Source organism: Haemaphysalis longicornis, unplaced genomic scaffold, assembly GCF_048455015.1.
Source record: "Haemaphysalis longicornis isolate Haplotype H1 unplaced genomic scaffold, Haemaphysalis longicornis Haplotype H1 scaffold_6, whole genome shotgun sequence".
NCBI classification, from domain to species: Eukaryota; Metazoa; Arthropoda; class Arachnida; order Ixodida; family Ixodidae; genus Haemaphysalis; species Haemaphysalis longicornis.
The window spans coordinates 186,135,337-186,279,515 of NW_027526407.1; the positions used below are offsets into that span (position 1 = coordinate 186,135,337).

General features: G+C 47.6%; 1 pseudogene; it reads left to right on the top strand.

Annotated features, from left to right (window-relative positions):
* Positions 1–74,424: 74,424 nt before the first annotated feature.
* Positions 74,425–76,263, top strand: LOC144143399 (uncharacterized; annotated as a pseudogene).
* Positions 76,264–144,179: the final 67,916 nt, after the last annotated feature.

The window sequence follows — 144,179 nt, forward strand, 5'->3', positions numbered from 1 at the left end:
ATCCACAAACAGGAACGCGAGGCACAGCGTGACAAACAGTTGATGACTTACCACTGACATTTATTGCTGCACCGTCTGACATATAAATACAACAGATATCAAGGCTTTGAGGAAATCAAGCCTTACTACAGAAAACCAACCAATAAAATGTTGCACGACATCACACAAGTTGTGCCTAGAAAATGTTCATATAGATAATCTCTTTCGCCGATTGCCCCCAGAACGGAAGCTGACGCGTGTTATTTCTGTGCTCTTGAATCAGACAGTTATTTCCTTTGCGTGGTTAGGCATAATTTTAATCAGTGTTGCTGTGCTAATCTTGACAGGTTCGACCCACAATCTCCACAAATTAAGCCTAGAAGACAGGTTTTCAATTTTAGAATTTCTTTGCTTTACCCTATGATCGGCATATCTACCATTGTTCCTGATATATTCTCTGCCACACGATAAAGGGATGCTGTACACTTACTTGATTTGTTGCGCGTCAAAAAATGTTCCTTAGTGCTCCGTCCTACAATCTTGAGCACGAAAGTTTGCGCTATGGATATATCTGCAAACCCTCGAAAGTTTCACAGAAGCAGAAAAAAAACCACACAGCCACCAGTACGAAAAGCAAGTTTTTGGTATATGCATTACTTTACGTATTTATGCCTACACTACATTTGTACTGCGGAATAGTACACGTCTACGCCCCGGTTTCATTCCGGTGAAGCCGCTTTACTCGACGCATCTCCGTGGCTCCTCCGTGATACCGCTGGCCCCTCTTTCACAACTTTTATTCCAAACAACGCCACCACCGATGCCTCTTTCAGAAGTAGCACAATCGGCCGAGAACGGCGGTAGCACTCTTATCAGATGATTGCGGAGAATACACAGTAGAGCGAAGGGGTGTAAGCACGACCTAAAGCCGCCGCTGCTATGATTGCCGCCTCGAAGTCCACCTCACCCAGTAGGTGCGACCCACCTCCGTGTTCAAGTAACAATTGCCCGCTTGAAAAGCCAACCACACTACTTCAGCTTGAAAAGCTTTCAGAGCAACATTACTGCCGGTGTATTTCACGCCCAAGTATGCGCACATCACCGGTTACCGGTTTATGCCCGCACAGGTTGAGGATGGAAGGAGTGAAGCGTGCACGCACAGCCCGTCTTCATGTCGCTAGTGATAACATGCCGGTTATGCTGGTGGGTGATTGAAGCTTGGAACACTGGTGGCTCAATGTGTACTATTATCTATCTCTGTAATCCAGTGGTTTGAACATGAGATGGTTTTTTACAGCGGAAATAACATGGGGAGGGAAGCGGACCGTCAGCCGTTTGTCGACTGAATAATGCCAGAGGCCTGCCAGGTTTACCTGGCTACGCGACGGATGTATGTCGCTCGCTTAGAGGAAGAGTGAAAACTGAAGAAGCATCAGTCCAAACAGAAGCGAGAATAGGCGCAAAAGAACGCAAGCAGCTACCGCCACTGCAGGCTGAATTTGCAGCCTGTCCTAAAGCAGCGTATCCCTCCAGGATAAACGGCAACTTGCCCACTCGGAACACCGACTGAGGCCTGTATTATATATTCAGCCTAAATGGCTTCCAGACGGACATTTTCGCGGTTTCTTTCACTCCAAAGAACCCGTACAAAACCGGCTTCTGGTGTTCACGGGTTGAGAGGGGGCGGGTCATGAACTCGAATCTGTGTCATGCACATACTGATATTTCGGTTGTGCTGGCGGAAGATTTCAACTTGGGCGTGAAACTGCCAAATGCGACCTGTGCGGCGTCCCCTCATTTTTCGAATAAATTGTGCGGGTATGTTTTACAAACAGTAAGATGCCTATGACACGGAAGTGGACACGACAACTACTTGTTTGTCTGCGACACTACCCTGACATTCTGAGTCCCTCCCCTACTCGGGCCACCAGTGTAGGAGATCCTGAAAATTGATTTCCCAATGCATAAGCATAGCGGAATCCTCCACTCAGCAAAATGGGTTGAGTAACTGGAGTGGAGGAGGGATTCAGAATAGGGCCCTGAAGGTCCGGTGCTTGCAAGTGTCATTCAGCTAATTGGCTAGCAAGGATGCTGAATCACAAATTATGAAAAAACGTGTTTTGTTTTGTGCTCTCGGTTGACTGCGTCAAGATTCGCAGGTCATCCTTCTGGACAGAGTGAAGGGCACTATTTTCTTTCTTGTTCCATGTTTTCCCATCATATATTCCGAGCCTTCATATTTATCAATCACCCTTTAACATATTTCGTAGCGTCTTAGGTGTAGTATGTACGTTTCAAAGTCTCATACTGTCGAAGCGGCGAGGAAGAGAATCAATTACTTCTTAGGCTTTCAATTTATACACGTGTTGAATAGGTACTGCCAATCCATCGTGCACATCAGCGGATAACCCAGCAAATAAGTCCTGTTTCAGGCACTACACAACGTTGCTTACAGGTACGGCGCTTTTTGTGGGTTACTGAACAAAAATTGCTGTAATGGTTAAAAATGCTCAAAGTTTGCCTTAGAAATAATATTTAGCGAAAAAACACGTAAGTTATAGTGGCCCTTGACGGCGATTGTTTCAGGCCATCGAACATGCCAGAAAGATGTATCCTTGTTTTTCCGAGGAGAATCGACGTATTTTTCTACGTAAACACCTCTTCATGGTGAAACTTTTATAAGATGTTATTAAAGATCTATATGCTAAAGCAGACAACAACTGCAGGAAATAATTATTAATTGCAAATTCCTTCAATAACAAATTACGCAAAATATATTACATCACTTTGTTTTGGGAAGACGAGATAGGTCATTTAGGGTCCTATGTCCTTTCAGGGACCCATTTGAACGCTACTTCTGCTAGCTTACAAGACGCACCATATTCAAAAAAGAATGACATTTGCATTGGTTCATGCATTGAACCCGCTTCAAGTAACTTTTATTCAGCCCGTAAAAATTGGTTTTATGAAACCGACCTAATAAATCCATCTCAGCAGATATTTTTACATTTGTTGACGATAACCTCGTTTTAAATCTAGGTGGAAATGGGCATTTATTATTTCTATGCAACACCTGTCAACATTTTTAAGGAAGTATTGAAGTGAATAAGAGTAACCCAATAAAATAACCCATTAGAAACTACCTTCATCCCGTCTGATCTTTACTGTTAATTTGATATGGTTGTCAGTTTTTGTGCTGCTATCTTCTTGTTTACGTTTCGGTTGTCCTTACACTGTGGCATGTTGTACGGTTATATATGTGGTTTTGTGTAGTTTATGATTGTCTATATAATTAGGTTTATTGCTGTAGTTATGTACATGTTTTGTTCTGTTACTATGCCGCTAGTATTCTTTCTTTTTTGCATTTGCAGGGAGGTCTGACGTGCGGCTTCGGCCTTGGGACCTTCCTCAGTACTTCAACCGAATTGTAAACGAGTGTAAATTACTGCAATTACTTTAAACTTCAACTTGAACTGCCCAGTGCAGGATGCGCGCAGTTCCAAGATTTCAAACTTTCTTGTATTTGTAAACACAGTGGTTTTAAATGCGTACCTCGAGGCACAACGTCGCTCTTTGCGTATAACCCAGCAAATTCGAAACTGGTTAAAAGAAACATCACAAATCTTTGTGCTAAGTTCGGGCCCTTCACTTGTTAATTAAAACCGGCCGCCAACTAGATATCTCTCACTGGGGTTAGCTTCTTACCTGTATGGTGTTTATTTTCACGCTAGCCGAGCTTACTTAGGCGTGAGGGGCGTAAGAAAAAACCGCGGAGGCTTCTTTGTTAGTCGTCGAGCTATTTTGCTCCCCCGACGAGTGTGCCTAGAGAGGGCGTACACACTCGCGTCGGTCACTCCATAATAGCTGAAAGCGATGTAAGCTTTCGAAGAAGGGTTTCCTTGCGTCGGCAATTACCACCACGAGATTCCAGTGGTCAAACCTTAGGTCAAACATAGGAAGAGGTCAACAGACGTTCTGTCTGTCACAGTTACACAACTCAAAGTTACGGGGCGAAGTTTTTGTTCGTTACGCGTCGGAACCTGGCGACTTTGCGGATGGGATGCATCATTAGGTAGGCGACCTGGCTGTGTTAGGCGCTCCATGTGTCTACAAAGGAAAGAAATTTCGGTGGCGTGGAGAACAAACTTATGGGTGCACGGTATGACAATACCTTTAGACGTGCCGCCCGAGAGCCGATCCCGTCGTTATGTCTGCTTTTATGGGTGGATTTTCTTTTCCGTTATATTTGTGTTTTGCGGAATACTTTAGGTTTGGGTATGAGAGTGAGAGAGGTGAGTCACGAGGCTATTCTGAACCCACCTAGGTGTGTTTGTCACAGTGGCCAATCAGTGGCCTAGTGTGGGCTAATCAATAAGCCATCCTCATTCTCAATTCGTGACGCCCCTTTTGTAAGCGGGGTTTTGTTGGTAAAACCGAGGAATTTGAAGATTGACGGAGAGATTGAGGATAGAGACAGAGAGAAGAGAAGAGCGGTGAGCCCCGCTCGACGTGGGGCTTCCCCGACCTCCTGCATGCGATCATGAGCCGTGAAAGTGGTAAATACGTAATGTAAATAATGTGTACATCATGGACGTTTTGAGTTTAGTTGGAGTAGACCGTCTTCTGCAATGTGCCCCCCGGCAACGAACCAGCGAATCACCATCTCATCGGACCATCTCTTCGATAATCGACTTCGGCGACCGATCATACTTCGAAATTTAACTCTGTGCTTCTCAAATTAACTCTGTAAGTAGTGTTTATATAATGCGTTCCACTTTCACATACCAGGTTGTTCGCCAAAGTACTCAGGTTGTCATAGGCATCTATTTACATTAGTTGCCGAACGGCTGTTGAAGGAAGGTGGCTAGGCAAACAAATGATCGGAGAAGCAAAATAAAAGAGAAAGTTGCAATATGGCCATGGAAACATTAAGGAACGCATATTCTAAAAAGGTTCCTATGCATGCTGATGTGAGTGTTGTTTGAATGGAGCTTATATACTTTCAAGGCTCTGCACACAGATTAACACTGATTCCCTGATGTCACGGGATTGTAGAGCGAAGAAACAAAAACAGTTTATTTCATGTGTCGCACACGAAGTTTGCACTCCTCTTTATCGTGTGATAAAGAATCAATCGAGAAAACATTGAGATGCCTCAATGGTAGGCTAAAAGAACAAAGGTACAGCGTAGAAAAGAGTAAAAGTGGTCATCTAGTATACACTTCAGAGGCTTTTGGTGTCAGCCAATTTACAACATTTCCGCAATATCGGATACAAATAAGCAAAAACAAAGAATTAAAATTATTGAGGCTGATTCAAGAGCAACGAGAGAAGAAGGATGCGAAAGATTCCGTTCTGTCAGCTATCACCAAAAGAAATCACATATTTGGAAGGCGTGTAAGTACATTATGTTTTTTTTTCATAGCAGTTCTTATTGTGGTTTGTTTTTGCGTGTTATATTTCCATTTTTGGTGTCTTGTATTTGTCTCTATTTTTATGCTACATGTCACAGCATTTACAACCCGTCACAGTAAGTTACAACCCGTGTGTCTCGCTCTCCCTCTCGTCCTCGCTGGCTTGTGGCTTTCGATGTGCATTCATGAATATGAAACCCCAAGCTTCTGGAACATCATGTTTTCAAAATATACTCGCTGCGGATTTTAAATGAAGAAAGAATACCCCGATGAAGAGACACAGAGAGATCTTGCACAATCTAGCATATTTAAGAATTTCTTCGTGCTTTATACCACCTCTAACATCACTCGCTGTATTTGTGTATTACCCACTCCCTTCTGTAATGCCTTCAGGCCCCGAGGGTATAATAAATAAATAAATACATAAATGGAAGTTGCATTCGAGAACAGGTAGGAAAAATGCGTGGGGTGCGCGGCAAATGGATCTCTAGTAGAGAAATAGCAAATGCATCAACTCCACCCATAAAAGTGTACAAGTGTGTCGGTGAATAATCGACCTATTAGGTGGGAAACAAAAGGCGTAAAAAATATACCTTTACACGAAAATATTGATCTTTTTCGTTTCCTGTTTAATAAGTGCAAGGATTTTTAACACATTTTTTTGTCGTTTATAAAAGGTTATGCAATTTCGCAGGGCTAATTTTGCGAAGGTATGTACGGCCAATTTGCGCTCCCTTTTTAAATATTGTACGTTAGTGAACTCAATCAAGAAGCTCACAACAAAGAATTGAGATTCAGTGGCACAAATATGCCTGACACGCTGTCATCGAAAGCGCAAATGTGGCGTAAATTGTCAGACGCCCATGGTTTAAGTATGTTTGCAACCATTCAGGGCGGCAGCACACCTTTTATTTCTATCTACTTGCGGGTGCATTATCATTCGGTGTGTAGAGCAAGCGACACATAATGCCATTTGGCTGCATGTTTGGGCATATATCTTCGTGCTTTTGATGTTCTTTTTAGGCGAGCTCGTCCGCCGGTTGAAACATCATGATCTAGCTAGCAGGGTTTTAAAGCCAGGTACACATTTAAACGCCGCCAGTTCTTTTATGTGTATCGAGAATTTAAAGCAGATTTCTCTAAAACAACGCGTATTCTGTAGTTGTCATGTATAGCTTTCTTATGAAGCGAGCATTAGGTAATTTTGCATCCACTGATACTGTCAAATATTTTGATCTTACAAATTTTAAAAGTTTTGTCACTATTACGTTGGCTTATAACTGTTTTGTTGAATACTTTAGCACTATTGCCATTTTTAGCAATTTTCAGGCGTGTTTTTGCTCCCATTTTTTGGCTGGCTGCTAGGACCTTTTTGATATCAGCCTCGAATGCTTCGTAGCTAGCTCAACGAAGCCAAACTGAAGCCAAATCGGTTTTTCCAATGCTGGTTGTTCAGTACGCTTTATGATGGCTTTGTGATAAACGTATTTTATTTGAACAGCCAATCTATCAGCCTTAGGTGTCGCTTTGTTGCAAATGTGCGTGTAGCTGGCGCGTGCCGCTACTTGATTCAGATTGACAATACTGTGAAGCATCCTTTTGACGGGAAGACCTGCATGTCATTGCGCTTCAGGCATTTCCTGCCGTTCCTTTTTGAGAAATCTGACAATAAAACGTTGGCGTGCGCGTCATGTTTGAGGTCTGTTGCGAAAAGGAAGAAGATCGATTGCCAACGGGCAGATCATCATCATGAGATACTAAAGAGAAGGAGGATTTAACGGGTGTTCTCAGCAGAGCCATGGCGTGGGCCTATTTCCTCGACATGTTTGGTGCTGTGAAACCCGGGAGGAACGGCCTGGTGGACGCCACATGACGGCGCACAGCGACTTCGAGGCCCTCGAGGCCGTGAAACCGTTTGATGTCCTGATCCTGTTGGCCTTGCCCTCGAACGGCGCCCCCCATGGCTGGCTGCTCTACGCACCGCATCGACCAATGGGAACCCGGAAGTGTCCACCAGCAGCACCGTATACAGAAGACCCTCCTTATGGACCTTCAGCCTACTGAGCACAGAGAGGCCGTGCGTGAACTGAAGTGGCTCAGGGACACTCTTCGTGCGAAGATAACCAAACTCGTCAGAACAACATACAACCTTGTGTAATCCCCAACACCGAGAATAAGTACGCTTAAAATCCTCCTCGAATCTCTTACCGAAGTGCAGGACGACCTACATAATCTTGACAGAAAGGTACGGGATCTCCTAGATATCAAATACTATGAAAATAATTATGAAGAATCTGACAAATACTTGTATATGATTTTCCGCCCGAAGTGGCTGCTTAGTGACAGGATATCCTAGATGAGTTTGATCCCGAAAGAGATAACCACGCAGTATGTCGCGAGGAACAGTCTTCCACAGAGACCTTCGGCAACCACTGAAAATGCATCCATCCAACCTACATGGAGCTCGTTGATTACCTCTACAGCTGCCCGTGATAAGGTATCTGAGTGCGCAGACCTATTACTCATAACGAATACGAAAAGAACGGAAACCATCCCCCTGCCAGCAGGCGACTTGAGCGCTTCCACGCATGCTACGCCGTGGTCATGAATAGACTGCGCTAAGAGTTGTAGGGACGCAGCCCCTACGAGCGCCCGCGCAGGGTGATTACGGTGAAGTGCGCGCGTCGAACAGCGATAGTGGAGTCAGTGCGTCATAAGCCCATGCGCGCGTGTGTGATGAACAGTGAGACGGGACAAATGCGTGTAGTGCGCATACAACCCGGAACATGCGCACAACCAACGGACTGGCGTAAAAGCGGCGCTCACAGGAGAGCCGCGGGGGAGTGCGCACCGGGGCACACGCGAGATCGGCTGCTACCGCGGGCTGCGGACGGGACCGACGGGCGGCCAGCCACAGCAATGATGCCCGGATAGCGAGGAGCAACCAGCGTGCGCGGCGGACGCTCTTTACCCGTCGTCGGCCCAAGTGACGGGAGACTTCGTCGTGAGTGTACGGCACCATGCTGTAACTTTCGGGACAAGCAGGGCGTCAACCGCCGCAGTGTTTTCTTTACGCGCTTTCCGTGATTGCTTGCTGTACTCTTTTTATATTGCTCTCAACTTGCTTTGCTTGTTTTTTCCTACCTTGGTTTTCCCGGAATAAACCGGTGATTTGTTCTCATGCGGATCGGCGTTTTTTCGTCGGGCGGGTTGGGGCTCGCGAACCCTTTATGCTCGAAGGGGGATCCCTCACTGGCGCCCAACCTGATTTCTTTCTTTTTTCCTATTCTCGTCTTCGAGCCTTAACTCGCCCCGCGAGCTACACTGCCGCCTGCATGTGGGAATGCTTGCAGGATGCTTCCGAAGTGTGTATGCTTTGTTCGGGCCGCTAACCTTTTTTCACGCAGCGTTGACCGGCGGATTATGCGCCCCAAAAGCCGGCCGTGCCTACTTTGCGAGCATCACCTGGCCAGCGGAGGATGCTTCCAATCGCCTGCCCCAAGCCAACGCTCAACGACAAAGCTGGCGTGAAAAAAAAAAGAGCGGCCAAAAGCTGCGCACCAAATCCTGTGAGTGACCCGCCACAGAATTTGCTCTTGTCGACAAAGTGTAACCGCTGATTTTCCGGGCGCGCCCACTTCGAAGCATTTTTATTTCTGCGCCGGTCAGAAACGTTGTATTTCAGGCCTGGGTTGACAGTATTTTGCAGCTACAACTATGTCGACGGACGAGAATGCTGTTCCTCAGTTAAGCGAAAATGCCTCCGCACTTCTCTTGGGCAGTACTGCGCAGACGGACCCGCTATCAGACAACACAAAGACAATTCTTGACTTGATGGTCCAACTGATAGCATCGAAGGCCGAGTTTGAAAAGCAACTGTTGTCGCTTCAGGCTAGCAAGCTTAACACTGAGGCAGTATGGAGTGATCGGGCGCCAGAAGATAATCAATGCAACCGTCACTGCAATACGTCGTTGCGGTTAAACTTAGCCGTGCCAACGTACACAGGCTATACAGACAAGAAGTCTGTTTTCGACTTTCTTTATGAACTGTCGGACTACCAACAAGCCATGGCAATTTCAGATAGCGCGCTCATAAGCAGGATCTTGCCAGTTGCTTTGCGGTCGGCAGCCGGTGTTTGGAGACGTCGCCAGAAGCCATTTGAGCATATGATGGACTTCAAGGAGCGCTTTAAGCTGGAGTTTCTGCCTCCCGGGTATGAGTACCGCATCAAAGACGAACTTCGCGCACCGACACAGGGAGACGGTGAAAGCCTTCGCGAATATGTGCGTTGTATGCAGGACCTGTACGAGCGAGCGGAACCGGTGGCACCCGAGGCAGAAAAGGTTTTCCGGGTCGTCCGACAGTGCCACCCTAGGTTCCAGCCGTACTTGCGATCCCAGCGCTTCTCCGACTTCGATGACCTGGCAAAGGAGGCCACAGCCATACAGGCTTCGCTGATGGCCACGGAATCCTACCAACCACCACCGCCTAAAGAGGCGTGCTTAGAGCCTTCCTGTGCGTGCATACCGCAGGCCCCCTCCGGGCGAGACCAGCCGAGATCACACTGGAAGAGAGCAACGCAGCGAGCCAGGAAGGCAGCGCTGTTCGCAGGCGTGGGGTCCGTCCCCCGGCAACCACGAGGGAATGGCCAGAGGCAAACAGCAGAGAGCAGCCACGGCGAGGAGGGCTGCAGCGCTGACTCACCCCAGCGGTGCGGCGCCACCGTTGGAAGCAGTTGCAGCGCTGACTCACCCCAGCGGTGCGGCGCCACCGTTGGAAGCAGTTGCAGCGCTGACTCACCCCGGCGGTGCGGCGCCACCATTGGAAGCTGTTGCAGCGCTGACTCACCCCGGTGGTGCGGCGCCACCGTTGGAAGCTGTTGCAGCGCTGACTCACCCCAGCGGTGCGGCGCCACCGTGGGAAGCTGTTGCAGCGGTGACTCACCCCAGCGGTGCGGCGCCACCGTTGGAAGCTGTTGCAGCGCTGACTCACCCCAGCGGTGCGGCGCCACCGTGGGAAGCTGTTGCAGCGCCGACCCACCCTAGCGGTGCGGCGCCACCGTGGGAAGCTGTTGCAGCGCCGACTCACCCCAGCGGTGCGGCGCCACCGTGGGAGATGGCTGCAGCGATGACTCACCCCGGTGGTGTCGCGCCCCCGTGGGAGATGGTTTTCAAGCGCCGGCTCACCTCAGTGGTGCGGCGCCATCGCGGGAACGCCCGTTCGGCCGGAATGACCAGAGGCAAGTACCTCACATTAGGGAGACATTTCCTAACCATCGGAAATCCATCTGTGCAGACATCAGCAAGGAAGTAGTGCCCAAATCACCCGAGTCGAGCAACAAGGTAAGGTGGCAAGCGGCTTTCCACCAGACCGTGTACTCAAGCTCTGCGAGCTCGGAGGCACCACTCCGCCCGGACACAGGGCAGCCGAACGGCGCAAGCGACAATGCACTGGTATTCTGGTCATCCTACCACCCAGCGGCACGCTGTGCACACCCCTTCGCGCAACCAATCGAGATACGCCACTCGAAACTGCGGCGAGACTCGCCCCATCGCGGCAGACAGCAGTGCACACACCCGCAGATGCAGCAGTGCAAAGACCCACTGCCGCCAAGGCGGCCAAAACGGCCACCGAAAGCTCGGCGCGGACGGCGGGTGCAGGAGCAGAGCCAAAATTCCACACCAACTGTCTTCGAGCATGCCGCACCCTGCATGAACGACATGGAAGGCGGGAACTTGGTGCAAAAGGCACACGAAGAGCCTCCAGCGAGCAACAATCAGCGCATGGTGAGCTGTTGGCCTTTGGCCCTTGGCGGACAGGCTGCAAGCGTGGACAACGCACCTTTTATTACAGTCAAGGTAGCCGGCCTGATTATACCTGCCCTACTGGACACTGGAGCAACGGTTTCTGTGTTTAGAGACGCTGTCTGAGAATGGTGCTCTCCGAGGAAGATCAAATTCCGGCACGTAAGCACCAGTATCAGAACAGCTTCAGACCAGGTTGTTCCGATTACAGCGGCAGCGAGACTGACGGTAATCGTTGATGGCCGCAAACACAGGCAGTGGTTTTTGTACCTTCCCGGTCTTTCCTGTCCAGCCATTCTGGGCCTTGATTTTATGGCCAAAACAGGTCTAGTGCTTGACGTGAAGGCCGGAAACTACCATTATGGGCCTGGAACGCCGCTAAACAGCTTTGCGGCAGGACCATTAGAATCGCTGTCAGGGTTGCTGACAGCGGAGACCACTGCGGGATATGTTGAAACTGGTTTGCGAACAATCTTGATGTCGTTCGCAGGACCACCAAAGGAACAATCGCGGCTCGCAGCAGTACTACAACCCTTCACAGCGATGTTCACAGAAGCTCCGGGTACTGTGAAGATTTTGGAGTACCACATCGAGAAGGGAGATTCGCGTAAACTACGGTTAAACCCGAGGCCCTTGAGCGTCCACAAGCAACCACAGCTGGACGGAGCCCTGCAGGAGATGGTAAATACAGGAGCGGTGAGGCCATCAAAAAGCCCTTGGGCATTTCCGATTGTGTTGGTGGATAAGAAAGATGGTAGTGTCCGCATGTGCGTAGACTACAGGCGCCTAAACGCGATCACCACGAGAGATTGGTATCCCTTTGCATCCATCGATGCGGTTATGTATGCACTATGTTCAGCAAAGGTTTTTACCACACTTGACTGTAGCAGAGGTTTCTTACAGATCCCTGTAGCGGAAAAGGATATCGAGAAAACAGCGTTCACTTGTACCAGAGGGTTGTTTGAATTTGTGAGGCTGCCTTTCGGTTTGTCGAATTCCCCAACAACTTTCCAGCGCGTGATGGACATTGTGCTGGGGGACGCGAAGTTCAACTACGCGATGGCGTACATGGATGATGTGGTTGTATTTTCAGACAACCTTGACGATCATGTCGTTCATTTGCAGACTGTGTTAGAGCGCATGCAGAACGCAGGCCTAACAGTAAGCCCCCGCAAGGTACAACTGGCTGCCAGCAGGATCGAGCTCCTGGGCTTCGTTGTGGACCAAGGTTCAGTCCGGCCAAACGAGGAGAAGCTCAAGGCGATCTTGCAGTTCCCGAAAGCAGGGAACGTCAAAAGTCTGCAGCGCTTCCTGGGTATGGTCGGCTTCTACAGGCACTTCATTCCGAATTGTGCGGACTTGGCACGGCCCCTCCATCAGCTGCTAAGGAAGGGCGCCAGGTGGTCATGGACGGCTTCGGAGGAGCAGGCGTTTCAGGCCCTATCAACAGCCATCGCCGACACCACAAGCCTGCGGTTGCCAGATCTCAACCGCCCCTTTGTTGTCCAAACCGATGCAAGTGAGTACGGCATAGGGGCTGTTTTGCTACAGGAGCATAGCGGCGAACTGTACCCTCAGGCATTCGCCAGCCGCACTCTCTCGGCGGCCGAACAGAACTATTCACTGACCGAAAAAGAGTGTCTTGCCATAGTGTTCGCCCTCAAAAAGTTTAACATGTACTTGGATGGAGCAGATTTCACGATACAGACTGACCACCAAGCACTGTCATGGTTATCACGGCTTCAGAACCCTGCGGGTCGCCTCGCACGCTTGGCGCAAAACCTGCAGAAGTATCACTACAAGGTGGAATACAAGAAGGGCACCAGCAACAACGCCGCGGACGCCTTGTCTCGCGTACCCCAACCAGCACAACAGCAACCAGAACCCCAGGTCTTCGCGGTTACAACACCTGCAGAAGCCTGGGGAACCCTGGTAAGTCGCCAGAAGATGCTTGAAGCGCAGCAGGCCGACGAACAGTGCAAGCGCATTCGGGAGTCCATTAAGGCCGCGGAGAACGACAATACTACAGCGGCACGGGCCCCGGACTACGACTGCTACGTCCAAAGCCAAGACGGCTTGCTACTGCGGTACATCCCAAGTGCGGATACGGACAGTGGTGAGTATCCCTTTCGGGTATTCGTACCAAAGCGCCTAAGGCGGTCTTTTCTGGAATATTACCACGACACCGCCCTTGTTGGAACTTTATTCCCTAGAAGAGAAAGAAGTGATCGCAGATGGTAGAAGAGGACAATGAAGAACGATGGCGGCGATCGGACGTGTTCTGTCTGTGGTGTAATCTAAATACAGTTCTTTTCCCTTAACGAAGGCGTTGTGGTCGCGACATAGTGGTGCCGAAACCCGGGATCAACGAACCATGGTATGTACCTCAACGGTTGCGACCGATGCCTGAAAAGAACTGAAACCGATTTGATCATGACCGAATCACGAACGGAGCCTACTGAAGGTCAGCTATACCGTAAACGAAGTGTTCAACGCTCTACTATAACGACGCTGATCTCCCAAGCGAAGGCTGCCATTTTGAACGCGGACACTACTCGTGAAGAAATATCCGCCATTACCGACCAGCTTGACTATGAGTCCGCACAACTACGAAACACCGACCGCGAAATCGAACCCTTCCTGTCTGGCAAGTACGCTGAACAAGAGTTTATGGACACTTTTGAGCTCCGTGACTTCATCGTAACTTGGCAATCCATCTTAAGGCAAGCGACAGAGTTCCCCCCAAGACATCTCCGCGGCCTTTGTCTCAAGTATGAACGAGCTCCATTTGAAATTGACATCCCTGCAACCCGTCAACAAAACTACAGTTGGCACGGTGACGCTTCTCAAGGAGACACGCCTCTTGCAACTTCGAACAGCTTTATGACTTCCCCATTGAACGGTATCGATGACTCTAGCAACGACACCGAGATACACGAAGCGGCACTGAAATCTTTCGTTCAACTTGAACCAAAACTGGAAGGTGTGGGTGCTCAAAAAGGTGCATATCCCGGCGGTCCAGTTGACCTCAACGGAGAAACCAACAGTAAACAGAATTCGCCAACGAGCGACATCCCAGCTGGAACTGCAGCCATTACCGATAACCACGCGTCCCTAATGCAGGTGCCGCTTCCAGCTGACCTTAAAGTAGGCGCATTGAAGGAAGCCCTGCCAAAGAGAACGTGGGTGCATCAAATACGAAAAGACAAAAGGAAGCATAAAGTTGACATTGATGCCATAGCGACATTTGCTTTGAAGTTCTCTCTGCACCGATACAGGAATGTGAAACAAATGATTGTCGTTGCCAGTGGCTTGCATGGCAGTTATCGGGCTCATCGCCACGACCACTACCGCTCTCAAAGAAAGAAGGGTAACAAAAACCGAATGAAGGTTTCTCCTGCTGTTAGACGTACTTGGAAACACCGGCACAAGAACCACCAGCGAGGTGAGCGTTTGCCCTGGATGACTAGAAACGGACTACGCAGGCAAAGACGGCGTTGTTGGAAGTACAGACGCAAACACGGGTACTAGGACTATCCCCTACGTCTCATTGTTTTTTTGCCGCGGGGGAGGTCGTTGGAACTTTATATCCGCGAGGACAAAGAAGTGATCGGAGATGGTAGTAGACGAGAACAATGAGGAACGATGGCGGCGATCGGACGTGTTCTGTCTGTGATGTAATGTAAATATAGTTCTTTTCCCTTAACGAAGGCGTTGTAGTCGCGACATAATGATGGTAGACGAGAACGATGAAGAATGATGGCGGCGATCGGACGTGTTCTGTCTGTGATGTAATGTAAATACAGTTCTTTTCCCTTAACGAAGGCGTTGTAGTCGCGACAGCCCTCGCAGGTCATAGTGACGGACAGAAAACATACGAAAAGCTATGCCGCGTTGTCACATGGCCTTGCATGAGAAAGGAGGTAATGAAGTACGCCCAGACATGCTAGTTTGCCAGTCTGTAAAGCCAAGAGGAGGTAAACCACCTGGCCTCATGAAGTCAGTCGAGAGCCGCTTCCCTTGGCAGATCGCAGCTTGCGACGTGATGGGTCCATACCCAAGATCGGTAAGGGGCAATCGCTACCTCCTTGTGGTCACAGATCATTTCTCCAAGTGGGTCGAGCTTTACGCGTTACGTAAACTTGATTCAAAGTTGATCTGGGATACGTTCACCCGCTTTGGATTTCAAGAACAACTCATAACAAACAATGCGACGTACTTCACCAGCAAGAACTTCGTGGACTCTTGTTTGGTTCTGAGCGTAGTACATAAAAAGACTACTCCGTACCATCCACAAGCCAACATTACGGAACGTGTCAGCAGGAACTTGAAGATGATGTTGGTGGCCTTCACTGAACGCCACAAAGACTGGGATGCTCGCCTCTCGGAAATGGCGTTTGCAACTAGGACTACGGTCAATCGCTCGACCGGCTTTACACCGGCAGCCCTGCTGTTTGGCCGCGACCCGTGTTTTCCTCTTGAATATTCATTCAGTGACCAGGTCGAGGTGCGCCCTCGCACTTATGTTAAGTATGCGCAGGATCTTTGCAGCAGCCTGAACGAGACCATCCAGGAGGCCAGGCAACACCTGGATTTGGCACGACTCGAACACAGCCGGCAGTACGACAAGGGGCGGCGCCGGGTTGAGTTTTCTGTCGGGGACCTGGTACTGCGCCGCACACATCCGTTGAGCGATGCAGCAAAAGGGTTTGCTGCTTCCCTGGCGGACCGATGGGAAGGTCCTTATGAGGTAACAAAGCGGCAATCTCGGCTGACATATCGCCTTCGCAACCTAAACGGAGGACGGCATACGGGTCCCGTACACATTGACGACCTTAAGAGATATTACGAACGGCACTCGGAAGAAATATAATCTTGTTCATATTCTTCCAGGATGCCCTACCCGCTGAACGATACAGCAACATGGCTCGAGCGGGGAGACCCTCCTAAACCCGCATTCATCTCAATCCCACTGGAGAAGTCTTCCTCTACGGCAACCCCAGCGCTTCTCGGACAACTCGGGAGTTGTCCGGTCTTGGGGGAGGGGGAGTATAGGGACGCAGCCTCTACGAGCGCCCGCGCAGGGTGATTACGGTGAAGTGCGCGCGTCGAACAGCGATAGTGGCGTCAGTGCGTCATAAGCCCATGCGCGCGTGTGTGATGAACAGTGATACGGGACAAATACGTGTAGTGCGCATACAACCAGGAACACGCGCACAACCAACGGAGTGGCGTAAAAGCGGCGCTCACAGGAGAGCCGGGGGGGAGTGCGCACCGGGGCACACGCGAGAGCGGCTGCTACCGCGGGCTGCGGACGGGACCGACGGGCGGCCAGCCACAGCAATGACGCCCGGATAGCGAGGCGCAACCAGCGTCTGCGGCGGACGCTCTTTACCCGTCATCGGCCCAAGTGACGGGAGACTTCGTCGTGAGTGTACGGCACCATGCTGTAACTTTCGGGACAAGCAGGGCGTCAACCGCCGCAGTGTTTTCTTTACGCGCTTTCCGTGATTGCTTGCTGTACTCTTTTTATATTGCTCTCAACTTGCTTTGCTTGTTTTTTCCTACCTTGGTTTTCCCGGAATAAACCGGTGATTTGTTCTCATGCGGATCGGCGTTACTTCGTCGGGCGGGTTGGGGCTCGCGAACCCTTTATGCTCGAAGGGTGATCCTTCAGAGTGAAGAACTCTTAGCAGAACCTACTGAGTACGTGCACGATCATCAAAAGCCCGTTGTTTCGACGCATCTGATAACGTACAGTAATGCCATGAACACCGACATGAACTGGCGCAAGAGGCGAAGACTTCGGGACAAGTCTAGGAAACAGAAAAGGACTGCCAAGCAAATGACGAGATGCAGAGTTCCTGGACATTCCCCTAAACTACGAACTGATTCCGTCAGGCAGAGGGGAACTAGTTCCTCCACATTTTTAAGGCGTGTTCAGAAAAAGGAGGCTTGGTCGAGGAAAGTGCAATCTCGACCAAGACGATGTAAACGACCAGCTGTGCGCGAGACAGCCCGAAGTTTCTTCCCTGCAACACAACATAGTGCCGCTGTACCTTCATCGCTGATATCACCGAAGACCGTCAGTAGAAAGCAGCATCAGACGTCAAAGCACCGAGGGAAAATTACGCTGCTGATGAACAGTCACCGAAAGGCTAGACGGATTCGAACCAGGCTACTGAATGGACTAGAATTGCATTTTTCTGCAATGTTTTTTCTCATCAACTCTTTTTTATTCGTAGATGCATCACAGTGGCGGGCGGGAGGATGTTGCGGAAAGGAAAAAGATCGATTGCCAACGGGCAGACCATCATCACGAGATAGTAATGACAAGGAGAATTAAATGGGTGTTCTCAGCGGGCCATGGCGTGGGTCTAGTTCCTCGACAAGATCCATCGAAAATCGGGGTCGAGTGTCCGCTTCATTTCGCAAAAACACTAAGTTGGTGTTGTGGACAGATCAATATACAAAACGAACAAGCTTCCTCTGGGGCAACTCGCACGCAACTCAGATGGAGCAAGCTATTCATATACCGGCCCCACAGCGGTGACATACGTAACTTCCCATCTATAAGCCATCGTTCAAGAAAATTTCCAAACAGAGATCCCTGCTTTCGCAGAAAAGATCGCTGCAGACTTCGTAACTGCACCGACACATTACTGAACTTGGCCATTTATAACTGCAGCTTCGGTACCATATCCCACTAGCTATCTAGTTCGTCCTTGAGGGAAGCCGTCACCCACACAAAAAGACGAATAAACTGGTACTAGCCCCCGCTGATCATCCCTCTGATCACCAATAAGGGAACGCATGAAAAGGCTCTAGCTGCTGCCCTCGGATGAGTTGTCCCATGAGATGTGACCTGTCATGTGCACCAAAGACGGCCTGCTATCCTATTTAAACAACGTCACCCATCATAGATTCACAAGACATTTCCTAACACCACGCGCGCTGCCCACATCACCAAACCACCACATACTGTAGGCTAAAAACGTAGTTCCTCCTCGCTCCGAGACTAGCTAGCGTCACCGCATTTGCACTATCGTATAGTTTACATGTCGTATTACCTCAATTGCACCCGTTCAAAATATCCTGAGTGTTATATCCATCTTGCCAGAGAGCTAGCATTTACATACGAGTATAACCCGCATTACACATCATCTTTGTGGCAGACGGCATGGCTGACGAAGACGAATCACTGCAGCAACTGTGCCAGCAAAAGTAGAAGACATATTAATCCAAATAACGCGCTGCACCGGTGATGATTAGCGCAGTTTAAGTTGTGCAGATGGTTCTATTGCTTATAGAAAACTTTTTCTTTTTTATTACAACAAAAAAAGCAGCCGACTGGAGACGGCGTCAGGCAGGCACTTTAATATTTTATGCCTACTCATGGAGTTGTTTAATTTTCATTCGTCCACGCATCCCAAGACGCAGCAGAAAAGCCGGCCTGTTATGACAACACAACAAAACGCAACACATCATGGCTCTCACTAAAATCACATATCTAAAGCCCGATCTATGGAATACACTGCTCATCAGCTTTCTCTACGAAGGCGAGATCGATCCAGAGGAGAGGGTACGCCTGGCACCCATATTCATTGCAGCCCTGTGCAATAGGTAACTATGAGGTGAAGAAACGCAAAAATAAAATGTCATGCTGGCAACAATATCCACGAGGCCAAAAACAAACATACGTTCCAAGTCACGTTGCTTCAGATGAATACAGGAGCCCATGGGATTGCAGACCTGCGAGAAACCGAGTACGCGGGACAAAGCGACTCGTAGACGAGCAGAGCTTCTAGTTCATTTGATTACGCTTCGTCCATCCTATGCACTTCCCAAGTTTATTTTCTCAAAAGATACCGTTGTATGCGGGTGCATCGCGTTACTGAAAACAATATTACCGCAGAGCACCCTCTATACTAATTTCTTCCTAAATCAATAAACAGCAACAGAGAACGAAGGTAGAACGAACTGCCGAGGAGCATGCCTGTCCAACGCCCGCACCCCTGCGTCGAGACAGGGGTCATTTACAACCGAAATCCCAGGCCGGCCAGTCTCCAAGAAAGTTCTTTCACTGGGCCTGCGAAGAAGACACTGGTGCTTTCAAGAGAGATGCGTTAGCAACGTCTTACCGACTTGATCCCCGGGGGAACTGGCGGCTTAACGCCGCCCTCTACGACATTACTCCTGCGACCACTTAAGTGCCGTTCTGTATAGTAGGGTTTTTTTCACCTTGCCTATGTTACGTTGACGTGGTGTTTTGGCTAATACACACGTGCAGTCCTTTTTGTGGAGTTTGGCTTCATATTAATAAAGTACGCACCAGACATAAGTCGCATTCGGAACAGGGCCACTTTAGTCAGTAGTGTAGGGTACGTGTGAAAATTCCTTGGGGACACAGTATAGTTCTATTGATTAGGAGCCCATAACTTTAAGCCGCAAACAGGTAAAACAGTGGCTGCCTGAGTAGGATAATCGCATGCGAAAGTGCAACGCACTCCCAGGGGTGGAAGATGCACGTGAGTGCCAAAGGCTCAAAAACCTTGCAGCGTTAGAAGGGCAGTTTGCCGAAATGTCGCAATTTTGCAAACGTATTTCGGAACGTTTCCTGCTCAGGTATCTATAGATGCACCAGCTCCTCCATTGAAAATATTGATGTCCTTATTTTGCAAATTTTTGAAGTTACTCACACTTTATGCATAATTAGTTCTACTTTGAAAGCGTAGCCGCCTTGTACTTCATCAATTAAAACTTGGCAGCCTACCCAGCAAGAATACCGGATTAGGTATGACAAACGGTGATTTCAAGACCTCATTGTATGCCTGTAATCACGTTCTTTTGAAACGTCAAAAACCATAGTATGAGAAGAGAATCCTGGCATTTCTAAATTCTTTTCCCCAAGTGCGCGGATGCGACTTCCAGTAAATATGATCGCAAGCATGTAACGTAAAAGAACAAACACTGCATCGGTTTCCGGGATCTTTATTATTTGGAATTTCTTTGATGTGTAAAAAATGATCATTTAGGAGCGTTAAGTTTGGCGTCAGATTCTGACATTTTAGCTTTTTTCTAACCAAACTCATTACATTACCCAAGTCATCATAAAGGAATTGACATTATAGAGTAAATAACAGGGCTCCTGCAATTGCACATACCAAAATTTGTTATACTGCCGATATTGTCAAGCCATGGAAAGAAGACGAAAAAGACATCGTAACAAAATGATTACGTCCGCAAACATTGCACACTTCCTAAAAAAATGTCCAATCTTGGTTGCCATCGTTATATCTGAGCATTTTTTGCATTTTCTTAGCTTCTTGACGTCAGCTGACGTACCTCCAGAAGCAGTAAGCACATGCTTCATAACAAACAGCGGCTGTCAGTCAAACAATCTAAACAACTTGAAGTCGTTAAAACGCAGTGGATTTATGGCATCTGGGGATTTACCCATGTGTTTATAAACACCGTGAATATTTGTATGGAGTGGAATACTTCGCGGCTGAAGCGAATGAATCAAGTATTGATAAGTTCAGTGACATGACAAGTTCAGTATTGTGACAAGCACTGAATCCGGGTGAGTTGTTTCAAGTTATTTTGCAGTAAAATCTTTGAAACCTAGAAAGAAAACTTCAAGAAACACTTTTCTTTGATTGTCCCAGACGCGCCTACGGAACAGTATACAAAGCAATTATTTGTTTGCTAAACTTGGTACAGAGGTTCTGTTTCATGAAGTCTATAGTGGCCAAATACGGCGAGAGTCCGGGCCCCCAGCCCCCTCCGGTTTTTCTCAAGGGGAGGCAAAGACGCTCTGGTAATGAAGACCTTGGTCGCCCCATGCTCTCGAGCATTTCATTACCAGTGCCTTTCTTTTTAGTGGTTTCTTTGTAGATGCGCCAACCTTTCACTTACAATTTTACTCTGGCAAAAAACTTTCTGCGTCATTGTTGGCGCAGTCTGGCACAGCTTAGTTACCTACTTTACATTTATTTCCTTAAATTCTTACCATGTTAGGATATGGTAAGCATCCTAGAAGCACCATCAGTGGTTCCGTTATCTGTATTTTTATTTTTATTTTACGTTTGACTGTGAATGCCATGTACACACAGAAAACATCTAAATGTACACCCAGGAATAAATTATAATATTTTTTGAAGAGAAGAATGGAGCCTACAATCCTGCACAATTTAATGTTGGGGGTTGTCCATGCTAAGGAATTGAATATGTTGCATTATGCTCACCTAACCTTAAAATTGCTTTGAGTGCCTTGTGAGTAAAAAATTGACTGCGGTCTTCCCTGAAGCCCTTCGTCAGAGCTTTTTTGATCAGTGACTTGTTAAAGACACACAAGTTACACGTGCATCACTCTTGATGCTCTTTCCAGAAGACAATTGTGACGATGCATGGCAAAATAAGCTGTTCTATAATACACACCCCTTAGAGATGAAGACTTCTGCACTTGCATGAAGATGCCATAAATGTATATAATTCATTCAGCACTGACGATGAGACCAAGCTCACTCACTGAAAATCAGAAGCAGATACCGACACGATTCAGACGCGGTTTGAAGCGTCTAATTTACACCCGGTGTGAGGAGCCCCATAGTGAAGGGCTGCGGATAATATGGAGTAACAAAAGCTTGATGTGGGCGAGTTGGTACATACTGCTAAAAATTAATCGGCGCTAAAACAGGGACTAGAGGAACACGTAACTCACAACACGGTGCCGATCTTCCAACTAGAATTTATTGAAAAAGATGCTGCTTATATACACAAACCTAAAAAACTAAAAACGAGAAGCAATTGTCACGTCTAAATGCATCACGTGTTTTAAAAAGCCACTTCTTTATCAGTCAGCGATAAGGACGGAGTACTCACGCAGTTATCCCCCGCCTGTCTAATAAAAAGAGCTTTCATAATTTCGCGCTCAAGCCTTCCTCGGGCTTTCCGCAGAACTTTGTCTTATCTAGCAGGGGGCTACACTTGCATCGTTTGCAGTGATCAGATAGGTGGCGTCCAGCTTTATTTTCAACTGCCCAATTGTGCTCCCTTGCCCTCTCATTGAAGCATCTTCCAGTTTGCCCAATACACACTCTTTTGCAGCTCAGGGGAATTTCATAAACTACACCCATCCTGCAGTCGGTGTAGCGAACAGCGTGGTTTTTTGCACAGGGTTCAGATTCTTTCTTCGGATTTTTGCTCATCATTGGGCAAACTTTTGACAACTTTTCCAGGGCGCTGAAAACGACATTTACCCCGTACCTTTGCGCCATTTTCTTTACATTATGCGAGACCCTGTGTAAATACGGTATGACGTGCACCTTTTTCCTTTTTGCCAGCCTATCTAGTTCGTCAGGGCTATCTTGGAAGTTCGGCACCGTGTTGTGAGTTACGTGTTCCTCTCGTCCCTGTTATAGCGCCGATTAATTTTTAGCGATAATATGGACCACTTGGTCGAGAGAGGACCCACCCTCCTCTCCCTCCACTCGAGAAAATGAATAAAATGAACACTTTCAGCCTATGATGTAGTGTAGATAGTTTTTACACAGGGAACAACATAACTATGGCAAAAAAAAGCCGTGATACATATACACTTCCAAATTTTGGGCGCACTCTCAGACGCGCACCGCTGAAGCTGTGTCCGTCAATTACGTAGAAAAATGTGTGAAGAGAGATTTGTTTCTGACGGCGTCCTAAGGGCAGTTATACTTCCATGGGAGCCACGGCCCTCACTTGGGGTAGATTAGTTTGGAAATGTAGTTTAAAAAGGGGAGATAACTGTGTTTTATGAAAACTAAAACCTTACCTCAGTATTTTCTTGCAAATATAATTTGTGATCATGCCAAGTTCAGTACATTTGTGTAGGATTTTATCACTTAGCTGTTTATATATTCCTGAAGGGAAATCATTCAAACAAACTCCTACACCCATTCATAAATTCCGTCGCCTGTTCAGAATGTTTATGTATTCCTAAGGCAATTATTAACATACTGCAATGCTTCCAAGCCGAAATAGAATCTTTAAAAACATTGATTCTGAGCTTTAGAAATATTTACCGCAGGAAACGTGTTGAAATACACTTCCATTTCTTCGACATTTTTAGGTGGGATGGCATTGATTATGATAAATGTTGCAACAAATATGCAGCTAATAAAAATAGGGACATTACTCAGCGTTATCCACATGGTATCGTTGGAAGACTTGGAAACAACAACAACACCTCCTAACGGTGAGTGTAATAACTTATTCTACAATGTTTGGTTTTATGTCCAATTGTCAACGGCAACTAATGCGGAATTGCTGATGTCAGCGGGCATCAAATCAATGTGTTCCACGTTACATTTTACTTTGGTATCATATCTGCTCTCATGATAGGGGAGGAAAATTGCCCTGTCAAAAGTCCAATAGCAAAAATCACGCAATTGTTGACCCGGGGCTTCTGAGTTCTGAAGTGTTTCCTTAGGTGAACCCAGCTTCCTCTCGCCTAGCAAGCGTTACCGCCAGCAGACGATAACGAAGTGGCCTCATTTTTGCATGGGGCTGGTCGAATAGGATGCACAGATATATAAAGAGGTCCTGGGTGGCGTGAATGTAATTCAGAAAAAAAGAGGCGTTTTCAAGTGAAGTAACTCGAAAGGTAACGCAATAACATTAAAGACTACATCGTAAGATAAGTATGTAATTTAAACAATCGCTCTCGACAGAATTGATAAGAGCTCCGCGAAACGTGTGTGTCCCACCGGCGGAGCCATTTTACATCCGTATTACAAGTAGCAAGGGACAAGCGAACAGAACAACTACAACTTTGTCTTTGTACTACAGATGTAACAAACATCTATGTAACGAATTCGTGGATATTGCAAAGTTTTTCAATTCCTTATTGCCAGCCCCATTGAACCCGAGGTGTTTGTGACCTCTATGTAACGAGCGCCTTGCTACGTAAACGCTGAGGTAACGAATTTGTACCGCTGAGAAGCCATTGTTTTTTGCACTTTTTCTGAAAAAGAGACTGCGGATATGCACTCGTTTGGTGACCTTTGCCCGCACCACAAACTACGGTGCGTTTCCAGTGTGAGCGTGGTGTATGTTAGGTGCTAGGCCCACTGTGGGGACGGGGTCGCGCGTGTCCATTTCTTTCTCAGGTGTAGGTTCGCGGGTGAGGAATTCTGATCCCAGAAAACGAAAAGTTTTTTTCTTTTCAGGATAACCTCGTAATTTTATGTGCCGTTTTCTGCTGGCGAAAACGATGAACGTTGTCCGCCAGTGCAGTATACCAGTTAGCCCCCTCTCAAAACATTTTAGTGCTGCAAAGAGTATCAAGTTCCCAATCAGACTCCTTTTCATCCTACCTTTTTTTCTTGAAAATGCCTAACGGATGGAAGAGTGCCAAAAGGCAACATTGGTACTTAAGTTAGTTTTGCTAATACAGTGGGAAGTCATATTGATTATGTTTATTGCCGTGTACTCACTTCATTCGTGGGAAAGCGGAAAGCGCAAAGCAACCATTTTTTAGAATGAAATGAATACTTAAAGGGAGAGTTCACTATACCTGATGTCTAGAATTTCGATCTACCTTCTGCTTCATTGTGGGTAGCGTTAACTCGAAACCTGGACGTGATAAAAAGGGGCATGTGACCAAAAATTGCGAATTTTGGTCAACTTTGTTACATCCAGGTTTAACTATAATTGCAAGGGCACACACAAGCGTTCAATAAATAATGGTCTATGCGCAAGATGGCAAGAAGTGCCCGTGTTTGAATAAAATGAAAGCTGAGAGTTACCAGTGGTACCATGATGTAAGAATTTGTGGGCGACGTTTACGTGGTGAAGTGTAACCTTAGAGTCCCTATTTATTACCGTATGTAAAGCGCCAGTCAGTGAGCGTTTTGTTGCACTGTTCAGTAATGCCGTTTTTTGGTGGTGATTCTCAATTGTCACAATGTTTTAAGTGAACGCCGATCACAATGCAGTGGTATTTTCGAGCAATAGCAATAGATGCGGGCTCTTTTCTTTGTGCTTGTAATTGCCAATTTACTCAGTTCGAACTAAGTTTCGGAACATGTATGCGTTGATTAGAAACGATACATGGATGCTGACAACACATCCGGCCTGCGTGCGTAAAGATTTGTCCCAAAAAGAGCACGCTGGGGAAATTTCAGCATCTTTTACTCGAAGCAGTTATTCATTGCGTAATAAAGTTTAGCGTATCTGATTAATGTTGTGTCTAAGATGTTCGTGCCAAAGACCAGAACTGAGCAAGGGATGGACATTTTACAACTTTGTTACATTTTACCTAGCGGTGACAACGCAACAACTTCGCCGGGACTCTCATTTGCCTTTTTTGTGTTGCCTCCAAATAGAACACGCGTAACACAACTGGCATATACTGATGCGCCTGCAATATTTCTAATGGCAGCGAAGGAAGCGTGGTTGGAAATCAACGTAGCGTTAACGGTAAACGTCGAAAATATGTCTTGTAGAATTATTGAAGTGATGAAGCGTAGGTCACTGACCAAGTCAACAAAGAGGTTTGACGTTTCTTTGCTGTTTAAGCGACCTGTTAGTTCTGGTTTCGACGACCTGGTGGGGGCGAAGGCTGAACGCCTCCCTCTGCTGGCACGCATTGAAGAGTGCAAATGCACTGTCGGACGTCTTCAGAATTAGGCTTTTAACCCGCCGCGGTGGCTCAGTGGCTAGGGCGTTGTGCTGCTGAGCACGAGGTCACGGGTTCGATTCCCGGCTGCGGAGGCCTCTTTCCTGATGGAGGCGAAAAGCAAAAACGCCGGTGAGTACGAGATTTCGGTGCGTTGCATCGGCGCGTTAAACCCCACAATAAATCAGAATAAGGCTTTTATCTAGAGAGCGAACCTGCAGTCCATGATGCCGAATACCTTCCCTGAAGCGCGGCTTGTAGCAAACCAGCACGTGCGTTACACGAAGGAAACGCATGAGGCTTCTAGGAGAGCACGCTACATTCCCCAGACTAGGCAGACTACACTTATCTTGGAAGTCCGGAACATGTCGCATAAGCTATGGACCACGGAGGCCGAAGTCCTTGAAAAGGCCCTGAACTTCAACCAAGGGAAGCAACCGGATTTCCGCATGATAATATGCGCTGTCGAAAGTTCAGTTCAACTACTTGAAAAAGACGTAGAAGACGAGGTACACACAAAGCCATCTATGTTCTTTCGAGATTGCAGGAAGCAAGGGATGCACCGCCAACACTAAACCATTAGGGAAGGCCACTAGGCTCCGCGGTTGAACGCAGTTTTTGCTGCGCTCCCCGCTAAAATGAAAAGTTACATTCGTCATTGACCGCTCTGTGTACAAGTACAATTTGTCGGCACTACTCGAAGGCTATAAGGCGTACTCCAAAATTTCAAAGGATCCAGCCTTGAAAATACAAAAGGAGTTGCAGAAATTGCCCATCGGGATATTCAGCGGAATACCACCATCGAAGAGAGAGAGAGAGAGAGTGAGAGACACTTTTATTTAGCTAATTTAAACGTAGGAGTGGTTCCTCATTCCAGAAGACCAAATGCCGTATTGGCACGTTCCGCCCTCTCCGTCAGCATAACCTGGTCGGCGAGGTGTGCTCTGGCCAGCGCAGTCTTCCACTGATAGGGGTTTTGGGTACAGAAAGGGAGTGGCAAGTCTGGGTTTCGACATCAGCTCGAGATTACATGATGCCGGGAACCTGTTTGTTCGAAAAACTTGCATTGAGTAGAATTCTTATGAAGGTGAACCGGATGAGAGAACGAGTTGGTTAGTAGTTGGCGAAACGTATATCCCCAGTGTTTACTTAGCTGAGGGTCTGGTGGTGAATAGATCCTTCGTTTTAGCCGTTAGTGTTGGGTAATGACCAGGTAGGAAAACAAGGGGGTGGGGTCAGGCTCTCCTCTCATGTACTCGTTGGCAAGTGCGCAAGACGTCGCGTAGGCGAAACAGTTGCCCGCGAGGGAAGAGTGTTCCGGGACCAATACTATCATCACCTTCCGGTTGGGGGGGTTATAGCTCAGGAGGTGGTATGCTGCTAGAGTCAGCATTCCCGCAATGAATCTTCTGCAGACCTGATGTGAGTAGGAGACAATAGTAGTTCCCTTGGTTTGAGTATTTTCCAGCGCTATGACACCTCTTCTGCCTTTTCACTGGACGTTTTGGGAATGGTTACTCTGGTGAAGCATTTGTTTCATGTCACCACCGCCAGTATTGCTCTCTTTTATTTGCCGCTTGGTGCGTCTGTAAACGCGGTTACCTCACTGTTGTCATGCGTCTGATTCAGTGCTTTGGCCCCGGCCTCTCGTCTTCCTCCGTGATGTTAGGGATGTATGATCCGAGGGGTTGACCTGACTTGTTATCGACACAAACCTTTGGGTTGTAGCTGACCCTGGGTGATCCACTGAAGTTTCCCCACGAGCGTTCTGCCAGCGGGTGTTAGTTCAGGCCATGATTTGTGGCTCGAGAGGGGACCTTCGATTACCTTGGATGTGGCGTTGTAAAGGGCTACCTTTAGCAGTCAAGCTGGCGGAGCGGTATTGAGGATTTCTAGTGCCTGCCCATAGCCTTTGCGATCAATCCGTCGAGTTGTTTCTCTTCCCTCTTGTTCACAACTACGTAAGGGGCCTTGAAGGTAATGCGCGAGAGGATGAAGGCCTGGACCAATTTGCGGGGGTCCTGCTCTTTCAGTCCTCTCTGTCTGCTGGCCACCCTACGTAGCATCTGAGTCACTTGCTCTGTGGTCGTGTTGTTTTTTAATCAGGCCGGTGTTCTTTGTGTCGCCTGAATGTATACTCCAAGAATTCGCATCACCCCTGACGGCGTGATGGCAAGAACTGCCAGCATTACATGGATATTGTCTTTTTTGTTCCTGCACGCCTGCGAACGATTCGAAGTTCCAATTTTTCCGGCGAACAAGCTAGTCCGTACTCCTTAGCCTAGTCATTGACAATATTGGTTGGTAGCGGGAGCGTGTTTTGAGGCCGCCAATTAAATCCCTGCTCGTCCAGGTAGCAATATCTTCTGGGTAGAGGCCGTGTTTGATGTTAGAATTTTATGGAATGGAATCGCCAGATCAAGAAGGGCTATGTTGAAGAAAATGGTGAATAGGACACATCCTTTCGGGGCGTGCTTGTCTCCGAGGGTAATTATGTGCGAGGAGACGTCTCCTATCTTTATGATGGCGTGGCGGTATGAGAGGAAGTCAGCAATGTATTGGTACATTCTGCAAGGTAAGGGATTGGGTAGTTGGTTTTGCATGTTCGAAAACTGCGCTTGACGATTTAAAGGGAACGACAACCGATTATTGTCGCGTATATATTCTATATCCCAAATGATAATGCATACTTTAAAGCACCTGGACGAGAAACGGTTTGCTGAAAACGCCCTAGAACTTTTTAAATTGAAATTTTTAGATCTACGACCCGTATGTGTTCCTCCCAAAAATACTGCTGGCAACGATGATATAGAGCAGCTCGACAACATACTTTTGCCTGTATGCGAAATAAAAAACGATATTTAAAAACTTGTCCCTAACTTTATCAGGCTTTACTGTTCCTTTATGTGTTTTTTAATGCAATGGTCTATTTTACACGAATGCGCCATTCGTTGTTATAGACGATAGGTAAAATCGGGCTTCACGTTGTCGAGGTGCGAAGTTTCACCTCAGGCGCGACTTTTTTTGAGCTGCAGTTGCCGTATTTGGAAACTGAAATCAAATATTTTGACAGAACAAACGCGCCTGACTCAGGCAGAATCGTCGAAGCTACTTGGCTGGGTCTGTTTAGAGAAAATTGTCGTTGATTCTTGGAATGGAGGCTCAGTTAGCCACACTGAGAGCCACCCAGCGATGACAGGCGGCGTGTCTTTAAAAAATTCAAAATATAGTTTAAAAATACATAAAATATTTAACCTTATACAAATACTTCTGTTAAAAGGTGTTCAATACGTCAATAAATGTTTCAGCAGTTACAGTAGCCAATACATTTGCAGGTCACGTGAGAGGGACACATATTGTAGTGTCAAGTTTCGACAGTACGAACCGCCACCCTCTCGATTTTGGAAAGTTTGCTGCCAAATTAAAATTATTTCCGCCCATTTGTTAAGAAATTGATTGCGGTTACCGGGCTATGCAAAACGCTGGCTTTCATATGAGCTAGAGAACATATACGCGACAAAAATCGGTTGTCTGCCCCTTTAACGACCCACGTTGTACGGAATACAAACGAATGTCGAAACGTTTGTGGTTTAATGCGGCGACGCAACTCAGGTAATGATGCGCGCTGTTGTGGAGGGGTCCGGATTATTTTGAACACCTGGGGTTCTTTAGGTGCGGTGAAATCTGGAACACACGGGCATTTTTGCTTTTCACCTTTATCTGAAAAGCGGCCGCCGCGGCCGGGAATGGAACCCGCGTCCTCGTGCTCATTAGCGCAACGCCTTAGCGACTGAGCCACCGTGGCGGGTGCAAACGAACGACGTTGAGAGTACAAGCGCAAACAAACAACTTATTTATTAAAATTCAAAAAAGTTTTGCTTCGGCATCAAAACATATAGAAAGGGTTACAAAGTACAACTGGAAAATCGGGGGACGGGGAAGTGAACGCACATTTTTGATAAAAACAGGCGCTAAACATCGTCATTTGTATAATGGCTTTTTATCTTGATTTATAGAACCCATTTACAGCGTAATCTGCGTTTGACGCTTTTGCTTACCAAGCCTTCCTGCTACGAACAGCTCTTTATGAATTCTATTTCAGGCTGGGCCAGCATGACTGAGCATGAGCTCACGCATTCGGTCTGCTGCGTTGAAATGAGAAAGGCTTCCCACATTTCACGTGCGGTCTTGTTGTGTGATCTTGCCAGAACTGAAGTTTCCTGAAACAAAGGCAGGCACTCGCTTTTTTTTTTGTGTGGGAGAGCGCCAAATGGCCTGTGGGAGCCGTTGGCTAGAGTGCACCGGTACGCATGTCAGCAAGCGGCCCCTTCGGTAAATTACGTCCGATCCAGTACAGTCGAATAAGGCAGGGGTACATGTCCAGTAGTGCATGAAGGTCTCTTGAGACAGACGAGTTCAAGGCTCCCCGTCGCTAATCTCGCATTCCCGCCGTTGAGTCCATGTAAATGTGTGCCGTAAGACTTACAGGGGCTTGAAGAAGGGCCGGTAGTAGCGCTTGCAGTAGGTCCAGGATGGCTGTAAGCTCAGCCAGCGTGGAAGGCCACGTGGGGAGTGTTTCATAGGCGAAGCTTTAGTTCGCTTCTGAATGAGAGCGGCATTTGATCGCCCTGGGTAAAACGCCGTAGAGTTGCTCTGGATAGGTCACGTTGTAATCGGCCTGATCTGGCTGAAGGCTCTTGTAGAGTGCGCCAAAGGGTGCTGATCGTAGCGATATTCGGCACCATGTCGCGGCAAACGCGCCTGTTGGTTTGGAGTTTCATTGAATGAATTATGTTCAGCAAAACGATCGACAGCTCGGCTAAGCCCAGTTGCGCTATTTTAAGTCCACCTTGTTGTCAGAGCACAAAGTTGTAACTGTTCCTCGGAAGGGGAGCTGGCCTGGGAGCAGGCTTGGGTCCAGTCGAAAGATTTGAAGTAGTCGACAGAGCCGTTAGGCCTACCGCTTGTGTGGGATTCCACTCTCGTCGCCGCTGGGCTCGGGAGACGACATCAATCTATTCTGCGTTGAAGTTTGAGTCCGCAATTTTATCATAGTTGCGTTCAGTTAAGCCTTGTAGCATTGATGTGTCTTTAGTTTGACTTGCATCAATGCTTGGGTTCCCTGCGGGGCGCTCTACTGGGTAGACGGTTGAGCCCGGCATTGATCGTGCCCGATGCCAGCCCTACCCGACTGGGACGACGCTGAATCCACGCCGTGGTGAACACCTGCAGTAGACTGGCTGAAACAGCACTTACAGTAAAGTGAGAGTTGTCTTCCGGTGCACAGAAACAAGCTCTCAATGACCGTGGTACCAGTTTTGGAGCATGGCACGTATTTGCGGCATTTTGGTAAAAAGATTGTGACGTCCATGCATGGAATGTTTCTATATTCAATTATAACCATCTTCTATATTATCATCTATGTCATCATCTTCTCTGCACAAAGGGGTCGTCACCTGAAATTTTACGGACTATCCAAGATTCATGAGATGGAACACCGTTACGTAAAATTGTGAGTTTTACAAGATGAGCCCTAATATGGTTGCCCCGCTAACAGCACAGTGTCCTTGCGTCGCTGGTAGGAAATACAGGTACGCTCGAACTAAACTCGGAAGACATTTTTGTAACTTACAGAGCATAACTTTTTAAGATGACGTTCTGGTTCTTTTCTATGCTTTTTTCCTATTCAAATTTATTCCGGTCGAGATGGCAGTCGAAACGTGCACATTACGACTGGAATGGGACAAAAATCTTTTTGACCGCACTCTGTTTAATGCCGCCAAGCTTTGAAAGCTCCTCCATGTTTGTTTACACAATACGTATGTTACATATAAAGGCAACATCTGGAAGTAGACGTTTGGGAAGGCGATCGGGGCATCGATCTCGATAACAACCGCAAATGTCACCACAAGCGATTGAGGAAAGAGCTTTGGAATCATTTTCATCAGAGCCGAAGCTTTTTGTACGTTACGTGAGATGATTGCTTGATCGTCATGCACAAGCAGCATTTTCGGCGCTTCATAAATCACCTGAATGATACAGAAGCTTCGGTCAACTGTACCCTGAAAGAGGAATTCAATGGCTCTATACCTTTTGCGGACACGCTCGTAAAACGCTCCTCGATTGGACTGCCGTTCTGCGTATATATGAAACCTAGGCACTCTGAAGGGTACGTGACCTTTTAGTCCATGCACGTGAAATCCCACAAACGTGCGGTGGTGATTTCACTTATCACCATAGCAAAAGGAACCTGCACTAAACCGGAGAGCCAGAAAGAAAAAATGAAGACGATCGATAGAGGCCTCCAACGGTATATCAACACAAAGCAATTTATTTGTAAAGAAGTGAAAAGGCCGACGTGAAGGAATCCACAGCACCATGAGCACACAGACGCATCCACAAGGACTGCGTAAAGCCTGCGGCAATTCTCTACGTGCCACACATCAGTCAAGCTTTCGCACGCAATTTCAAGGAACGCGGGGTGACTATCGCGCATGTGCCCACTACAAAGCTGTGTTCACGCGTTGTCAAGGAGAAAGACTCCCTCTCACGCTATATGTTTCCAGTTGTTGTTTGTAAGATTTTGTGAGGCGAATACAAATCAAAGAATTATTGTTAAAACGAGCAATCTGCACAGATGATTAACCTACCGCGGGAACGACGTGAACAAGTGCCATGCAAAAACAAGTGCACTGGCGGAGTAGCTGTGAGAGGACGGGACACGTTCCCAACTGTCATAAGGCAAACGAACTGACAACCGAGTGCAACCTATCTGCTCGATTGCTGCTCGAGTACCTTATCATTCAGACGACGCCCGTATGTATCAAAAGAACGGAAGGCAATCTGCACGATATCTATGTGAACTCATTCCGCCGCCTAATCGCAAATATATATCTTCGTTTTCCACGGCACGTGGCCATGGTGAACAAGGTAACCATAGGGATACAGAAACGTCATACGGCTTTTTTTACTTGGTCGGTGACCTGTGTTTCATCGTAGCAGTAGTAGCTATACCTGACAAGACAGTATTCTGTCAAACACTGCACAATCTCTAGGAATAACGACACACTGAGCTTCAGTGAGCATGATACATTTATAGTTTGCCTTAGCGGCAATCCTTTGTCGCGTCAACGTTTCCCAGTTAAAGTGCGTATTAATGCGTGTTCTTGATACACCCGAGAAGACTTTGATTACTACATCAGCAGAGACGCGTGCAAAAAAAGAACGTTTGACAACTACCTTTATGTATCTTTTCCTGATTAAAAAAACTAACAAAACAGCATTTCAGAAAAAAGTTCAATTATTACAATATTGTAAGATTGTTGCGCTCCCGACGTACTTCTGTTAATGTGTTCTGATAGCCGAGAAACAGTAAAGGCGAAACTCCCCATCAGCATCTACTTCTATCTCAGTCATAGGTCGAATAAATATCCGTTCCTGGTTCAGACCATTTTGTGACAACGACATTGATCTTTTTTCCAGAAACGTATCATGTATGCAACTCCCCCGTTTGCTTGGAGCGAGGTACGTATTTTAGGGCACAGTGACAACCATGTAGATTTTTCTACATTCGAGGAAAGCGGGTTGTAAATTTTTTGCAGCCATTATTTAACGTATGAAAACTTTTAGCAGCTTTTTGAAACCTATTTTCTGAAGATGCACTTCAATAGCCCTAATAATAATTGCAAAACTGGAGCAATTTTTCAATACAGTAATATCCAATTTTTCCTAAAGTAGGTTAAACTTTTCTCTTGATCACCAGATCAGAGAATAAAAGAAAAATAATTTTTATTGCAGTTTTGTTATTATCCAAGTTTCTGGTGTTTTGGTTTCAGTGGTTTTATCATCATGATTATGTCTCATCCCAAGTCATGAGCGGTGATTACGATTGGATGTTTATGGCAGAAGGCCAGCTAGGGAAAAGAGCGCAAGACAGTGGTTATGGATATAGGATGAAGATCTAAACGCTAAACTCGCTCACCAAGAACAAAAGTAGAATCAGTAAAAGACAATAAAGGCGGCCGGTGTAGAGGGCGAGGGTGTCATTATGCGTGGTAAAAAATCAGGCACGAAAATTGGAGCTCTGCTACGTGTTTTAAAACACATGGACGTAAACATGCGAATGTCAGAGAGGAAAGTGACAGGGTGTAATGAGATGGGTTGTCTGTACAGTGGCGGGAGGTGTTTCCGTCGTGCTGTGGTAAGTGCCTTGCGTTGAATGATGTGAACTACGGATAGGGCCTCTCCGCACCTGCTACACAGTCGTCTTGAAAACACCGTGAGCATATATGAGAATGTTGCGTGTGCCTGGCCTACCCGTAATCGTACTAGGGTACCTTCATTGTGTCTGTTGTGTGTGTGGTGGTGTATTGTCCCACAAGTAGCTTTATAACGTGTAGATTTTTGTGTGTCGGTTCACTCCAGTGTGTTTGCAAGGGTTTTCGAGGTGGTTTTCTGATGCGCGGTTTCATGTGGATGTAGGGTACAGGTATGTCAACTGTTGTACTAAGTGTTGCAGCAACGGCCATTCGATCTGCGGTCTCGTTCCCTGAGATCTCAGAGTAACCTCGCCCCCACCACATGGTCACATCGAGGTCTAACGCAAATAATCACCTAATATTGTTTATCAGAAGATTGACTGCATAGTTCTAAAAAGATTTTTGTTATGATGATGTCCGCACAACACATAAATGATCACTATAGACAACGAACTGTGGAATTTTAATGCGGAGGATATCATTGATGACAAGTATACCCTAAGCCTCGACCCTGAAGATACTGGTATGCACATTAATGGTTTTTCTAGTATTCAAGATGGATCCGTACGCACCACAGGACACCATCGTGCAAGCTTTTGAGGTGTCACTATGGAATTCTGAACACTTCTATTTGTGCTGAAGAGGCACGAAGTGTTTCAGGATCGCACTTCTTGGCACTGGGTTTTGTCTATATGTATGAAAGTTAAGTCACCTGATAGAGGACGAAGATGCCATGGGGCTATATAATTATAAAAGTCGTTTCCTTGGCATCTAAAAAGGAGAGTGAGAGTTGTGACTTTTCTGCTATGGCTCTGTATGAGAAGGGAGAAGAGATAGATGCTGGGGTTTATATGTATCAGAAAAGACTGACTAAAAAGATTGTTAGGCATTGATGAGATTTGAAAACCGTAAAGAAGGTCCATGTGGTTTCTCTGACGTTGTTGGCTCCACTTTCAACTTCCTATTTAGAGGCTTTCAACTGAGCTAGAAAAAAAGGCCCCGTATGCAACGTGAAACCCAAAGTTCAGCACTGAAGCCAGCATGTTCGAGAATGTCATAGTCGCTGACCGATAGACAACACTGCCATAGTCAAGCCGGGTTCATATCAGGGCAATCTACAGACGTTGAAGGAGTTGAAGGAGTTCTCTTCTGACTACTCGCCTACGACTTGAACTGTTTCTCTTGTTCTTTTGAGCGTCCAGTTTCAACTGAACGGAGTGTTCTGTTTTTGTGAGCTAGAGACAAGTGGCATTGATCTAACCAGCACTAGAATTCCATGATGACTCAGAAGATGCAATTGGTAGCAAAGGTCAGACACGTCACATCCAACGACCTTTTTAGTTATACAGACAACCCTGAGTGTATGAGGTGGCCTGCCGTACGCTTGCCGTGGCTCGGCCTTCCTTTGTGGTACTTAATATTTTGCCTTCAAAATGCACCTTTGACGGATGCTACAATTCATAGAAATGTAGCTATGGGGTGCCTGTGCGTTAGCAGCCGTCACGAAAAGTGTGGCTTTCTTTTTGGTAGTCAGTGTAAGTGCTAGACGCATCTGCAACCACATTGATGCATTGACGATATTTGACTACCTGTGTCCCCACGGGGAAAGTCACAGGCCCTCAAAAATCCTTCTTCAGACGTCTACACAGGCATCCAAAAGCACTTCTACTTCGTTGCCAGATTGTGCAAAAGTTACACAGGATATAGGCTACTCCCTCTCTGCACTTACTGTGGGCAGATGCTTGTCTTACCTGGCAATAGCAAACGGACCGCTTTTAAGCCACAGACATACTACAACGATTACAAGGCCATCGCAGCTCTGGACCGTGCTTTATATGTTCCGTTTTTTACAGTCCGCTGCATGTTCTTTGGTGTTGTTTTCGCTCCCCACCGTCACTTTCAACTCATCTTGCATCCCTTTCACCTCCTCTGCCTTATCTCTAAGACTGGCTCACACCGCCAGAGGGAACGAATTTTGACAACTGGCGGTGAGCTTTGGTGGCTCACGTTCATCGGGTTCTCCTCTCTGCATAGCTATTTTTCCTGACTAACCCTGTTCATTGGGTTTTTTTTTGTGTCAATAACACAGGAGTATTTTTCAAGATTGCAATGAATTTTAAATTCCTAACATAAAACTACTAAAACTGAATTTTAAACATATTGAACAAGTGGATCTCTTTGTTCTGGTTACCAAGAGGACACGAATCTCCAATACCATATCGTCTCTAATTTGCTGGGATCCATTTGCCATGAAGGACAAAACAGTTTTTCTCACGTTCAACCGTGTCTTGATAAGACTCTTTCATTCGTGTAATTTTTAGCAACAGGTTATTCTCGAAATAAGGTTTCGGTGCACGTTGGGGAATGATAGCTTTGCATAAGAGAGCTCGGTGTTGAACTACCCCTTACTAAAGATTCATCTTGTTAACCAGATAATGCACCTGAACTTTTTATAGTACGCGACAAAGACTTTTCGCGAAACCACTGAACACATTTATTGGTGAACGTCAGCATAAGGACCAGAAAGTAGTTAGTACCTTGTGTCTTCCTGCAACTTGAAGAGAAAAACGGGAAGAATTTGCAGTTCACATTGCTGAAGACCCATAAAATTCTGATTTACGGAACGCTTCGAAAATTTTAAATGAAAGCAGCAACAAACCTAACGGGCACGCCGGTTAAGCACTGATATTTTTTAGGACTTTAATTGCACCCCTAATTCTGCACTCCAATATTGGATCTTCGCTTCGTGTGGGTTGAGGCCAAAGTAATGGCAAACGATGTGTGGGGTCACTTCGATGTCAAAAATAGGGGTACAGCAAAGCCAGCTTATATCGAACATGGGTACATCAAAATATTGCCTATATGGAACCCTTGTATAATTCTGATAAAAATTACATGCATTTTAAACTTTGTACATCGGACGCGATTTTGCTCAAAATGGATATTTCGAACTCTCCCGCGCTGGATTTTTCGCTCTCCCTATGCATGTGGCAGGCTTTCCCGCAAAACATCTGCGCGCCGCGGTGGCTTGGTTGTCACTTGCGACTCCCGCGCAAGCTCGAGCGCGTCCAAACCGGCCGTGGCAGAGTGGAGCAGCCCCACGCATGAATGCCGTTGGCACCGAAAGCCCCCCATTGGGCGCGGCGGGCCGCGGTGTCACCGATCTTCAAGTCCGCGCCACTCGCTGCCCGCACTTGCTCGGTTCGGTGGGTTCTCCGCTTGACTCAGCTCTGTCGAAGACGCCTAGGACTCCGTGCCGCTTCCGAGCACGAGAGAAGCGGTCGCTGGCGTGGTGCTGCTACAGAGATACTGCAGTGTCATTGAGGGCAGCGGTCTTGTGCTTGTTGACTGTTTGAATAACGAGCAGAAAGCAACCACCAGGAACGCGTTGCGCTCGAACAAGCAGGTGCCTACACTCACGCAGTTCTTCCGCCCCAATAAATGATTCTTTTCTTTCCAAGAAACCGCCGTATCAATAGTGAACTGCGTGGCTGTTAGAGCTCAGCGTTAGCTCGTGACTCCGCTGGCAGCATTGCTCTCATGCGTGTTTTTTTGGTTCACCTACTATATCAAATTTTTGCTATATCGAAATATTTTACAGTCCTAGCGCTGGTCGATATAAGCGGGATTTGGTGTATAATATCGGCGCTTTTCTAAACATATACGTTGTATTCTAGGCTAACTCTTCCCGCTCATTCTTCTGCAACTCGTGTTGATACTACTCTACCGATGAGTGTATTTGTATACAGGCTAGCGCTCAACTGTCCGCATTCAATGACAAATCAGCGCTAAGATGACCAGTAAACGCCGATCATGTAATACGCGGGGGATAATTATGATCTCGTTTTTAATAAGACGGATCTTCCGACAGTGGGCTTTTTGGTCCCTAAATTCGGTAATTTTCTTAACAATGGCGGGTGAAATGGTAGTCTTAGTTCAGTTTTTAACATGGGGTTGTGCAGGTAATATTTATAGTCATTACAGCGCTGGAATTGCTCCGACGCTCGTGATTAGAAAAATATAGTTATGGCATCTGTATTGACAATAAGTTTGTATATTAAATACACCGTAGAAACACGACTTGAACACTCGACTAATGTATGTTGTCAGCCTCTTTATAACCCACGATGATTTTTTTCACGATTTTTTGAGATTTTGAAATCCTAATCTAATAATCCTTCCCTCTATTTTTAGCCAGTTTTTCTACCGAATATACAATCGACGTATCTAAAAGAAACTTCAACAATTCTCCTATAAGCCCCAATGCCGCCTCAGTCCATCTATAGATCTTGCCAAATCATCATTGCGAATTATAAAGACGAATTAGCTGTGATGATAGTTTATGCGTAATGGAGGGATCAGATGAAACTGTTTGAAATGGATACTGGCTATAAAGCGAAAGAACACATCTAGGGAATGGGGACGGTTGACTCTCCGGGAAATTTTTAAGTTAGGCGACAGAATCGTTCCATGTACCGAAAACCTTGGACTCACTGTGGAACGTCTGGTACTCTCAGACACATAGTTTGCGGCTGAGACAAGTCTACCCTAGCACCCCCTAACATACACATTTCCACGGATCTTTGGGAGAGATCCTTGGCTAGGTCCGGCCTTAAAGATCGCCTGCGCCTGAACGAAAGGGTGGTCGACGCTGACCGAGCTCAAGGCATCCTGGAATGGGGACGCCTCAATGAAGCATTTCCCTTATTTAAGTAAAAAAAATCCCTCTGTCTCTCTCTCGTTCTCTCTCCAAATACCGAAAGCTCTGCGTGACGTATTTTAACAAAGCCAGAGACCACGCGGTTGTTTTGAAGATAAAACAAGTTTATTGGGGCGAACTTGTGCTCCCCTAACAACTTCAAGAATAGACAGGCAGCAAAGCAGCAGTCAAAAAAGGGACGTACGCTGGTAAGTCTCCATGAACCATCTGGCGCGGCGTCGTTTCCGCGGGTATTTACCTCTCGGAGCGAGTGTTTCCCGAACTGTCGAAATACACGGACAACAGTGTAGATCAAAGAAGGTTATTCTTGGCTAGTGAAGTAAGGGCGCAACCCTCTATCAAATGAGATAACCCGTGTAGAATCAACGATAAAGAATTGATCAAGCACTTCACTTGGTACAGACATAAACAGCCCGGTGTGGCCGGGCGGGAAAAACAAAATATAAAGTAACAAACGAAATGCAGGGTTCGTTCAATTACCACGCTTCAATACGAGTGCCTCACCCCCCTGGTATATACAAAAAACATCAGTCCGAACCAAACAAAAACCCGCCGGCATCTTCCCACGGGGGGAACTCGAGTAAATGCGTCGCAGAGTGGTGGTGCTATGGCGTGAATGTTGCGTGATTCGGTATGGTTTGGCAATGCCTAATTGTTATTTCGTCTTTATTATATTTATTTATTTAATGAAGGAGCAGCGAAGGCAAGGAGTGTAAAGTTAAAGTCTGTCTTTATTGCTTGGTGCCGGCGTTCTATTGGACGGAGAGGATGACTGTTTTGTGGTCACTAAAGTGCACTGTGAAGGGGTCTTTGAGGAGCGGTCGTGCGATTGCGTTACTGGTGAAGACGTTGCTTCCTTCGCATCTACTCCAGTCAAGCAAAGCGTCAAGTCAAGCGAAAGCCAAGCAAAGAGGCCCTTGACTGAATTCCGAACGGGCGCTCCGCCGCTTACATACACACCGCACGCTTTCGAGGGAGAGGATTACGGGGGAGAGACGCGCATACGCACACTTCCGTACACAAGCGAGCGAACTTTCCACGCACCCACCCCGCCGTTATCACGTGTACACGCCCTGCCGTCGTTACTGTTGAGCGCGACGCAGCTCACGGGTAGCTGCGACGCATGCGCGCACAGACGCGCTCCCCTCGCACCGCCGCAGCTGTTGTTGAGAGCGACGGAGCACACGGGGTACACGCGCTGCTCCCGCACCGCCGCACCTGTTCTTGAGAGCGAAGAGGGTACGGGGGAGAGACGCTCACCTGCGCCTCCACGCGACGCGCATGCGCAGTGAGCGTGTGGACGGCGCCGACGCCGAAGTGCGACATCGTGCGACTAAGAAATGCTCCGCATTTAAACGTCCGTCATCTCAGTGAGGTTGGATGACTTCGGATGACTTGCGCTCGAAGTCATCCAATTGGATTACCAATTGGATGACTTCGAGCGCTTGCGTAGTCGTGATGTTGCGGAATAACCGACGGGTGCCTCTACTGCCTCAGCATGGCTACCGTCTTTACCCGAGCTTCCTTTTGTGCTTCGCACTCTGTTTGTAAGCTTTGTCTTTGTGCTTCCCATTGTACGTTCTGTTTAGCACACCCACCTTCACCCCACATGCGTACTTCTGCTCCTTTCAATACTGCTCAAAATCATTCGGAAACACGTTTTTCTAATTCTTCGGTGCCCATGTTGAAATCCAAACATGTAAGTCTTTTCCGCTCACTTGAGTCGCACTCTCCAAGTTTGTAAAGGAGAGTCCTGTCGCGGACGCCACTTTTTGTGATGAAGAACCGCATTGCATTTTTTGCAATTCAAAAGATGCGTGAAATTTGGCCACAAGACGGAACAATGTAGAGACCGGGGAGCGACAAGGGTAAAATTGCCGCGTGCGTCATCACCGAAACTCCTAAATGCTGCCAAGTTGCCATCCTATCATATGGCGCCACCGAAGCTTCAATGACTACAAGCCCTGACCAGAACATCGCTGAATATTTAGTAAAAGGTCTGCCAGTTTTCGAAGGACGAGCACTGGGAAAACCCGCACGCGCACTCCGTGACACTGGTAGCAACAGTTTCATCGTTCGGCGTGGCATAGTGTCGGACGCCCACTTGAAAGGGAGGATGAGAGAAGTCCTGCTGCTTGAGGGTTCTAATAAATAATTGCCGCAGGTGATTATTTAGGTGAGCACTCCACTCCTCGTGGGAGATGTAACCGTCTCACGCATGAAAAATCCCTTTTATGACCTCGTTATTGGCAACCTCCCTGTCGTACGAGAACCCCATGAACCCAACCTATGCTGGGAGAGCCCCCGGGATCGGCGATGATGAAGCCATTGCCAGCACAGAAGGGACATGGCCGCCAACCAGCCCTACACTGATTTGCGCAGCGGTTAAAACAACGCAAAAGAAAATGGGCCCTTTGAAGGTGCCACCCGTGTAAGTCGCCTATATTTCCTGGGATGAATTGGCCCAAACACAAAAAAGGGATCCCGCTTTAAAATATTCCTACCAGAAAATTGGCAAGCGATTTCTGTCTGGTAAAGAACACTTCTACAGCTTCACGGAGCAAGACGGCATCCTGACCAACAATACCATCTAAAGACTAGTCAAATATTTCATCAGTCCTCCTATTCTCCTACGAACCTGTTATGGCTGCACATCACGGGATACCGCAAATGACGAACTGAATTCTTCACTCGTTTTACTGGCCAGGCCTACACGGTGACGTACGATGTTTTGACAACACAGGTGATATTTATGAGCGAACCACCCCAAAGCGAAAGTTTGGCATTGCCCAGTGAGGCCACATTCTCCTCACTCGAACTCCATATCGACGTGTTGCCATAGACTGGATAGGATCTTTTTCCTCGACTTCAGCAAGGGGGAACCGTTACATCTCAACTCTCATCGACTTGGCCACGCGGTACTCTGACACCGTTTCTCTAGCGGCCATTGATGCTGTACACGTAGCAGAGGCACTGGTTGAAATATTTTCTAGAGTTTAACTGCCTCAAGAAATCGTCAGTGATTAAGAGGTGACTGTTACATCGGAATTCATGGAGATAGTTTGTGGACTGTTGTCTTTGAAGCTTCTACGGACACCCCGTATCACGCTATGGCCAACGGTTTAGTTTAAAAATTCAACGGCACTGTCAAAATGATGCTGAGCAGGAAGTGTCAGGAGAAGCCCCGGTCATGGGACCGCAACCTCGCCCCTCTTATTTTTACTTCATCATCATCATCATCACCAGCCTATCTACGCCCACTGCAGGGCAAAGGCCTCTCCCATTATTCTCCCATTACCTCGGTCCTGTGCCAACTGTGACCAATTTATCCCCGCAAAGTTCTTGATCTCATCTGCCCATCTAACTTTCTGCCGCCCCCTGCAACACTTGCCTTCTCTAGGGATCCACTCTGTTACCCTAATGACCAGCGGTTATCTTGCCTTCGCATTACATGCACTGCCCATGTCCATTTCTTCTTAATTTCTACTAATATGTCTTTAACACCAGTTTGCTCTGTGACCCACTCCGCTCTCTTCTTGTCCCTTAATGTTACACCTATCATTTTCCGCTCCAATGCCCGCTAAGTCGTTCTCAATTTAAGTTGAACCCTCTTGTGAGCCTCCAAGTTTCTGCCCCGTAGGTGAGTACCGGTAAGATGCAGCTGTCATACACTTTCTTCTTCAGCGACAATGGTAGGCGGCTATTCTTTATCTGGGAATGTCTGCCATATGCACCCCACCCCATTCTGATCCTTCTAATTATCTCTGCCTAATGGTTGGGATCTGGGGTCACAACTTGGCCTAAGTAGATATATTCGCCCACCTCTTCCACTGCCTCGCCACCTATCTCAAACTGCTGTGCTGTCCCGAGGTTATTGATCATTACTTTAGTTTTCTGCATATTAATTTTCAGGCCCACTGCTCGAAACCAAAGTCACCACAGCAATCGGATTAATCCGGAAAATATCCACGCGCTATGCGGGCATGAAAGAGGCCAGCCTCCTCCGCTTGGTACAATCTTTTGCCATTAGCCACATCGCATACGTGGCCGCCTATCACAATTGGAAGACAGCGGAACGCCAAAAGCTCAACGCACTCATCCGCAAGGCGTATAAGATGGCGAAATGCCTATACATCCACACCAGTACGGAGAAGCTTCTCGAATTAGGCGTACACAACACTCTCGAAGAAATTGTCGAGGCTCAGCGCACAGCGCAACGTACGAGGCTACTGCAGACCCGCACTGGGCGACACATCCTGGACCGCCTGGGCTTTCGCATGCAAGAATCACAACGTAACAGCGAACAATCACTACCACTGCCACAAAATCTCCTACACAACCTACGTATATATCCCATCCCCAGACATATGCATCCAGACCACAACCGAGAACGACGACTCGCGAGAGCCAAGGCCCTAACCGCCACTCACGCCACGGACACAGGAGCCTTCTACGTCGACGTCGCTCAACACCCAGGTCGACCAGACACCTACACCGCAGTGGTGATAGCCGCCACCACTGGCGACCTATACACGGCGGGCAGCATCAAAGCCAAAGACACGAAAAACGCTGAAGAAATGGCCATCGCCTTGGCGTTCACTAATCCGAAATGCTCCACGGTGTTAAGTGACTCTCGCTCAGCGATCACCAGTTATGCTACAAACAGTGTGACCCCCACTGTTGGGAGGGTGTGCGGTACCCTACCCCCCCGGTCAGCACCAGTGACTATAAGATGGTTCCCGGCATACGTGGGCCCATTGAACTCACGAGAAGGGCACAGCAACCGCAACGAGGAGGCGGACCGGACTGCACACGCGCTTACCAGCCGCGAAGCGTCAGAGAGTCCGAGCCTCCCACCAGGGTTGCAGGTGCCTGTAAAAACGACACCACTCACCACATACAGGGAGATCCTGGAGTGGTACCGACATAGCCGCAGGACATTTCCCCCACCCCATCCCAAATTAACAAGGAAAGAGTCAGTGGTATATAGACAATTGCAGACGAACTCTCTACTGACCCCAGTGATAGCTAAGCATATATGTCCAGAAGTGTATACCAGTGATCTGTGCAAACTGTGTAATAGAGACAGAGCCACGGAGGCCCATGTCTTATGGGACTGCCGAAGTCATCCAGAAGAAGCGAAAGGCACCACGCTCCCGCCGCAGCTTACAGCAGCAGCGAGAGATGTCAATTACAACTCACAACTCCAGGCCGTCCAGCTGGTGGTGGCTGCCCTGAACCGTCAACGGCCTGAAAGTGCTCCTCCAACAGAGGACGCGCAAGTAAGCCTTGACAGGGGCCCAGCTATCACGACGTCCTAGGCCGCGTCCCCGCAGCAGGTGTTTTCCCAATAAAGTTGTTTCCTCCTCTTCCAGGCCCACGGTTCTACTCTGTTCGCCCAGTGCAGAAAGCATGCTTTGCAATTCGTCCCCGGAGTTACTTAGCAAGGCAATGTCATCAGCAAATCTGAGGTTACTGAGGTATTCTCCATTAACCCTTACTCCCACCTGTTCCCAATCCAACGTTCTGAATACTTCTTGTAAGCATGCTGTGAATAACATTGGAGAGATTGTGTCTTCTTGTCTGAAACCCTTCCTTATAGTATTTTACTGCTCTCCCTATGGAGGATGATGGTAGCTGTAGACCCTTTTTACTTACCGGGAGGTTTCTCAAGGAAGCCTTGGATTCTCTCTGTTTGGGTTTATCTACAGGCGCCTCATTCTGGGACCATTATCGGTTCTCCGCGGGCTCCGGACTAACAAACAGATAGATGACGAAGTCCGGACGAGATCCGGTTACGCCATTGTTCTCAGGGCCGGATTGGAGAAAACATGTCAGGTTTGTCATGAGACGCTAGAAAAGTTGCAAGCTAGCAGATAACATACGACCGAAATGCCGGCTTCAAAAACTCCGACCCCAGACAAGGGGATAATTCTGCTGCCTACCGATTGAAACAAACTCCCTATGCAGTAGAAGGGTCCATTCGAAATGCTCGAGCCAAAACATCACCTACATAACTTGACCGACGTCGGTGGCAGGAGCAAGGTGTTCCATATTAATACGCTCCAACGATACGAGGAGCGGAAAGTTATACCTCCTGCACAACCTTCAACTGCTGCCATTGCCTACCGCGACGCGTCGGTCGGGGACAGACGTTGCCGATTTGGAAACTGAGAACATCATGTTTCCTACCGTACATTCGTCTCAGCCTATCTCTGATGTCAAGCTCACGGATCATTTGTCGTTAAACAAGTTGAGCAAGGGCGAGCGTCACTAAAAGTTTACGAGGAAATATTTTGAGACCTCCTATACAAAACTACCCTTGTAGAGTGTGCATCCCCTTGGACCTGCGATACGCCCGTTCACATTCTTCGGTACCCTATTCCACTGGCGCTGCTCGAAGCCATGGAAATCGAAGCACAGGATATGCTAATACTGGGTAATATTGAAAAACCGAAGTCTTTGTACCACGCCCCTTTCGCGGTCGTAATGAAGCTAGATGGTACTAAGAGGCTCTGCATAGATTTGCGGGAGCATAATAAGATTTTCAGTTGGGACCGGGAGCCAATACCACGTACACGCGTTCTTCAGGCGTTATTCCCAAAGAACATTTTTCCAAATTTGACTTCACAAAGGGATACTGGCAGGGCACCATGGCCTCCTGAAGTCAGGAGATTGCTGCCTTGTAAAGTATGAGCGGTCTCTGCCAATTTAAATATATGCCATTTTGTATACAAACCGCCCGAGCCATTTTTGCACGTCTTATGAGGGCTGTTCTCGGTATATAATTGTATATCACTACTTCGACGTTGCCATAATTGCTACCGAAACGTGGGAGGAGCATCTCACTGCTCTCAAGCAACTGTTTCAATGAGTTAAACAAGCCAGACTCACCATCAAACCAGCGATGTGTGATGTCGGGAATCGCCGCATTTTGTTCCTAGGGCATCACATTGGCGATTCACAGGGACAACCTCTCGTAAAAACACCGGACATGATCTTCGAGACTAAACGGCCAAAGATTAAAAAAAGCTGTGCATGCGTTTTGTGGACTCACTGGATATTACAAGAGCTTCATCCCCAACTGTTTCGAAATGGCTAACCCCTGACCGATTTAACCAGGAAAGGTGAGAAGAACACTGTTAACAGGGAACCCGCGCAAGAGGAAGATCAAACTCGCATCGGCTCCTAAGGACAAACCCACGTTAAAAAACTCGCGTCGGCTCCTATTGTACAGGCACAAGACCACACCAAACACTTTGTATTACGAACTGACACGTCGAACGCCAGTCTGCGTGCCATTCTCCTACAAGTGGGAGATGACAACCTGTGGCATTGAGTTACCTATGCAAGCCGGAACACACTCCCACGTGAGACTCGTTCTTCTACCACCGATCACGAAGACTTAGTACTCTTCGGGGCCGTGAAAGTTTCATTTCTATCTTTATGGCTAGACATTCATCATTAAATGTGACCACCAACCACTTCAGTCTGTGCAATCCGCAAAGCATGTTAATAACAGAGGGCTGCGATGGAGTTTACAATTTCAAGAATACCACTTCACTGTCAACTACATAAAAGGAAGTGAGAACATAGGGGCTGATTAAGTCAGTAGGGTTTACACGTAAATAGTGAACGCAGTCATATCTCCTATCAGTACTTTGCATGCCTTGTAGATTTGTAAATATTGCTTCCACATTTTCCCCTTGTCTCTCTCTGATTCTTCACGTCCGCGGTCGTGTATACATGCCTTCACGTCCCAGACACTTGTACGATACTGGAATAGTGGTGGAACAACATTCTGGAAAGGTGTGATTATGGTAATGCGCTGTGCCAGAACGTGGTGGTGTGGGGTTTCCCACAAGCGAAGAAGGAAGAGGTGTGCGTTTCTACGGAGAAAGAGGTAGAAAAAAATGGCTTGCGTTCGGGCTCTTGGTGGCTGGAATCACGTCAGGGCGGGTTCGTTGCGTGGTGTGCCGGGTTCCTGGATACAGAAGGCCAAAACTTCCTTTCCCGAGCACCCGGCTCATTGTAGTGGTTCCTTTCGAGGTGTTCCGCAAAGCCCTGGCCATCCCGTCCGTGGTCTCAAGGTGATTCGCGGAGTAGGACCGAGCGGAGACCTCTGCCCGCGCCAAGCAGCCGAGGCCCGCCGTTCGGCTTGTGCAACCCGGCAAGTGCACCAGGCCGCACGTCGTCAAGCGACCCCCGTGCAACGTCCACGGACCAGCGGTCCCTCCTCACGGCGTAGGCCCGCGGTGCCACAACAAGCACTGTCCGCGAGTCTTGTCAGCGTCCATCACCGGCAAGGCTGGATCGTGTTCATGACGTACTCGGATGTGGTGAGACTATCCCCGTTTTTACTGTGTTGCCGATCAGCGAACACAATTTCTGACTAGTGTGAAAGTACGCTTCTAACGTATCCGGGTGCCTTTTCACTTGTTTGTTCCCTTTGTGCGTATTCTATTTGTCTTTCTGCTAACCAGAATATATCTCCTCGATGTTCCGCACCTCATGTGGTCGCTGCGTAGGACGGTATAGCGCGAGATGCCGGCGGGGGGCTGCTCCGTTGTGCGAACTAGAGAACTATCGGGCGTCGTCCACACAAAAAAGGTAGCCTTGAGCGTCGGCGTTGAGTCCGTCGCCTTCTACGTGCGGAAGAATGGCATTAAGCATTGTAGTTGGCCGTCTTCACTACACAAGCTAGAACAGTGTAATCTGCGTAGTTTCCTGGATAGCCGTGTTGTGAACAACCGTGACATACGGGAGCACTTCGTCCCAAGCGTTAGGTACAACGTCGGCGTACATAGACACATTATGCGTGGTCGTATTGTTAAAATGTTTTGTTAGCCCGTTTGTTTCGGGGTGGTACGCCGGCGTGCCTCGATGATCCATGGTTGTTGTAGCGTAAGAGTCCTTGGATAAGGCCCGATAAAAGCCCATCCGCGGTACGTGATTAGGACATCAGGGGCTCCATGTCGCAACCCAACTTGGTTTATGAAGACCTCCCCGACTTCTTTGGTAGTCCACTCCGAAGAGCGGCGGTCTCTGCGTATCGCCCCATGTAGCCTGTCGCTAGGACAATCCACAAGTACTCGGATTATGGCGTAGAAAACGGGCCCAGAAGGTAAATTTCAATATGCAGGAAAGGCGTGGATGGGTCGGCAGTCGGCTTCAGAAGTCCGCCGGGCCTTGTCAGAGGCGTTTTTCGTCGCTTGGAGTCACGGCAACGCCGGACGGAGTGGGATACATCGGTTGTAAGGATGGACCAGTAGTACTTTGCCTTGCGTTTCGCAATAGTGCGAACGGTGCCGAGATTTCCGAAGATGAGTCGTCGTGGCAAACGTCAAAAATTTCGTCCTAAAATGCTGCGGGAACGACAAGTAGATAATTCGTCCAGTTCCTGGGTTGAAATTTTTCTTCAGGAGGACAGAGATTTTGAGGCTGAATGCTGGTAAGCTGCGTTTGAAAGGCCTAAGCACGGCGACGTTTCGTCCTCCAAGGTAAATGATCATGACGCGCAACTAAACTCCGCATGCTACTGGGCAGCTCGGTCGCTATCCGTGAGGACTTCGTGTAACGTCCGGTCTCCCTGTAAGTCTTGTGGAGGTGGGTGTACGGGGGCACGAGGAAAACGTCATCACTTCGTCTGTAGAATAATTATTCCACCATTGTCCGTCAAAAAATCTATTACCAGATATACGTCATGGGAGCAGTTAAAGAAAATAACGAACACGCAGGGTAAGTTGTGCCGCGAATGGTGACGCGCGATGTGCACGTTCCGCTTGGCAATAAGGAATGACCTCTTGCTTGGCGTATGGGCACATCTTCTGGTAATTTTCTTCAGCTTAGATGCTAATGACCCGCTCATTACTGAGTAGTCGACTCCTGTGTCTAGGATAGCGACATCAAACCCATCGATGGGCAACTGGACTTCAGACGCCGAATTCGTCGAGTACGGAATGCGTCGGGGCGTCGTATAACGGCTTGTGGGTGTTGATGGTCCTGAACTATGCGTAGTCCGGTACACATCGCGCCGTGCGGCAATCGTCGGTTTCGAGAGTCACCGCACGGTTAGATTGGGTGTTTGTGCTGAAAGCGGGTGTTGAGTAATGGTCTTCGGAGCATCCTTGCGCCCTTGATGTCTTTCCGGTTTTTGGGATGTAGAGCAACTTGACGTCCACACGTTGCTCCCTTTAGTTGCGCCTGCGTGGGCTGGCGATCTTGCACGCACGAAGCTTGCGTTGCGTTGACGGCTTGGTGATCAGTTGAAGTAGGGCGACGTTGAATGGTTGAAGCACGCTGGACCTCGGTTGGCGTTGGACAGGTGTTCCTCGATCTCAGTACGGCGCTAGCCGGGTCGGGTGCGGGGTGCGTAGTTAAAAAAACCTCGCAAACTAAACCTTTGCAGGAGCAGCAATGGTAGACGTTGTCGGCCTCTCCGCAGTGGTAACACAGCGGACGATTATGGGGGATTAGCCTTACGTTAGCCTTCCTCCGCGTGTTGTTCCGGACTGCGGGGGTCGGGTGGAAGACAGTGGGCAACGGTAGGGCGGGGCCTCTTGACTATGAGAAAAGGTGTGCGGTATCGAGGAACTACCCTTCAGTAAGTCATCGCTGGTGGCTCGCCGCGTGCTTCCGACGGCTCAGAAGTCCCCAGTGCTTGTCTAACCTCTTCCGGCCTGGCCTCAGTCAGGGAACCATTTTGAAGTTGTGGCACCGTCGGGAGCAGTTTCCGCCGCTCCTCTCTCACCACCACACGAATGGTCACACGTAGAGAGTCAGGGCTGATAGCCCCGGCACTGATCGTCTCCGAACCGAGTACATTGACTGGGTGGCCGTGATGTCTACATCGAACTTCAAGCGCCTTGTCAATTGTGGCCGCCTCAGACGCGAATTAGGTCTCTGTCTTAGCGGGCTATAGATAAGACAAGTAAAAAGCTCTTGATATAGCCCTCGCAACAGAATCCTCAGTCTCGTTTTTTTTGTTTTCATTTCCGGGTCCTCAAGGGGAAGCAATCTCTTCATCTCCTCAACCAAAATCACTATTCCTTCCTTGGAGTGTTGTGTGCGCGTTTCTAGCAAAAGTGTGGCGGGTTCATTCGTATGACGGTGGCGAATGTTTTAAGAAACTTGCTCTAATGAGAGTTGAGTCAGTAAGGGAGCTGTCGTGGTTCTCGAACCAAGTTCGGGCTGCATGGTCCAAATGCAAGAACACTTGCCGAAATGTTTTTCTTGTCATCTGAGCTTTCTAAAATTTGGACGTGCTCCACATTCTACAACCAGTCCTCAGAACAATCATTCGGAGATCCGCGAAACGATGGTGTTTCCCGGGGCTGTGGCAAGACAATGCGGGGAGTGTGTTCATGCACAATCTTGTCGGGTGCGGTGGTTTTCCTCTTGGTTCGTTCTGGTAGACGACTAAACTGGGTCAGTAATACTGGAAGTGGGTGGCTTGTAGGGTTTTCGAAGGCGTAAGCGCATAAAGGGTGTGTACCCCGCACCTATACAAGACGTGATAAAGCCAAAGACGACTCAGTTGCCTTTTTTTCGTTATTACCAGTTTCAACACACATGTACAATACAACGAAAGCCACACACTGCATGTGGTAACACACACCGACATAAACATACCAGCCGTGCCTCAGGCAAGGCATTAAATAATCATTTTAGCGTAATTACCGGATCTAGATAATCCAACCAATCTGGTACTGGCTGCGGGACTCTCAGCCCCTCTACAAACGTCCTCATACTCTCTCGCAGAAACTGCCGGGACGGTCGGGCATCCACGTCGCCATGGAGCCACGCCATGCGCACCCGCCATTAGCTGTGAAGGTCCAGAAGCATTAATAAATCGTAGGGGACTCCTTCGTTATTTTCATTGGGTGAATACCTTATACCATGCGGGTTATGTGGGAAGTCTTTGTGTAACGTTCGCTGCATACCATCCCAAAAGTGAACCGCCAACCGGAAGTGTATAAAAACGTGGTTTATGTTATCCGGTTGTTTATAAATTGTGCAGTCTGTATCCCATAGTGTATCTAACCCCTTTTTTTTGAACCATGTTTGCACAGTAAGTGTCCCTGAATGAAGTTTGAAAAAAAAGGACTTCACCCCTGGTTTACAGATATACGCCTCTTTTCAGTACATCCTGCCCTGGGCCTTCTTTTTACAGTTCTATATATCGCGGTACCGGAAACAGTTTGTCGCAAACATCTTTATGTAATTTTCTACGTGACACTGTACTCAAATATTCCATCGAAAAGCGCCTTGACAGAAACCGGAGTGACTTGACAACTTTAAAATATCCTAGAATCCTTTCCCGTGTATGCAAACTGGATACGATAAATTCCGGTAGCGCTTCAGGCAGCCGCACCTGGAAAACTGTTCGCAAAAAAGGATCGCTTGTATCGCGAAGAAAAAGGAACCTATTCACCAACTGGCGGACAAACAGGTGGGACAACCCAAGACCACCCTGCTTGACGAGTCGAAAAAGGTTATCTCTACTGCACATTTCCCTAGCAGATAACCAGATAAACACAGCAAATGCACGACGCATTTTCGGTACATTCAAACGCGAGCATTGCAACACTTGCATGAGGTACCACACTTTTCCTATAAAAAATAACTTACAAACGGTCGCTTTAGCAAACATTCAAAGAAAAACCCCCTTTACATTTCTCTGCCCTGTTGCATATGTCCTGCGTTCGGGCACGCCAATATGGTTCGCTGTCCTGGTAGCACTCCAGTGGCGTCTCTAGATACTTAACGGGACTGGTTTCCCAGCTCACGTTTGCGAAAAATTCCGCTGTCATATTCCAGTTTACCCCACTACCTGTGATTGACCCAGAACGTTTAACACTGTCCGCCGCTTTTGTAACACTTTCGTTTGTCTTACAGAAAACAGCAATGTCGTCTGCGTAGGCCAGATGTTTTACCTCTGCCTCGCATAGCTGAAACCCGCGAATCTGGTCACCTTCAATTATATTCAAGCAGAGCGTTTTGATATAAAGGCAGAAAAGAAGTGCACCCAGAGGGCAGCCCTGGCGCACTGATATTTCCACGCTAAGGGGGGCCCCAACGTCTTGCTTAGAATTAATCTCGTAGTTCACTTCCGGTACGCCAGAGCCACCCCCTCCTTGATGCATTTTTCAACGTTCACATGATCTAAAATCAGCAAAATTATTTCATGTGACACACAATCAAAAGCTTTGTCCAAATCAAGCTGGAGAACAGCCACGCGAGCTCGGACAGCGTCGCAGCACTCCAGCACACATTTCGCATTGTGTGTGTTTGAAGAAATAGTGCGTCCTTTTATGCCACACGTCTGGTGTGGCCCTACAATCTGCTTGATGACTGTTTGAATTCTTGGTGCAAACACTTTCATAAAAATTTTGTAACCAAAATTTGTCAAGGATATGAATACGTCGAGCGTTCGCCTGTTCTATAGCCAGCGCACGTTTGGTAGGGGCCTCTCAACTGGCTAATCGGTCCAATCTCGCTCTCACGAGGGCTCCCCGTAAGCGTTCATCGTCAAGCGCCTCAAGTTTCTGTTTCATTTTTCTGATATCCTCACTAAACACCCCAGGCACAATGCACTCTTCACGGATAAGTTTTTCTAGGTGTGACCTCAGTGTCTTTTTTATAATTTTCTGTTCGTATCGTACGAAACTGGACTTCTCAGTGGCCCTCATTTTTGCCTCCTTTTTGCACCACTCCCGCTGTTCACAGATTTTATCCCCTTCTATTTTCCGAATTATACCCCGCACTTTTTCAAAAAAGATTTCATCCTTAAGTAACTTATCATTTATTTTCCATAGCTCCCACGTGAAAGGATTGGTCCGTTTCTTGTATCCTAGACTACACACCACCAGACAGTGATCTGATAATGATACAGGCTTTACTTCGTACCCTTCACATGTTTCAATTATATCACACGACACATACACTCTATCCAGTCTAGCATGATTGACTCCTTGAAAATGGGTAAATTGCACCTTCCGTCCTCCCTGTACACATTCATCCACATCAACTAACAAATAGTATTTATGATTTTCCTGAAGCAAGGCCGTGCTGTCGTCACGAAATGGCCGGGTACTAATCTTATCTCGTGCCGATAAGACGCAGTTAAAATCCCCTAGTACGACAAGACGCTTGTCTGTTCACCGATGCGGCCTAATGTTATTATAAATATCAGCCCTTTTTCTGACTTTTTTCAGCGCATACAACCACACTATTCGCCACTCTTCACCACTCAATACTACATCGCATACAACCAGTCGTTTTGACAAGCCAGAGCTCACCGCTCCCACACCAAGCACCGGCAACGTTTCCACCAATAACATGCAGCCAACACAAAAGCCAACTGCGTGGCTTATGCATGCATAATACCGCGACGTGAAACATTGCACCAAGCTCACGGTCTCCGCGTCCCCCTCTCCCTTTTTCTCCTGAACAACTAAGACATCTAAGTCTAGATCTGGTAGCAAGCGGTGCACCTGACTGTGCCGTCTTTTACTCGAAAGGCCACGGACGTTAAGGGTAGCTAGGTACAGGCACTCTGCGGGCATAGCAATAGCACTCCGTGGGCATAGTGTTAATCGCTCACATACAGCGCGTCGCGAAGCGACGCCCTTGGACCCTGGGTCGTCGAGGTTTTTTTGAGACGCTCCCGCCACCTCTGCACTCCTGCGTTCCAAAGCGACGCTTGGCTTAAGCCGCGTCGTCGAGCGGCATCCCGGCGTCGCCTTCATCGGTGGCTCGTCGGCCTGGACTGCAGGGTCGTTGACGCCACCCTAGGTAACGTCGATGGGGCACCGTTTGGTGACCGGGTTCCCGAGCACGTCCATGGCGTCGGGGCCGTAGTTGACCGTTGCCTGGGCGTCTGTTCGGGTGCCACCGTCTTTAGACAGACCACTCCGGGGAGGCGGAGTTTGCTACTGCACGTCGTTGTCCCCTCCTCCTACTGCCGCTGTGGCTCCGCCCGCGTGCGTTGTCGTGGTGTCCTCTTGCTCCGTCGTTTACTGATCCCCCGTTCCCTTCGCTGCTTCCTCGGCCTCCTAGGCATCCATGAGGTGTTCGGACTCAACGTCGTGACCAGGTGGCCCAACCGTGCTCGCGCACTTCCTCGTGCACTGGGTCTCCGCATGGCCAAAGCGTTGACACAGGGAACACCAAGGCACCTTGCACTCCCGCCTGGCGGGCCCTTCGCCGTTGCAGCGAAGGCACTGCATGGGCCGGCCGGGCTCTACGACAAGAGCCAGTTCTCCGGCAACACGAATTTGGTTAGGTAGGTCACCGAACTTGACTCCTGACTTTAGCTTGAGAAGCACTTTCCTCGTAGTAGAAGTCTTTTCGTTCACGCCGGCGACCCGCCAGAGTTCCTTCGTAACCTCGGTGACTCTGCAGTAGAGCACGAACGCTGAACGGATGTCCTCGTCCGCCACCCTGTGCAAAAGCCTGTGGAGCTTTGGCTTCACCACCTGATTCTGAGGGTCGTTGACTAGGCAGCGACGCCCCTTCACCTGCAGCTCCGTCGTGGTCAGCATTTTCTATGTCGCTTCTGCACTCCTAAAAGTCACAGCTCAAATATAATTGATTTGATAGGCACCCAAGGAAATTACCTCAGCCAGTGCACCAAGTTTGGCCAGAGCGTTCCTGAAGTCTTCGACTCGGTACGGTCGTTCCTTTACGTCGGCGTGAAGAAACACGGTGTTGAGCACAATGCGTCCGGTAGGCAGCGCCGGCAAGATAATCTGAAAATCCTGGTTTTCCTTTCCTTCGGTCCTGTTTCCGCGGCCGGCGTCAACCGCTGTTGCCGCTCGAAACGCGCTCATGATTCCATGACCGTTCGCCTCTGTTACCCGACGGAGACAGGAGCAAGTGTTTCGAACTCGCCTGATGTCTTTGACTCATTATTGAAACTACGACAAGAAGCTACTGATACAACGGACGCGACGCGGCGCTGAACGTCAACTGAAACGACAAACTAAAAACTTTAGAGGAGAATGTTGAATTTCTCGTGGGAAAGCTATGGCGGAAAGCGCCACGCGCCTAGCTGCTCAACCAGAGAAGAGGACGAAGAGGGCGGGCAGCGGGGTAGGAGCGTGAGCATGCAATAAAGAGACGAGAACCAGGAGGTATTCGATCAGGTAACGCCGGTGTTGGTCTCTTCGCTGTCTCTACATTTGTCTACATTTCTCTGTCTCGACATGAAGGTTCACACTATGTTTCCATTCGTGCTCCTAGAAATGAAACAACCTAACGGCCACACAAAGGAACCTACACGCAACTCCTGTGATGCTTCGCATCTTCCTCATGGTTCCCCACGGGAAGATGGTGTAATTTTGTTCGTGTATTTAACGCTTGATTTCAGGTAGCCTGATGGTCCTCTACAACTCCCACAGTATAATCACACGCCTACCTGTAAGAATAAAAAGTGAATAAAAACTAAATCTGAATTGTTACCCAAAACAGCAATTTGAATCCGTTTTATTGCAGCCGCCTTGGCCCCTCATAATTTCGCGCAGGGAAACATATCGGCGTCCGAAAGCCCATTTTTAAACTACTTAAGTGTTTCCCGAAATACCCTGTATGTTACAACGTTGCTTACGGTAGACCGCATTTGGGAGTTTCGTATGATATCAATAGTGCCTCTATGAATCGGATAAATGATTTATACAGAGGCGGGAAGATTTTACTGGCTGGGGGACGCTCAAGTAACTAATGCGCGATAGGTGGCATAAAACGTTAGACATAGGTTTGATGTCCCCAAGTTTTCATATGCACTGAGAGTTAAACTTCTGGTTGAAGCTTTTTTTGCCTTGTCAATTTGATGATTACAATGATTACTGCAATAAAATAGTTTTATATTTCCCTTTGTTATGCTGAACACATCAATACAGTCTAAAGATTGTATATTGGTCCCATCTTCACGACAAGTATCGTCACCAGGCTGGGCCTATTTCCCAAGCAACCGAATCCAAGAAGATTGGGTTCCTGATCGTGACCAGCGCCAGGTAGACGGTGAACCTTAATTTTCGTGCTAATTTATGAAACGCATGGAATAAAGACGAACGTGCCCGTAATAGGGGTTTTCTGACCTATCTTTTACGAACTTGTGTTGGAAACATGTCTTAAGGTTTTCATGAGCAACTGGAGAAGGAACATTAGAATTGGTGGCAGGAGTACGAAACTGCGACCACACTAAATGCCCTCTCTTATCAATGCTGAGACGAGTGTGCGCACAAACATGGAGGACTGAAACAGGGAGGCCTTTTGAGCCCAATACTGTTTATGCTTTACATGGTAGGGTTAGAAAAAAACTGGAAGAAACTCAATTAGGGTTCAACTTGCCAGGAGAATTAGTACAACAGCCTATTCAGGGAACGTTATACGCAGACGACATTGTTCTTTTAGCTGATAAAAAGAGCGATATGCACCGGCACATGAATATTAGTGGCCTGGAAGCCACTGACCTCGCTTTAATTTTAGAACAGCAAAATGACTAATAGTGGTTTTTATGATGCCACCACCAACTCAGGGTAAATTCAGCCACGCGAATTCCCTGAGTCAAGGAATATAAACATCTGGGGGTGTGTATAAACGATGGAAACGACGACTTAGCTACTAACGAGGAACAATTTAAAAATTAAGGTAAGCTACGCGCAGCTTTAATGAAGCATGGAGCTCTGTGGGAGTATAACAACTATGAAGTAGTGGGAGGAAAGTGGAAAGGAGTAATGGCTCTACGCCTCACGTTTGCGAATGCAGTACTCTGCTTGAAATCAAATGCTCTTCCTTGTCTTGCACTGAATCAATGAGAGGTAGGCCGTTTGGCCATGGATCACATTGTAAAACAGCTAACCGAGCAGTACAGGGAGATATGGGCTGGGCTTCGTTTGAAGTTCGAGAAGCTGAGAGTAAAATATGTTTTGAGATGAGGTATAGAGCAATGTACCAACTACGAGGACAGCTAATGTTCTTAAGTATCTACACATGAAAAGCGCCTACACGCTGTTGTTAAGGACACCTAGAGGCTAGCGATGAAATACAGAAAGAACCGTGCAGAATCAAAGACAGCCAAGATAACCAAAAGAGAAGCGAGACAGATAGAAACAAAAAAAATGCAGAGAAAAATGGAAGCTAAAACGTTTTAAATGCGGAGCATTTCTTAGGCTCGCGATGTCACTCGTCGATGTATTCGGCGTCGTCCACACGCTCACCGGAACAGGGTGACATGTTCTGGTCCCCAAAACTGAATAAAATGTAACTGTTGGAGTTTTCAGAATCCCCCCGCGAGCATGAAGCATTTAATAAGGAGGTCCTCAACGCAACGCTCGCTGCCGGCATAGCTACAGGCATGCATTTGTTAGTAGAGGAAGGGAGAAACAAGAACCCAGGTAAGCAGTTTCATACAGAGAGAATATACTGATGCTATACAGGGGAAGTAAAATACGTGTCATTATCATAAGAAATGCAGTTTAATCCCAACACAAAAAAGGCATCTAGATCCGCGAAATATTTCATTAAATCGACTTCTTCTGAAAATCAGAACTGTCCCTTCACAAGTAGTTCAGTCCATAAATTCAATGTCTGAAGGAAGGCGCATCCTAACAGCTACCATGATATCATAATTATGGTGGCCGGGCTGCTGACCTATCAAGCCAGCCGGGACTTGCTCTCAAGTCTTTTCACCGCAGGAGACAAGCGAAAAGGAGCGCTTTTAATTGCATCATTTCCCCGCTGATGAAACCGTTCTTAGCTGTCATATAATGAGCTACGTAAAGAAGGCTTCTTTCAACATGTCGTGCGGGGTAGTCCTGGGGTTATTCTTTGTCACAATCTGAGACGAAGTGCATGAATAATGGCTTCCGTTTCTTTCAAGGTTGTGGAAAGCGAGGAGGCCGGGGCGCCACGGTCTGCCGTTGCAGGAATGCTAAGTGTATCCCGTACAGCTCAGAAAAAAAATCTAGATGCCTTGTTCCTTTTTTTCTGACGTAGCATGGTAATCTTCGCAGCATCCTGTCAAAACACATTCAAAATTGCGTATTTTTACTGCGTCTGCATCTCGGAATTCTTTGTTAAATCGGGAATGCCACTGAATCTATTTGCGAGAGTGTACTTTGTTAAATCGAGTTTTAAATGCGGAGCATTTCTTAGGCTCGCGATGTCACTCGTCGATGTTGTCCACGCCCTCCACACGCTCACTGCGCATGCGCGTCGCGTCGAGGCGCAGGTGCGCGTCTCTCCCCCGTACCCTCCTCGCTCTCAACAACAGGTGCGGCGGTGCGGGAGGAGCGCGTGTACCCCGTGCGCTCCGTCCCTCACTACAACAGCTGCGGTGGTGCGGGGGGAGCGCGTCTGTGGGCGCATGCATCGTAGCTACCCGTGCGCTGCGTCGTGCTCAACAGTAACGGCGGCAGGGCGTGTACACGTGATAACGGCGTGGTGGGTGCGTGAAAAGTTCGCGCGCATGTGTACGGAAGTGTGCGCATGCGTGTCTCTACCCCGTACTCCTCTCCCTCGAACGCGAGCGGTGTGTATATAAGCGGCGGAGCGCGCGTTCGGGATTCAGTCAAGGGCGTCTTTGCTTGGCTTTCGCTTGACTTCACGCTTTGCTTGACGGCACCAAGCAATAAAGACAGACTTTAACTTTACACTCCTTGTCTTCGCTTCTCCTTCATTCAATGAATAAGAATAATAAAGACGAAATAACAATTAAGCATTCGCAACCATACCCAATCACGCAACATTCACGCGATAGCCCCACCACTCTGCGACGCATTTACTCGAGTTCCCCCCGTGGGAAGATGCGGGCGGGTTTTTTTTTACTCTGGCTCTAATTATGACAAGCAAGTATTACCCCATGCCGTTCCCACTATAACTGTTTTGTTTCGAAAAATATTTCGTGTATCAGAAATAGCAGTTCGTTTAAAAATTAACAGAAACATCATGTGGCAATTGGTATAAAAATTAACAGAAACATCATGGGCACGTTTAATGCTTGTTTTTAAGAACTTTACTGTACGCAAATTTGTGTGACTCGTTTTTGCCACACCACTCCACAAGAACCTTTATTTCGATAAAGTATCAGCTCTAGGTATCAAGCGTTGCTTTGTTGTGAAGGGGGTATCGAGGGCTTGGATATCTAGAACTTTGCCCTGAATCTTTACTATGATGTAGTTGTGTCATTGATATTGCAAAAGTGTTCTGAATACCTACAAGCTTCAACAGAACTATTTTTTTTTGCTTACGTTACACCAACAATTCCCATTTTGACGCTAATGTAAATAGCCTGAAATATTCCCGAAGTTGCCAAGAGCCGCCTTAACAATTAGGTTTTTATGAACATCAACACCTTGTTTTATTTACTGCGCGTATGGTTTCGCAAAAACTTTTTTTTCATTCCGGTTATTCCTTCTTTATAGGAGTAATTCATGGACATATTTCTTGCTGGTTTGAATATATGTGGAATATTACTATGGTCGAGTGGATGAAAAGAGCAAAATTTTTAAATGAAAGCCATCCGCCCGAAACATTGCAGGAAAGCAGTTCTTATACATCTGACCAACATTTTTTCTTCCTTTAGCGAAGCTGATCAACGCGTCCTTGGACACGTCTGTAGACCCCTGTGTCGACTTTTATTCTTACGCCTGTGGCGGGTGGATTCAGACTCATTCCCTAGCAGGTGACGAAGCTACCCAAAATAACTTCCAAATGCTGAAAGATTCAGTGACAAAAACATTGAGGGGTAAGTGCAACCAATTATACCATGACTTTTGAACTGTTTTATCTAAAATTTAATTTTTCGTGGGAAGAATTATACGGTGATTTTCACTAATTCAGTGCGCCCTAGGAGGCCCACCCACACAAAATTCCCTGACGTGAGGGGTGAAGGCGCCCATCACAGAAAAAAATCCTGCCGCATTTCGTCCGCCTGTCCAAAAAGCCATTTGGGCTTTTGAATAAAATCATGAGCTTTAAGAGGCTAATTTTCCCTATGTATTGCGTTTATAAGAGCAACTATAGCGCGAGCTAAAGTCAGAAAATAGAAAAGGTGTTTATAAGTGCGCCCTGCCTCACGCCTCACGGAGATTGGACGTGATTAGAATGGTATCAGGTTTTTTCAGTAGGAAAGAACCTGTTTTCAGACTGATGCTCACGGCATAGTAACAAAATATTATCATGTGGCTAAGGACATCTCAGGGTTCTTTACTACTCAGGTTAATCAGGATGAACTTCCGTTCCACAAAAATCATAAAAGAGCATGAGCGTCAAAGCGGAAAAACATGGGGTGGTGATTGTAAGCAAATACAGCTATCTAGAGTGCTAACGTCTCTAATAAAACCGATATCAATTGAAAACATTTACGGACATTCTAGCAAACAAACAACAAAGGGACACCGTTTTTCTATGGAATAAGATTTTTTGTGAGTACACAAACAATGACAAAGAAACATGCACTTGGCTTCTAATCAACATATGTGGGTGCAGCCTGGCGAGGGTAAAAAAACACGTAGTGGACGAAACAAAAGAAACGGTCCGTAGCGTTGCGCCCCCTCCAAAAATGTCGACGGCAAGTTGAAATGGTTCCCCTAGATATATAAAGTCCATCATCGCAGATTGTAATGCTTAAGGCGGACCACCTGAACTGCCTCTGGCCATGTGCGTCAGGGGCGTAGCCAAGACGATTGTTTCCGTGTCACAGCACCACGCAAAATTATCAATTCTTCTACTTCATGACTAGAATTTTTTGGCGCTTGATCTCTTTCTTTTTTTATTTTCTTACCGTCGACGTATAGCATTCCTCAAAAGATATTTCGGGCAATGCCACTGGTGTACGTCGTTGTGACGTCGGGTAGCCACTTATGTGGAACACCTTGTAGCCAAGTTCCCACTAGGCCATCCATTCGGTATAGTCGAAGTTACTTCACTGAAGCTTATCGCTGTGGCTGCGTTGTCGCATTTAGGTATAAACCCACGAAAGACCACTTAGGGCATACTAGGCGTCTCGGCGTAGAGGGTTGTATCATCCGCCGTCCACGCGATCCTGGTCCGCTGTACCAACTCGCGCAAGGTGATTGACGTCGTCTGCGTATTGTAGGTGCCCTTAAATGTCGGAATCGACGTAGTAGTCTTCCACGTGCGGCACCATGAGGTCGAGCATCGCTGTCGGCTTTCTTTTGTATACCAGCTCAGAAGGAGTCTTGTGCGTAGACTGCTGGACAGCTGCATTTTAGGCGAACGGAGACTTTTTTTCCATGTTTTAAAGGGGCTCTGAAGTGAATATTTCAAGCACTTGTTTTTGCTTGTGTTGCAGAGGCTGGCTCATTTATTACGCACGATCAGGCGGTATTTATTTTCTAAAGCGTAAAAGAAGAAAAACTATCATCTGTGGTTAGCGGTGGCCCCACAAAGTAACAGCAGTGACGTCAATACAACGTGATGCGGGATTAGACGGCGTCCACGAATGGAATTCAAACCATTTTTTTCGGCTCTGTAAACAGCATACTTGGCATGTGACGGCATCGTTGAATGTTGCTGTTTGAATGTTGTCGGCTGTAAAATGTATCAGATAAACTACCAGCATGGCTTGGGATTGAAGCAATCACTAGCCGAGATGTACGCAGTGGATGAACGCCCTCCACATCACAGCAGACACTCAAATGGGATGCGCGTTTCCCCCATCTTTGGAGGTTTCCTGCTGCTGCGGGGATCGTAAGCGGCGTGTTCGCACCAGGACGAGGGTCCGCTGTTTCGGGACTGTGTCCGCAAGCACTCGGTGTTCATGGCAAAACTACGCCAACGGGAACTGTCAAGCGCTTCAGTGTCGGTGTGCACGCATTCTGCGGACTCGCTCATGGAAAAGTGGATGTCCTAGCACAAAATGGTGAATTCCCTATACGAACCATTGTCCAAGAAGGAACAAATAAACTTTAAATATATTAAGTATCAGGGATTGGAACTTGCGACTTGCAAAAAACATACGTGTTGCCCCAGGCCCCTTGGCCATAAGCAAGCGATCCTAACAGTTTAAATATAAAGTAGGTGATTTATAGCCAGTTTACATGCATATATAGTGTTAGCCTTTCAAGCATCTTAGCTGACTAATTGCTGTATAGTGCGTGTGCAGTAAGCGTACCCGAAATTCTGATAATATCACATGTCCAGCGACTGCATTCCTTTCAATCAAAAGTGTTCACAGATGTGTCGTCGTGCTGCTGACCGCTCTGATAGTTCTCCCAGGCCCAGAAAAGTGCTTACCGAAACTTGGTTTTTCGCTGTACGATAACAGGTTCGCTTAATTTTATTTTCTTTTTGCCTATATTACCTTGACCGACTCTTCTGCCGCCTTCGATTGCACTTACACATTTCTACTGGAGTACCAGTCAGCGAAGCCTCATTTCTGCGCTTGTGTGGAGCGACTTGGACTTGGAGCTTTATACAGCCTACCAACAAACCAAGCAAAGCCTCAATCTTCCTGAAAGAAAGCGTACCATGGTTTAGTATCAACCCATCAAATGAATTGCGATGACCTGCCGGCCGCCGGCCAACCAATCGCTGGGCCGTGTGATTCTGTTGGAAGGAAACGAGCTGTGCTGTAGCGCAGTCAAGCCAAGCGATTTTGTTTAGAGCTAATACGAAACGTCGTACAAAATCGGCACGCAGGATGCAAGGAGGAGGACAGCATTTTCGAATTGTGTGTTCTACTGAATAAACTCGCGTAACCACATAGAAACTTGTCTAAACATGGCCTAAAGACTCCACGCTACAATTAACGCTAGTAATACCAGAATGTGTACAAATCACTTCAGGGCCCCTTTAGGCTTAACGTCGACTTACACATAGTGTAACATTGACAGAATACTAGAGACTCTCTTGTTGAGCTGTTCGGTTAGTCTTTCTGTTTTGGGGTTGTACGTCTAGGTTTTCAGCGATCCGTGCGGCTGCGCCAAAATCTTCTTTAATGTTCCCTGAACTGTGCCCTTTCCGCGGTTTGCCATCCACACTTAAGTGGCTCCATGTCACGGCATACCTTTGTTGATGAATGCAGAATTTGGTGGTTTCTTTAGCGGTCACCTTAGGAACAGTAGAGATGTATCAGTAGGTTTGCATGTACTCAGTGGCTACAGCAATTATCTGGTGCTCGACTCATGCAGCACAACGAGGCCTAGGCGGTATAGTCTTACCGATTGTGAGGCTCTAGTGAATATGAGAATCGGCTCTGGCAGTGCGGGGGACCTTGTCAGCAGAGGTTTACCCCGCTTTCTACAAAAACAAAGCTGACACGTCGAGTGAGGTTGGAAATTAGTCAAGCCAAATATATGGTGGTTTGATTTTTTCCAATACCGTGCTATACTCACGTGTTCGGAAGTTGGTTCCTTACGGTACGCTTGCAAAATTTATTCACGTACGTCTGCGTGCCTGAGGGAAAGTTCATTTTTGTTGTTACGGGAGGAAGTTATCAATAGCACGGATATATTGAAGGTGAATGCAGGCAAGGCTCCTTTCAAGGCCCTTGGCGCGGAGACGTTGGTCCTCCTAGAGCATATATCATGACGGATAACTCGCGAATGGTGCGCTACTAAGCGGCTGGTTCATTCGCCGTCACTCTTCCTAACAACGTTCCATCTGTATCGGCTGTGTGTGCGCGCCTATGGGTCCGCATGATACGCAGTACGCGACCCAATGTTTCCTATGAGATTTGTACACTATGGCAACGTCTAACTATCGAAGGCGCAGCCTTCTTCTCAATGCTACGGCCGCAGGGGTACTTCAAATATTTGAGGTAACACAGAGCATATTGGTATGTTACTACCTTTTAGTGGTCTCCCAAACTATGGCGCTACATTGTAATGGTCTAGATAATAGCACGGCAACTACTTAGAGCCTGAATGGTTCGTGTTTTTGTTTTGTTTTTTTCTGAAAAAACATTTTTTTCTTTGATGTCTCAGTGCCAGGCATACGTCTCATTAGCTGTACCCCGAAAGTCCTAGGATTTGAAGGTCTCCCGTGTGGACGAGGTCTCTCGGGATCTTTTTGTAAATCCTCGTGGGCGTTCTTCTCTTTGCTGCCGGGTGTCTTCGTTGTTCAGTTTCGGCGGCCTCGCAAGGCGAACGTCATGACGTCACGTGTCCCTGCCTCTTTTTTTTGCTCTGTAACACAAAAATGGGGCAATCCTCTTCGCCATCATGCTTCTCGAACGTGCACTCTCGCATCTTTGTCGTTCCTAGCTAACGCGAGCGCTCCGCAATATTATATCACTAGGTGTTTCACGGTGCGAGCTTGAGCGGAAAAGTAGTGTGTTGCACCAAAATTTTTTACAGCAAAGCGGGTCTACCTGAAGTTTTCCACAGAACCAGAGCAAGTTTCAACTGTGTTATGTGATGTGGTCGGCCCCACCAGTATGCCGAAGATGCGAGACAGAGAAGAACAATTACCAAAATTCGCCTCATACATAAACTTGTAATTGTGTGGCGCCATGAGGAAGCAGTGGCGCAACGCGTACAGGACCGCTGGAAGCCATTTGGTGGATGAAAGCCATTCGAAAGCGTTCGGGTGGATATCAGAGGAAAGCGCATCTAAGGACAAGATAACAATGCTCTCTAAAAACGCGAGCAGACCAAGGGCGCATAAAGCTTTCAGCTGAACGTTCTTCCGCTTCACTTTATATCCTTTAAAAAGAAATCGGGTGTCTTCGGATCCTTTTATACATTTACCAGATGCGGAACCTCCTACCTCAATGAGTGGTACATTTTGTAGGAAATACTTTCCGCAAGACGGAAATCAAAGCGAAGGAGGAGTACCTCCTAGATTTTGTTGGCAGTGCTTTTGTGGGGTATCCCTTTTAGAGCACAGCTGGTACGTGCAGGTGTTTACGTAACAAATGCGAGTACAGCCTCCTATCCACCACTATCCTTGTTTTGTTGCGCTTCCGACGCCCATTTAACACGGGGCATTTGTTTATCATGGCGTACTCGCATGTTCGGCGTCTGTGCAGAAAGCATGAGCCGTGAGAGGTACTGGCGCTCGAGGTGATCGGTGCCATCAAAATAGTCTTGGGATGGGGTTGATTGAATATCTAAACTGTTTGATAAGACGCTGCAGTGAATGCCATGTCGTATTTATTTGAATATATATTGCCTAAAATGAAATATCCCAGAAATCTTGAACTTTTCATTGTAGGGTTTAACGAGAGTACGCAACGCAGGTGATGAGGCGCGGCGAAGTGGAGGGCTCCGGATTAATTTTGAACACCCGGGGATCTTTAACGTGCGCCGAAATCTCGAACACACAGGCGTTTTCGCTTTTCGCCTCCATCAGAAAAGTGGCTGCCGCGGCCAGGAATCCAATTTGTGAACTCGTGCTCAGCTGCGCAATGCCTTAGCTACTGAGCAACCGCGGTGGGTCAAATCTTGAACGCACAAAAATGGAATGTCTCCTGCAGTGTATTCCTGCAATTCATTGCCTTTTTGTAATTGCGAACATTAGTGTAAGTGTCTTCAGACAAACAGTCATTGTTAAAGCAATTACAAGCGGATCATGAATAAATTGACTGTTTTAAAAAAAATTGCACAGAATAGCGTGTGTACGGCGTAGTTATTGCAATACTGTGACAAAAAAAAATACAAAAGCTAGCGGTCTTATTTTGCCGCCGCGGATACCGAGAAAACCTCGGCGGCCAAATAAGAAGGTGACAAATTATAGCGTAAAACTATTGCTTGGTCACCCTGGATTTTTTAGGCCATTTTTATTTTTAGCGTTTTCGTTAGCGTAATATACAACTGTGTGCGAGGGATTAGTTGGTATTCAGCACTTTTCGAGAGAGGGTCCACCATGGATACTGCTCGGCCTAATTCCATTAGTTTACCCTTACTCAAGCTCTGCAGTGTTCGTGTAGTTCAAGTTTTGTGTCGGTGCTAAAACGGGCCACGGGAAAAGGTGTAGCGGCTAACCAAGGGAAGAGACTGCTGCCGCCTTAAATAAATAAGTGTTGCTTTTACCGCCCGCATGTTTCTGCTTTCACTGCAATAAATGCGGTGGGCCCCTCGTTTTTCAATCATGACCGCACGAACGGTGGGAATTCGTAGCCTACCAACTCGTCGTTGTTAGCGCCCGTCGGGGGCTTGTGACTGCTTTCATACCCTTTTTCCATATTGCTAACACATTTTGCCTAAACATTGGAACTGTGCGCTCATGTAACGGCTGTATTTCTGTAAAAAAATGTTCCAACGGGAGATGGTGAAACGCAGAGTTTTGTGACCGCACCACCTGTTGCCGCAATAAATCACAGTTCGCCCCTATTAAGTGGAACTTTCGAATAGTTTTTTTTTAAATATTCACAATACAACTAAAGCCCTCTAAAAAAGGCTGTACGTAAGAATTGAGCGAGAAAACGTGGTTTAAAAACAAAAAACAAGTGAAATTGCAATAAGACGAAGTGTCTACTGAAATAATAAAAAACACCAATATATTAAGCAATGGCTCGGCGTCATACAATTTATGGTAAAAAATTGAAAATACATTCCGTAGTCAATATAATACAGAGGAACTCTCAGAATTTACCGATGCCCTTGCCAGTGCAAAATGTGAAGGCGTAGTACCCCATCCCAAAATAGTGCGCAGGATATGCGATTGTTCGTCACATAGGCAATGTATCGTGAGCGCTTAACTTGGTTAGGATAATGATTTCGTGAAAAAATAGAGTACAGACGCTGACAAACAATTTTGCTCTAGTTGAATGCGGGTTAAGTACGTTTGTAGGGCGATATCTAAGTTTGTCAGGCGATAGAATGGCTTTCACGCCCAATGTACGCAGTGAACCTGTCCACAATACATGACACCAAAAAAAGCGGCTGATGATTGATTTTGATTGATTGATTGTGGGGGTTTAACGCGCCGACGCAACGCAGGCGATGAGGCGCGCCATAGTGGAGGGCTCCGGATTAATTTTGACCACCTGGGGATCTTTAACGTGCGCCGAAATCTCGTACACACGGGCGTTTTTGCTTTTCGCCTCCATCAGAAAAGCGGCCGCCGCGGCCGGGAATCGAACCCGCGTCTGTGTGTTCAGCAGCGCAACGCCTTAGCCACTGAGCCACCGCGGCGAGTTTATCTAAAGTCTTCAGTAGCTCCTTTAACTGTACAAGCTACTGCAAAACGCGTTTTATGGTAGTGTGACGTGTATGTGGCGCCCCTGCCCCATCCCCAATTATCGTTAGCCGCTAAGTTCGGTGGCCCTGCCAGGCTGATGATTCGTATACCCCTTATTACAGAAGTTGCTGGGGCGCGCAACGCAGTCTTCTCGGTCACGGAACATAGTCGCGTCAATGGGAGTGATCGCGTTACCGCCGAACGCATCGAGGCGCGCGCTACTATTTCGTTATGTCGCAGCGCATCGCCGCAGCTGATCACCAATATCATCATCATCGTCGTCGTCGTCATCATCATCATCCAATTTACGCCCACGGTTTGATTACTTTACGTTAGGTTAGAGAATACAAACAAAAATCCCATTTAAAAAGGAGTAGCATGGTTTTGCAGGTGTCCACTATTAGTAATTATATAGGCTCCATGCCGTCGCTAAAGTCACAGTCTGTATTATTTTAGAGCAAATTAAGATGATAAAACTATTCTGTCTTAGCTGCAGCGGTTGACAGGATTTTACTATGTCCGTTGACAAGTTCGAATGACCGCAACACATATGTTTATTTGTACATTCTCAACAATAGCCATCAACCCAATATAGCGGAAGCATTAGTGCCTCGTGCGGCAAATGTTTGCCGATGTTGCTTGATTGGTGCCCGCTACAGAAACCTATCGCCACCGTAAGTGAAAATGAAAAGGCCGTTGAATGTTTTAGTTCTTTTCTGACCGGAACCTCAGTCTTCACATTTGGAACCCTAACCGTTATCACTGTGCTGCCTCTGCACGTTGCCGGCAGCGACACAAAATTTCTCTCCGTGCATGCTACAGGACCGGAAACGAGAGCTTGCATGTAGGCTACTTCATACATCTTTTTTAAGAAATCACTGCGCTACGTTTGCATGCCGGTAGGACACTAAGACAAAGGTGCTCAGATAGAAAGCGAAACTATCAACTTACTTCCTTTCCGGGCACTTTCAGATGGCTGACGTATGGCGCATTTGTCATTCAGCCATATAAACTTCTCGGGAACAAAAAGATTGAACTGCAGCAGAAAAAGGTGCCCTGTGTGGATGTTAGGGAGAGGTGGGGGGGAGGGAGGCGGGGGGGCAAGCGGGTGTGTTGAGGTCTGAGTACAAACACGAGCAGATGAGGTGACGAGAACACTTATGAAGCACTCAGCACAGAGCTGGGAGTTTGTGCGTTATTTTTGAAATTTATCTTTATTGACGTTTTAACATTTCCCGAAAGGGCGGGAAAATAAAACATGTTGAGAGTTGCGCTTTCGTACGGATGCATCTTATGTCTCTCTGTCTGGATCCCTTGTTAGCTTAACACAGTGCTTTTTTAATTCACTACCGAGACATAACGGCACCTGAAGAGAACGGGTCCATCAAAGGGATGGTGTATTTCGATTTGTGCGAAGTTTTGTTTGAAATTGTGCCGATGCACCTTCACAAATATTTCGTGCCAAAATCGGGCGAAACAAGGAAAATACGCAAACACGATATAACGGCAAAGATGTATCCGATAGCTGTAGCCATGCTTTCGTCGTTAAACCAGTTGAGCGGACATAGGTGCACCGTGTAGATCTCGGCCATTGATGTCCACTCGCAATAATGTATTAGGATAATGCAGTGCCGTACACTGCCGTGTCTTTTCTCTTCTCGGCGTTAGTCGGAATGAATATCGTTGGATCGGTGGAACAGAGTAAAAGCACAATAATTTCCTCGAGAAGAGCCACGCTTTTCAAATATGCGATATCGACGTGCCAATGTTTGTGAATTTCCCTTACTAATGTCGCACAAACCATCACAGTCATGCGCTTTATTTGCAACTGCACATGCATCCTGGCTTAGTGAACTCATCAGCATAACTCCCCTTAATAAAATAGGTGGCGTTTCCAGTAGTCTAATGTGAGACCAACCTTCCTTTGAACAATGCATTGTACGTTCCTGACCAATCGAGATAACAAAGTGCAGGCAAAACTTTTCTGTTTGGCCAGCCTTTATGAAGAGCATTTCTTCGCTGCCGAGAGTGGGTCCCAGTCAACTAACTTGGATAATAACCTGAAAAAATGGTAAAATTGTCTGCAAACGTTGTTATGAACAAAATGAAAACTTTAACAAATGAAGCAATAATTTTTGCTCGTTGTGATGTTGAATAGTGACCTCTCTACCTTTTTTCTCCCGCAGATATCCTGAAGAACATTCCCGTGGATAAAACCCAAACGCAGAACTTTACCCAAAAGGCATCCGTGTTTTATAATGCCTGTGTCGGTATGTGATAATCAAAACAATCCATGTGCCTATATCTTCCGTGAGTGCTGTAAATAAAACGGAAAGAAATTTTTATTTTTATTTTTAGAGCATCAGTTTCTTTAAGTAAACGTAGCTTTCCTGTACCTGCGGTGTACAGGTCATGCCTCCGAATAGTATTCGTCTATGCGGAGCAACCAATTATTGTCATCAACACAGCAGTGCTGCACATATGTCCATAGAGGCCTGTTGCTCAACGCTTACTGCCCCTTTTTATGGTTTCATGCTTGCGTTTCAAGGGGAGGAGACTCTGGCTTACAATAGTATGACGTTAGACAAAAGTTGTGCTTTAATGTTTAACTGTGCAAAGACGTACCCAAACCCTGAAGTAACATAATTTACGTTACTCAGCAACTGTTACGCTTCTGAATTCCCAACGCAAGCTTAAACATTGTAGGGCAGCAGCACAGACCTGCATTGGTGTATTGTCCGATTTCTTCTTTCGTGAAACACACAACGCACACGCACGCATGCACGCCCGCACAAACACACACACACACCCATACACACACACACACACACACACACACACGCACACGCACACACTCACACACACACACGCCAACACGCACACGTACAGGTACACGCAGGCGCGCACACGCACATGCACACGCGCACACACACACACACACACGCACACGCACACACACGCGCACACGCACACGCAGACGCGCACACGCACATGCACATGACCACGCACACAAAAACACACACACACACACTTAAACACACACCCACACGCAAACGCACACACACACCCACGCACGCACGCAAACGCACACGCACATGCTCATGCACACGCACACACACACACGCACGCACACGCACAAACCGACGTATACACACGCACACGCGCGCGCAGAGGCAGACGCGCACACGCACATGCACACGAACACGCACACGCACACACGCACACACACACATACACGCCCATGAACACGCAGATGCAGGCACAAACACGCGCACACGGACACTTACACATATAGACACACTCCCACACGCACACACGCACACACACACACGCACGCATGCACGCACGCAAATGCACACGCACACACAAGAAGACGCAGACGCACACACACGCAAAAACACGCACACGCACAGGCACACACGCAGTCACACACGTTCGCACGCACACGCGCACGCACGCACGCGCACACGCATGCACACAAGCAACCACACCCACACACACATACGCACACGCAGACTCAGATGGGCACACACATACGCGCACGCATACGCACACACGCGCCCACACGCACACATGCGCGCCCGCGCGCACGCACGCACATACACAACCACACACACACTCACACACGCACCCGCGCACACGGACACTCTCACGCACGCGCGCACGCGCACACACAAACGCACCGAACACACACGCACGCACACACACAAGTACATGCACACGCACCCACACACACACACACGCAGACGCGCACGCACACGTACACGCAGACGCACACACACACGCGCACGCAGACGCAGACGCGCACACACACGTACGAACACTTGCACACACTTAAACACGCCCACACACCCACACGCACACACACACGCACACACGCGCACGCACACGCACACGCCGACGCGCACACTCACATGCAGACGCATAAACACGCACACACGCGCAGACGCAGACACTGACGCAAACACGCACACGGACATACACACGCACACACACGCGGAAAGGCGCACGCAAACACACATACACACGCGCGCGCACGTGCACATGCGTATTCACACACACACACACAGTCTTGAAAGCCACAAGATAATCGCCCACCTGCTCAAGATCTTTTGCTTTGTGCCAGTCCAAAAACTCATAACGTTCCCCACGCATGCACTAGAACATGTTTGATCTACTACGTCCACTAAATGGTAACCAAGTCCCATCGACTATCCGAAGATGACTGAATGTTTATGTCATATTGCTGCCACGCGCTCTTGCCCCACACTTCAGGAATGTAGAGATTCTTATTTTGCCTCTATTGCACCGCAGTCTAGAATGCATTAACGAAATGTACGGGCGCTTCACCACATATATCAACAGCAAAAGAAAAGCTCAGTAGAACTATTCGAGATCAGGCTGAACTAAAAAGACATAATTGGTGTTCTCCACAAGCACTTCGAGTTTCAGTCCCTCATCTGGCGTGTTGTTAATGTTTCTCCATCTCTAAATCGAGCGATTTCGCCCTGCTCGCCGCTCTTCAAGTACTACAATGATTTAAGGAAGTTTTTAGATGCGACGCATCTCTTGCTTTGGGGTATGTTTCTCCGCCGTCGGCGTCGGCCTTGTACGCACGCTCACTGCACATGTGCAACTCTCCCCGGTTCTTCTCTCCGACAGCTGTGCGTAACACTCTCACTCCGTCTCATTATCATAACAACAGTTGCGTGCGCACGCTTCGCTCTGCTCCCGTCTGCTCAGGCGCGCAAGTGCGCGTGCACGACTCTCCTTCGCTGTCTCCTCTCCTTCAGGCGCTCCGATATAAAGCGGGTAGCGCGCTGCGGCGGTTCAGTCAGCGCTCGCTCTCGTTCGACACCGCGTGACTTCTATTGATGACTTCGTGATTGGCTTGATTCTTCCGATGAAGACGTGATGGAAGCGACGGTCCCTTCAGCGAGTGGATTGACGAAATACAATACCAGCTTCACTCTAGATGCTCACGGCAACGTTACGACCGTAGAGAATCAACCAATGGAAACGCCATATGAACCCCCCGATCTGTCGCATCACATCAGGGTTCCCCTCGCGGGAAGATGGGCGTAATTTTAATTGATCGTGCTACAGGCACAAGGAAAATACTACCGCAGTCGGGTTACGAAGCTAGTTCAGGAATACTGAACATGCACTAGACGTACGCAAATACCAAACAAATACCAAAGAGTTTAGGCTTCAGAAACGAACGACTATCACCACTATCCGGAAAGAGCTGCAAACATTCAAAGTAAACAAGCTGGATATGCTCCGGGAACACGTTTTGCTAAACTAAGGATCGAAGCTGTAACGTCCTTTACCGGTGTTGCACTGTCACTTGATGTACGTGTGACCTTGCCTGGTACAAAGTTGAGCTAAGGGACAAATTACAAAAAGTTAGCCATAAAACGCATCTCAATGCACTCCCTTGACCAACCATTCCACATGTATACGAGGATACCTCAGCGTCCCCCCTCCTTCCTCTCCCCTCTTTCTTTACGGCAGACTTCAAAGGTTTAGAAGTATTTAACTCCATACTGGGAGCAGGAGTCCTCAGTTATAATTAAAGTTCGAATCAACACACCAAACTTCGGAACATATTTCGGAATGTACACATGCACAACCCAACGACTTTCACCTCTGAAAAACATGGCCTCCAGCCCACCAAGCGTAACCGTATGGCAATGGAACTGTCGCGGCTTCCAAGCGAAACGGGCAGTACTTCAACAACACATAGCGCATGCTCGACTCAAACCCGACGTGCTGCTACTGCAAGAAACGCTAACGAATACACCATCCCTTCCCGGTTACACAGCACATGTGAGCCCGGCCGATGGCAGAGGCCTGTGCGCCCTGGTCAGAAAGGGACTGACTTTCATCGAACACGAACTGAAGTCCGTCAAGACCGAACACACCCTGACAGAACTCATCCCAAGCAGGCACAGAAATGGCAGCATCTTCCGCCTGAACGTTTACAGCAACCCGTCACAAAGGCTTCAAAGATTGAAGACCATCCTACACAAGGCGAGCACGACAGCTGGCAAGCACACTTTGATAGCATGCGGCGACTTCAATGCAATGGACCAGGCGTGGGGCTACGTGAAGAGCAATGCCAAGGGAAGAAACCTGGCACAAGACGCGCTTGAGCTGAACTACACGCTCATCACTGACCCGGCCCATTCTACCAGGATTGGAAACTCTGTATCCCGAGACACCAACCCTGACCTTACCTTCATAAAAAATAATGAGCCGATCATGATCACCTGGAGCAACACCGGCAACGATCTGGCCAGTGACCATATGATCGTCGAGATCAACATACCCACCCAGGCGAATCCGAGCGACAACAAGAAGAAATACACCTGGATCGACTGGACAGAATTCAGAAAATCCAGAGGCAAGGACCAAGAACAGGCGCAAGAAGACGAGATCACCGACATCGATGAATGGACGAAGATCGCCCAAGACGTCTGCAAGTCTCCCAAGGAGATCGAAACGGACATCGAAACCGAAAGAATGGATAGCCGACTCGCCAACCTGATTGAAGCCAAGAACTCCATCCAGAACAGATGGATGGGACAACGTCTATATCAAAAACAATGCAAGAAAGTGGCAGAGCTCAACCGAGCGATCGGAAAGCACTGCCGCACATTATGCACCCAATAATGGAATGAACTATGCAACGCTGCCGACGGACAAATACACAATGGCAAAACTTGGAGCCTACTCAAGCACCTTCTCGACGAGACCAAGACGAAATCGCACCAAAGGGATCGACTAGCAAAGCTCCTACACCACAAACTCACGACGCACGAAACGGACGTCGTCCTGAAGCGAATGCTAGACAAATACCTCCCATCGACACCAACTGACAATCACGGACCGTACAAGGGCAGACGCAACGTGCGCCTCGACAGGGACATCGAAGTAGAGGAGGTCAGAACGGCACTGCACGACCTCAACAGCAGATCGGCACCCGGTCCAGACCTCATCACGAACAAAGCCCTCAAGAATCTAGAAGATCGATCTATCGAGAAACTAACGCCGTACTACAACAAATGCTGGAAAACCGGCTCACTACCACCAGAATGAAAGAAGGCCAAGATGATACTCATCCCCAAACCGGGGAAACCGCCGAGCACGGACAACCTCCGCCCAATATCGCTCATGTCCTGCGTGGGCAAGGTGCTGGAGCACGTCCTGCTAAACAGGTGGCAAGAGTACCTCGAAAGAGAGGGGCTGTATCCCGATTCGATCATCGGCTTTCGACAACACCTTAGCACACAGGATGCCATGATCCAACTCAAACATGAAATCATAGACGGAGACACCAAAGACACCAAAGCAGTACTCGGCCTCGACCTGCAAAGTGCTTTAAAAAAAGTAAAACACTCCGCCATCCTAAAGCAAGTGTCCAAACTCAATATGGGCGAGAGAACGTATAACTTCGTCAAGGACTTCCTCAAAGGCAGGACATCGGAACTTAGGGCTGGCGACCTGAAAGCGAAGCAGAAACGCCTAGGTAGCACAGGAACGCCTCAAGGCTCAGTCATTTCACCACTGCTGTTCACCCTCGTGATGATCGGAGTAGCCGAAAGCCTGAGCAGAATCAACGAGGTCAAGTACACGATCTATGCAGACGACGTCACCCTGTTAGTAGACGGAGGCAGCGATGCTCACATAGAGTCTACGCTGCAAACAGCCGTCGATACAATCGAAGGCTGCCTCAAAGGCACCGGACTCAAATGCTCACCGAACAAGTCGGAGCTTTTGTTGTACCTACCGATCAGAAACCGCAGAATCAAAGACCAAAGGGAACACGAGAAGATCAAGATCAAGACCAGCGACGGGACGACGATGTCGATAGTGAACAAGATCAGAGTGCTGGGGATGACAATAGAGTCACACGGCAGGAACGGCGTCACGATCACCCGACTCACCGGGAAGGCGGCGAACGTGACCAGACTTCTTAAACGTGTTTCTACAAGGAAAGGAGGAATGAGAGAAGAAAATTTTACTAGGCTCATACACTCGTTTGTGATCTGCCACATAGCCTACGTGGCAGCATTCCACAAATGGAGGAAGACCGAGAAAAACAAGATCGACGTACTGATACGCAGAGCCTACAAGACGGCAATGGGACTACCCGAGACGACCAACACGAATCGCCTGCTCCAGCTAGGAGTCCATAACACCTTGGACGAAATTGCCGAAGCACAAATTACCGCTCAGCTTGAGAGGCTGTCAACCATCAAAGCAGGCAGAACGATCTTGAACAACCTCGGCATAGCCTTCCACGAGCAACAAGGGGCGAAAAGATCGATTCCTGACGACGTACGACGAAACCTCACAGTAGATCCTATTCCAAAGAATGTACACCCGGAGTTCAACAAAGGCAGAAGAAGAGCGAGAGCCAAAGCGCTAACAGACATACACGCCAGCGACACCAAGGCCAGATACGTGGACGCGGCAGAGTATGCCGGCAGCAACGGTTTCGCCGTCGCCGTGGTCGACGCCGACGGAAACACCCACACGGCAGCGAACACGTTATGCACTCAATCCGAAGAGGCCGAGGAGATAGCAATCGCTCTGGCCATCGCAGACCGGGATTGCCACACCGTGCTGAGTGACTCCAGACAGGCTCTAAGGAACTTTTCCAAGGGCAGAATCGCACCGACGGCGGTCCGCATACTACAAGAAGTGAAAGGAAACAAGAAGGTACGCATCAAGTGGTTCCCGGCGCACGTGGGCGAGGCGTCGGAAATAAACGCAAACCGCAACGAAACGGCACACGCTAAGGCGCGAGCACTAACCGACCGCGCCCACGGCGACCGTCCGCTATGGTTTAGTACACGAGACAGGATGACTAACTACAACGAGATAACCAAGGCCTTCCGTCTTACCCGAAGACTTCTCCCGCCGCCCTGCACGGGGCTAAACAGGTCGCAGGCCGTTGTATTCAAGCAACTACAAACGGGCACGCTGCCGAGCCCGGCACTGCTCCACAGAATGTATCCTCAGTCACACCCGAACGACAAGTGCAAGACATGACGCAGGGAGATGGCCACCTTTGCACACATGTTGTGGGATTGTATCAAGAATCCAGACGAGGCTAAATTAGGACGCATACCGCCGCGACTAGAGGCCGCAACGATGAGCAACAACCAAGAAGAACAACTATGGGCCGTCCAGCAGGCCCTCGAGGCGCTGGCGAGGCAGGAACCCGGGGTGCCGGCAACGGCCAGCGGGGATAGAATAGAATAGAATAGAATAGAATAGAATTTTATTTCATGTTCTTTATAAGACATGACGGGGCGAGAGAAAAAGCTGCTGTGGACAGCTTGACGAGCTCTCGCCCCGTACCGGTGTATGGGCAGCAGATGGCGCCTGCGGTATACATCCTAGAGGGCTTGCGTGTAATTGATACAATCCAATTTCAACAAGACACTGTTTTTCTGTGAAATTCAGTAAACTATTACTAAAGAAAATGTTGTTACAACAAAATAAACAGAAATGAGAAAAAAAACAAGTTTATACAATGTCTAGCGGAACATTGCTTGCATACATAGCCAGAACTGGTACTCTTCATGAAAAAAAAAAGAGAGAGAAAAAAGAAAAGAGAAATCATTATTACAGGTACATACGTAAAAGCTCAGAAATCCTTGAAGAATGAAAGTCAACGCCACGTTCAATAAATTGATTTAGAAGATTGGGGACAGTATAGGACAACATATGATTACCATAGTTAGTTCTGCAACAGCGTACCGTCCAATGTTCAGTATGTGGAGTGTTGTACACAGGTACATTGGGAATTAATTGCGCAAAACTAGTCAGGAATATCTCGCTACGCTTTTCCTAGTTTCTAAAGCCGTGCTTAGGCGGTAATCATAAAGATTTTCTGCACTAATAAGGTTGAGTTTTTTAAGGAGAGGACCTGCTGAAGTGTCGAAAGGGGAATTTGAAATTATGCGAACCGTTTTATTTTGAAGACGTGCGAGTTTGGTGATGTTTGAAGAGGTTGTGGTGCCCCATACGAGGAAGCAATAACGTAGGTAAGACAAGAACAGCGCATTATATAATAGAAGTTTGGTTTTCGTAGGAAGCAAGTCCCGAGTTCGATAAAAAATTCCAACGGTACGGGCTAGCTTTGTCATTACATTCTCAATCTGAAAATCCCAAAGCATATGTTCAGAGAAAATTATACCCAGCGTTTTGATCCTGTCTACTACTTCGATTCTAGTCCCATTCATAAAGAGCGCGTCGGGTGTTATGGCCTTGCCTTTCGCTCTAAAAACTACCGCTTTTGTTTTTCTGTATTTATATTTAGGCCATTTGCTGAGGACCACGCAGCTAATTTTACCAAAATTTCGTTGCCTCGCTCTAACAGTTTTTTGCAATCAGTATCACTGAGAAATAAGCTGGTGTCGTCTGCGGACATAACAAATTTTACTGACTGATCGATTCGCACTATATCATTAATATATGTTAAATAGATAAGGGCCAAGTATGCTTCCCTGAGGGACCCCATAAAGTGCCGGTTTAGTTATAGATGCATGGTTATTGATTGATACATATTGGTTACGTTGAGCAGAATATGTTGTCATGATTTCAAGTGCTGTTCCACGGATTCCGTAATGTTGTAATTTTTGTAAGAGCAACGTTCGGTTAAGTAAATCAAACGCCTTTGAGAAGTCGATGAACATTCCCAGCACAAATTTTTTCTGTTCAATGTTTTCCAGTATAAATTCTTTTTGGTCTAAAAGAGCGATTTCGGTTGAACGACCTTTTCGGAACCCATATTGACATTCTGTTAATAAATTGTGTTTGTCGGTAAAAGCTGTAAAAAGCGTGTGAATGAGCTTTTCAAGGGCTTTAGAAAAAATGGGCAATATAGAAATTGGCCTATAATTGGATAGGGCATTGCGGTCACCCTTTTTGTGTATGACAGTCACTTTAGCTGTTTGTAACTCAGTTGGGAAGCTTCCATTGACAATACAGAGATTAAATACGTGGGTTAGCGGCGGTGTTAGAACATCAGCAACAAATTTCACGGGATGAACCTTAAAATCGAAAACGTCAGAGCAATGACTATTTTTCAAGTGCATAAGGGTCGAGAACACTTCAGACTCCGAAATAGGACCTAAATATATGGTTCCAGCGCAAGTTGTTTCCATGTATTTTCGATAGTCCCCCGTAGAGAGGGCGGGTGCAAATTTACGAGGAACTCATTAAAGGCATTAGATAATTCAGTGCCGCCAACTTTATTGCCATTAATTGTGAGCTCTTTAATTGGACTAGTAGTCTTTTGGGTGCCAATAACAGAGGTAATCTTTTTCCAAATGACTGCTGTGTTGTTGGACGATTCTGTAAAGACGCTATGAAAATATCTTGTTTTGGCGTGGTATATTTCCTTATTGAGGCGATTACGAAAGGTTTTAAATTCTCTCAGTAAGTTGGGGTCAGGCTGGGAAAGAATTTTCTGGTACATAGTGTTTTTTGTTTTAATTTTTTTTAGTAAGTCGTGCGTAATCCATGGCTTTCTGATTTTTCGAGGCTGTTTGAGTAGTTTAAACGGAAAGCTGGTGTTGTAAATTGACTTAAACTGGTTAAGAAAAGCATTAAATGCTCCATTTGCATCATTGTTATCGAATACTTCTGTCCAAGTTGTGGCCAAAAGCTCGTCACGAAAACGCTGCAAGTTATTAGTACTAATATTGCAAACTAAGATGCTAGGTTTACGTTGTTTTTGATGGTGCCGGAGGGCAAGATATATGGGAAGATGGTCGCTTAAGTCATGAGCTATTACTCCTGCCTTTACGTTCTTAATATTGGTGCTGACGAGAAAAACATCAATAAGCGTTGAAGAGCTAGCAGTTATTCTTGTTGGCAGCACGATAACGTTACTTAGACTGAAGCTTTCATACAACCAGACGAGCTCATTACTAGCAGATGTTTTAGTGAGAAGATCTATATTGTAATCCCCACCGCAGACTACGTGAAGTTTGTTTTTATTGCAGTAGAGGAAAAAATTTTCAAGGTGATCAAGGAAGGTATGAAAGTTTCCATTGGGAGGGCGGTGTACTAGCGAAATGCTATTGTTGAAAAGTTTCAAGGTTAGTATTTCAAAATCAGTGTTTACAGAACAATAGTCATGTAGCAATTCACACTGGTACGTATTTTTTACTAAGATAGACACTCCACCTTGATCCGTGCCTCACGCCCGCCACGAGGACGACGTAGGCCCAGTCTACGCGCGAAAGCGCGCACTGCAGGCATCAATAAAGGTTTTCCAATCCAATCCAATGTAATGCAATGCAGAGGCTAGTGCAAGCTCACAAAATTGATGCTGAAAAGCGGGCACCTAGCTTGTCCCGGTTTTTTAGTCGTCCATTAAATCTGTCCTTTCACCCTTTCACTGGATGAAATATAGCTTTCCAACATCTTTGGGTGATTTTGGTAAGTCTTCATGATTGTAAATACAGAGTCCAAGAGACCCTCCTATTTCTTTCCTGACAAATATACGACCATGCCTGGTCCAGACAAATTGATCCAGCCCCTTTCTTGGCCGATCCTAATTCGTGAGACCAGTATCTTCATTTTGCTGTCAGTTTGGCGTTAAGGTATGTTTTATCACTCCCGATGTCGTGCCGTTTTAGATGAGAAAGCATCTTATGGTATCAGCATGTCCCGCGTCGGCGTCCGCACTCAAACTCTGCATGCGCAACTCTCCTCCTTACACCCACAGCTGCGCGATACTACACTATAAAAAAAGAAATAGTTAACGGCGCCCGGTTTCAATCCCACGGCTCTCTGGCTGCAACGGGAGGTACGCGGTGCTCTTACCACTACGCTACAAATCCGGGGCGGGAGCAAGTGCTACGAACGCGCCTTATGCCCTTGACTCATTCAAACTGCGTCAAGAAGATACTGATACAACGAAGGCACGCGAAGCTAAACGTCAACGGAAACGACGAACTGAAAACTTTAGAGGAGCATGTTGAATTTCGCGTGGGAAAGCTGTGACGGGAAACGCCACACGCGTTGCAGCTCAACCAGCCCCGTCCGCAGCGCCACTGGCGCTGATTGTGGTAGGATGCTAGTAACGCGCCTTATATCTTTAAAGCATTCAAACTACGTCGTCAGCGGCGTGCGTTGGCGACTCAGCGGCGTTATAGCGGCTTGATAACTGCGTGGTGTACACGTGATACTACAAACCCGCTAGTTCTGCATTCTCTCACGTGACGGCGCCTCCTCTCCCTTCACTCCGGTCGGCGCTTCGCAGCCGCGGTGCGGTGCGCTCCTCCTCTCGAACATACACGTTAATTCACCAAGATTTCCGCAGAGGGACAAACGAGGCGTGTTAAGCCGAACGTGATCACGAGGGGGTGTTAATGTAACTAACGGGCAAAATGCCACCAAACTTCAACAAACTCCCCCTCATAGCATCACCCCGTGCTTTGCACTTCCTCATACTCCCCTTCGGGGAAATGCGGAGAATTTTTTTCTATGTGGGAAGGGGGGCACAGTTTGTTCAAGTGAAGTTCGAGGCATGTCGAAATATCTATTATACATGCATGATAGGCCGCCACAACTTTCTGACATGACAAAAGATTCAAAACCGGTAAAAATAGAACCCAAATGCGGATTGCGGGAAGTCCAGTGGAGCACTACTTGTCCACAGTAAATGCGCAGTTCGGAAGAGAGCTCACCCATCGCGTAAGTGCAACGTGGCTAAGCACTACTGCCACATTTCACCGGACTGTGCTCGTTGACCACCAGTAATTGTCCTCTTAATCCGCTAGTACAGTTTCCGGGATCCGATTGGATGCCGTAGATCCACTGCGGCCCGCCTAGAAAAAGATCCTCGCCGTGACATTGTGGAGTCAGGGCAGCAAAACACATTTTCAGGCAGAAGGATAATCGCCCTTGTAATCAGCCAGGCCGTCGCGAAAATCACCGCAAAGAACGATCCTCCGATGCACGCTCTTCTAGAGGGGATGATAGGAGTGGTTAAGAACGGCTCCCGTGCTCGCACGCATTTGTTTTTATCTTGCCTTAGCTTTACAACAGCCAAATTGTGTACTATCATATGACTCAGCTCTGATACGCCATTCTTGCAATGGTTTTAATAAGAAAGCGACCTCTGAGGATACGCTCCCACCATGGTGTACACTAAAAAGTAAACTAAAGCAGAAATATAGGCAAGTTGACTATAACGAAATAAATGATTCAGCGAACATCAGACAGGGATAAGTGTATAGAAAACAAGCGCTAGAACTTCACTTAGATCAGAGTTCACGGAGACGCGCCTGTAAAGATAAGCGCCAAAAATGCCGCCAGCGGTTCCTTTCAAAGTGCGCAATAGAAATAAACTCTTATCCTCATGTTTCATTATATACCGTCTTCATACGTCTTGAGCGCTTCCTATGGGGCGGCATTAAACTCCCACCAAGCGGCCCATTTCGAAAGAAGCCTCCTTGGCTTGTTACAGGTATACTGATTCGCAGTAAAGTAGCCCCAATCCTTACTGTAAAGGTGGTTGCACTGCAAAGTTGTAAACTGCACCCACAACTATTGCCCATGCGACGTCACTTGAATTCACACACGTGGCTCTACAAAGAAAAAAGTCCTTACCCGCATCCATTAGCTGGCTTTTGCGGTTCCGAATGCAGCAGCGACCGCAGAAAGAAAACGGAGAAGAGCGTCTGGCGAAGGATAAGAAGGAGGGCGGCATGCACGGCTACGGCGTCATCTTTATTACAGCCTCGCCTTCAATGTTGTTTCATGGGACCCCACAAAAAAGCGCCCTGCCCGCCCTCCCACAACATAGACGGTATTTTGTTCACCGCTAATCCAAACCACGCTAACTCCGTTATCATATGTTATGTGGTTTCAACTTTAAAGGAAGGATTTGTATGTGCGCAGGCGGTAGACCATCGGCTGTGCTCGTTGGGTACCCCGTGTGCGTCTCTGTTTCCTCGTGTGGGCGTAGCTTAGTCGGTGAAACAATGGGCTGTCGCTTCGTTACGCTATGCGGGTCCAGGTTCGATACTTGACGGTGGCAGTTTTTTATTTTGTTTGTTCGCGGGAGTTTTTTGTTGACGCCGACGGTCGGGACAGAACCTTTGGCTAGTAGAGGTATACCACTTCAAACTAACAAAACCAAGCTTTATGCAAACGGGTTACAGACAAGATAGTATATGTGCACTCGGACATTGCGGTTATATAGAATTTCTAGTCACGCCCAAACATTACAGACGCGGAACCGGTTTTTGGAAATTTGAAACATTCGCTGCTTTGTACTTGAATTTCTATGGATGCGAATGAGACAAAAAGGTAGCGCAAGTATCGGCTTTGCATCTTCACTTATTCTCTGAAGCGCCTTTTGTGGGCATCACCATGATGACCAGGCATGAGTGAATGGCGATCACCCTGAGTTACGAAAGTAGGAGCAAAACAGAGGCGAAGAGAATTGTGGAAGAGTAAAGCGTAGCGGGTGGGCATTGGTATTGTCCTTCCCGGTCACTCTACAATATTGGAGACAGCTTTACTACGCCGTTACTGCGGGGTATCAAGGTAAAATGGCAGATTGAGCCTGTGTCTTCCAAATCCTACGTTAGTATCTCCGCTCGTCAAAACCTCTCTGCTATGGTGAAGCAAAACCCCATCATTTTTGGGGACAAAACATATGCGAAACATGCTTAAACAGAATTTCACACCGCACGCTTGATCCACTACTTCATGTAGTTAACAAGCACAGCCAAGGACACTGCTGCAATGCCGTTTGTGCGAAGCAGTGATGTTGGCTAATGTATGAACTAGACTCCGAAAGTGAATCGAAATGCTCCGGGGTAATGTTTCAAGGTGTGGTTTGTCTCGTAAAACCCATGACGACATATTCTACACATCTGCACACGAGAGATTGAACCAAAACAGTGTAACCAATATCTGTTGATGAATTCAAATAGCAGACCTTGAGTGGTCACTGAACGGCGACGCAAACGACGCTGCTTCCTGGAAGACTGCGTGCTCCGAAACTGCCTTTGGAACCTACCCGATCCCGCGGGAGCAAATGCGGAATCATGACGAGAACAGGAATTTTCCAGCAGCATTTACTTCGAGCAGATAACAAGTGCCTGCTTCCCTTCGAGCGTCGTCACCTTTCCAGTTCTGAACTAAAATCATTTGTCCATATTTTTTCCGACCAAGATACTTTAGTTTCGACGGCATTCAATCCCGCACGTGATCAAAGAATTATTGGCCTATTCGCACGCACACGAGAAAAAAATTGCGGGGGCTTAGCTAGGCTAGGCTCGTTATGCAAGCGCAAGAAGCCGAAGCACAGTTTTTCAACCGAACGATATGTCTAGTCGAACATTGTGTACTCCGAGCACTCATACCACCGTTGGGTTTGTTTCCCGAACCGTCGTCGACGTTGGGAGAAAGGTGTTTATCGCGCCTGTAACGCTCGTCTGTGGCGCCTTTGTGCATCCTTCTCACCACGCTATCCTCACCAAAGATTCCATTCTACACTGATATACGCCTGTTGCTTTGCACGTTTGTGCTCACTCCTTAACTCAAACTCATTAGCAAACGGAGCCAGGTCAAACGGATGGTCCGACGCACCCTGCTGCGTTCCAGTGTTGCGGAATGGGCATCACCATTCCATTCCAATTCCATTCCGAGGAATTAGAATTTGTCGTGATTCCATTCCTTTCAATTCCTCGGAATGACATATGTTAGCCCATTCCCACTCCAGGAATGGATGGGAAGCTCAATTCCATTCCTTTAATTCCGCATAGCAAAAATTGCCTCAGGTGCTTAATGGAGTTGCCGAGAAACGCAACGTGTATCTTACGTTATCGTACGGGTTTAAAACTGCAAAATCAAACAAAATCTGCCACTTGTCACCCAAGTTGGCAGGTGTTACAGGTTGTTTACATATATCGTGCAGAACAACTATCCAACGCAAAAAATTACCGTCCCGTCCTATCGAAAGTAGAAAGAAGCGCGAAAGCTAAAAGTGCGTCCAGCTTTCACTGAAAGTGCTTCTAACCGATCGTCAAACCTTCAAGCACTCAAATCGCAAGCGAAGAACGAACCCATGAGACAATTTTTCGCAAGTAAACGCATCTACGAACGATCTAAATGTATGTACAAAGTTACGTGGTTTATGATATAAAGGTAAAGGTTCATTATTGTACTCCTTTTTCATGATCGAAGCGTGTGTTGTCTTATTTAGACCCGTTCGTTTTTTGCGATTTTGAAGTAAGCGTTTTGACGCAAGGGAAGTCCAGTTTCAGAGAGACAGAGAAAAAGAGAGACTTCATTTGCGGTCCCTGGTTTTACGCACGCGCCGTGTGTAGAGACCTTACCAGAGCTTTTCGTTCGAGCAACCGGTATAAAGGGTAATGTAATAAATTTTTTAGAGAATGTGCTCGGTCCTACTAAGAAAGCATTCGCTTTAAAAGGTTCAGTGTCGCACTGCCCCTTTTTGCATAATAAGTAACGGATCGAGTATATATTATAGTATTTGCATGTTAGTAGGTTTTAACGGTTTGTTGTTGAGCGATGCGAGATGAAACAGGTATTACGCTCTTACGTTGATGTAGGCTTTTTCCGTTTCATTGCGCAGTCCGTCGCATGCTATGTTGCTATCTGCTTTGCGTACCGTCGTATCAACGCCATTAGTATGCTGTGGATGACTAAGAGACATGTCGCGCGGGGCTTGCTTACATGTACACGTATTCTAAATACTTACTTGAATGATTTCAAGTGAATATATAGCATCGAGCACTACACTAATACTACTGTACCATTGCGAGAGGCGGGAAGGCAGCGGAACAGAACACCTTTAACAGTATTGATGCGTAGCGTTCTTTGCCGAGCACTCCTACACCAGAGCCGTGTAACGCCCTGCATTTCCACAAAAGTGCAGATATCGCGAAAGTTCCACCTGTAATCGCTGTAATGGCGTAAATAGATATAACTGGTGGCACAAAAATTCAAAAAAAAATAAGAGAAATATTTAAAAAAATACGGAAAATGGCGAAACGTGTAACGCCCTGCATTTCCACAAAAATTCAGATTTCGTAAAAGTTTCAAATGTATTCGTTTGAATAACCTAAATGGAGATAATTGGCAGGACGAAATTTTTAAAAACTAAAAAATAAGAAATATATTGACAAAATACGGACAATGTCAAATCGTATACCGCATGCTGTTTCCACAGCAATGCATCATTCGCGAAAGTTCCACCTGCAATCGTTGTAATAGCGTAAATAGACATAATTGTTCGCACGAAATTTTGAAAAAAAAAATGAAAAAAAAAAAATGAAGACAAATATAAAATAATTAGGGAAAATGATGAACCATGTAACGCCCTGCATTTCCAAAATAATGCAGATTTCGGAAAATTCCCAAATGTAATCGTTGTAATAACGTAAATGAAGATAATTGGTGGGACAGCATTTTAAAAAAATGTGGCTGAAAAAAAACCCACACTCACGACAGGCGGCGTAAGAACGCTACGTATTAGTAGATAAGTCTCTGAATTATCTACTCGTTTCATGTTTCATGAGCGAACGCTTTATATTGTTAGCTCCAAGACTTCGCAGCATCATCTTGCGGTGAGAAACACCGCGGCTTCGGATGTGCGCCGTTCGTATCCCCTCTGCTTCTCCACGCTATTCCCCACTTGCTGGCCTGGCTACACGGCGCTTGCCAGTGTGAGAGACGCCGGTCTACCATCGGCGCCACGGACAGTTGTACAGAGAAGCTATGCCTCAATATTGCATATTTCATTATTTCCTCCCTCCCTCTGTACCTGCAGCCTGCCGAAGCTTGAAGAGCCGACCTAACAGCACCACCGCACAGACGTGCTGGCGCAGGTCGAAGTTCACTTTGACACACGCTGCGGCAGGTTGCGCGGATTCAGTTACTCGAGATAACGGGTATGCGTTCTCGTTTTCGTCACCTTTGAGATACCGACGCAGTCGTCGCCACAGACTAATTAAGTAGCTGGAAGGCGCCAGCAATGGTGACACCATCGTCTAAAAAATCCCCATTCCATTCCCATTCCATTCCGGGCAAAATGCCCTTAATTCCATTCCCATTCCATTCCTCGAAGCGTTGTCAGCATTCCATTCCCATTCCATTCCGGCATCTCCAAAAGGGGGAATGAATCCGGAATCATTCCAATTCCGGAGTGGCAACTCCGCAACACTGCTGCGTTCGCCCCTGTTACTGTTCAAAAACATAGCTCCAGTGCAGATGGACCATCGGAATCGCTCCCTTCACCTCGCGGCTGCACCGGGCCTTTAAGGACAATAGTCTTTCTTGAGCTACTTAAACCCAGAAATTTTGGTCTGTCTGTATCTGCCTGTGACTCGAATCATCCACCCGGCCAAAGTAAACCAACGCCTGCACAATAGCCTTATATAGAGCTAAATCTACCCGTCTAAGTGCGGTTTAATGGTCAAACTTGTCAACATTCTTGAAGAAGAACAAGACATTACGCCAATATAAGACAACAAATTAACGCAGAAGTGATATTTGCAGTGTTCTTTTATAAAAAATCAAACATGCTTGATTTTGCGAAATGAAATACTTCATTAACTGCAGAAAAAAAAAATCACTCCGCCATCGCCTGCTGTCGCCCGCGCCACTATAGCTTCTGGGCTTGCCAGCACAGCTTCAAATAGTAGCCCTCTCCAGCCGAGTCGCACGCAATGCCTGAACACCCTCCGCGTCACGGGTGAGGCGAAACTGCGATGCGAATCACCCATGTTTTTGAATCTTCCCTGGATCGTTCCTCTGTTGTAAACTGAGTGTTCGCACAATGCCGAGAGTCGGCTGATTCGTCACTTTGCCCATAAGCAAATTGTGGCTTTTTAAAACACCACCCAACGAGAACTTGTCTTTGCCGCAAGGTACTTTAGCATGCGTCACTATCGACAACACAAGTCAGCCAATACGAGCATACCTTAAAAGATGAGCCACCCTTCAGCATATACGCAGTTAAGCCGTTACAATAACAATTGCAAAATACTATACAATAAAAGTCATAGTTACAACCAATTTAGTTGCACCACTGTGCGCACGTAAAGCAAAAAAAATCTCAACAGTTACCAACCGCTACTAATATTTAGTTACTTTGGCATGCTAATTATTAAAGCAATGACAAAGAAAGAACGCTGAGTAATTGCCTGGACGGTACAGTGGAAATATCGACGTTAGGAGGTGCTGAAAGCGAGAAGCAATATAGGCAGGCATAATTATTAGAATAATTTCAAAGCGCCGGTCTATCTGTGAACCTAAACCACAAGCAGCGTTGGTAAATTTTTATACGAGTTCAATAGAGGCAAGCGATACGTTACCTTGTATATAAGTAGGACTTGCCAAACGTTGATAGTTGAAAGGATGAACTGTGCAACACGCTGTAATGGCATCCAGGGCATGTGGTATGTTATTATTGTCCAATATTCGGGCTGCATTTTCAAGCTTGTCACTGCGGATGTTGCGGCTATAAATGGGCTGGTATGCCTGGGTAGTAAACCAATACACCAGAACCAGAGCCACAATCCAACACGTTGCGTAGCGTGGATGACGCTCTGCGTCCGTTTGAGTCTCCGGAAGGTGCCAATGGCGAGCTCGGACGGAGGCGAATTCGGTGATCGGCGCTTTACTCTGCAGTACGAGAGATGTACACCATGTACCAGGGAGCGGCTGTCTCAAGCATGGGCGGAGGACCGAGTCCCCACGAGCTTGCTAAGGCGTCGTAAGGTACTGGTTTGGTCCGTCTCCTAAGTGGAGACTAGCCCTGCCTGGTGGTCGAGCAACGAAACGTTCGTTCTACGGCCGCCCGTTAGATCGTGGGCGGAGGAAGGCCACAAGAGAAGCCCGAGCACGCAGTCCTACGCCTGTGTGGGAGAGTAGGGTGTCCCCGAGGGGCAAAAGAGCGTTCGCAGGATAATAGAGCAGGCCACAGCGTCGGACAGTCGGAGAGGGCGCGTCACGTCCAGCGTAAGAGGCCACGAGACTCCTGGGGGGCTCGTAGCAGCTAAAGTGGCGGCCCGGTCGACGGCTCCGGCCAAAAAGCCCAAATAAGGGCATGGGGACGCACGTGGTCCACACAGTAGGAGTAATGTTATTGAAGAGAAGAAATTTGTAGCTATTCTTAAGGAGCGCAATACCTACGCCTTGAAAAGTGTCAAAAGCGGGCTGCCTTTGGTATAATTCGGGCTAGGTGGTTGGTGCATGAAGGATTCAACGCTGTGAAAAGAGGTTGTTGGTTGTACGATGTATGTGCTCGTTTGTCTTACTGTGTATGGTGTACTAAGGTGGTTGCTTGTGTTGACGGCGCTGAAATATTATAAACTTGCATGTAGACCCTTTCACGGTCATGTTCCGCAAATTACACTACTGCGATGTAGCACCAAGATGGAAATGAGTTAAAATATTTCTGGATGTTTTCCTTTCACCACACATAACACGATCACCGGAAGTTTAAAGACGAATAAATGTTATAAGGCAAGTCGAAAAGATTACAACAGAAGAACAGAGCCAATGACTGAACTCTGGTGTAAGCCAGAAGTTAGGGAAAATGTTTGTTTATAAAAGCGAACTGGGATCGATTGATTATGAAAACTTTTTCACATAAAGTATTTTAGTTGAGATGAAGTTTGGGAAGAAAGTAACTTGAATGACATGTTACATCCGCTTTACAAAACTATTAAATACATGCAGTGTGATTCTAACCCGCAGATGTTAAAGGGAATAAAATGCAATAATAAATTTAGCACTTGGGCCTCGCAATAACTACAAAAAAATTCCGCAAGCCTTCTCGTTGATCCGTATAATCGAGAAATCCAGATACATTACAAAAGATATTTCGAGGATATCAAACAGAATTGTAATAAACGACATCCGCATATCCAATATTCGCATAAATGATAAACAATACCCGGGAGTTTGCTAATGGCCGATTCTATAATTGAAATGTTTTACGACTTTTCACATACCGTACATAACACACAAGATGAGACTGTTGGTTAACTATAGTAGTGCAATTAGGAATTATACTTCTCTACCTTTTTGGATGTTACCTCAGTACTACTCCTCCCACAAATAAAAAACGCCTTTAAACCAACAATGAACTTTATAATCCATGAAATAGTTATTCCAACACGGTCTGTTAAATTCAAAAAGAAGCGTATTTTTTTTTAAATGATCATTAGTTGAACAAAAAAGGATATACTAAAAGCCTTCTAAAACATTCTAAACACATTACTAAAAATATTCCCGCCCTCATCCAGAGAAACCGGATTAAACTACGACTAGAAATGAGAAATAGGTTTTGCGGATCATTTGAAACTTTAAGGAATCTGTTTCTTTTAATCGGTTCTGAGCTTTCACGGAAACAGCCGGCAAAAACAAGTATTGCGCTTGGCGCTGCCGTACCGTCTGGTATGTTCAAAGACGACAGTCCTTCCGAGTTATTCACACGCAAAAAGTACTGGTGTCTACTATTCTGTCGGTCACTTGCTCAACCGTCGCTCTAAAAAAACAAGTGGAAGTATCTCGGAGAAAAATATATCCTTGCGAGTTCACTCAATTCACTAAAAATGTGGTCGTAAAACATAATCGTTAGTGCTATTCGTAAAAAATCATCCTCAAATGTTTTGAGGCAAAATATGCGAACAGGAAACAAACTACCACCACTTTTTAAAACACAAATAAATGTTGAATTGGGTTTCCAGAGGAAAATCAAAATGTGTGTATAAAACGTTGCCGAAGGGAGGAGTGATGAAAACCGGCCTTATGTAAAAGTTCGTCCGATCGAGTGGCTTTCCGCAAAACGAAAACAAAACGACCCAACATATAGCGCCTGAGCACTGCATACGCGTAAAAATATAATTTTATTCAGCAATTCTTTGCTGCTTTAAGCAGGGAAATAGCGAGAAAGGAGTAGATCTTGAGGTTTGGGAGTGATAGAGGGGAGAACAGATCAGTACGTGTGGTAGTTGCGAAGACAGCTGTTTTATGCTGATATTTTGGTTAAAACGCGATGATACGTGCTCAATCAGATTTCTAAAGTTTTATTACGGAGGAACAATTAATTAATTAGAAACGACAGTAGTTTGGGTGTCATTGAAGTACCCGTCAAAGCCATCTAAATCACTGCTACTTCATATTGGCGTCTGGCGTTCTACCACGCAACTATGTACGAAACATTAACGAAAATATAATGGATGTGCAATACTTCCAAACAGAACACGGCCGACGCGTGACGAAGAATGGCCTGTGGTTGATGGCATTTTCGCCTTTTATTTGCGCTCTGTTTGGCAACAAAATTATTACCATTATTTCAAAAAGCGTCGTATACACTGCGCTTCGAATTCACCTTCCTTAGAAGCATATTCTTAGTGAATCTTTTTATTTCATAGCGGCAGAAGGAAAAGAGACGCCAGCGGCGATGAAGGCTGTACTTAAAGCTGCTGGACTTGAAAACTGGCCACTACCTACCGATAACGCTACTTCGAAGTCATGGGTAGATGTGCTTATGAATGCTGGAATTTCTTCCATTCTTGACTATAGGGTGGGACCCGACCACCTGGGCATTACTGGTCAGCTTATTCAGGTAAGTGTTTGCGGTTTTCTGCAAGAACAAATTTTTAAATGACCCTTAAGCACATTATTTATTCTATCTGTAGATCGACGACAAGTTTTTCAACGGTAGGGACTAGTGGGCTGTAGATTAAGACCGCAACGTCAAACTCCCGTTGCTACTTGTAGCAGAGCCACCATCCGTGCTGTGCCGAGAATAACTCCACAGAAGCTGAAGGCCAACTTGTAAGGCAGGCGATTTTTTTTATGCACGCGCCTTTTGGATTTATGTCGCGTGAGTCACACACCATCGACACATCGAAGCCAGTTCTTCTTCAGAGCGTGCACGTGTTTGGCGTTTAATTTGTTTATGCACTCGCCGCATCCGATGGGAGTTGAACTTCCATTGAATATTTCTGTCTTTAATGGGGAGAATTATTTGCCGATTGCACCCATAGCAAAGACAGCGTAACGTCTTGCATATTCACAAAGATGCAGGTTTGGCGGAAGTAACACAAATAATCGTTATATTACCGTAAATGGAGATAATTTGTCGAATACAATCCTAAAAAACAACCATTGTAAAACACAAAATGTTAAACTATCACAAAGAGGATCTCACAAAGTCAAAATATGCTTAATTTACATCTCCCCCAAACCGACGAATCAACAACCAAAATCCTCGGAATCGTAAAAAAAAACGAATAAAAATTACGGAAATGGCAAGCCGTACTACGCCCTGCATTTTCACAAAAATGAAAATTAGGCGGAAGGAACCTGTCTAATCAATATAATAGCGAAATGAAGATAAGTGATCGCAAATAATTTGAAAAAACTAAAAATAAGAAAAAATAGAAAAATAAATTTTCTACGAGAAATATCACACAAATCAAAAGTATGCATCTTAGACATCTCCACCTAAAACCAAGACTGAACAAAAACCACCGCAAGAGGGTGTTAATTGTAAAATAAAATAATGGTGAAATTTCCGAGCGGCGTAAGGCCATGCATGTCTACAAAAACGCAGATTTGCCGCAAGAAACACCTTGAATCCGAATATTAGTGTAAGTGGAGATCATTTGTCGCAAAGAATTTCAAAAAACAAACCTTTAAAAGAATGGAAAAAATGCCATGTTTCCAAAAATGCTATGAGAAAATAAAACATATTCATGTGATACATCCCTCCTAAAACAGAAGAATAAAGAAAAGGACCCCACAAAATAACTTAAAAACACGAAAAATTAAGAAAATGGCGAACCACGTACAACCCTGTATCTCAACAAAATGCAAATTTAGCGCAAGTAACACCTATATTAGTAATGATAGTGTAAATGGACATAATCAGCCACACAGGATTAAAAAAAACGAGAAATAGGATAAATATAAACCCGACCTTTTCACAAAAATGATCGGACAAAATGAAAAACATGCACCTTATACAACGACCCCCCTCCTGCCCCCCTTACAAACCGCCTCGTAAACCAAATAGAACCGCTAATCCGCGTTGAGCTCGCGAATAATAAAATGGGGAAAATGGCGACCGTGGGTTTCTACAAACTTCCAAATTTGGTGTAAGTAACACGTTTTCGTTACAAAAGAGTAAATGGAAGTAATGGGTAAGACAGAATTTAGAAAGAATGAGGAAAATATAAAAAATATTACAAAAGTGATATCACAAAATAAAAATATGGATATACATCTTCCCGAAAAAGCGAAGAAAAAAAAAAAAGGCCGCTAAAGAACGTTGTAAGCACGAATCAAAAATAGCGTAAGTGCCTTGCATCATCCAAAAAAAAAAAGACATAATTAGTAAAGCACAGGCACTTCATGGCTATATTGGTGTAAATTTACATCACTGGCGAAAGCAAACAAAATAAAACGTAACAAGAAAATGTAAATTTGATGTCTTTCTCTACTTTTAGACATATTTGATTGTAAAGAACTTATGCTCTTTACAAGCGGCATAACACTGCTAGGCATTTGGACAGTTCTCTGAATTTCTGTTTTTCTTTTGTTTTTGTTTTCTTCCCTAAATTTGTGTTCTTGTCTGAATGTTCCTATTTGTTATGCCCTTGCCGCTGTAGAACGTATCTGGGCCACTTCCATTGAGTCTTCCACGAATCGAGTTTTCAACGCAGCCATTATTAAACCCCAGGAGAATGATTACGAACTCACCACACTAGAGACAAGGGAGTTATCTTCGGCAAACTCTCCTCACCAATTACCGATCCAAAGCGCGAAGATCAGGGCAGCTGAAACTAGAACCCTTAGAAAACGGCACAGCTCTACACCTTTTTTCTTCTTCCCCTTTTCATCTTTAAAAAGATTACTTTCTGACTGGCTGACTGTCTGACGGATCGACTGACTGAGTTTTTTGCTGGGGTTAGCTCTTGTGGACTCTGTGCAGGCCAGCTGAATTTGTACTCTCAGGTCGTCATTCGCGTGCATACTTAAAAAACCTACAAAGTTACATTTAGACGTTATTTCGAACTACTCAGGCTGTCATCACTATTCAGACACTCTTTCGCTTAGTGATAAGGAAAAATTGTTCGTTTCCAATACGTCTATAACACTTACTGAAATACCTGCCTTATAAAGCGTTGTAATTTTGTAAGGTATTACCTACAAACCTCCACTTCGTTCCCCTTACGAAAGTGAGGTGACGGTTTGAGAAGTCTCAATAACAAGCGAATGCACAGCTCGCATAAACGTTCTAGTAGTGAGGGTGCGTTGAATTAAGTATAAACTTAACAGGAAAACCAGCGGGCATCAAAGGGTTTACCCGCGAGTTGAGTTGGTATTCCGCTTCTATGGAGGCACTGGTTCCTTAGGATGGACAGTGGCTAAGAGGAAGAACGTTTGCTGCGAGTGTGATGTTGGGGATGAGGCTGCTGACATCGTCACCTTCACAGAAGCAAAAATCTCTTCAATAGATTTATCCTGAAGGAACGCTTTTGTATTTTTATGTCATGCTTATCGGAATGCAAGTCTTCTGCAGGGGATCATCGTTGTATATCGAGGAACATACTAAAACCCGCAAAAAAGGTTCCGCCATTCTACGAGGTACTACGATTATTTGCTGAAAAAGCTGAGCAAGCCTTCCCTGTCAGCGAGTTGCATATTTGTTCATGATAAGGAATTCACCTGCTATTCAACTTCCCGTGAATGGAAAGAAAACAAAAACACATTAGTGAAACATTAACAAACATCGGCAATACATACATATATTTCATTTCATTTACCTCAAAATCCCAAAGGGGTGGAGCGATATTCGAAATTATTCAATACTTGGTATACACCCGAGGCTCACGAAATTTAGTGTTGTTGCTTCAACAGCCATAAATAAAGAACCTTTTATTGCTCTGACTTGAATAGCAAGAGCGCATGAGCTGTTCTGTTAAACATTCAGGATAAGGTATGGCCGATTTTTTATAGGCAGTGGGGAAAAGGTGCGAAGACGCAAGTAGAAAAGGGGAGACGGGACAATACGCACGCTCGTCCAACATTTTTGCTTGTGTATTTTTAGCTCGTTTCACCCAACCTTCAAGATGTACAAATTGACACATCAAGTTGCACTTCTGCTAATTCGCCTACATAGAAATTGCTTCAATTATCTTTATTATCTTTAACAATTATCTTTAACCTTAGGTTCTGAGTTTAAACTATTGAATGGGAATTCTGACATTCCTGCTTGCTTGGCGTCATTGTCATTAGGCGTCTTCAAATTTTTACAAAGTTTTATAAAACTGTGATGGTGGCGAAATATTAGTGAAGTACACACAAACATTGTGGATTCCTAATAACAAAAACTAGAATCTTAATGAGGCAACTGCTTCAATATGGCTAGGGACTTTTATTTAAATACTGCCTACCCCTTTATGTCGTTAACGAGACTTCACGGCCCTCCGAACTCTCCAGTGACATTCAGCATGAATGAGAACTGCGACTAACGTTTAGTGTTTATGATAATCGCTAACTGCGCTCTTTCTTTTCAGATGGACGAAATCGGCTTTCAATTTATAGGACGTGACCAGCTTATTGATCCCACCTACGAGTATAATAAGGGAATAGTAAACAGCTACAAGAAGCTTGGTGAAGTTGCTGTAAAACTTATGAACTCATCATTACCCAACGAAACTGTCTCTCAGCTGGTGGATAATATTGTTGAATTCGAAGGAAAATTGGCCAACGTAAGATTTTTTTCTCCGTATTAGCATGAAGTATTGAGAACGGTATCGTTGGATAGGAGGCTTTTAAAAAAATGTGGAATACATATGTTACAAACTATTTTTTCTGCACATTCTGATGCATTCTGTGAACATTTGTTGACTCATTGGCTCCTATTATAATTAAAACAGCACATAAAGGAAACGCCACATAATTTGATAGCAAAATAGGCGAAATAATCACGTTTGTACTTTCAAGAATTTGAATAGCGTTGACTTTACTTAAACATTCGGCGACAAACATTTTTTAGCACATATATAGAGGGCAATACTCCTGTGGCCTAGGAAAGTGTTTTCTTGAATTCTGAAGATGTGTTATCGCTTTGTGAAAGAGCTTTTTGCATTCTCTGGTTGCGGAATCATTTCAGAAACACTTAATCATTTCAGAAACACTCCCTTGGTTTATGTAGCGCTACTGCCAAACCAGCTGATACATGATACTAATATCACAAGTCGAGAAGAAAAAAACAGCGGCTAGGACTGCAGTGTTTTAGTGAGTTAGAAGAAACCACCTTGTAACTGAAGCGAGTGCGTTGGAAACGAAGATGAAATACCCAAGAAAAATGGAAGGGCAAACGACCAATTAATTAATTATTTGCTGACAGCTGCACAAGAACTACTTGGTATTTTTTATTGAACTTGTATTGGTAAAGGAAATAGCTTTAGAGGGCTTCCTGTTGCTTACTTTTAACAAAGTAACATTTTGAGGCGAACTGTTAGAGTTCACTTTGGGATACGTGACGTCACCGGCGATATGACGGAAGTGACGTCACGCACGTGAAGAAATGAGATATCGCGAGAGCTCTGCGTGATTAGGCTCTCTTTCCCGCCATGAGCAATGCGCTGATTTTTTGGTGGGGTAATGCTTTAGGCTCCAACTGTGGAGAGCTAGCTTTATTTCTCAAACTAACCCCAACGTCCCGGCTCATTTTGGAAAATAATTTGTTCAAGTGAATGTAGGCGCTCTCAGTCCTTACAACGCCGATCATTATCTGTTCCAAAACCAACAGCGCCGGTTTTTCCAAAAGGGGCAATCATTTCCTCGCGTTAAGTATTCTACAATAGGTTTTGTTTGAGTGAAAACAAAATGTATTACGCAAACAGGCGCATCAATACTGTTCAAATCCATCCCTGTGGATAGCCGGGAAAGGGCAAACTAGGCGGGAAAATGCCTATGTGTAATGGTCATACTTCTGGGTTACGGTATAACACAAAGAAGTGGGTTTATACCTAGTAGGTGCCCAGAGTTGTCGTTCTCCGGTCGATTGTTTTTGTAAGTTTCGTAGAGAAGATGTCATGAGTGTTTTACTGCACCACATCATCACCACAAAACAATGAAACTTGCAAGAAAATATAATGGATTACTTAACCATTAAAAGGAATCTGTTCATACCAGGTTGCTTTAGCATTGCTAAATTACTTTTGGGGAATGAATTAGGTCGTATATTCTGTTTGAAATTCAAAGAAAAGAAAACGTACAGTATCTAGTACTACTGCCGATTTTTGAACTCAACATGGCTGCTGCTTCCGTATTCCACATTCGTAACAACATGTAATAGATGACTCATTATCCCTCCGCGAAAATGCTAAAACTTCTAACCTTAACAAACGGTATCGGTTTTACTTTTTTTGGAGTCTTGCTTTCTTGGTATGGACTATATTTGTGGCTCAACCAATAAGACTCATGGTAACCAGTTATCTGAAATGAGTTATGAAAGATGTTTCCGTTGCACTTGCCGAGCGCACCAAGAAAAAATTTATTGGTGCATAGATAACGACTGGTGCATAGATAGAAAAAATGCATATATAACGACTGGTCATAGTGCCATGCGTTGTGCTGGCTAATATACAAATGATGACATGTTGCTAGGCGATACGGCGGTGAGGAATTTTTTACCTCCCTTTGCATCCCACTATCTCCTTTGAAATCTCTGTGATGCATACGAAAAGGTGTGAAGCGAGGAAGTGGCACGGTATGGTCGTCTGTGGAAACCACATGCAAACATTTGTCTAGATAAGAGTACTGTCGTGTGCTGCCGCCTTTAGTCATCCAACGCTACCTAAAGCGGCTAAACAGCACTCTGTGGAAACATCAGGAATCACGTGCACAACAACCATTATGGAGAAGACACAAATTTGAACTTTTTTTTGCATCCCACTGCTTGGGTGCGCTCAATGTGTATATAGTAATACAAATAATTTGTCCATGCAGAGAAGTCGCATGCACCCTTCGTAATGGAGGTATTTCATATTTGTGGGAGCAGCGCATCTCGCATAAGGAAACCGTTATTGTTGCGCTGTCCCAGGTATATAGCAATCCCGCTTGCCAGCTGCGTGGAGCTGCTTTTTCAGGGTTTTGTCGTAAGAGGCTTGAAAACCGACCGAGCATAAGCGAAAAAAATATGGTGCACCTCCATTCGCATAAAAGTACTGAGATGAAACCCGAGAAGCATAAGTGAAGGACAAAACCAGTAAAGAAGTATGAGAAGAGAGGAGAACTGTGGCTGTTTATCTCGGTTGTAGGAGAGCACGGGAGCAGTGATCTATTGGGTGCACAATAGCAGTGTACACAAAGAATTGTCGATACAGGCACACCAGCCCACTCTTCTCTCTGCGGAAACCAGGCGGCGCACGCCTTCGCTCGAGATTTGGTCAGCCGAGCACCGTTAGAAGAAGAGGAAATTACAATATACCCCCTTCTAACGTACAAGGACATCACACAGCATTACCGGCTTGGCCGAATGCGATACCCTCCAGTTTCTGAGCAACTAACCAGGCCCCAACAGGCTGCTCTTCATCAACTCCAGACGAACACGTACCCACACCCTACGAGGCTGCACGCTATACACCCCACCCTCTATGATCCCCTGTGCAGACACTGCGGCGTCCCTGCCACGCTTTATCACATGGTATGCGAATTCCAAGTTAACCCCCACATTGACCCCATCCCAAACCCTTCCCGAGAGCAGTGGGAGAGAGAACTCGCTAGCTCTTGCCCCAGCAGACAGCTGCAGCTGATCGAACGGGCGAAGACGGCGGGTTGCTCCAATGGTGCCCTGGACTGAGGGCTCCACCCAAAAGGCTTTTCGAAGCAATAAAAGTTGTACTCCTCTTTTTCCTCCTCCTCCTCCACAGTGCTTTCAAGTGGGAAGGCGACGCGTGATACGTACATCCAAAGAGCAGGTAGTTTGCAACCAGTGAGGCTGCCACTAGGAGCGGCAGCGAAAAAAAAAATGACGCCACGAGTAATCATAACGGCTTTAATGTGCCATAAGGAATAACAACAGAGTAATAACGGCGCACGTTAAAGCTTCGCTGTTTAACTTTCTGTACGAAAGCCGCGGGCGCATTCGTTACATGTGGTTTCTTTTGATACGTGCAGATGAACCTTTCAGCACTTTATATACGTTCTTCCTTTATATGGGCAAGTCGAGTGGAAGGCAGCGCCCGCATCACCTTTTCCTTTGTCGTCGTCTTAGTTTCGTCTTAGTTCCGCTGTAAATCACAACGTTACTGATGATTACCACAAACAAAAAAAATGGGGTTGTTCACTCTTCCATAGACAAAAGTGAAAGGTGCCTTCATAGGAGCAGTTGAATGCTTATTGTGCATGGGTATGAACTTGCACGTCGCGCTTTGTATTTCGTCAGTATCGCATCAACGTTAGACACTCGATTGCACGCGTCGGAGCATTGCGTAAATCCGACTGAAACCACAGGCGCTCGGAAACCGTCCGGGCGAATGAAACTAAACGAGTTATCGAGTTATCAGCGAATCGTCTGGTGAACACACGCTGCAGTGGACCGCGTCACGTCACTACACGAGCGCGACATGAGCAAGTGGGCTTCTCCGAAGCTTAGGTTGTGCGTCCCCAGTACAAGTAGGCGCTGGCATCGAGACGTCAACTGTCGGCGACTCGGCGCCTCACCTGGATAAGGCGCGTTTATCGCCCTATTCACGCGTCTGCTCATAGCGCCGTAGGGAGCGCGTTTCGTACCTGCCGTAGCCAGGGTGTCGAACCGGACTTTTTTCGGGTTCGGTTCGGGTTCGGGCTCAAGCCTTTCGGGTTCGGTTTGGGTTCGGTTCCAGAGCACCATTCTGTTCCGGTTAGAAACTGTTCGAACGGGTTCAAACGGGTTCAAATGAGTTCGAAGAAAAAAAGCAGGCGTGTTTTTTTCTGTTAATTTTTTTGTACTCGTTTTTGGTTTCCTTATAAAGGCGGCATAAAAACAAGGTCATAATGAATGTTTCTGTGTGCAGATATTTTGCCTTTGCCAAACTAAAGCGACCCTGCAACACTTTTTCAACTTTTTTCTAAATGCTTGCAGAAAGCAGTCAACCAACACATCCTGTACTTAGATTAGGGGGTCGCAAAGTGCCTCAGCAAAACGTTACTGCTATCTCCTCATCAGATAACTTAGAAATTTGCTTAAAATATTTTTCTCTCCTTCCCGGTCTTGGCGTTCTCCGACCGCTACATCACATCATTACGGTGGTGTAGCGGCTATTTGCCGGCTTTCTTTAAGTTGCAAAATAGACCGCATTTCATAGCCACTTTAAAAAGAAAGCCACAAAAGCAAAGCAGAAACGGAAGCTGCATCGGGCGAATCACGCACTGTTGTTCTTTGCTGGCAATTGCTATAGTTGTCGCAGTGCTTCCACATGCGCAGACGAATGAAAGCGTTTATCGAAAGTGTTTATTTATTTATTTATTTATTTATTTATTTATTTATTTATTTATTTATTTATTTATTTATTTATTTATTGTTGGGTTTAACTCGCCGACGCAACGCAGACGATGAGGCGCGCCGTAGTGGAGGGCTCGGGATTAATTTTGACCACCGGGGGATCTTTAACGTCCGCCAAAATCTCGTACGCACGGACGTTTTCGCTTTTCGCCTCCATCAGAAAAGCGGCCGCCGCGGCCGGGAATCTAACCCGCGTCTGTGTGTTCAGCAGCGCAACGCCTTAGCCACTGAGCCACCGCGGCGAGTTTTTTATGGTAGTGTGACGTGTATGTGGCGCCCCTGCCCCCTCCCCAATTTTCGTTAGCCGCTAAGTTCGGTGGCCCTGCCAGGCTCGGTGTGAAACATTGTGCACGGATGGCGAATAAACACCGACGAGCACAGCCGCTCGCGGTCAGTCACCGTCACCACCAGCACGCTGCGGGTCGTCACTCGGGTGGAGGGTACTACGACCCTCCCACGTTAACGAATGCGGGTCAAATCATGACAGATAGGTCAACGATTACAACAATAACTGAAGCTAAACAAAAGGTTCATTGGGACACTTAAGGCTGCCTATTTTTGTGAAAGTGAAAGCATTTCTCTTTATGGCGCAAGTTTACCTTTAATGATTTAAGTTCGTTCATTTTCACGATTTAATTTTATTTTATACTTGGCTTATACCACTGCAATTTTATACACTACAGTTGTTTTCCTGAGGAAACAAAAAATATGGCAGGCGATTACGGTAGTCGCTAATGCGAAATTTGAGCGCAGTGCGAACTGTAGTCTTCTCGGCGATGGCGCATATAGCAGCTGTGTCTTAGGAAGTGATCGCGTCCTCAACAATATACGACGGCATGCGGTATACTCTGTCTTTATCTAGTAAGGCGTTGCTGCCGTGGAGCATGTGTCGTGCGGTCTGGAAATTTCCCCCTCCCCTCCCACTTTGGCCATACATTCGTCCTCAGCTTTCCTCCTCGCTCTATCTTCAGTGGCGTCTTCGTTCTCTCCGTTACAACGGGGCCGACGCTGAGACGCTACGCGAAACCACAGGAGTGTGCGCCTAAGGGCTGCGCTCTAACCCATGGCACTTCATAGCCACCGCTGTGCCACGCTGTGATCCATTCCCTTCGCCGACCGGTGACTGGCCGCACATCGACTCGAAATTATGCGTCCTCGCCAGTCTTCTCGAAGGCGAACATCTACCCGCCTGGCCAGCGGGCAGCGCCAAAGTGCCTCCACCCCGTCCCCCATCGGTGCATCCTAAGCAGAATCTTCTGGCAATGGGCAGCCTCCAAGCAGGCTGCCTTTTGCCTCGACCTACTAAGCAGACGACCCTTCCGTCCGCAATCGTTTTTGGTACCCTTGAGTGACGCCGTGGTGGAGCATTTTGCGCCTCCCCTCCTCTCACCCCCCCCCCCCCCCGGCAGCTCGTGACGGGCCGCCCCACGTCCCCAAATCATGCATCCTCTCCAGAATGTTCTGGCAGGCAGGCAGGAAGGCGGGCAGGCGGGCAGGTGGCTTACTGGAAAACGGGCGGTCTCTTTGGCGGGCAGGAGATCGTACGCACCCGCCATCTTTTTTTGGATCGATCAAATGTTACTTACGCATGCACGCACGAACGCACCCCTATTTTCGCACAATGAGGCAAAAAATATCCATTGTAAATAAATCGGTTGGTCTGCTACGCTTTTCATCTACCCCAAGTTTCAACGGCGCGTCAGCTTTAACATGAAATGATTACCAGTGCTAGATGTAGAAAACAGTCCAGCGTCGGCATTAATTTCCGACTGCCAAGTGTGGCAGGTGGCATATAGAGCAATTTCTTTCTGCTGATATTTTATCTGCTAACAGAGCTTTTGGAAAGAAAGAACGGCTATAAAGGCTCATTGGACGGCGTGTATTGGACGCCATTGGATAGGGAACCACCAGAGATAGGAACTTTGTAATGGCCCTTCAGCGACCAGTGACAGCCATTGGGCTCTAGGAAAGATGATAGCAAAGTGAAATCACAAGCAGCAGTAATGATCACTTATCAAGAGATAGAGAAAAAAATGGTTTAAATAAATCGAGGCAAAGGTTCAGAGAGGCATCCTCATTCAAGGGGGCCGAATCGACAGCCGTTTCCATCAAGAGCAAATGATCTTGAAGGCCGGAGCTGGCCATGGCTCTCTCCCAAATCTCTATGGAAGCGTGGAGGTTGGGTGGAACTGAGGTACACTTGTCGCAGCCGCCTACTATGTGTATGAGGTTCCCAGGCTCTCTCCGGAAGCGAGGAAATGGAGAGAGTTGTGTCCCGTCAAAGAGGTAGAGTCCGGTGGTGTGTGGGAAGGCGTATGCCCGCAGGGCGCGGAGTAATCTTTCCTGGTTAATCGGTAGCGGTTTGTGCTGGGAGGAATACGTTCTACGGAAGAGGCTATAGTTTTGAGTAACTTCCTGGTCTGTGACTGCAGGATGCAAGCACTCGGGCCCGGCTTCATCAGCGCTCGCTACGCGGGTTAAATCTCGAGCCACGAGGTTGGTGATCTTGTTTGCCAGAAATGCCAGTATGAGCTGGTGCCCATACAATCGTGTCTGTCTCGTTGGTAGTCTCCGATTGATCATTGGAAGTGCTGTAAGATGCAATCGATCGTTGGCAAAGTTGGGACACGCCTGCTAAGAGTTTGTTATGAGAGCTTTGGCGCCGCTTCCCCAGCTTGAAGGGGGCTGTGTTCGGAGGTTGAGATGCTAAACCTGTGGGAGGCTGCAGAACGGTAGCACAAAGAAAGAGAAGGTTAGAAGGACTTGCTGTTGGGCGAGTTGGTGCATTTTCTCAGAAGGGGTAAACTGCGCTGAGGAAGACGCTACACAGAGAGAGGTACACAAAGACTGCGCCTGTCTTTGTGTACCTCTCTCTGTGTAGAGTCTTCCTCAGCGCAGTTTACCCCTTCTAAGAAAAAGAGAAGGTATTGAAGAATGCTATCGGGCGCCTCTTGCATCAAACCAGTTGATCGTTCCTCCTTTTTTTTTCTTTCGGTTTAGTTTCTTTCCAACTGTCTCACCTCATATATATACATGTTTTAAAAACCTTTTGATGAATATAAAATATGCATTAGGCAATTAGTATTAACTTTAGAGTGAGATGTTAATTTTAATATAGAAACAACAGAACAGCGCAATACGGGCATAAAGAAAGAACTTTTATAGCGTTCAGGTGGTCGTCACATCACTTTGCGGCTACTTCGTGCTTGGCAAAATCTCGTGATTGGTCGAGAAGGAGAATGCTGAAAAATTTCCAAATTCTAAGGACCCCAAAGATATCATGTGTAGTCCCACCGTATAATCTGCCTTAACTGATTCGCTAATTCCTGTAATCCAAATTAATCAACACACCAGTCCAACTAATTCACATTAGCTCATTAACTCACCTAACTCATCCACCCAAGTCTACCCGCTAACCCGCATTATTCGACTTTAATCCATCCGCCTTTAAAGGTTAAGCTTGAGCAGATTCAAGATAACATGAAAATGCTATCAAATATACTTTAAATGTGGAAATTAGGATCCCCTATTTTTTATATCTCATGTTCTCTAAGAGCAGTAACCAAATGACACAACGGCACTGTATACATGAAGTGACGTAATTTTGAGAACTACGAGTGTTTGTGTCTCAGTGCTGTTTGTATATAACCGCCCATTCAAACCAAAATAAGTGGTATATATGGATTTATTGTTGATGGTGTCCCCGAAGGCCTTCACAAGCGGACAGGGATGCATGCGAATTAACAACACATTAAAAACTTCACACTATTTTAAATACAATGCATATAGAAACCATGAAAAATATTCCTTGATATGTTGCCTCGGAATATGCGTTCTAAATTACGTTATGCTAAATGTAAAAGATCATTGGGAGAAATGGGCAGTACCTAACGCAAACTAATAGTATATACGGACATTTTTACATTAAATTCAGAGCAATAGTAAGAAGAGAACACGATGGGCCTTGGGAACGGCAGACTATGCAAAATGTTTCATGGTTCTGCCTGGCGAGTGGCAAAGGTAAGGTACCGCAATGGAAAACTAGAAAACATATTTTGGAGGCCCCGGAACCGGTTCGGAAGGGTTCCTTCGGTTCGTTCCTGGTCGGATTCAGTTCCAAAATGGCGGAAAGAATTCTGTTCCGGTGCAGTCCCTGTTCCGGGCAAAAAGTCGGGTTCGGTTACGGTTTTCGGTTCGGTTCCGGTTCCGGTTCGACACCCAGCCCGTAGCGACAGAAGACTTCGTGGAATCCCTGCACCGGCGCGTCAATCGAAGTTTTCCGGCGATGTCATTTCCGTGACGGATATGACCTCAGTTAATCTTGGTGGACCCAAGCATAACACAGTTTCGTGTTAAAAATTTCACCACCGTTATAGGACTAACATCAAGACCTTTTGGTGGGTAACATGCCAGGCAAATCATTTCCTCTTTTATTCATTTTTTGACAAAGAGGGCCAGGTTATATTTCACAAAGCAAATTATTTCTGTGCCTAAAGGATACGAAGCATCTCTGTGAATTAATTTAATGTGTGGCACCAGTATCCTCGTAGTTAACACAGTGCTCCGTCCAATGCGGAAGCCTCATTTCGCCTTCAGAATTCTGTATCCCCTTCGTTAAAGCCCAGTGCTCAGTCCAATGTGTGAGCCTCATTTCGCCTTCGGAACCTCGCAATACGATGTTTCTCGTTCACCCATACCACTGCGTGCCTACAGTATTCTGCCTTCCAATTGCATCTTTGGTCACGCTTACTCGTTCAGGAAGTAACAGCGGCTTCCTGTCCAGGTTTTATTGTTCAGCAGTGTCAGAAAATTGTCGCTGCAATGGCAATTTATGGTGTTTTTCTTCTAATGGTACCTGCAATCGAATTAAACTCCGTGGGAACCTGTACAAATGGTGACAATACGCGTCGGCCAACCGCAAAAAAGGGCGTGTTTGGAGGGTGTCGCCGTGTGAGAACACCCTGAATGGAGTGCAGGACGCGGCCTGCTTCGGACGCCAAGTAAACGCCACTGTTTCTTGACGTGCTTTTATTTTTGCGTTTCTCTCGGTCGTTCGTGAAGTACAGAAAGGAAAATTTTTTTGTTATTATGTCTTATCTCCTGCTTACTCCCTGCTAATAGAACATGCCGCATACCAAGGTCTGTCATTTACCTAACTATGCCGTGAGTGTGTATGAGTCCAAGCCTACACCAAAAAATTGAAATTATCAAAAAACATGTTTAGTAGTAAATTTACCCAGAAATATGTATCATTGCTCAGACGTATTGGGTTAGCTCAGCCCACATCTTCTTGATTTTGCATGCCGCAGTAGCCTTGGAATTTGGAAATTTCTAACGACATTACGATTTCCTGCAGCTGACAACACCCCCAGAAGAAAAGACAAATTTTACGGCAGTTTATGACAGGACTACCATTGGAGAACTGGAATCACGCTATCCTGGGGTACGTTCCTAAATCACGCCATGTAGAACCTGTTTATGTCGACCATAATTTCAACTAAAATTATGCAACCTAAATTCAGTTGCTTTAAACTACCGCGGTTATTACCTTTTGAAACCCAACTGGTATTCTGCATCTAAAGAATTGGACATCTGCTGGATACGCCGGGACAGCCAGCTATTACAATTTAGAGTTGGTGTTAGAGAATAGCAAACGCAACATTCTGAGATACTATGCGTAACTGTTCAGACAAGTAAGGAGACCTATTCAGCTAGTATACACTGCCATCTCCGAGCAAAAATTTACAGGTTGAAATGTCGGGTGCGGACGAGTGAAGACCGCCAGGTATTCATCGTAAAGCAACGGAAAAAATTCCCCGCATTTTCCCGAGGGGAAGAATGTGAAAGTGCGAATGCACGAGTTGAATTTGCGCGGTTCGGTAATGTTCGCGAAAGAGAGATCACACACACACACACAACTACAAAGAAAGAAAGATGCATTTATTCACAGACACCTATTTGTGTTGTCGTTGTACTTGATTGCTAGAGCGGATCTCAGCTTTGAAATTTCGTGTCAGTACTCCTTTAAGCAGGTGCATTAGCCCTTCTCACGCCCGATTCTTGGCCAATCCCCCACGTGGGTATGTGCCATGTCAGCGGCCAGGCTGCGCGCGCCCATCTCCACGTGCGCGGACATCGCCGGTGGACGCAGGTTCAGGGTCGCTTAAGAAGTGCATTGCACTTAAAATAGATTTTCTCTAGTCAGTACATACCATATAACGCAACAAAGTGCGATATCGCCACTTCCAATGATGTGACGTGGATCTACGTAGTGGCCGAACAGGGAATAAGTGTCTTTGTAGATGCCCGTCGATTTGTGCTTTATTAACTTTCACACGCCCAGTGCACGCACACCTAGCAGCACTATGTGTCTTTATAGAAAAGCCTGCGAACAACACGTTCTTTATGTATCGTGAACGGAGAGCTTTAAAATTAACACAAAATTGGTCTTGGCAACTCGAGGAAATCGAGGGTCTGTCTGTCGAGGAATGCGTGGATGCGTTTGGCGTTGAACGGAAAGGGCTGCCGTAGGCGATAACGCGATTTATAGCAATTATCGTGATGCCAACACTTACCCGATACCCCGTGAGAGCAGTTTTGAAAATGATGATAGTTATGTGAAGGATAACTGAGAGAAATTATTAACTGATGGAGCAGCTAGATGTATCTAATGGGTGACACGCTTCCGAAAAACATGGCGGCTTGAGACACAAAATATGACTATAGTTCCTAGAATATACTGGCCAGTATATTCTAGGCACTATAATATGACGTACCGACGCTTGTCATTTTCTGCAATGCACTAAGATAGTTTCTGGAAAGATGAAGGACCGTAAAAACAAGTCACAGCCCTACTTACAAACGGCATATCAATTAGTAAATGATCCAGGAGAAATATTATCTAAGCTCTTAACAACATTTGGCCATGGAATATTTAGATTTCCTCATAACTCTTTTTAAATGTTTGCTACTGCTGATGCATTGTATCATCACAGAATATAAGATACGTTTATTCATAAAAACGTCTTCCACTTCACTCCACTCAAACAAAGCCTACGCGGACATTAAAGCAAATTGGATGCGTTAAGGCACCACAACTTTAAGCGTTCTAAAAATAAATCCTGATGGCATGTCTGCAATTCGAAATTTTTGTTGAGTGTTAGTTGTGTGGTGGAAAATAGTAAGAGCGTCGCTTTTTCGCCTGGTGAAGATAGAATAAACCAAATATTTGTTTTTTAAAGTCGGATGACCAATACAAAAATAATGGCCCGTTCTTCTTTGTAGCCAGCCACATAACCTTAATACCATGGATGTGAACCATCTCGCGACTGGGACATTTCACGTTGTGGAGACCAATCATAACTTGGTACATAAGAGTAGTTCCCGTGCTTATTTGACACGTCGCAATGCATCGACATTGGCAAATCTTTCGTTCTAGTTATAATTCCCTTCTATAGAAGCGAGCACCTGGCAGCTGCATAATTCGTTCAAAGCTTTTAACGCTCTATGATCACACGAATGCCGGCATGTTTGAAGCACGAATTGAGCGCAAAAAACGCATTGCGGAGAAACTTTGCTGTGGGTTTTCATCGAATGTTTTCATTCTACCGTTGTGTACACCCCAATGACATTGAAAATAATTGAGTTGTACGGAATTACACAAGATTTCCTTGAAAAAAAATACCAGTATAGCAAAGGACTTCTTAAGAAGCAGTGAATGCTACAGCAGTGCAGTATTTTTACGGCCCCTGTGAGTTTCCTTGCGCCAGCAGTTAATTCGTATGCGTTTACATTACCCATAAAAGTAGGCCGTCGGAGGATATTGTTTATTTTTGAGCGCCAAGGTTGAGGACGGGGAAGCGTCAGGATTTATTAGGGCGACTTCTTTGTCTGCGGTACTCTGAAAGCCAAGTTAGCCTACCCGTTCTCCTGAGTCGTTGTTGCCATTTTTGGACACATTTCCAGGTAACCAATCTCTATTCATGCGATGCTTATCAATCGCACTCCAAAGCAAGGAAACGTCTGGCAGTGAGCCTGGAGAATTCAAGCAAGCGCCGCGTGTCACCCAAATTTAAGAACGTGTAACCTAAGTGTCGCAGCGCCTACTGAAGGGCTTTCTACCACTCTTTTTTATTTATTTCTAATACCGTTAACCCTTGCGGGCTCCTACAGGGCTGGGAAAGAATAACGCTTAACAGCTGTAAGAAAAGTTCCATTCAACAAACCATGCATGAAAGAAACACATAAGGACAGTTTACGGTCTCGGGCCCGCGACCAAAGCAATTAGCGGCGCGGACGGATTTCGCAGTGAAATCGTGTAATCACCGGTTGGTTCCGAGATACGTGGTTTGCGTACGGGAATATAAGAAACGAAATAGGGGGGGGGGGGGGTCGGCACGGGGGGTTCCATTTCAGGATAATATATGATGGCGGTCGCTCCGCTGAATGTTCAGTTCCACGGTGGATAGGCCAAGGAGCGTTTGTGTATTCTCTTCCTTTGCCCTCGTGCGTGCTATCATTTGGGGCTTTTTCCTAAACACGAGCTTTCTTTGGACAAACGCGGCTTTACTGCGTTCAATTCCGGCAAATAGTATGGCTATAGTTGCATATGCGTATCGTACCTGGGACGCAATGCACATTCTTTTTTATGAGCGCAATTCATGCTTTAGAGAAATAAAATTTGGCCATATCAGGCGCCTAAGTCTGTGTTTCCTGCCGGCAAACGTGCGCACAAAAAACCTAACCAAGCGATGACGTCATCGCTCGTGCCGGCACCAATCAAGCTGTGGGAACACCCTGCCAGGAGTTTGTGTCGTTATCTCTCGCGTACAGACACAACACCAGAGAAAAACGTTTGCTATGGGAGTCAGCCGTGGCCAGCTCGACCCTTAAAGACCAGCTCGATCTTGTCAACCTGGCCCATGAGAAGGCCAGACTCAGTGGAGTCCTGGACTAGAAACCCGGTTTGATGTCACATCATTGACACCAAATGCCTTGTTATAGAATAAAAGTTGGCTGATCCTCCTCCTCACGCTGATGTGCGGAGTACAGAAAAGCTCGCGCTATTCGCCGCGAGATTGTCATGTAGGTGGCGACAGCGTCGCGCTGCTAGTGTGGATACTCGGCTGAGCGGTCCGTAAGAATGCACTGTGGCCGCGCTTCGTGCCCTTTTCCCGCCGTATGTGTGCACAGAAGGCGCAAACAAGAGTGGTATGCTGTAGTTCAGTTCCTCAACGTTTCTCAATGGAAGCGGCCGAAAGTTTTCATTACCACGCCAAAAAATCGATGACCCATCGGGAAACTCACAACGGCCGCAATAGCGACAATGAACTTGTACGCTGTCGCTCCTGGCAAGCTCGATCTTTCCAGACTATGGCTTTGAGCCTGCAATAAAAGCGTAAATAGACAACAAATCATGAAGCCTCGATCTCTGAAATTGATTTTATAACGGCAATCTTAATCGCTTTCACTTGTAGCATGACGCATTTTTGCATTTGTGGTATGCCCTTAAATGGTCACTCCACTTAACTGCCTCGACATTCTTTCTAAGAGCTTACGATATTTTTTATTTGTTCAAAAGGTAACATAAAATTACTGGATTTTGATCAGCGCAGAGAAATAAATGTAACCGCTATAACGGGTCTTTTAAATGAAATTTTAGAGACTCTGAAGGAAGGTTTGATGAATAACGTTGTCGGTTCACTTATTTACGGCTTTCGTCGCAAGTGAACTTGCGAATTCAATTGTTAACGCATGCAGTACAATCACCCTCTCTTCTTTAGCTATTTTTTTCGCAAAGTGACAAGTAGGTGTACAGTGCGCAAACCATGCTTCTGGGAGCTCACAATGAGCCCGAATTTTCTGTTGCGGCTACTCTGTTGACCATTTGCGTTCCTTCTAAAATCTAACAGGTGCCTGCAACAGCGAGATGTGTTTGCATTCTTGCGTATAAGGTCGCTTACGAACCGTAAAGATGGCAAATGAAGTTGCCCTGTTGCAGATGTAGTAAAACGTTTCCTTTTTATTTCTCCTTGCGAATCAGCGCAACGGGTTCCGATAACTTTTTTTGTTTTGCAAACTGAACATCGCCTTTGTCTTGGCATTTATTTCTTGGGGATTGGTTAAAAACATCAAAGGATAAAAGTTTTCTGTGCATTTAGTTTTTTTTTCGGGAGGGGGCGGGGTCTGCCAACGTAGCAAGAGCAGCGAGAAGAAAACTCATGTAACGCGAAAAGCCAAACGTTGGTTATCAGTATTTCGTACAATCGAAAGTACGCTTGGCGTCGTGTTCTGTAGCGGTGAAAGACAGTACTTCAACACGCATTTTCAAAACTGATGAACCCCCCTTTGGTCCGAGATTGTCAAGGAATTGTGGCTCGCCTTTTTCAAAATTGTATTGAAAGGAAGCATTGTGGGAAAAAATTAAAAGAAACAGCTAGTCATGGCACACACCCCTCACACCTTTGGGCAACAACGTGCATTATATTACACAATTTTTCTCTTTCTTTAAATTTAAATCCACCTTAAAGGAGCCATGAAGAGAAAACCCAAGTTTTGTTCATTAAAAAGATTGCCTCGTTAGAATCATACTGACACCACTGTTAACGTAAACTTCGCTCAAATAAGCTACATAATTAGGAAAAAAAGGAATGGCCATGCGACCCACTAGCTCATTTCCCGCAACAGAACCTAAATTGTCATATGTGACAACTCTGGGATTGGCGGAGGCCGGCAAAAGCAAATGCAAATTAGGCAGAGCTTATAAGCTTGCCGAACGAGCTATTGGCGCCTAATTGTAATGCATATCCATTTTACAGCAGTAAGAATTGTGTGGAAACAGCAAAAGTTACGTTAAATACACGTAAACATAGAAGTACGGATGAGCACTGCTGTTGGTACTGGGCGCACTTTGCTTGTTTTAGCTGCACAGCAGTCCGGCGGTTCGGAGTTGTCTTACACGACCTTCGCCGATTGGCGTAAGCGACGTTGCCTTACGTGACTCTGTTTTTGAAGCATTCCACAGGTTTCACGAAGCGATTAACCAAAACAAGCCAGGTGTAAATACGGTCAAAACAAAGCAACGAGGGAGGGCTGCGTATGGTAGTGCTATCTGGGAAGTTTCACGGCAGCAAGGCTGCAGAGCCGAATGGCGCAGTGGAAGTATGTTAGTATACCCGCCATTATGCCTTCATTGCAGACGTCACCAAAACACGCAATTAGGCGGGAGAATCAATATTTTAACCTAAATTTATTAATTTCTCAGTGAATACGGCATCATTTGCTGCCGCGCAGGCGCTGCGGACACTGTAACACACGAAATCTTTGGAATAAAACGAACGTGTATTTTGTCGTCGTGGCTTATTTAAGAGGTTAAGACGTGGCCATATTGGGCATTTGGTCATGCTGAGTGAGACACATTTCTGGAAAAGGTGATTTATGTCGGGATTTGAAAATGATATATATGAAAATGACACACGAAATGCCACGTGACAGGCGCAAACTCACAACTGCCTAGTTTTACCGAGAAATCCCCCCTAAATACTCTTGCGCATCCATAGAAACGAATTTTAAATAATACGTAAATTTAGCAACGAAGTATAAACAACGACTCTCCAAAAATGGTATTTATTTTAGGAAAGTTATGGGAAGAACACGATCACACAGGCGCTTGCGGGTGTAGAATACGTGTCCGGTAATGTATGGGCGATAGCGCACGGGTCGTGTGCAGTGTAAATATTTTTGTTTGTTTCTTCTTTCTACAAGCACACAGCACAATTTTACAAGGGTATGGAATTTGCACGCGTATGCACAGGTCTTGTCGCTTCTTACCCGTTTCGTGTACTAAACTTTTATCTTTTAAATAATCACCACGCCACCTTCAAAAAGCACCCTTCGACGTTCCCGAAACGACAGACGGCTGTACTCAACCCTAAGAAAAGTGCATTGTGTGGAAGCAATGTTTATAACACGTTTCACACTCAAGCGGTGACGACGGCGAAGATGTTTCATGGAATTAAACCAGCGTATTAACCTGCAACGGCCGCTGATTATTGAGAGAGAGAGAGAGAGAAGACTTTATTTCCGGTCAGACTAAGACCTATTGGTGTTCTTCAGCCAGAAGAACCATGCTGAGCTGGTCGTCGAGGGCCGCCGACGCCAACCACACCCGCCAGTTGGGAAGAGGAGGGTTAGGGTAATGAGGGGACTGCTGGGCGACTGGACAGGAGAAGATGATGTGCTCAACATTTGCGTAGGTACAGGCGCAGTTGGGACAGGATGGGTCTGAGCGACGACGATAGAGGTAAAGGCGTGCCGGAGTGATTAGAGTGTTCAGCTGAATTGCCCGAAGGGTGTGTACTTGTGCAGTAGATAAGGAAGTGTGGGGTGACGGAAGGGTCTGAAGTGAGTGTCGGAGATGCTTGTAGTGTTGTTTGAGGGTTTTCTTGTAGAAATATGCCTCGCCTGCTAAGGGCGGGGAAGGCCAAGGGATCACCGGCGCCCGGCTAGTAATCTCGCGGGCCAGCTGGTGAGCCAGCTGATTGCCGATGATCCCTGAATGGCCTGGCACCCACACCACAGCAACCGAGGCAGGGGAGAGGAGCGAAAGAGATTCAGATATGTCGTCATGGAGATCTTCGGGAAGTCGGTTGTCGCGAAGAGCTCGAATCGCCGCCATAGAGTCAGAGCAAATGCGATAGCGGGGAGAACGGGGTTGCAAAGTGAGTTCTCTAGCTGCGTGGACGATCGCCGCCAGTTCGAGGGCTAAGGGTGAAGTAGGATGGGAGAAAGGGCCTGCTGTGGAGGTGATTGGGGGGTCAGCGGGGCTAGCCATAATGACACAAGCAGTGGAGCCCCGAGTAGGGTTATATGCGGCGTCAACATAGCATGTGACAGTGTCTGGAGAGAAGGGTTCGTGGTGGTGGGCACGAGCTTGTCGTCTTCCCTCGTGAAGGCGTGGGGTCATGTTGGACGGAATGGGGGCACAGCGGAGGTTACCGGGAAGGGGCTGTTGGGGGTTGTGCAGAGGAAACTCAATTGGCCGAATGCCCGCCTGCTGCAACAGCCAATGGCCCTGCTTAGAACCAGACAGACGGCCAAGCTGTCGATCCCTGTGGAGGCGCAAAAGATCGGGAAGAGGAAGGAAGAGACCTGTGGTGTATAATTTCTCTGTAGATGCGTGCATTGGGAGATGCAGGGCAGCTTTGTAAAGTGTGTTAAGGGCAGATTGAACCCTTCGCAATTGTGTCTGGGCTAATGTGCAATATGGGAGACAGTACAAGATTTTGTTGAGGGCGAAGGCTGTTACCAGTTGACTGGCTCTGCGTACATCGAGACCACCACGCCGCTTGACAACCCGTCGGACCAAGTGAGTAACTTGTTGGCATGTGGTGATCGTGGACTTCATGACATGGGTGAAGGAATGGTCTTGGAGGGGAAAGCCCAGAACACGGCAGGAGGAAGCACGGGGGACGGGGGTACCATCAAGGGTAAGCGACAAGAGCGGGTTCACAGATCGTTGATATTTAGAGCCGGAAAGCAAGAGCAGCTCAGACTTTTCTGGAGCTGCTTGCAGGCCTGTGCGGGCAAAAAATTGAGAAATGAGGTCAAGGCCAGATTGCAAAGTGAGTTCCACCTCCCCAGGAGACCCATGAGTGCACCACAGTGTAATATCATCGGCGTAGAGAATTGAGTGAAGGTTCGGGATCTCGGACAATGCTCTGGCAAGAGGGGAAAGGCCGAGGTTAAAGAGTGTAGGCGATAATACGGCTCCTTGAGGAGTACCGCGAGTGAGGGTGATCGGTGGTGATAATGTGTTCCCCAGCCGGAATCGAGCCGTTCGGGAGCGAAGGAAAGAACGAACGTAAGAGTAGAGATGGGAGCCACAATTAGTGTCTTGGAGGGGGGACAGGATAGCGTCGTGAAGGAGGGTATCGAAAGCCTTGCGTACGTCCACCGTCACGAGCCCGTGAACTTGGTGCCCTGAGGGCTGAAGGAAAGTTTGCTGAAGGAGGAGAAAGAGGTCTTGAGTGGATATATGTGGGCGGAAACCGATCTGATTGTGTGGAAGGAAGTTGGTACTATCGAGTAGGTCTGTGAGACGCGCGAGAACCATGCGCTCCATCGTCTTCCCTACACAAGAAGTCAGAGAGATGGGGCGAAGGTTTGGGAGGGTGGCGGGCTTACCAGGTTTGGGGATGAGAGAGATGGTGGAAGAGATCCATTCCTCAGGTAGCCTGCCCGTGCTCCAGTATTCATTCATTTGGGATAGAAGGAACTCTTTGTCTGAGTCGGGGAGGTTCTTCAGGACGGAATAGGAAATCTGGTCCGCGCCCGGAGTGGTGCCAGCTTTATTGAGGGCCAGAGCACGTTCCAGTTCGGGTAATGTGAAAGGGCGATCAATGTCACTGTTGGGAGGCCCTGTGTACTCGGGGTAGAAAGAAGGGAGTGGTGGCGGAACGTATAAATCGGTAACCTCTCGAATTAGGGAGTCGGCATCATGCAGTGAGAGGTGCTTTTGAAGGGTTGGAAGAGGAGCCGGCTGAGGGCCAAGAAGGGAACGGAGGAGAAACCAGGGGGATTTAGTGTGTAGCGAACCGTTGATCGAATCGCATATGCGATTCCAATTCGATGAATCAAGAGTGGAACAATGGGTTAGTATTTTGGTGTTTAGGGTGTCTAGGCGTTGTCTCAGCTGTGTGTTGTGGGGCTGGGTACGTACAAGACAAAGGAGGCGTTTTCGGCGTCTCCACATACGCATAAGGTGGGGATCGGGGTTGTCTGATGGAGGGTCGGCGACGGTGGTCGTGGTAGATTCCGACTGCGTTCTCTTCAGCGAGCGTATCCACAAGCTATAGTCAGTAGTTGGTTCTTGGGCGCGCAGGCGGCGAAAACGGTCCCAGTTAGTATGTGTGATTACACGTTTCTTAGGTTTGTGTGTGAGCATGAGTGTTATTTCAATAATGTGATGGTCCGAGAGGAGAGTATCCGGAAGGACTTGCCAGGTTGCCGGTGGATTCGGGCCGTTGTGAAAGGTGAGGTCAGGTGTTGTGGGTCGTTGTGTTGTGTATCCGTCTCGGGTGGGTGTTTCTGGAGCATTTATGAGTGTATATGAGCCTTGCATTGCGTGTGCGTGAAGAAGACGGCCCGTACGAAGGGTGTTTGAGTATCCCCATATGGTGTTTGGGGCATTAAAGTCTCCGCCAAGGATGATGTCACGCCGTTTAGGAAAAGATTGGAGAAAATGAAAGAGAGGAGAAATTAGGACGGTAGAATTGGGGGGATTATAGACATTCACAAGAGTAAGAGGTGGCTTCGGGGGGTCTGGGTAATAGGAGAGGGCCGTAACATATGGGAGTAATGTAGAGGGGACGTCTTCCGGTTCATATGATATGTCCCTACGAATATAAATAGACGACAGTGGCGCAACAGGGTCGGCGTGCAGACCTCGATAGCCGGGTATGACTTTTGCATGCCGTGTCTCTTGTAAAAGAAGAAAGTGCGGGAGTGTGGCTTGTGTAAGGAGCCATTGCTGAAGAGGCGTGCGGTTCGTAGAAAGGCTGCGGCAGTTCCACTGAATCAATTTTAGTGTCATATTAGAGGTTATTGGGAAAGGTTGGGTGGGGCGAGAAGGGTGGCGGGCTTAATCTTAGGGGCCGATCCGACTGACGAAGCAGGAACAGGGTTGGCGCGTTTAATTGAGCTGTTTGTGTCTTCCATGGGTGTTGGGGCGTCATCAAATTTTTTGCTTATGGTGGCATTTAGATTGTTAAGGGACTCTGTGAGCTTGGTAATGAGCGCCTCGAGGCTAGAAGTGCGTTGGTCTTGCGCATCGAGGCGCGTTTGCTGGATCTCGACTAGCGATGTAAGGGCAACTACGCGTGACGTAAGCTCGGTAAGCCGTTGCTCGAGCTGGTCGATCTTACAAGAAGTGGGGGAACTTTGGGGGGTGAGTGTGGGTGGAATTGGCGGCCCTACCTGAATTCCAACATGCGGCGGCGTAAGCAGATCTGGATTCACTGGCACAGTCTTCGTTTGTGCACTGAGTGCGGGTTGAGATGCAGGAGTTACTGATGAAGGGGGTAGATTAGGTCGCTGGCCTCCCCAGGTGGCAGTCGGCGGCAGAGGCATATTCGAAGTGGGTGGCTTGGACGATGCAGGAGGTGTTAGCTTCACTGGTGGTGGCGTGGTGTGAAGGCTCTTCTGTTGCTGTCTATGCCGTAGGAGCTGCTTCTTTGCCTCTTTGGAACAGGCCTCATCCCGGGTCTTGCGGATATTGCATACTTCAGCGAAGGGTGCGTGGTGGCCTTCACAATGGAGACACCAGGGTGTGCAGGTATGCGGTTCGTCGGGCTGGGTAATGACGGTGGAGCAAATGGGGCACCGCTGCTGATTGCCGGGACACGCCAGCGTGCGGTGTCCATATTGCAGACAAATTGTACAATGGTGGGCACGTGGCTTGTGTGGGCGGCACCGAAATTCGATTTGCTGGTAGTACACGTAAAAAGGGACGTGTGTGCCAGAGAACTTGAGAATGGCCGAGTTCGTACTACCCATGCGGAGGGCAGAGAGGATGTCAGACTGGTAGCAGTCCAAATCACGTATAAGGTCGTCAGGCGTTGCATCTGGGGCGATTCCGTGTATTACTCCGCGGCACGAGTTCGTGGGGGCCATTAGGTAAGGGGCTACTTGATGGGTGCGTCCGGCCAGCGTAATGCTTTGGACGCGGAGGAGGCGGTTGACGACTTCGACGTGATGCGTTTTAACAACTGCGAGGCGGTCGCGATGGCGTAAGTGAAGCGAAATATCGGCACAAGTATGCGCCGGTAGCTTCGCCGCTCGGATGAGGGCTGGAAGAATACCAAGCCGCTCCGCGGCCGCGCCGGATTGTATGGGTGGTAGATGTAGTCCGACGGCATGTAGGTCGAAGCTTGGGCGGGCGGTGAGTCTGGGCTTGCGGGGTTTTCCGGGGGTTATCCAGTCTCCTTCTTGGTCATCTGGCTCGACAGGGAAGTCCTGTTCGTGGGTAGAGGCGGTAGCAGGTCCTAGTGTGCGGAGTTGAAGCGAGTGTGGTTCGGGACGCTGCATGGTAGTGCCTTGCGAAATGGTCTGCGTCTGCAGTACCGGCGGCGCAGACGCTCCCGAAGAATGCATGGCCAGGTCGGTAGTCATGGCAACGGCGCCCGGCGATGTCATGCCGCGTGCAGGTGGCTCGAGCAAACCCAGCGTCGGCGCCTGTCCGGCGCGAACGCGAAGGTAGGCTTAGCTTGCCACGTTGTGCGGTGGAAATTTCACACGGCTTGTTTGCGACTCCTGGCCACTGAACGCCGAGATACGATGGTCAAGGGAGTCCTGGTAGGCTTGCTCACCTGGCGTGAGGTAGAGGCGGCAGCTGGACGCACAAAACCGAAGAAATCCGGCGAATTTGCGGGAGCTGACGTCGCCGTGTCCCATGCTCTCGGCGCTGGTGGCGCCCTCTCTCCGTGGCCTAGCAGTCTGGGGCGCTAGGAACTCACTGCAAATGTTTGATTATTGCGTTTCCAGGGGAAATCCGCAAGCAGAGGTAACTATGTCCTTCCTTACTGTCAAACGAGTACGCATATTGGTTGTTTTGTCGTGGGCAGCTCGCGTCTTGCACAGCGCGCAACGTGAACAAGCAGACGACGCGACAGCGCTATCCACACTAGGAGCGGTTCGTCCCGCCGCCACCAGGAGCCGACTGTGTTAGCGATCGGGGCGAATTCGCCTTGAGCACTGCCTGTAGAGACACCCCTGAAATCTCCGTAGCGGCCCATTTCGAAAGCATATGCGGAATTCTCTGTCCCGCTCACCACTGCCGCCGCCGTTTTTGCAGCACGTTCACGACTGAGATTTACTGTCTGTGGGCGTTTTAAATACCATCTGTTTATGTGGCGCAGTCAGTGTAAATGTTTCTGACGCGATCTTTGTGTGGTACATTCGGCCTGCACAAGCGCCAGGTGTGTTTCACAGGCCAGTGTCACGGAACCGGCGTATGCATAGAGCTGATTCTAGTTACGCTGCCCTGAAATTTACTAACAGTGTCTCCGTAACCAGCATTTCCTAAGATGTTCATGCTACGAATATACAGTACGACGTAAATCGGTTTTCTTGATTACATAATCTAGCTGAGCACTCACACCCGACAGCACGCCAGTTACGTTTGCCAATATCATACCTTATATATTGATCATGAGAATTTGCAAGCCAGTGTGTCTTAATTTCGCGAACGTTCAACGAAAGTACGATGGATAATGCAGAATTACACTCGGGGCTCTGCACACGACAAATGGGAGTCTTGTCGTGAGGTGAGCGCCCACAAACATTAATCTGCTACAGCGCTATATATCTTCGCGCTGCTGCCTAGAATATAAACCGCGTCCGCGGCTAAACGCTTCTTTGAAACGTCGCCATATGGCACAGGGAGCCTCAGAATAAAGCACAAACTGAAATCAGAGGGCCTTACTAGATACTACTCTTCCAACGACCCCTTTCATCGCTTGTGAACTGCCTGCCCTGTAAGTTCGAAAAATGTGTCCGCCGAATGATCAGCTGTTCGTTGAAGTCGAAAAACAAAAAGAAAGTCAACGCGAGCTTTGTGAGTGTGTGATTACTAAAACGGTCAATACTTGATTTCGCTCCGCATTTGTACACAGCGTCCCCTTCCCTACCCCCACCCACGTCTCCCGAAATAGCATTGCATTTCGCAACTAGTTGGAATGGTGAGTTCTACCTTGTTTAAGTTTTGACGAACGCCCTTAGCATATCAGAAGCTGCACCGGTTATTTTTTTCATTCCCGTTAGACATATTTGCTTTCTTCCGGACTTGCACAGCATTTATTTTTCCGTGGTTTCATCACTTTCCTTGATTCCTGCTGTAAGGCGTGAGTGGGAACGTATTTAACGAAGCGCAGCTGTGAAATATACACGGTTTATATTCTTATAAAGGGCATAAGTTATTGTCTGCGATTGGATAATCACAGCCCCAAAACATATTTCCCTGCGACGTATATATTCGAAACGAAACTGCATTCGTTGTCCGCGCTGAAAAAGGAAACCAACCTCTCACTGCGCCAGTATCAGGTTTAAACGAGGCGACGATACAATTCACTTGTGCCTGACGTATTCGGAGCTTTCAGTGGCGATATGCTGCTGCCGGCGCCGGCGCCTAGGGGAGCGGCGACGAAGCGCGCCCAACCGCGTCAACAGGTTCGGCGCGCTTGACGTTCGAGTACTCCAGGAAGACACAGCTGCCTCTTAAGTGACCTAAACGTACTCTTTGCTTATAGACGTCACCATAACAACTTTTTAGGGCGCGTAAATGCGAAAAGAAGTGAAACAGAACCAAAACACTGCACGAGCCCCTACCAGCCACGCAGCGCAAATCCCGTAAACGGCCCGGAGAAGCGGCGGCAGGCGGCGCAGCGATCGCGAACCTCGAGTCTTACAGACCCCGAGCTCGCGAATCCGGTTGCCGTCCACCTTGCGAGAGTAGTGAATGCCAATGAACAAAATGATACAGACAAGCCAGCGATGAAAAAATGTCAGCGCCAATTTAACTAATCCATGTTAGGTTCAATAGCAGCGTATCCGACTAAAGGAGAGATGGGACGACAGAAGACCTAGGTGTAGTTCTTAATGTGACAGTTTTTTTACATTCGAAGCATCTCATGGTCGGGGCTATGTCCCTCCCTTGTTTTTGTTGCGCCGTCCACACCCCCACTACGTATGCTCGGCTTGCTGAACGTCCGGTGGTGTCTTCCCCTTTAATGGCTCCTGGAGCGTCAGTGTAGCCGGTGTCTTCATGGGCCGGCACCAGACGAGCACGCTGCACGCGCCTTCGACGTTTTATCGTCGTCGGCAGCGGCACGCGTCGGCGAGTCTCGGCGGGCCGTGATTACAAGCAACCCACAACCATCCAGAGGACGAGCATCGATCTCATCTTCAGCAACTTTAGGGTTCATCCACTACAACAGCCCTTGACTTTACGTTTCACAGACCATAAGGCGGTCATCATCAAAGCAGAACGCCAACCACAGCTCGATGTCACCTACGTTGAGCATGATGATGATGATAAATAAAGACAAACTCCTACCACGTACAACGTCTCTCTCTCTCTCTCACTCTCTCTCTCTCTCTCTCTCTCTCTCTCTCTCTCTCTTTGATGCCTCTCCACTCTAACACACTCCACTCCCCTCCGATTAATTTACACCATCTTCCCGTAGGGGAACCCGGAGTAGTATGCGAAACAGCAATGGGGTCAACGCAATTTCCCATTTCGTAGTTCCGGTAAGTGAAAAGTGTCGTAGTTACAATGGAAACAAAATGGTAAATATAATGCAACTACGTACCTCAACCTAACCGAAACAACGAACTGAAAACTAACGGGCACTTGAATAGACCCCATGGCTGATTCGCATACTACTCAGTGTTCCCCTACGAGATGATGGTGTAATCTTTTTTATCCAACTACTCACTCGATCCTCTCAGCCCTAACATGGGTGCGCGTACCCACGCTGCTCAGTGTTGAATCAAACTCTGCTCCTCTTTTATTGAACTAAACGCTTCCTTACTGCCATTGGGAAATAATACATCGCGTTTGGCAGCCAACAAAAATTTTTCATGCAGTTTGCTCAATGAGCCTCGAAGTGCTTTCAGAACGCAATTGTTTTATCCCTCTAATAGAGGTGGTATGTGGTATCTTTCCAGTTTGACTTTCCGTATAATGCACCGCGCAAGTTCAGTACCTAATTATGACCTAGGCAGTACTAATCACCTGCAAACATCCGTTGCCGCCATAAGCTGTCTTTCTCAACATTTATGCATCTCATGTCCGCAGTTTGAATCCCTTAGTGCGTGCGATGTGCTGGAACGCCGTTATTGCCCAATATAAAGTTTCTCTGCGCTATCTAAAACGTTTTTAAACAGGACATTTGTTTTTCAGCTTCCGTTGTTGGAGATACTAAACAGGGACTTTTCTGAAGTAAACATCACATTAACAAAAGGGGAAATTGTAGAATTATTTTGTAGTCAGTACTACGAAAGCATCATTGGATTTCTCAATGCCACTGACCCGTAAGTAACTTTACCTGTGAAAACTATCACTTGAATGAGTGTCGACAATTCAGGTGACAACAAAGAAGGTTTTTTTACTTTGTATTAGTAAAAATTCCCAAATATTTTATTGCGAAATAGTATACCTCCAACCAGAAAAAGACATTTTCTTGTCCGCATCAGTAGAAACCTTCCAGTTGTACTGAAAGAAGCCACTGCCACTGCCGGGAATCAAACCTACACTCCCAAAGAAGAATATAGCGAGAGCGCGTCGTTTTACCTACTCTACTATGCCCAAACGAGCAGTCGGGGAGACAAAGGGTTTACTTAACCAGCACAGCAGCCGGTCTACCCCCTTCGCTCATTCAAAGGCGTCATGTTAATTGAAAACCGCATAATGTATGATAAACGCGTTCACGTGGTTTCGATATGCGGCGAACTGAACAGGGTCTTTGGAGGGGAAGGGCGTTCTTTGGCGATTACGCATGAAACAAGAGTTAGGGGGAGGCAGTGAGAGATGCCGGCATAGCCGCGCGTGTGTCCCTCCTCCTCACTCGTCGCCAGACGCTCGTCGCTGTTTTCTTTCTGTCGCCGCTGCGGCTTTTGCTTTCCGCCTCTGCGAAAGCCAGGTAACAGCTGCCAGAGTGTCTGGCAATATTCTTTTTAGAGACACGTGTGTGACTTCAGGTGACGTCATATGGGGTAATTGTGGTGGGTGTCGTTTACAGTTTTGCAGTCAACCACCTTACAGCTTGGACAGGAGCGGCATATCTTAAGTGGGCATTGATAAACCCTCTGGGCTTTAAATGGTACGCAAAAATATTTTAACAGTGTTATTTTTTTCATATTGGAAGATGAAAATCATCTGTCCAGCTCAGTCACATGCATGACGCAAGATAATATCTATTGGGAACATGCGGCCGAAATATTTGAAAAAATTCTCTTGTAGAGTTTTAAATCATCCCGCCTACTGTCTAGAGTATCATAAAATGTGCCTGTCCGTATTTTACAAATTTTTCTGCCACACATCAGAAAGCACGCCGACGAAGGCCATGCGGGGTGGTTTTTGGATGAAGCTAAAGAACGATCACGTTTGTTTGCCGGGATTTTTGAGGATGTAAGAGATACCTCGACAGAGAAAATATTCCACAGCCCCACTGCAGGAGTGTCTAATGGCATTGGCACAGCTCGCGCCGGTAGAAGCATAGAAAGTGATTCTCTGCCATTGCCTAATAGAAGCCGTGTCTTTCTTACGCTTCAATTTATAGCCTAAGCTACACTGGCGGAGGTTGACCAGTTTCGGGTGGACCTTGAAGGGCCATGCTGCGCAAACGCGAGGAACAATGGATTGGATTGGCTTTGCTTGGCTTGGCTTTGCTTGGCTTGGCTTGGCTTGGCTTGACTTGGCTTGGCTTGGCTTGGCTTGGCTTGGCTTGGCTTTGCTTGGCTTGGATTTGGATTGGATTGGATTGGATTACATTGAATTCTATTGGATTGGAACTTTAATCCAATTGGAGTACGGGTGTGTAGAGAATTGGGTCTGCACATTCGCCGGTATGCGGATCCCAGAGGGGTGACATCGTAGCCGCGGCAGACGCACTTGCGCCGGCCCATGCCCAGCTGTGCGCCTCCGTTGCTCAGTAGCCAAGTCAGACGCTGCGCCGCAGCTGCTTGATAGCTGTTTCGCGTAGCTCCGGAAGAGCCGTGCTGCGCATGCGCCAGGAGCCGTGACTGGACTGGACTTGACTGGATGGGATTAGATTGGAAATCGTTTTAGCAGCAGTAAGCATGATAATGAGCTAGTCCTAGACAACCAGGAAACCTAAGAATAACCAGCTGAACCTTAGCACACGCTATGCATACCTTGGCACAGCCGAGCTAAGCCACTGCTATTTTTCTGTGGATCGTATTCTAAAACACGTTAATTGCGTCCCCACTGAACTGAGTGTCGTCTGAGCTTACGATTTCATACAGTGCAAGCGCACGAGGTGCTGTCCTGAGTTTGGCTGAGCTTAGGGCCAGATTTCGCAACGAATTCGCTGAACGAGCTGTTTTGTGAGTTTCTACATGGATTAATATCCAGGTGCACTTCATATTTCTCAAGAGGCTAAAAAATGGCTCCAATCCACGCTGTGAAGGTGGTGGGAAAGCAATGCTGTGAACGACCCCCACAACGATGCCACATGCGTCTCCCTTGAATTCACACCGTGGATCTAGAAAGATTGAAACCAGAGATTCGGCAGGCCGTTACCTGGGATTCACGGGAGGGCCGTCCCGAACACAGCAGTGCCTGCAAGGGCCGGGCTCGTGGAGCGGACGCCGCCGCTGTATCCCGGCCGTGCGCCGGCAGAAAGAAAACAGAGAGGAGCGTCCTTCGAAGGGGGAGACAGCGCAACCTAGCCATCCTGATCTGCTAGCTATGGGCTACACCACGGCTCCATACAAGCGCAGACACCGAAAAAATCCGGCATGCAAGCTTAGTGAATCACATTTATACAGATTTTAACTAAATAGTTTCGTAAGTTTGGGAATTGCGAGAAAGTTGACGGAATTTTTATAATCGCGATTTATAAGAACCGATTGCTCCAGTCGTCTTTTGTAATACCTGTCAAAACACAACTGAATTGGTAATCACCAATTCAGAAAACGCAGTCCCGCTCGTTACAAGCAGTGCGCAAGAAGTGGCATTTCTCTAGCGGTCACATGTCTGTGTGTAGTCTCTACATTTGGTTTTCGTGCCATGGAAACCAATCCTTAACGTATCTTTGCCGTGCGACAAAATAATTCTATCGTCTCCGGGTTACCCAGGAGGTGCTGTAAAACACGGTAATCAAGCCGTGCGGAGTAAGCGTGCAATGAACGCGAAGCTGCGCCAGAACAGGGGTAACACCGTTTGCTACTGCAGACGACTGAGCCGAAGAAAGGGTCCCGCCGATGCGATCACTAGGGTGAGCACGTGGAACAATTGGTAATAGAGCACTACCACCGCGTCATCTGCACTGCACTGCGTGGATTAAAAGAGCCGTCCACCTCCTCAACCGCGTTAGAAGTTTCTTGCCCCTTACGTCACGTAATAACCGTTGGCTGGCTGAGGTAGAAATATTTGCATATAAACGTCACAAAAGTTGGCACGATGCTTTAGAGGGGATGTGCTTATGAACTCACTAATTCTCAGGCCACTGAGTGAATCCGCTTAAATAAACAAACTCAATTCTGCATCTCTAACAACAATTTCGCATAACGTCACCGAATTAAGGGCTGTTAGCCGAATGAAATTTTATACCTGTAAACACATGAGCCGTACAAAAGGTTGCAATCTCATTCGATAGTTTTTTCGATCCCGTTATTCACGCGGGTGATTGCGGATTTCAACAGTTCTTGGTTCGAAGCCTTAACTAACTTATCTTGGGAGACTGTTATGGGCATGAGCACTGATCGGTACAAAAACAGGAGCGGCAAATTGTGAGATGCACGCAAGATTTCTGGGCTTTGGACAAAATAACAGGTAACGTGACTATTTATTGTTCTTACGCTTTTATATTTCTAGAATGGTCATTTTGTAAAACGTTCCGATTTCGTTTGAGAATTGGAGGGTCGGCGTGTTAATTTTCAGTAGGAGAATTTCTTACGATACATGTTATTGGCAGCCTTGCTTAATGTGCAAAGTTTACGCATGGAATCTGGTTTTCAGGTCTTCTGATACAATGAAGTAATTGCTGAGCTTAAAGGGGCCGCGAAGACAAAACACAAGTTTGGTTCATTCAAAAGATACTCTGGTTAGAATCGTGCTGACACCACTTTTTAGGTAACCTTCGCTCAAATGAGCTATATACTAAGGAAAAAAAGGGAATGGCCATGTGATGCAATAGCAAAATACCCTTACAGAACCTATGTTTTCATACCAGCTAGCTCTGCGACTGGCGGATGCCGAGAAAAACAACATAAATTTGGAAGAGGCTATAAGCTTGCGGAACGATCTTTTTGCGCTTCATTTAGGGCACATCCTTTTAAAGCAGTAACAATGCTGGGACAAACAGTGCTAGTTACGAAAGCGCACGTAAACGTAGAAGTACCGATGGTATTGTGGTTCGATCCGCGTGCACTATGCTTAGTTTAGCTCCACAGGACTGCAGGGCTGTGGGGTTTTCCCACACGACACTGGATGATCGACGCAAGCAAGCCGCCTTACGTGACCATATTTGTCGAGCGAGCACCATGTTTCACGAAAGGGATATTTTCTCCTTGAACAAAAACAAGCCAGGCTTAGATAGGATCAAAAACTAACCAAAGGCAGAAAACAGCTTGCCACGGTATCCTGGCGCCATTTAGGTTCACTAACGTTAAATAAGGCTTCGCAGTCGGCTGCAGAGCGGTTGGTTTCTGTGATGTCATTGTAGACCCCGAAAAGAAATAATTTAGCGGTAAAATTGGAATTTTAACCTAAAGTGAATAATTTCTCAATGAATAAAGCATCGTTTGCATGCGGACATGCGCTAGGGGCACTACAAAACACGAAATCTGTCTTAAAAAGAAATTGTGTTTTGTCTTCATGGCCCCCACAAACTGCATGTCAAAATTATCTCCGTATACTCAAACAGTGGCACTGATCAAATTGCTCGACATTTCTGGCGTATTTTTATTCCAGGGGGATTAGAGGCAGAACTAAAATTTAGATGTCAAGCCGTTCGACACAGATTTTTATTGTACACACGTCGCACATTCCGAAAATCGATTGATGCCAGCACGCAACACAAGAATGTCGAATGGGCAAGATATATCATCCGATTACATAGTCATCGGCATCTAAGGGGGAGCGGTGAATTTATAGTACGCGCTTCGGTATAACCTATACAATGCCAAAAGTGAACGATGATTTGAAAATTCAGGAAATGGAACTTTTTATGGGAATTTCCTCCATTGTTTGGTTGCGAAAAAAGCGATGCTTCTAATCATACCAGTTTTTTGCTTCTTCGTTCAGATGAAGTTTTAAATAAATATAGTCGGTTTCTCGACAAACGTTTTGAATAACCGACATGCAGACCTCAGACGGAATTTAAAATTCAATTCTCTAAACGTTTTGTCGCATAACAAACCTCTGAAAACTGCTTTTGAAAAAATAGGTTCAAGAGAGCCCCTGTCAGTTAAAACGGCGTTCCATGAAACGGCTGTATGACAGGGTGTTGTGTAAACTATCCTGACGTGCTTCTGTAGTATTTTGTATGCTATATTCAGTTGTTCGTTACTCCGTTTTGAAGTTATGATTAGCTGATGACTTAAATTTGTGAAAAATGCTTGTGGATTAAATGAACTTATCTTGTAAAATTCATGCGCAATGGTGGGATTTCACTGCCCCAACGCTTCAAACAATATTGTCAAGAAGACAAGGGTGACACAGTTGTCTTGAAGAAAAAAACACGTTTATTACAGCGAGCTTGTGCTCCTTTAAACAATAAAAAACACAAAGGCGGTGAAGCAGCTGTCAACAAAGTGACGTGCGTAGGCGAGTGTCGGTGATTCGAATGTCGCGGCGCTGTAAGGGACGCTACAGGGCGCCGCCACCCAAGACGTCCACTCCTCCATCGGAAAGTCAAGCCGGCCGCCAGAAGCGAAAGCGTCGACGCCCACGGAAGCCGTGAAAATCGGGCTCTCGGGAATCGCCGCAGGGAGCTCAGCCTCCTGCCACCAACCCTGACCCGCTCCCGCGCCCAGGAGCGGTGGCTATCGGGCCTTCCCGGCGAGGCCCAACTCCGGACGGACCTACGGCCAAGAAGCCTAACACAGGGCAGGCTCCTCCCGCCCCATCCAAACCGAACCAGCCATCACCTGAGCTCAAACCCGCTGCCCAGGGAGATTCATCGTGGGCCGCCCGCGTTCGGAAAGGATCCCAGGTGATCGGCTCGGGCGGGGCAGCCTTTTCGCCTACACCCTACGTGATCTCCCAACCCAAACCGCCAACCCGTTCCAGTCCCACACGGAAACAAATTGAATTCCGCTGGTTACAGGCCCAAGTTGCCTCGTTAACGCAGACGGTGCAGGAGCTTGTAAACCACTCGTCCTCACCTAATTCGACACCCCTCGGGCAGGCGCCGGAAGCGATGGATAGTTCCCCCTCCGAACACAGGGAAACCGCTGCGAACCTCGGCCCGCTAGAGGAGCGCCTAAGCAACCTTGAGGCCCAGATGGCGTCCATAGGGACCATGATCGAGAATCGATTGGCTGCCGCACTCCAAACCGCTTTTTACCGCATCCCGGCCAAGATAGCGGCCCAGATGTCCCAACTCACTGTTAGCACCCGCCGTCCTAAGCTGAGGCGAGGATCTCGTTCTCAAGCATCCCGGCCCCTTTCCAAGGTGACTGAGGTAGACGAGCAGTCTAACAGTTCAACTGCGACCTCGCAAGTGAGCACCGGATTGAGCAGCGGAGCCCCTATACAGCTGTTTGCTCTCCTGGAGGCCCCCCACACGTTTAGTTCTAACGATGGCGGGCAACGGCCCTAGATCGCGATGCGACCATGCAAATTCGGCTATTTTTACAATCCCACAGTGGAATTGCCGCGGATTTAAGGCACACAATAAGTGGGCTGCTCTCCGGCTCCACTTAGAAACCTATCCGCAGTTGCCCGCGGTACTGGCCCTTCAGGAGACGGGCGAACACGTAGCTGTCACAAATTATACCGTGTACCAAAAGGATGCACAAACCGCACTCTGCGTAAATCAGAATTACCCCACCAAACTGGCAGATCCCAACTGCGATCCGCTTTATTCGTACGTTATGGTGACTCTCATCCCGCTTAGGAAGCAAGATCCGTCCCTACACATCCTCAACATCTACAGTTCTCCCAAACTGCCTAACGTAACTTACGCTGATGTGTTTACCAAAGCCCTTACGGTGGCAGGCGGCGAGCCGCTTGTCATTGTAGGGGACTCTAATTCCCCTAGTCCTCACTGGGGTTACCGTAGGGAGGAACGGCGAGGTAGAAAGTTGGTGGAACTTATTTCCACCTTGGGCCTCACTCTCCAAACGGACTCCGCAAACCCAACCCGCATTGGTAACTCTGTAACCCGGGACACATGTCCTGATCTCACACTTGCCAAGCACATCAGGCATGCAGAATGGCTCAGCACCAATGAACCCCTCGACAGCGACGACTGCATTCTCCTCGCTACAATTAGGACGCATCCCCTTACCCGTCCGCATCAACAAGGGAAACTTCCGGACTGGGTCAAGTTCCGTTCGGAGTACACGGCTTCGGCCCCCATAGCTCAGCAAGGCTACGCCACTAGGTCTCAACACCTTGTGACGTCGCTTCGCCAGACTGAGCAGACAATTCAGGTCACAGAGGCCACGCCGGTGGTGGATAAACATCTGCATATCTTGGAGGCTCGGCGTAGCCTAGTCCGCCGCTGGCGCCGACAGAAGCATAACCGTAAGCTCAAACTCCGCATAGCAGCCCTCACTCAGGATGTTGCCGAGTACTCGGGCCATCTCGCTGACTCCATTTGGGTAGAACGCTGCAAAAATGCCGCCAAGCATATGTCCAACCGCAGCACGTGGCGTTTCTTCAGGGCCCTCATCGACCCTAGCCAAACGCGTACAGAAACGCAAAACCATCTTCAACGCGCGCTCCACGCTTGCGCGGGTGACGCGGATAAATTGCCACAGGCTCTTAGGGATAAATATATCTGTGGCCCGCATGACTCTATCGAACCGGCGTTCTCAATGCAGGCTCGGAGAACGCAGACTTGGATCGTTGCTTTCAACTCCACGATCTGAAGGCGGCCCTGTCGAACATTAAGCGAGGAACGGCGCCGGGTCGGGATCAAGTGACAGTTAAGCTTTTAGCCAAACTCCCAGACCCAGCATACATTCACCTCCTCGACTACTTCAACCAAATTTGGGAGGGGTCCGAACCGCTACCAAATGATTGGAAAACGGCTCTGGTAACTTTTATTCCCAAACCGGGCAAGTCTATCAACATCAAAAATCTACGCCCCATTTCGTTAACCTCGTGTGTGGGGAAGCTTATGGAAACAATGGTTAGGGATAGGCTCTCCGATTACCTCGAGGTCCAGCACACTTTTGCCGACACTATTCACGGCTTTCGTCCACATCGCTCTGCTCAGGACATTCTCCTACAACTCCATGATGACGTCATTGAGGCGATAGATCATCCAAATAACGATAAGGTAGTCCTCGCCTTAGATCTTAAGGGGGCTTTTGCTAACGTTACCCACGAAATCATTCTTACCCATCGGTCCCAAACGAACTGTGGGTATAATGCTTTCTAGTACATCCGTCAGTCCCTGACTGAACGGCAGTCGAACCTCCGCATTCAAGGCAAAGAGCATGGGCCATATCCTCTGGGTACTCGAGGAACACCACAGGGAGCGGTCCTCTCTCATCTTTTGTTCAATCTCGCCATGGCTCATCTCCCCCCACTGCTGAAGGATATCCCCGGTGTACGGCACGCTCTGTACGCCGACGATATCACGCTGTGGGCAACCCAGGGTTCCCTTGCACCATTGAGGCCAGCCTGCAGCATGCAGCAACGGTCGTAGATGAATACGCCCGCCGCTGCGGCCTCGAATGTTCCCCTGCAAAATCGGAGTACGTGCATCTTCGCCCCAAACCAAAAGACACGACTCAAATTGCACTTTCCTTGAGCACCGGGCCAATTCCGGAACGCGAAGAAATCCGCGTCTTGGGACTCTTCATACACAACAGCAGGAAAGTCGACACAACCCTGCGCAAGTTACGTATGGTCGGGGATCAAGTGGCCGCATGGTCCGTCGGGTCTCAAAGAGGCGGGGGGTCTCAGAAGCCGCGATTCTTTCCGCCTCGCCAACGCTTTCGTGACCAGTCGGATCCTCTATTCGACACCATACCTACGTTTGCGCAAATGTGATGTGCACACGCTCGAAGGCATTCTACGCAAGATATACAAGCGCGCCCTCGACCTACCGATCTCGACGTCTAACCAGCGTCTTGCAGATTTGGACATGACCAACACGTACTCAGAACTCAAAGAGGCCCATCTCCATAACCAGTACCTGCGGCTTACCAAGTCGCACGCTGGGAGATGCCTCTTACAACGCCTCCACATCTCCTCCACATATTAGGCAGAAGAGCGAACCACAATCCCAGATGACTGGCGTGGTGCGTTGAATATCCAGCCTCTACCCCAAAACATGGCTAGGGGGACTCACAAAGGCAGGGGAACTGCGCGGGTTACAGCCTTGCAAGGACGCTATGGGTCCCGGCCTGGAGTATTCTATACCGACGCGTGTGGCCCTCACCACGGGGGTTGCTACAGGGTAGCCGTAATCCATCAAAACGTGCCTGTTCAAGGGCTCACTTTTCGAGCACCGGACATTTCTCATGCGGAGGAAGTCGCCATAGCACTCGCCGCAGCGGACCCCGCATCTCCGATCATTAATACCGATTCGTGGAGTGCGTGCCAAAATCTTACCGAAGGTCGCATCACCATTAGCGCTGCTCGAATCCTCAAGGGCTGTTATTATATGGACCGCCCAAATACACGTTCCGTCATCTGGACTCCAGCTCACGCCGGACTAGGTGGTAACGAGGCTGCCGATGCCTCAGCCCGCGTGCTTGATTCCCGGGACCCTCCTCGCCCTCCATCTCTTGACGATCCAGAACCTAACCCGGTCAGCTCATTTCCGAACATCACAGCGAGGTACAAATCAAACAGGCTCCGATTTCCGCCTCCGGCGCTGGGCCTGACTCAGGCTGACGAGCACTGGCTCTTCCGGCTTTATACAAACACGGTATTGTGCCCGGCGATACTTAGGCACTTCAATCCGGCCTTCTCCGGGGAATGCCCACACTGTGATCATCCGTTTGCGGATACTTTCCACATGGTGTGGGCAGGCCCATCCAACCCGGCGGTCCCTCCAATCACGTCCCCTTCCCCCCGTACCCGTGAGAGCTGGGAGGCTGCCCTGCTCGGCTGCTCGACCTTGGAGGGCCAAAGAGCCCTCGTGGCCAGGGCGCACGCCGCCGCGGAAGCCACAGGGGTCCCGGACTAGGGACTCCTCCTAGAGTTTGTACAGGGTCGGCCCTTAAGGCCGCCCCTAGCTCTCACTTGTACATAGTCTTAATAAATGTTTTTCGCCACCACCTGCGGGCATTTATCTGTTGGCGCGGATGTTTCTTGAACCGTCGCATTACATGGAGAACACTAAGGATAAAAGATGAGGTATTCCAGGCTAGTGGGGTTTGGGCAAAACATTCTTCTTTTCAAATGGCTGAGCACGACTTCGCGGGTTCGATTCAGGCTGTGGCGGCCGCCTTTTTGATGGTGGCGAAAAGCAAAACGGCCGTGTGTACGAGATTTTGGTGCACGTTAAAGATCCCCAGATGTTCAAAATTAATCCGGAGCCCTCTACTACTGCGCGCCTCATCGCTTAGGTTGGCGCGTCGGCGTGGTAATCCCTATTCTCAATCCAATCTTCTCTTCAAATGAGATAATTCGTGTGGCATAAGAGAGAAAGAATAGAACATGTTCTTTGCTCGGGACACAGATAGGGCAGACAGGGGCAGCCGGATGATAAAATCAAAAACATAAATAAACAGATCTAATGCATAGTTCGCGGCAATATCTAAAACCATTGTGCTGAGTGCCAACCTTCTCGCCCGAGTGCTAAACACACCAGTCAGATTAGCCGTTATACTGTATAACAAACTCAAAAAACACCAAAGAAAGTGATGCTGCAAATTGTCGCACCAAAACCTGATATGAGCTGGCACAACACACATGTGTCGTCTGTTTGTTACTATGAAACAACAGCTGAAACATAGTTCTGCACGCGCCAAACAAACGCTTGATGAGAGGGGGAGGAGGCTGGATGAAGTATCGACAGCTTATCCAACGCTGTTTAGTTGAGCAGTTCTTCTTGAAAGCCATTTTTCGGCCGCTGGTTTATCGATGGACATTTTATCGAAGACATTTGACGGGAGGAGGTTCCCTCAAGACTTATTTCACGAAAGCTTTAGCAGTGTTTTTTTTTGCAGTTGGTGACTTTCTATGATGACTAAATGTATTGCCGACAATATGTTTCTTATTTCCATTGCCAAGTTGGAACTGTTCTAGCAAATCTCCTTGTATCTAGAATTTTCGCTCATAACGGCAGCTTATTACGGTATTTCAGCCGATAAGCTGGGACACAGTGCTAAAGTTTATTTTTAAATTCGATAGCCTTGTTGGGCTACTTAAACGCAAAACCTTTGGTCTGACTATCTTTCTGTCTGTCTGTGACTCCATTCAGCCACACAGACAAAGTAAAACAGAAACTGCGAAACAGTCTTATATACCCACAGCCAAGTCTAAGCCCGGTGTCAATGCGCATACTTCTCAATATTGTTGAACAAGAATAAGACATTAAGAAATCAGCACATGAGTGATATTTCCAGTGCTCCTTCATTAAAGAATTCACGGATGCTTGGCTTTTGTAATAGTACATAACATACTACATCAATTGCAGAAAACCGTCGCCTGCTGTTGCCCACGCTACCTGTCGGCATTTGAAAAAAATCAAACGGACAGCCGCAAAAGGTCCCACTAGAGAGAGAGAGAGAGAAAATAACATTTATTGAAAATTTCAGGCGGGGAGGCGGGTCAGGCCACGCAGGGCTTAGCCACCCCCTGTCTATGTAGTAAGCACACCCCGAAGGTATGCCTGGGCACCGGTTCAGGCTACTCGGCGAGTCCCCTCCCGAAGGAGGGTCTCCTTTTCGCCTTTGCCGGGCCAGAGAAGCATCAAGCCGCTGGACTGCCAGCAGTTGCCGCTCGTATTCGGGCGAGCTCACGAGTCCTATAATGTCCGGTGGTAGCTCTTTTGGGCTCCCCACTGCACTGTGTCTTTCACATCCCCACATTATGCGGGCCAGGTCTGCAGTCACCAACGCGCACACACTGCACACTGCACTTTCGTAAGTTCCAGGGCACACGTGGCGCGCGAGCGCTGGAGTCAGCATGGATCCAGTCTGTAGTTGACGGAGAAGGACGGCTTCGCCCCTCTTGAGGCTCGGGTGAGGTGGGGGCAGGGCGCGTCTTCCCGCACGATGCCAGTTAAGAATGTCCCCGTAGTTGGTCAGGTGCTCCATGATCTCCGCCGCAGACGATGGGCAGGGGGTCACCGCACGGTGCGCGAGCTCGCGTGCGATGGCGTCTGCCTCCTCGTTGCAGTTGACGGTGCCACTTGCAATGGCCCCCACGTGTGCGGGGAACCATCGGATGTGCGTTGTAGTCTCCTTGCGCTCGGGGAGCAGGCTCGCTGCAGTCCCGCACACGGCGTTCCTGGCATAGCTTGCTATTGCGGTCCTCGAGTCGCTGAGCACCATGGTGATTGTGGGGCTGCTCGCTAGCGCTAGGGCTATGGCAGCCTCCTCTGCCTGCGCGGCCGTTCGGGCCTTTGTGCTGCAGGCGTTCAGTAGTTCCCCGGTGGTGGCTCGTACGACCACCACCACATATGCGTTGGGGCGGTCGCGGTGCTTGGCTGCATCCACGTATACTGCCCCCTCGTCACTGTTGTGTGCCTCGGTGAGCGCTCGGGCTCGCGCCGCTCTCCTCTCCGCGTTCCTGTCCCGGTGGACGTTCCGCGGCAAGGGGAGCACCTTGATCTTGCGAATGATGTCGTCCTCTATGGGAACGATCCTATCTTGATGTTGGTCAACTTGAGGTGGGTTGATGCCCAACCTCTGGAGGATGGCCCTGCCGGTCTTGGTGGAACCGAGGCGTTCGAGCTGGGGGACCCGCTGGGCTTCACTCACCTCGTCCAGGCTGTTGTGTACCCCCATTTTGGCAAGGGCCTGGTTCCTCGTGCTGTTGAGCAACCACGGTGCTGCCTTGTAGGATTTGCGGATGGCCGCATTGATCCAATCCTTCTCCTGTTGTTTCCAGTAGTGGAACGCACCAACGTATGTAACGTGGCTCATGACAAATGATTGCAAGAGGCGCAGCAGGTTAGCTTCTCGCATTCCCTGTCTGCGCGTAGATATTCGTTTGATGAGATGCGTTGCGATCCCCATCTTGGTGACCATGCGGTCGATTGCGGTTGCATTGCTGCGGCTGGCTTCAATGTGCATGCCGAGCAATCTGATGCTTTGCACGTGGGGTATGACTGTGCCGTCCCCCGTGCGCAGCGTGATCTTTTTGGCGTCCTCCGCTGCTTGCTTGCGGAGGCGCCCGGGCGGTGGTAGTATCAGCAACTCCGATTTCTGCGGAGAGCATCGTAGTCCCGTGTCTTTCAGGCAGTGTTCGATGTTGTCGATTGCCTATTGTAGTGTGGATTCAATGTTGCCGTCACTACACCCGGGGACCCAGAGGGTGATGTCGTCCGCACTGATGGTGTACTTGACTTGAGGGAGCTGGTTCAGGCGTTCGGCGACTCCAATCATCACCAGGTTGATGAAAAATGGCGAGATGACTGCGCCTTGCGGAGTGCCGATACTGCCAAGCTTCCGCTCTTCCAGCTGTAGGTTTCCAATCTGTAGCATCACCGTGCGGTGTGACAAAAAGTCCCTGGTGTAGTTGTAGGTCCGCTCTCCTAGCCCCAGTCTATTGACTTCAGCCAGGATCGCAGAGTGGCGTACCTTGTCAAAGGTGCTCTATAGGTCTAGGCCGAGGATGGCGCGGTTGTCCATGGCTTCGTGCTGGAATAGCATAGCCTCCATGGCCTCCATGGAGGCCATGTCCATGGCCTCCATGGCTTCGTGCTGGATTAGCAGCATGGCGTCTTGCGTGCTGAGCTTCTCTCGAAACCCTAGCATCGTGTGCGGGTACATGTTCCGGTCTTCAAGGAACCTTTGCCACCTGTTGTTTAGAACATGTTTCAATACCTTTCCCGCACACGAAGTCAGGGAGCTGGGCCTCAGATTCTCAATGCCGGGTGGCTTATTCGGCTTTGGTATTAGGATTGTTCTGGCTGCCTTCCACTGTTTGGGTAGTGTTCCGGCGCGCCAGCACTTGTAGTAGTTGGTGAGGGCCGTAATGGCCTCGTCATTTAGGTTTCGCAGGGCCTTGTTGGTGATTTGGTCAGGGCCGGCTGCGGACTTGCAGTTGAGGTCTTGGGCCGCCTTGCGAACCTAACACTCTTCAATATCCTTGTCGAGCAGGGGGTTAGGCTGTCACTGGTAGTCTGTGCGTTTGGCTCGGGGTTCTGGGGAGGTAACGCTCGTTCAAGCGTTTACACATCTCCTCTTCTCCGAGTTGCTTGGTGGTAGCGTAGACAATGTGTGAGAGTCTGTGCTGTTGGTAGTCTTTGCTCTTGGATTCGTCCATCAGGTGCCTGAGCAGCTTCCACGTTCGGCCAGCGTGTAACTGCCCGTCCGCTTCATTACAGGTGGCGTTCCATTGTTGAGCGCAGAGCTGCCTGCTGTATTTTTTGATGCTGCGGTTCAGCTCCGCTACCCTCTTTCTGAGGTTGCGGTTGTGCCTCTGCCGCTTCCATCTCTTCTGTAATGCTTGTCTCGCCTCGATCATGTGAGCGAGGCGAGGGTCCATACGCTGAATGGTTCCTTCCGTTTCCACCTCTGTGGTAGCCTGCGAACTTGCCTCTACCAGCCTTTCCGCCCAGTCTTCGATGTCCGTGATTTGGGTGCCCAGGCTCGTTTCGCGAAACCGGTGCCAATCCGTTAGCCTGTGTTTGATTTTCTGGTAGCCAATGCCTCCCTTTGCCAGAGTGGGGATCTCTATCTCGATAATGTAGTGGTCGCTCCCCAGGTTGTGGCCCGCGTTCCTCCACTGCACGGGTCTGCCATCTGGCAGCCGCACAAATGCGAGGTCAGGGTTGGTGTCCCGGGCAACCGATGTGCCGATGCGGGAGGGGTTGGCCGGGTCGGTGAACAGGATGAAGCCCGCGTACGCCGCATCGTCCAACAGGTCCCTTCCCTTGGCTGCCGTGATGCCATATCCGAGTTCCTTGTGCTGCCATTAAAGTCCCCTCCTATCACTATCGTGTCGCTGGGGGCCGTCTTTAGTGCTTTATGAAACAGGGCTTTGAATTTCTGTTGCCTGTGTTGCGGGTTGCTGTAGGTGTTGATGAAGAGCATGGTTCCAGTCTTCTTCTTGTCAATCACCACCTCGGTCGCGCAGAGCTCGATTGCCGTGCTGCGGCCGAGAAACTGTTCGTGCTTTCTGAATGTGATCCCCGTGCGGGCAAAGGTGCAGACCCCCTGTGCTGCTCCCGTGCCGCATTCCCGTGTGCTGGGAGGGCTGGCGTGTGTGCGGTATCCCGGCAAGCTTGGTGCTTGCTTCGTGTGTGTTTCTTGGACATGATAATGTCAGGGGGAGACTCCATGGACCTCAGGTGTTGCTGTAGTACGGCTCTTCGTCACTGGAAGCCATTGGCGTTCCAGTGCCAGATCTTTAGGCTTGTCTTGGTTGGGGTGGGCATGGTTGTTGTTGTTGCATTCCGTTGTTGCCGTGGTTGCCGGTGGCTGCAGAGGGAGCTCCGAGTTTCTCGAACAGGAACTTCTCCAGCTGGTCGAATCCGGCATTCATTCTGTGTTCGAGAGCGTCCACGCGTTTCTCGAGCCTGTCTACGCGTTCTGTGATACGTCGAATGCGGACCGCACAATCCATGCTGCACGGTGTACTCGTAGTCTGTGTTGTTGGGGCCGATACCGAAGAGATCCTGTCTGCTTCGTCTTCTATGTTCAGAGACTCTTCGCTCGCTTCCTCTGGGGTGGCGGGCTTGTTCTCTGGTTGTTGCTGTTGCAGGTGTTTCGGCGTGAGGGATGGAGGTTGGGGTACCTTCCCTTGGACCCATGATGTTGTTGCTGCAGGCTTGTTTCCTGTAAGCAGGATTTCTTCAAGTTCCTTGGTCAACTTGGCGATCACGTCCTGCTGTTCTCGCACCATTTTCTTCAATGGTTAGGTCTCGTTCTGAGGTCCTCTTGTACTTCTTGAGCGGGAGGGCGCCTTCTTCTTGGCGCCGCCACCCGCAACCGCCACCGCGACCCATGACGTGTTGGCTCGCGTCACACCATCGCGCGATCGGCTTCTCGTCCTATCGCGGTTCGCCGCGTTGCGGGTAGCAACAGCAGCGGCTGGCGTTCTGCTGCGGCTCCGCTGCTGACGTTGGTGGCTTCCGAGAGCAGCGAGTTCGGGCAATTCGTCCTTTCTAGAAAGCCTGACTTTCATCGCGGGCTGAGGCTTAGCCTTCGCCTCTTCTGCCTCTTGGCGGTTCCATTGCCGTTTCTTGACTAGATACGACGTCTTGAATTTGTTCTTGCAATTTACAGTTTACAGTGCGGTTTGCACTCCTCTTCGTGATTTTGCCCCGGGTTGTGATTGCCACAGGCGAAACACACTCGGGCATTTGGGTACGGGCAGACATCTTTAAGGTGTCCAATTTGCCCGCACGTTCCGCAGACTTCTCTGTGCTGTCGGTACAGATAGCACCGGATCAGCACTCCCGCGTACTTTATGTATGACGGGACCTTGTTGCCTTGAAACAGCATGATGACCGCCCCCGAGTTGCCAATTCGGTGAGCGTCAATCGCCGTAGTATTGAAATTGTTGAGTACATACTGGCGTATGTCCTCGGGGGTGTCGTTGATGGAAATGTTTCGAATCACACCCTTGGCTGTGTTCTCCGGTGCTGCGTGATACGCGAACACTTCAAAGACTTGATCTCCCATGATGATGGCCCGAATCGCCGAGTAGCGCTGGGCCCGCTCTTCGTTCGGGGTGCTCACCACAACGATGTTTTGAGCGATGTTGGGACAGGCAATGTCCTCCGCAAAAGCTTGCATTTCCACTCCGGCAGCCCTAGCAATGGCACTCATAAGCTCCGTTGGCTTGGTCTTGCCGATGATCAGCCCGCCACGAGGCCTAACCACGATCTTGAACTCGCTGCGTGCCATGTTGTTAGGCATACGTGCTGCCTTCTCAATGGTTGCGTTCACTCTACTGGCAAACGGGCCCTCGTTGGTTGAAAAGTCTTCTTACCGGTGACGGGCTTGTTTGAGCTTGCTGCAAAGCTTCGGTGCTCGCCTTCGGTGATCGCCTTCCACGCTGAGTCGCCAAGACCCAGCCGGCTTGATTCTCCAGTGCGCCTTCTTCCTCCGCTCCCGGGACAGCAATTGCTGTGCGGCCCAAACTGCGGTCCAATATGGGCTGCTGGTCCCACGCCGAACTCGTACCCATGGCTGTCGGGGTCCCGGTCACTTACGCAGGCATCTCCGCGAACTCGGTTGCCGTCGACGTGGCACTGGGGTGGTCGTACTCCTCATTAGGCTTATCCTCGCGGCTTCGCCTTGAATAGAAAAGTGACCGTAAAATCCGCAAAAATGCGCGGAATTACCAACAAGTGGTATCAGCAGGCTACAAATACTAAGCCTAACACGATAGTAAACTTTTGGACAAGATGGGGCAAGGTGGTCCGCCGAAATTTGGCATAAACCACGGAGCCAAGCGAGCGGACGTGTCTGACATCGGCTCCGTGGATTATGCCAATAGGTAGGTTCCACGTTCCGCTTGAAACGCTCATGGCTCTGGGACTTCCCTCTTGGACCTCCTCCTTCTGGGACGCCCTCGGCTCTGGGACCTCCTTCTGTATTGTCACTCATGTATACACTATCAATGAGCAAATAAACTCTTTTCTGATTCTGATTCTGATTAACGCGCGTCTCCTTCGTACGGAAGCGCTGGCATCGAGGCACCCGACTTGGAGCAATGGAACGCGGTAAATTCAAATTGAATTGAGCGACCCTCTCGCGTGGTATCATGGGAGGAACGAGGCGGAAGAGGAACAGCATGAGAGGTGAGCGGGAAAGAGAACGGAGTCATTTGCATGGCAGGGGAACCTGTCGGCTATCATCATTCGTCGACATTTGCAAAAAAAGGAACGGATACGCGGACAATTTCTCTATTATTCCATACTTACTTCGGCGGGAATTTTGCTAATCATGTTGTCGTTTTCGTTCTATATACACAAAGCCCTGCATGACACTTGTGTTCAAAATGTCAATGATACAGCAAGCTATTGCGTCCATACTTCCTTCCTTGTCCCTGATTCTTAATGACACGAGGTTTACTTGCTACGGGCACTGGCGAATGCATGTGATTTAGTGGGAAGAAGAGGGGGTACGATCTCTCGAAAGATAATAGGGAAAACAAGAAAGGAAAAATGAGAGGAAAAAGCCCTGTTTAACACAGATTATGCTTGCCATATCCTACAACAAATGAGTTCCGGATTGTTGTGCTTCTGATAATGATGAATGAATTTTTACGGAGCAAGGCTGAATACGGGCAAAGAGCGCAAAAACGTTTTACGTTGAGACTTGTGCAGAAGTAAATACTAAAGCATTTCAGTAAAAGTAAACGTGTAAACGTGAAATTAGTTGGAAGGCGATGAAGATGGCTGGTGTAATGAGCCATTTGTGTGTATGATATCTTGGGGAAGAGCGCGAACTAACAGGGACACAAAAAGAAAGAAGTGGACAGGACTAGCGCTGACTTTCAACTCCTTTTCTTTTTGTGTGTCCCTGTTAGTTCGCGCTGTTCCCCAAGATGCAAGTACACCAACTCGCCCAACTCGCCACCCTGTGTGTATGACAAGAAATGAGGTCTAAAAATTTGATTCTGTGATGGCGTAAACGTTCGATTGTTAAACGACGAGGCGTGCAGATGAGATCAGTGGCGTAAGATGCCACAACACGCAGATGAAATGGGGGGGGGGATTATCATTTTGTAGCGACAAGACGCTTCATGGTTGGATTACAACTAGTTCATTGAGGGAATATCTGCCCACAACCAAACAACCGACCGCTTCGAACGTACCCCCCCCCCCCTCGAGAATCTCAGTGCAACGTGGCCTCGCCGCACGAGCGCGCATTCCATGTTGCTTCGTGGAACGGCGGGCGGCATGAGAGCGTGCTCTTAATGCCGAGTGAGGCGCCGTGTGGACAAGCTTTCTTCGCGGTATTGCTCCCCTTATTAGCAGCATCGTCCCGATGGTGTGACACAAATTAAGTGCGACCATAAAGCAACAAAAAATACAAGCAGAAATAAAAAAATACAATTAAAGTAACGAATGCAAACCCAAAGAGGAGAAGAAGATAAATCTAGGCTAGCAAAATAACACACCAGTGTCCGGTGCAATAACTCATTGAATTGGTCTACCGAGCATAGTATTGTTTCATGCGCACAACATGCACGATTTTGTTGCTGGGTGATCGTCGGCCTGCTATAAAGCAGGAACCGTGACGTAAAAGAACATAGGTAACGTCACTGACTCGGCGGATCATTTGATCAGGCCAAATGCCGTCGGAAGAGATTTTATGAGAGTTCAAGGCAGCGGATGGGCGTCCACACCCAAACGAGTCCTCCTTGAATGTACTTTGTAACTCGGTGGCGATGTCATAGTCTCGCGCGTCTCTTTCCTACGGGCGCAGGATGTTATGCTTGGCCAGCTGTCCTGCCCCCCCCCCCCCGCCCCCCAAGCCCGGTGAGTAAACTCTCCAGCTCCTCTGCCCCTGAGTCACCATCGTAGAGGTGAAGCATCGCGTCGACGGTTGTCGTTGCTTGACATCCGTAGACCTGTTGAAAGGGTGTGGTCCGAGTCCCCTCTTGTACAACCGTACTGTATGCCATTGTCGCATACTGCATAAGTTCGTCCCATGATTGATGCTCCACGTCAATGTACATGGATAACATATAAGCCAATGTTCTTTTCAGGGGTTCCGTAAGCCCATTGGTTTGTGCGTGATATGCGGTGTACTTCCAGTGGTTCCTCCTGCTCAGCCTCAGGACTTCTTGCATCAAAACGGTGGGGAAGGCTGTTTCCTTGTGTGCAATAATAACTTCGGATGCGCCGGGGTGTAAAAAAATCTCGTGCACAAAACACTTTGCCACTTCTACTGTTGTTCTTCTAGGAAGTGCCTGTGTAACGGCGTACCGTGTAAAATAGTCCGTCGCTGCTACTATGCCCTTGTGTCCTGAGAAAGACGCTGGGAATGACCAAAACAAGTCCATGCCAACAACGTAGAACGGCGTGTTTGGTGGTTCCAGTGGATGAAGTAGGCCGGCGGGCTTCAATGGCGATGTCTTCCGCCGCTGGCAATATTAACAGGTGTTCCTGTAGTGTTGTACTATGGTGAGAAGCCTTGGCCAGTAGTATTTTCGGTGAATTCTCATGTTCGTCCGGCTAACACCTAAGTTACACTCCGTTGGCTCATCAGGGCAGGCCTGTGATTTCTTCGAGAAGCCCAACAAGAAGGAAGGCCTCTTTGCTGCTGTCACGATTCTTTTTGTATAGCAAGTTTTTCCGGAGGCAGTGGGATGAAAATCCTCGAAGAAAGGTGCGCGACACGTCAGTTTTTTTTTTCTTTGAACGTTTCATGATTAGGCCTTGTTCCGGATACCCTTATTCAAAGTCGGCCTTTTGTGATGCGTCTTGCCCCAAAAAATGTTAACTCTTCATCGTGGTAGTATGACTCTGTAGATATCGGTGCCCGCAACCAGCAGTAAGCGTCGCTGTGCTTCCTTACAGATTTATACACAACAGTTATGTCGTATTCCTGAAGTCGAAGGCTCCACCAAGACAATCTACCCGATGGGTCTTTGAGGTTGGCGAGCCAGCACAGGGAGTGATGATCGCTGACTGCTTTAAAAGGCCTGCCATAAAGTTAGGGCCTAAATTTGGTGATCTCCCAGACGACAGCCAAGCAGTCCTCTTTTATGGAAAAGTTTGCTTCACCTTTCGAAATGTTGCAGCTCGCATAGGCTATTTACTAGTTTGGCTTCCTTTTGCTACTGAACCAGTACAGCTCCTATGCCAACATTGGTGACATCAGTGGAATATCTGTGTCTGCATTTTCTTCGAAATGTGTGTAGTGTGGAGCTTCTTGCAGCCGTCTGCACAATTCCTCCAAGGCACGCTCTGGCTCACTTAACCATGCAAATAGCACGCCTTCACCTGTAAGCCGTTTATGAGGTTCCGTGACCTTCGAGAAGCCTTCCATGAACCGTGTGTTGTACGCGCAGTCTACAAAGAGTCGCAGAGGCTTCTTAACGGTAGATTGAAGAAACAAGGATACCGCGAACGTTTTGTCAAAGTCTGGATGCATACCTTGCTGGTTGACTATGTGGCCAAGCAATTTAAGCTCCTCGAAAAAAGATTGCCTATTTCGAATTTACAGTGAGATATAGAGATAGAATTACTTGTAATAAACGTTCTAGTTATGTGAGATGTTCTTCAAACGTAGTCGACAGCAACACCACGTATTTTAGGTAGACTAAGCACGTTTGCCACTTCAATCCGGCAAGGACAGTGTCCATCATCCGTTGAAACGTTGCAGCAGCAGAACAGAAACCGAAACGAGAACTTTGCATTCATACAAGCGATCAGGTGTCACGAAGACCGTTTTCTCCATGTTTTGGTAGCCGGCGACTTCTTTCTGCCAATATCCTGATTTGAGGTCCAATGATGAGACAAATTTTACATTCCGCGGGTGGTCTAGTGCGCAGTCAATTCGAGGGAAAAGATAAACGTCTAGTTTTGTCAAGTTAAGTTTCCTGTAGTCGACACACAAACGCCATTCGTTATGCTTCTTCACCAGGGCTACGGGTGAAGCCCACGGGCTTTTTGACGGCTGGACGAGGTTATTAGTGAGAATTTACTGTACTACTTGGCTGATTTTAGCTTTTTTGGTGATACTATGCGAGGGTGCTGGCGGGTTCGTCTCGCAGCCTCGTCCGTAATGATGCGGTGTTTTGTCACGCATGTGCGGTGCACACGGGGTGATGGACAACATTCAGAAAACTATTTCACCAGTTCCAGTAGCGACTCCTTCTGCACGAACTCCAATTTTAGGTTGACCTCTACTTGCGGAAGCAGCGTACCTCCTGCCATCTGCTCTGACACTGTTTTTCCAACATACAAATATCCGTTACGTCTCGCAACATCCTCCATGAAAGCGACATTCCTGCCTTTCGCGACATGTTGACACTGTGCAAAAGATTGTCAGCAGCACCGTTGTACATCTGTTTTGCGTATTAATGAGGCCTCTTGCAATGGGAATTGCCCTGTCAAGCAAGAGACCAACGTTTCCTTCTGAAGTTTCTTTGCAGTCCTAAAAGGCGTCGTTCTTGACAGAAATAAGCAAACTGGTTCGAGTGTGAAGCGTTATGTTTTCGTCCAGGACGCGCTAGGCAGTGTCCTGTCTGTAGTTGATATTGCCGCGAACTAGTCATTGGATTTGTTTGTTTATGTTTTGTTTTTACTGCCCGGCCACGCCCGACTGGGTTATCTGTATCCCAAGGGAAGCGCGTGTTCTATTCTTTATGTTTATGCCGCACGGGTTAGCTCAGTCTGATACAGGGAGAAGTTCACCCTAACGTCACGAGCCTCCAATAATTCCAGAAGGGTATGCTGACGGGCCAGTTGGTACATTGTAAACTAAGAAAAACAGCGCAAACGACGGGACGAAGAAAGGTAAGACTAAACACAGCGCCTGTGTTTAGTCTTACCTTTCTTCGTCCCGTCGTTTGCGCTGTTTTTCTTAGCCTCCAATAATCTTCTTTGATCTACAATGTTCTGGATGTAAATCGACGGTTCGAGAAAAAGTCGCGCCGAAAGATAAAAGCCTGCAGAGCAGACGCCGCGGTATTCTGATCGCCGGCGCTCGCTTGCGTACGTCACTTTGTTGACTGCTGGTTCGCCGCCTGTGAATTCTGAGTGGTTAGGGGAGCACAAGTTCGCTCCAATAAAAGTTTTTTTCTTGAAGACAACAGCGTCGTCTTTGGTTCGTCACAACATCTTTAGTTACAGCTCTTTCCGCGAGAAGCGTACACTGAGTTTCTTTAGATCGGTGACAGGGCCATTCTTTTGCAGAAAGTCCATGCCGAGGATTGAGTCCTTCGAGAATACAGGAAGCCCGATAAAATACCCCACGTGCGTGTTGCCTATTATTTTAATGCGTGCTGTGCACCTTCTGGAAGGAGTTATCAAGTGGCCGCCACCGGTGCGAACCAGGGGGTGTTGTGCATTGCATTGATAACTTTTCAGGGTAGTAGCCAATGATTTGCTCATAACTGAACGATCTGCTCCTGTTACCACGAATGTGAATATTTTTTGCTCGTCGTCAACCTGCACAGGTATATCAGAACAAACCACTGCGTCGTCAGTTTGTCATCGTCGTTTCATTTCACGGTCTTCAGCGCTTTAATTGTCAGCGGCCTCACCTCCGCAGGTAACTGCTCTGTTTTCGCGGGCGCAAGGTCTCGAAGAACGGTGCCCCGAAGATTGTGACGGGCTTGGACTCGAAGAGCAGCTACGTATCGGGGACGGTGATCGGTTACGGCGCCGCCGCTGCGGAAAACCTGTTGCGAGGGTCACTAAGGTTGCTTTTGATTTAGGCGAGGCGCTCACCATACCTGGACGTGGGGCTTCTTGGGAGACCATGTGGTCGGTAATAACACGTTCTGCATATGTGGCTCGCCTGGTCACAATAGAAACCCAGGGGTCGGTGATCGGGCGTACGCCACTCGCCGCTCTTGGGA